At 46.2% G+C, this 144179-nt stretch overlaps 4 protein-coding genes across 5 annotated transcripts in view; 3 read left to right on the top strand and 1 right to left on the bottom strand.

Annotated features, from left to right (window-relative positions):
• Window positions 1-2414, top strand: part of LYSMD3 (LysM domain containing 3) — an 8479-nt gene extending 6065 nt beyond the window's left edge. For both annotated transcript variants that reach the window (XM_083151801.1, XM_083151802.1), the window contains exon 3: window positions 1732-2414. In XM_083151801.1, coding sequence (XP_083007927.1) covers window positions 1732-2235 — 504 coding nt within the window. In that variant the 3' untranslated portion in view covers window positions 2236-2414. The remainder of the gene's footprint in view (window positions 1-1731) is intronic.
• A 14239-nt stretch (window positions 2415-16653) lies between these two features.
• Window positions 16654-44092, bottom strand: POLR3G (RNA polymerase III subunit G). Its single transcript, XM_083158449.1, has 8 exons — window positions 43922-44092; window positions 40297-40415; window positions 32982-33111; window positions 25479-25547; window positions 23800-23850; window positions 21475-21530; window positions 20824-20955; window positions 16654-16941 (listed from the first exon to the last, which is right to left on the bottom strand). Exons 2-8 carry the CDS (start codon window positions 40411-40413, stop codon window positions 16858-16860), a joined length of 639 nt encoding a protein of 212 aa, XP_083014575.1. The 5' UTR covers window positions 40414-40415; window positions 43922-44092; the 3' UTR covers window positions 16654-16857.
• Window positions 44093-54330: 10238 nt separating this feature from the next.
• On the top strand, window positions 54331-84797 carry MBLAC2 (metallo-beta-lactamase domain containing 2). The gene is made up of 2 exons (XM_083151804.1): window positions 54331-54903; window positions 84319-84797. The coding sequence occupies exons 1-2, from the start codon at window positions 54453-54455 to the stop codon at window positions 84702-84704; spliced, it is 837 nt and encodes a 278-aa protein (XP_083007930.1). The 5' UTR covers window positions 54331-54452; the 3' UTR covers window positions 84705-84797.
• A 22915-nt stretch (window positions 84798-107712) lies between these two features.
• Window positions 107713-124149, top strand: CETN3 (centrin 3). Its single transcript, XM_083151806.1, has 5 exons — window positions 107713-107968; window positions 110892-111027; window positions 113808-113922; window positions 121009-121200; window positions 123747-124149. The coding sequence occupies exons 1-5, from the start codon at window positions 107949-107951 to the stop codon at window positions 123788-123790; spliced, it is 507 nt and encodes a 168-aa protein (XP_083007932.1). The 5' UTR covers window positions 107713-107948; the 3' UTR covers window positions 123791-124149.
• The last annotated feature ends 20030 nt before the right edge of the window (window positions 124150-144179 follow it).

Genomic DNA, 144179 nt, shown 5'->3' on the forward strand with positions numbered 1-144179 from the left:
AACACATCACATGCGTTTTGTACTAGATGTGATGCGATCTAGTACAAAAAGAACATTGCAGCGTGTATGGGTTGCTTTAGAATAGCAGTAATAACTGATATTGCACTTAAGAGTATTTCTGTTTTTAATTTATTTGCGCATAAGCCATACTTATTTATTAACAGTTTTTTTTACACAGAATATTTAAACATTTACATCAGTCCCTGCCCCAGTGGAGCTTATATACAAACGCTGCACAGTTAGGGCCATGGTGGGAATCAAACCCATGACCTCAGTGCTGGGAAGCAGTAATGCTAATCACTACACTATCTGTACTTGCCATGAGGGACTAGTGTTCCCGCTAGGCTGTTTTAGCGGGGCGCTGCGCCCTGCCCGATTTCTAAAGGGCAAAATGCGCTCTGCCCCTCCAGCAGCGCCCCGCTAAAAGAGCCTGCTGCCTGACTAATGTTGTGCCCGGGGAAGCTCCAGGCACCGCAATCTCGGCAGCGCTAGGCTTCCCCGGCAGCTCACGGACTTCGGCGGGGCCAGGTCCACCCCCTTGTACGACGGAGGAAGCCCGGGCACGCCCGCTTTGGTGACGCGGCGGCCCGGGCACGCCTCCTTTGATGATGCGGCGGCCCGGGCACGCCTCCTTTGACGCGGCGGCCCGGGCACGCCTCCTATGATGACGTCGGCGGCCCGGTATGCCCCCATCGCATACAGCGACGCCCTGCCCCCAAAAATTCCTAGGGGGAACACTAAGGGACAACATGCTCTGTTCCTGGACTTCCCTGGTAACAGGTGGTGGCAATCATACAGTAGAGGGAAGTCCAGGAACAGAGCATTTTCTCCCTCATGGAGAGTGTCAGATAGGCAAGTATGGCATAAGCACTGATAATCAGCCGGTCTTGAAATGCTGCAGTTTAGTAAATACACACCTCTATGCCAATTTACTTTGCAGCATCTCACTTGGTGCATCAATAGACCATTACGACTTGCTGCTGCCCAATGTTAGGCACCCATTCTGCGCCAGAAAATAAATGTGTAAGCCTTTGTGTTTGTAACCATCTCTGTGACCCTTCCATAATCCATTCACATCACGCAAATAACCTGGGTCGAACAGGTCACTGTGTGGTGTGAAAGAGCCTTTTGAAAAATCCCGGACCCAGCGATCCAACCCGGGATAAAAGAAGGGTTAATGCCAGGTTGGACACGGGTTCCTGTGCAGTGTGAACAGGTAACCCGGATCAAGCGACCCAGGTCCCATTCACACTATAGGTAGGAGGCAGTGTCAGCTCCAAGCACTGCCTCCTCTTGCCCCGGCCCCAATGATGCCCTGCCCCCTGATGGCACCAGTGACCCAGCCTATTGCCAGGTTGCTGTGGGGGGCTTCACCTTGCAAATGCCAGGTCGTTCCTGGGGCAGACCCGGGTTGAAATCCTGGGTGCGACCCGACATTTGCGATGTGAAAGGGATATTAGTAACCCACCTCCCAGTCACTGCACAATACCTTTCTATTACATCACCTTTCCAGTATAGGTAAACTGAACATCTGTACTTTCCGGCATGCACCACTATAATTCTGGAACCCTTCTCTAGAGTGCTTTAACAGTGCTGGGTGCAGAAACTACCATACCAGTGATACCAGCATGTAATAATGTAACAACAGATTGTCGCTTAATACTATCCTACAATTGTTCACATATATTATCATATAACACTTATTCTGTTTTATGAATTGTATTCCTACAGGTAGCAGACCTCAAGAGAGTCAATAACCTTATTAATGAACTGGACTTTTTTGCATTGCGGTCAATCAAAATACCAGTGAAGAGGTTCAGTTTATTGACCGAGTCGCATTTCTCCCCAAAGAGGAAGACTTCTAGGACGGTGCCTAAACAGCCTTCAGGAGAAATCCAAGAAAATAGCCTGGCTCTAGATAAATTATCCTCCGAGACAGTCAACAGTTTCTTACAAGAAGTAGACCGAGACATTGAGCAGATAGCAAGGTCTACGGACATGAAAAAAGAAAATCTACATGAAGTGGTCTCCGCCTTAAGTCAAGAACTCCAATTCGAATCTGACCACAAACCGTCCAGGCAAAAAAATCCTTATCATGGAGCGGACTGGGGTTTGGGCTGGTGGACAGCCGTTGTGATAATGATTGTTGTTGGAATCATCACACCAGTGTTTTATTTTCTTTACTATGAGGTTCTAAACAAGGAACCACCTTCAAATTCCTCACATTTACCATAGCTGGATATTTGTAAACAAAATGTTACAATTCATAAAGATAAAGGCAAAAATCTTCCTATGGAGACAGAACCTTCATGGCTACACATATAAGAAGACGACGCAGCAGCAGAAAATGCCTTCTGATGGAGGAATTCTTTTTGGCGGATGCTGTTTATGTATTACAATGCAATTATGCCTTCTGCGTGGATGATTTTATTTTTGGTGCCTTTCTATTTGCCCCTAGTACGAGGGATACAAAATATCTATTTGAGTTTATATTATTACAATGCTAGAATTCAGGAACTGATCTGTGATAATAAGCAAAATAATATGTGCGATACAACCACTGTCTGACCATGCCGAGCAGTGTGCCTTTTTTTTTTATTTTTCAATTGGATGTGTCAAAACAATTTCACGAGAATGCACTGATTTGATATTTGACACTTTGAGGCGTATTCAATGTGTTGCAGCTATTTATGATGGGGGAAATAACAGCGGCGGCTCCCTATTCAATGCTGTCTTTAGCGACAGTATTGAAGCGGGATCACGGCAGTACTTTAGAAGCTGTCGGGCCCGTTCTGCCGATAATAGCCATGGATTGTCATGATCCCGGGCCGCAGATCATCAGCCCACGGCCGTTTTCGCGGCCACTCCACCTTTGCACTGATCGGCAGGCAGGACCTTAAATCCTGCCTGTCGATCAGCTGTTAGGCTGACCACAAATGGGCCAGGATCACTGCTGTCGGCAGGGATTGACAGCCGTGATCCTAGATAGAATACCCCCTTTATATCTCTGCAACTGTGTCTGAATCAGTGCAGTCGCGTTAAGCGTTTTTGTCATATCACGTTGCGATTAAGATGCATTTTCAAGTTAAAGACTGTTGCGGAAGCAGAGTCACATGGCTTGCCGAGAATGGAAGTAGGGTGTAACTGTAGAGATAGTGTCAGAAGACACGTATGGTCCATGCGTAAATGGGCCGTGTTCACCATTGGGGTCTGTGATCCTTTTGTACAGAATACAGATCCTTCCAATGTAAGTTCAATGGGAAGACAAAATTAATAAAATAGCTACCAAGGGCGGCTTGGTAACATTTTGACCCGTGTGCTGGGGAGGAATATACAGGTAGAAGCTTCCAGATGTGTATCCACACGTCATGTACCGAGAGATGCTTGGGGTGAGTGAGCCAGCGGCTCTGCTAACATTGGGGTTTTTTTGGGGGCCAAAAACGTATCTTATTAACTTTGTTGACTAATGCTGTGTACACACATGGAACAATTTGACATTCAATTTGACTATGTAGTCAAAATCAAATTGGGATTGTATATACATTGTATGGAGATAGAACATGTTTTTAAGCTTTCTATCCTGATTTGATGCCAATGCACGCTCCCATTCAACTGAGATGGAAAAGCCAAATAGACAGATCAGCAATGACGATATAGTGGAAATCTGGGCCCTTATTCAGATCTGATCGCATTACAAATTTGTTCTCAAAATGGGCAAAACCATGTGCACTGCAGGTGGGGCAGATGTAACAGGTGGAGAGAGAATTAAATTTGGGTGGGGTGTGTTTAGACTGAAATCAAAATTGCAGTGTAAATATAATGGAGCCAGTAATTACCCTGCACAGAAACAAAATAACTCTCTCTATACATGTTACGGTACTTATTTAGTTTCACGGCGGCAGCATGGCCGTTCGCTACTTCCGGGTCTGTGTCCCCTTGCGGGGCTCGCGGCACTCGCCCATGCTGCAGGCTCAGTGGCTCGCCACACTATTTAAGATCAACTCCATGCCAACGTGGATAGTGGGGGTATGAACTCTCCACGTTGGCATGGACTTTCCTTTAGAAAGTGTGGCGGGCGCTACCCGGAAGTAGCGGGCGGCCATGCTGCCCCCCGTGAAACTAAACAAGTACCCATGTTACATCTGCCCCACCTGCAGTGCACATGGTTTTGCCCATTTTGAGAACAAATTTTGTACTGCTATCAGATCTGAATAAGGGCCCTAATGCAGATAGTATGAATTGTATGTAAATTGTACAGAGTTAGCAAAGATTGCATAGCAATCGAATCTTAAGTCAAATAGCAAGGGAATCTCACTGTGTACACACCGTAAGACTTGCGAGCAGACTCTGCTGAATAAAATTATATTCGGCATGCCTAGAATTTGTGTGCATACAAAAACCTAGGAAAACACTGTAGCAAAGCATTTCATATGAATGTAGAGCTACAGTTACACACAGAATATTTGCATGCCACATATCATTTTAATCAGTAGAATATAGGCAAGCTGCATATCATTTTATTCAACAGGGGTAGGGTAAAAATGCCACCACCTGTGGAGATTCGGAATCCCAACTCCTGTGATTTCTTACCCAACCCATAGGCAGGGCCTGTGCTCTAATTACATTTGTGGCTCAGTATTTAGTGTTTCTGTGTTTTCTGCTCTCTCAAGGCTTCAGAGATTGAAATGAATCCACTTACAAGATTCAGTTTTTCATCTTTACAAAAACCATGCTGCATTGGAAAGGGGGGGGGGGGGGGGGGTGCAAAAGTAAAATGTGTGGACAGCTGTGTTTTAGGGGTTTGTCCTAAACTCAATTACAGTTTTAAAATAAAGCTTCTCAGTATTTCTATGTGCAAAGGCAGGCAGTATGCCTGGTGTCCAGAAAGAAAATTGCAGGCCATAAATCACTACATGGTTTGTGCAGGTTGCAGGATGTGCTCCTATATATGAGGCCCTCAGTGTTTTGTAGCTAATCCCAATGCAGAATCTGAATGGGCCTAATTCAGACTTGTACATTAACCAACCAACAAGTCCAATGGTGGGACACTGCTTGTGCAGAACGGGTCAATCATCCTCGCACGCAGTGTTCCCTTATCCCCAGTCTGATGGGTAGGGAAGGGGCGGTCAGAGTACACTCTACAATACAAAGTGTGTTGCCATTGTTTTGTAGGAGTGGCGGAGGTCAGTGTCTGCATCTGGCGGTTTAATGACCTCGGCTGTGGACTGGAGATGGCCATACTGAGTAACCTGAAGTCTACTCAGAAGACCAATGGTAATGAGTGGTTCGATGTTGTGTCTTGAGATGCACCATATAAGCTGTACAGTATTACGCATTTGCTTCCTTGTGGCCTAGGCAATATCATTGAACTGTGATCAGGCACTTTTTGTTACCTGCATTACAGCAGAAACATTGCTGTATCCTGTAAGTTACTAAACCAGGCATGTCCAAGCTGTGCCCTCCAGTTATTGTGAAACTACACATCCCAGCATGCCTTGCCATAGTTTTAGCATTCCCTAACAGTAAAGCTGTGGCAAGGCATGATGGGACCTGTTGTTTCACAACAGCTGGAGGGCCATAGTTTGGCAGGTTGCAGTTGGAATCCCGGCACTTTGTCCCTCTATGGTTGTCCACGACACCCATAGAGGGAGAATAAATTAGTGTACTGAGCGTAGCGAGGCACCGGGCCCACTGCATGGCGAGCGCAGCGAGCCCGCAAGGGGGGGGGGGGATCCACGTCTCTCCCTTGTCGGGATTTTGTACCAATCCCAGTTTGGCAAACGCCTTTTACTAGACTGTTAAAGCAGAGACCTAGGTGTAATGCATGTTTTTTACAAAATAGCACCAAATGAGTTCAACAGTGAGGTTCCCATATCAGGGATTGCAGCCTCTGGGTATTGGTGGGAAAATGACTGTTGCTGAAAGACTATACTGTGAGTTGCAGAGGTTCCATTAATGGGATCCCGTAGCTGCAGTAGTTGGGAAAGGGGCTTTTTAAGAAAATACATAGCAAAACCATTTTACAGTACATGGAGCTGTGAATTCAATTTGAGAAACTTGTTATTTATTCTAATACTTTGAAAGAAGCCTCCACTCTTACTCAAGTTATATTCCTAAAAGAAAACCATTTTATACAGTATATTACACAAGCAGGGAAGCCAGAGCTACAAAAGTTTACAAGTATTGTAAAATGTCTGAGGCAGCCTTTTCATTTCCCAATAAAAAAGAAATGTTATGCAACATCTAAATGTTTTATGATTTATTTAAAATTGTTAAATATGTCAATCTGCTACAATATGATCTGTAAATACACCAAATATTTATAACCTCCACACATTGTAATGCCATGTGCCAATACTAAGATGGTATCCTATTACCTGTGGTAAATTACCAGTTGTCCCCTTGACAAGAATACAAATTGGTGATCTGATTTATATTCTCTTGCTTTTATGTAGGGAGTGCTATCACTCACATCATAGGCATTGGGCAACTCTAAAATATTTGAGTTTTCTGTCAAAATACTGGACAAATGGAATTATAACCCCCCCCCCCCCCACCCCACCCCCTTTCAGCTCAAAGCCACCCAGTGTGTATGGCATCATCACCGGGAAAGCCGTTCATCTGCTGGTAATACCAGCAGATGAGCAGCTTTTAGGACGGCTTTGCATAGCGCTGCACTATGCAATGCCGTCCTCTCCCCACTGATGGCGCCGGGCAGTGTGTATGCACAGAGCAGCTTTCCCCCCAGCGATGATAGCGATCATTGCTGTCTATACATGCTGGGCATAGTCGCCCAGTGTGTATGGATTTTTAAAGAAGAAAGAAAGTTTAGTCTTCCTTCAAGACAATTCTCTTCCCTGCAGCACAGAGTCAGAGAAAGTGATTTGAAAAGTGTATTTGCTGGCGAAAGTTAAAAAAAATAATTGGAATGTTTATATATTTTCTTATTACCTTTTCTTAATGTTTACAGTTGTGGTCTATGTTCCCTTTAAAAAAAAAAAAGGTTGCGAGTAGTATCACAAAGATCATCTGCAATGTATAGCACTCCGACTGTCCATCTGCCCACAGCACCTGCAGCAATAGTGTATACAGAACAAAATACTTTATTTGGTCAAACCTTGCCAGAAAGAAATATGTGCTAATGTACAATCAGCTGTAATAATGACAGAAATCAATACATTCTTTGTTTCTAACTTCCTGGCACAGAATAAAGACCCTTATCAGAATGTAATTTAATCTTATAAACTATGGTACAAAATGTACTAAGCTGTGTCTTATTGGCCAAATATATATGCAAATTGACAATTATCGGAAGTTTTCAGGATCTGTTGTATAATCGGCTAATGTGTCAGTCTAGCACAGGGGCAGTAAGAGCCGGATTGAAGTCTCATTCCCCTCCCAGTGCTCCTGACTACCAGTTACATATTCTCCTACCCCCCCTCCCCCCATTGCCATAAGTCCATGACCTCAAAAGCATGTGACCTTACCTCCCAACTGCAACATCCCCAGACAGGTAGGGGCGGGGGAGAGAGGGGGGGGGGGGGGGGGGGGGTTGGAGGAATAGATCAGAGATGGGAGCCAGGGGAAAGATTAGAGTTGAAAGCGAGGGATACTGGAGAACGGCAAGACCATGAGCATGGTCACAGATCAGGCAAGATTGATGGTGGAGGGAAGACATCAGAGAGTAGAAGATAGAGGGGGTAGAAATGGGTATGACAGATTGGGGGATGGTAGGGTATAAGGAAGGGGCGGGTTAGAGGAACATAGATAAAAACTGACTGGTAAAAAAAAAAAAACTTATTTGCTGCAGTATGGCGGCTGACAACTCATGGGAAGTGTCAATATAATGTAGACTAGCTTTTACTGGGGGTTTCATAATATTTCTAAAAATATTAGGGATTGGCACTTAAGAACCTCTAGTGCCAGGTAACTAGCGAATATTGGGCCTAATTCAGACTGAATTGCAAAGAACATTTATCTCTTATTAGGCAAAACTAAGTTGCACTGCAGGTAATGTAACGTGCAGAGAGAGTTAAGGTGGCCAAACACCAGAAAGACATTGCACCCAATCATACAATCTCAATGGATTGTGTGCACACAATCATGCAATGCCGGCCATGGGGGATTGGAGGATTGGTCCTCTGCTGCACGTCAGATCAGTTGGGATTGGGAGCAGATTGTATGTGTTTTTAAGCACATGTAATCTGTCATTAGATGGCTCATACAACCAGAATCGTGACACTCCCTCAAGAGAGAGGTGCCGCTTCCGAATGCCCCGCGGCAGTAAAGATGCTGGGAGCCGCAGAAGATTCCAAGCAGCAGATGGGCGGGCGGCTGAAAAGATCGGTGGATGTCGTTTTGCACAATTCCGTCACTATTCTGAAAACAGTTTTCAGAGGATTGCTTCATTAGGGCTATTTAATAATGGCATAACACAGCAGATGTGAGCAGATTGGTAGTTGTGGCAACCTTTAAATTAAAAAATAAAAGAATGAATTTTTGGTACTCGTATACTTTTCATCCTAGGAGGCCAGCCCCCTATTTAAATGAAGCTTCAATCATACAATCATGCAGCAGGTGGATTGTATGACATTGTGAGTACATTGTGCGTCCAAAAACCACCAAGGACTGCTGGGGAGTTGAAGCGAAATTGGTCACAATCAGGAGACCGGTCTTTCTGATGTATGGACACCTTTAGATTTGGGTGAGGTGTGTTCAAACTGAAATATAACTTGCAGTGTAAAAATAAAGCAGCCAGTATTTATTCTGCACTGAAACAAAATAACTCACCCAAATCTAATGGTGTGTAAAAACACACACAGGCCTACTTTTGATTCTGATAGCGAATTCAGGATCAAAAAGCAATTAGGTGTGGCAAAACAGTGCAATTTGCACAAACTTGCTATCGATTTTGACTATATAGTCAAAATCGATAGCCCAAATCACATCGTATGTGCACACCCATATGCAAAACTGGGAGGTTGTCCGGGGGTGCACTGGTCCACCCATTTAACCAAAATAGATTTATTTTTTTTACATTGCACTGTATGCAAATGCCCGCTTCCCGCTCGTCCACCAGTAGCACAGAGCAGCTGACAGCGAGTAGTCGACCAGAGGGGGAGGAGGGGCCTTGCTCTCCTCTCCTAACTGCTCCAACCTCACTTCCAGCTATTGCCACACTTGAAAACCCTGCTGCCCGGGCCTGTACAGGTGGATTGGCAAAGTTAGGAAGTGCTGGAGGACCCACTGAGAGCAGCTTTGCTATTTTTTTTTCTCACCGGCTACAGTTATTTATTTTATTATTATTTTATTTTTTACAAGTCGGTTCACACCTGGATTTTATACCCAGCTCCAGCCCGGCTGCGACCTGACTTGTGAATCATTTTGAACTAGAGTCCTCACCTGGCATAATGCCAAGTGTGTGACGTCACCAGAGGCAGGTCCTGAGTCGGTGCTGGGAAATAAGAGCAAAAAAACCCCAGGATATTTAAGTTATATCGCTTTCAGGCTTCAAATGCAGGGTCGCACCGGAACTTTGAAACGGTTCAGTCCCGATGTGACTCTGCATGTGCAGTCTGGTTAGTTGTAACCGGTAACCCCTTTCACTTTGCACCAATGACCGGGTTTCTGCAGGAGATTCCTTAATAACCGCAATCTCCCCCTCTCCCTGATTAGTCTAGAAATCTCCCTCATTTCACCTAGCCCAATTATGTAGCGGTTACATTTTTTGGGAAAAAAAGGAACGAGAGATAGATACATTGAATCATCAGCACCATTTCCCAGCATTAGTGATAAAACAAAATGATCCCACAATGAAGGCTACATGCATCTCTTGTGGCTATTTATATGGAACAATCCCAGACACGTATCAGTGACTTTTTATTTTTGCAAGTACCTGTATAGTAACTCTTACTATCTGCTTTGGGGCTCATCTACATTTGTACAGAAGTCATTTTAAAAGATTCCTCTCAGATGTAGTAGTACACACCCATGCTTCTAGGTGCCAAGTTCACAATCTCTTCATATATGGAACTAGACACGCCCTTTGGGTGGAGCATGACACGCCCCCTCAATGGGGCACTGAGTAAAATTCAACTACTAACTATAATTTCCCTGAAACTAGTTTTCAAATGTAGGCAAGTATTTATTATTATTATTTATTAACAGTTTCATACATAGCGCAGCATATTCCGTTGCGCTTTATGGGCAATAACGAGGCTGCCCGCAGACATGAACAGACGCGCACCAGAACCATCACGGCTTGTCTTGCTCTATGGCAGGGGTGGCCAACCGGTCAGAGGTAAAGAGCCGAAAAATATCGTCGGTCAAGCCAAAAAGGGGCGTGATCGGGGAGTGGTCAGGGGCGTGGTCATATGACACAAGGGGAGTGGCCACATGACAAAACTTTATGCCCCCAGTGCCAGATATGCCCCCCACAGTGCCAAACATCATATGCCCCCCACAGTGCCAAACATCATATGCCCCCCACAGTGCCAAACATCATATGCCCCCACAGTGCCAAACATCATATGCCCCCACAGTTAGGAAGCTGGGCCCTCCAGCACAGGTGTTGCCCACAGTGCAACACCTATGCTGGAGGGCCCAGCTTCCTAACTAAAGGGCCCACCTAGAGGGCCAGGAGGGCCCAACAAACAAATGAGCCACGGGCCAAGAGGGCCCGACTAATGCGCCCACAGGCCGGAAGGGCCTGAATGTGCCCACGGGCCTAGTGCCCAACACCCGGTGGTCTAGGGTGGATGGGGGGTAGGAGGCCAAAGGCCCCTACCTGGTGTTGGGAGAGGCCGCTGCGGGGAGCTTCGTCAGCTCTTTTGCTTCCCACATTGATAATTTTATTGATAAATCTATTAAGCTACATACAATACAGCTTTCATAGAAATTCTTTTAATAAAATAAAAGTATTGTACAGGATACCGTTCTGAATATTTATTTTTTCAGCCAGCGCTGGTACATTCCTTTTTTATCTTTTGCTTCCCACCCCCGCTGGCCTCTCCGGGAGCCATCTTCTTTCAGAAGGCGCCGGAGATCTTCTGTCAAGATCCCGGCGTCTTCTGGCCTCTTCAGCGGCGCGGAAACTCCTCTCCCCGCCGCCGTCTTCTGCGCCGTCCTCCGGCGGCTTCTCGCATCTTCAGGAGCGCTCCGCCGGCGTGGAGACGACTTTTCGCCCTCCCGCTGGCGTCTGATGTCAGACGCCGGGGGCGGGGCGGAAACGGCGCGGCGAGCGCTGATTGGCTCGCCGCGGCCGTTTCCTATTGGCCGCCGAGCCGGCGGTTTGAATTGGCAGCCGAATTGGCGCCAAATTCAAAACCCTGCTTCGCCGATGGGACGGGAGCCGCACATTACAGCGTGGCGAGCCGCGGGTTGGCCACCGCTGCTCTATGGTAACACAGACTGCACAGAATATGCGCCCCATAGCACACCTGAATTTTTGCTATTAACTAAACAGCCGCTTCCTGTCAATCACTCTGCAATTAAATTCTCTTTGCAGATGGGGCAAATGTAGCACGTATAGAGAGAGTTAGATTTGTGTGAGTTATTTTGTTTCTGTGCAGGGTAAATACTGGCTGCAAGATTTTTACACTGCAATTTAGATTTCAGTTTCAACACACCCCACCCAAATTTAACTCTGTCTGCACATGTTACATCTGCCCCACCTGCAGCGCACATGGTTTTGTCCATTTTGAGAACAAATTTGTACTGCGATCAGATCTGAATAAGGGCCACAATCCCTCCCTTGTGAAATCATCATCCATAGCATACAACTCTGAATCAGGCCCACAGGCAGTGGCCTTTTCCTGGGCGCTGACTACAGTGCCCCTCATATGAACAGGAGCAGAGGGCTGTCCTGCAATTAGAAAGAACTGAAGGGAGAAACGTTGGTAGTCATTTAAATGGGTTCTCTATCTCGGCCCATATCTGATAGATGTGGAGTGAGATCCTCAGGCCTTTACAAGTCATATAAGGCTAGGTTTATGGTCCTGTGTGTCTTAAAATCTCATTGCTAGTGAAAATAGCAATGTGTGAGCATCTCAAGTCTAAAGCTTAGGTATTGACGTCAGCGTCAGTATGTAATGTAGATGTTTTTTCTGTACAATTGTGCCACCAAGTGGAAATTTATTTTATTGCAGTTCAGAAAACTGGGTAAGTAAAACAAGACATTTTTTCCTCAGCACACTGAGCAATGCTAGTAACCAATCTAGAACACTACATGATAATAGAATTCAGAGATATTGGTTACATATACCTGCGCAGGTGTATGCTATGCCCCCAAGCTGCGTCAAGGCTTCTCTGTATATTGGGGGTCCCTAGCGCTATATCTAGGTGCAGGGTGCGGCACCCCAAAAAACCATCATAAGCTGGGAAGCCCAGTGCGGCATGCCAGTGATATACTAAGTGTTAATAATTAGTGATAGGAAGCCGAAGCTATATAAAAAGAGAGAGATAAATGAATGTAATTAAAATTAGGATAGAGATAGTGTTAGTGAGGGAAAAGTGTTAATAGAATGTAAGTGCATGCCGCACTAAAGACACCCAGCCCATCCAGTCCAGGAGCACCGCACCCCACACCACCGTACCCTAAATTGGGTCTACGATTAACCAGCAAGGAGCCACATGATAATGGCTCCTTACTTGATATATCCAAACTAAGAGCTACCTACCTTGGAGCAACCCCAGACTACTCCATGTGGCATATCAGGACCCACATCTCCTCCTAATATGGGCTCCCTTCTGCCTCTAACAACATACATACAGATAGTGGTAGATGCTCAATTAGTTCAGTAGCATTTCCCAGGTGCATGAGGGAGGGGTTAATTACTGGGTAAGTAAAACAAGACATTTTTTCCTCAGCACACTGAGCAATGCTAGTAACCAATCTAGAACACTACATGATAATAGAATTCAGAGATATTGGTTACATATACCTGCGCAGGTGTATGCTATGCCCCCAAGCCGCGTCAAGGCTTCTCTGTATATTGGGGGTCCCTAGCGCTATATCTAGGTGCAGGGTGCGGCACCCCAAAAAACCATCATAAGCTGGGAAGCCCAGTGCGGCATGCCAGTGATATACTAAGTGTTAATAATTAGTGATAGGAAGCCGAAGCTATATAAAAAGAGAGAGATAAATGAATGTAATTAAAATTAGGATAGAGATAGTGTTAGTGAGGGAAAAGTGTTAATAGAATGTAAGTGCATGCCGCACTAAAGACACCCAGCCCATCCAGTCCAGGAGCACCGCACCCCACACCACCGTACCCTAAATTGGGTCTACGATTAACCAGCAAGGAGCCACATGATAATGGCTCCTTACTTGATATATCCAAACTAAGAGCTACCTACCTTGGAGCAACCCCAGACTACTCCATGTGGCATATCAGGACCCACATCTCCTCCTAATATGGGCTCCCTTCTGCCTCTAACAACATACATACAGATAGTGGTAGATGCTCAATTAGTTCAGTAGCATTTCCCAGGTGCATGAGGGAGGGGTTAATTACTGGGTAAGTAAAACAAGACATTTTTTCCTCAGCACACTGAGCAATGCTAGTAACCAATCTAGAACACTACATGATAATAGAATTCAGAGATATTGGTTACATATACCTGCGCAGGTGTATGCTATGCCCCCAAGCCGCGTCAAGGCTTCTCTGTATATTGGGGGTCCCTAGCGCTATATCTAGGTGCAGGGTGCGGCACCCCAAAAAACCATCATAAGCTGGGAAGCCCAGTGCGGCATGCCAGTGATATACTAAGTGTTAATAATTAGTGATAGGAAGCCGAAGCTATATAAAAAGAGAGAGATAAATGAATGTAATTAAAATTAGGATAGAGATAGTGTTAGTGAGGGAAAAGTGTTAATAGAATGTAAGTGCATGCCGCACTAAAGACACCCAGCCCATCCAGTCCAGGAGCACCGCACCCCACACCACCGTACCCTAAATTGGGTCTACGATTAACCAGCAAGGAGCCACATGATAATGGCTCCTTACTTGATATATCCAAACTAAGAGCTACCTACCTTGGAGCAACCCCAGACTACTCCATGTGGCATATCAGGACCCACATCTCCTCCTAATATGGGCTCCCTTCTGCCTCTAACAACATACATACAGATAGTGGTAGATGCTCAATTAGTTCAGTAGCATTTCCCAGGTGCATGAGGGAGGGGTTAATTACTGGGTAAGTAAAACAAGACATTTTTTCCTCAGCACACTGAGCAATGCTAGTAACCAATCTAGAACACTACATGATAATAGAATTCAGAGATATTGGTTACATATACCTGCGCAGGTGTATGCTATGCCCCCAAGCCGCGTCAAGGCTTCTCTGTATATTGGGGGTCCCTAGCGCTATATCTAGGTGCAGGGTGCGGCACCCCAAAAAACCATCATAAGCTGGGAAGCCCAGTGCGGCATGCCAGTGATATACTAAGTGTTAATAATTAGTGATAGGAAGCGAAGCTTCCTATCACTAATTATTAACACTTAGTATATCACTGGCATGCCGCACTGGGCTTCCCAGCTTATGATGGTTTTTTGGGGTGCCGCACCCTGCACCTAGATATAGCGCTAGGGACCCCCAATATACAGAGAAGCCTTGACGCGGCTTGGGGGCATAGCATACACCTGCGCAGGTATATGTAACCAATATCTCTGAATTCTATTATCATGTAGTGTTCTAGATTGGTTACTAGCATTGCTCAGTGTGCTGAGGAAAAAATGTCTTGTTTTACTTACCCAGTAATTAACCCCTCCCTCATGCACCTGGGAAATGCTACTGAACTAATTGAGCATCTACCACTATCTGTATGTGAGTTCAGAAAAACTGCAGTAACCATAATCTCTATTGTTCTGTAAAGTCCTGTCATATAATAACTATGCTATGATGTGAATTGTCATGCTCCCACGCATTAAATAATAAACATTTCTTATGTATTGTTACATGGTTCAGATGTTGCCTCAGTCAGCATCCTTGCAGAATGACATTATAAAACATTAATAGCATAATAGGCAATGATTATGTAATGATGTTGTTCGTCCTGTAAGTGTCTGTATTCTTGTGCATCGGACACAGGAGCCAACACAGGATTTTTAAAGAGGGGTTTTCAAATGCTTGCTTTAGTGTGGCCGGCTATAGCAAGCATACACAACCAATCAGCTCCTAACAGACTGTGTTTGAAAAATGTCAGACAGGAGCTGATTGGTTGGTTTTTTATCACTCTCCATTTTATCACTTTTGAAGCTTAGTGTATCTGGCCCTAAGTGAGAAGAGAACACGATCAAACCTGACATGGACCAGAGTGGAAATTGGGCATTGTAGGGACCTCAGGAAGATGATAGCAGCACAGGAGGAGTCTTATAGGCATGAGTGAGGTGTTGATCCGAGGTGAGATGCAAGACAGAGGTACTGTACTGTAGATGTGAATACTGTATAAAGGAGTGGTGTTTAGGGGAGTTATTTGCATTGAATAAGGGTGGACATGGAGAGTCGGTGCAGTGTAGTAAGGCAGGTAGGTATGTAGTATCCAGTGTAGACCCCGTTACTCAAGATGGTTCAAAATAGGTTACGGTGTGGCTCTAGGTGGAGGGACACAATTGGGACAGTGACACCAGGGCAGTAAATGTGAAAACTCAGGGAGTCGTGGATGTGTTGATGGTGAGGGAGATTTATTGGGGGAAAATAGATATTTTTGCTTTGGATATGTTCATATGTACAGTATGTACTGCTGAGACATAGAGAAAAGAAAGAGAAGAAAATGGGGCAAGGAACAGTGGGGACTCCAACAGAGAATTGGGAAAGCTGTCATCCACTCTGCGATCATTGATCGCAATGTTAACGCAGAAAGTGACAATCATACTCTTGGCTATATCCTCCCAGAAACACTGGCCTGATCCTACCCCCTCCGGGCTCAGGCTTGCTGGAGGGGCCTTGCAGGGGCCCTGGTCCAACCCCTCCCTTCCCCCTCCATCCCTCCCAGGTAGCAACAGCAGCACACACTTCTACAGCATGTGCTGTGCTGATAGCAGGCTCAGCATGAGGCTTTCACTGACTGAATGTGAGCTTATGCTGAGCCTACTGTCAGCACAGCACATGCTGTAGGTGTGTGCTGCTGCTGCTACTGAGTTTAGAGTATTTAGAATTTTCTTTCACCCTCCTCTAATCATTTTGGGGGGGAGGGGTTGGCCTAAGTGCCACACCTCCCACACCCCAAAATTTTACCAGGGCCCGGCCTTCCTCTCGGCTGCCCTGATGCACAGTGTACACTCAGCTTATTCTACATATATCAGTGGCTCACCAAAGCAATATGTAAAAGAAAATGTAAAATAAATATGTTCCCCATAAGTTTTTGTGCTGAGCAACCCCCTCCTTTCCAGATGTTGGCACCCTGGAGCTGCTTAATTTATAGACTGACTGGTTTGCAGGGAATAAACCTCAAGGTTTGATAAAGTTGTTCCTCAGTTATACAGCTTCGATTGTCTGTAACTATTCAGTTTTTCATCACTGTCTCCTATTGTAAAGCACAATGAAATATGCTGCGCTATATAAGAACCTGTTAATAATAAGAGTGTATATCTGCAATCTCAATCGCGAAACAGTAGAAAACAGACAAATAAGGAAACAAGACCTTTGTGGTAATTCATTTATTGTCTTGAGCTACAGTAAGTACAATACATACCCTCAAATGAAAGATAGGCCTGCATCTTGTGCTCCAAAGATGTAGCCGTTATTTATCCTTTACATACAAGTTTTACATTGACACAAATCATAGTTTGAAAATAAATAACAGATATACAATTCCAGCACCATACATCTTGTTCTAGATCATAATGTAATAGCTGCCTAGTAGGTGGCTTCATCCATATTGTCATCACTGTTGCCAAAATCATCTCCATCTTCAAAATAAGAAGCAATGTAATCGTTTTCCTGCAAGGTATACAGTATGTTGCTTTAGTAATCGGTAAATGCCAGAGGAGATTATGTACTATGACCCATCAGGCAATCCCCTGCATCCTCTAGTTATGGCCCTGCCTGCAGTCTTTTATATATTTTGCCTTTTTTGTTTTCATTTAGGCAGTGTGCCGTGCGGTGCTGCGCTAGGGGCCTGGCACATAGTTCTGCCTGGTATTGTAGGAGCTGGGAGGCGGGGTAGGGTCAGCTCAGCTGTGTGGAGACTAGTGGGTGCTGCAGCTGTCCGACTCCTCTTCTTTTGCCGGGCACTCGCTGAGTTGTTACAAGCGGGTGCCCGACGGCTCCTTCGTAAGAGGAGTGGTCTCATGTATGGTTATGCTGCGCTGGGATGTCAGACGGACAGCGGCAGTACCCAGCACAGCAGGGAGTCGGATGGCTGCTGGCCCTGCGGTCAGTCACCCGTGCATGGATCCGGGTCGCTGCAGATATCACAGGATGCCACACGCATTCAGGAACAGGTAACTGGGTAGGGTGGAGAGGTGGTCAACCTGGTATCTGGAGGTGCTGACCTACAGTAGTTCTTGTTCAGCCCCCTCACCCCCCTGCATTCTCCTGCATGACATTTTCTCTCACGTTGCACCCCTCCCCCTCTCTCTTTCTCCTTCCACTCTCGATCTGACACCCTCTGTCTCCTTGATTTCTTCTCTCTCTCTTCCCCCCTTCTCACCCCTTTCTACCCGACACCCTGTCTCTCTCTCTCATTTACTCTTTTTCCAGGAAACACTCTTTCCCTCTGACCCCTCTGTTTCCTCTCCCCGACACCCTCTATCCTGTCCCCTAATTGTAGTGACTGACAACTGCATGGGGGGGGGGCCCTAATCAAGAGTTTGCTATGGGGCCCACATAGCTGTAGTTACGCCCCTGCCAGGACCACATGGGCCTATAGCTGAGAAGGTTACTGGACCTATACTGAGAAGGGGAGGAGCTCTGATATGTTCTGTGTGAGTATAGTCAGATCCACATGGGTGTGCACAAACTCTACATGGCCCCACCATTTCAGGATAATGTGGAAGGTTGAAGCAATACCCCTTTCACACCAAAATCCTTGGGCTCACCGGGGAATTAGACCACTGTTCCAATGCAGGTCAAACTCCTTTTAGACCATGGCTCTGACTGGGGTTATTCCCGAGATATTCCTGTGTTGGTGCATGAGTGCAGATATTGGCCCTTATTCAGATCTGTTCGCAGTACAAATTTGTTCTCAAAATGGGCAAAACCATGTGCACTGCAGGTGGGGCAGATGTAACATGTATAAAGAGAGTTAGATTTGTGTGAGTTATTTTGTTTCTGTGCAGGGTAAATACTGGCTGCATAATTTTTACACTGCAATCTAGATTTCAGTTTCAATACACCCCACCCAAATTTAACGGAATGCAGTGTAAATCCCGGCGGTCGGGATCCCGGCGTTCAGAATCCCGATCGCCGACATCCCGACACTTTCTCCCTCTGGGGGTGTCCACGACACCCCCGGAGGGAGAATAAATTAGTGTGCCGAGCGTAGCGAGGCACCGGCCCCGCTGCGTGGCGAGCGCAGCGAGCCCGCAAGGGGGGGGCGATCCACGTCCCCCCCTTGTCGGGATTTCGGCGATCGGGATTCCAGCGTCGGGATTCTGAACGCCGGGATCCCGACCGCCGGGATTTAATACTGAATCCAATTTAACTCGCTCTGCACAGGTAACATCTGCCCCACATGCAGTGCACATGGTTTTGCCCATTTTGAGAACAACTTTGTACTGTGATCAGATGTGAACGGAACCAGAGTCAGATCATTGACATTCTTTACATTCGTTGTTCCCAAGGCCAACCCAAGTTGGATTCTCAGATCACTCATCCCAGGTTTTTGTGGGGACCCTTTCACACCGAGCCATGACCAGGGTTACCCTGGGGTGAAGCAGTAATGTGAAAGTGGTATAAGAGTTAATTTCCAGAATTATTCTAGGAGATCTATTATAGAGAACGCTTGGGACCTTTAAATTCTCAATACATTGGCCAGAATTACCATCCTAATAAACAGATTTGATATACTTTGCTTTTATTTTCTGGCTTTCTGGCCAAGAATAGCTGAATTCTGAATGAGAAACAAATTCCATAACTTATTTTTCAATATTACTAGACAATGTACTTTTTTCTATTTTTTTTTATTGAGCGTTATTATTTCAGGATTAGAGCAATACTATACTTGCAGATGGATCTAAAGTTGTTACATATATACACGGTACAATTTTTCAATCAATCTCATTCATTTTGGCCCTTCTAAACGATATTGGTCAAAATATTGTGCAGTGTGTATGCTACTGTGCAAACAACAATGCACGGTCCTGCTGTCTCATTAATCAAGGTTGGTCATCGGCGGTGTTGACAGCTCAATTTGGCTAGCTTTAAAAAAAACGTATAGACTGTAGCTAGATCGTTTGTCATTCGTCAAATCGTTCATATGCACCACATCTTTCATCCAGGATACTGGTGAAGTTCAAAGGAAATTGGTCACCAATGTCTTTCAGTGCATACATCGTCCAGTATAGGCCCTTATACATGGGGCGATTTTCAGCTGAAAGCAGCTCAGTGTTGTCTTTTGAGCTGCTTATAGTTCAAAAGCCGCCCAGTGTGTACAGCAGGTATGGGGAACCTTTGGCCACCCAGCTGTTGTTGAACTACACATCTCAGAATTCATTGCTACAGTTTTAGCATAGCCAAATTGCAAAGCTGTAGCAGTGCATGCTGGGATGTGTAGTTCAGCAACAGCTGGAGGGCCAAAGGTTCCCCATCACTTGTGTACAGGCATTGATGATCATCGCTGGAAGACGCCGCTCATCTGCTGGTAATACCAGCAGATGAGCGATGGGATGGATGACTTTCCATAGCAGCCTGCTATAGAATGTTGTCCACCCCTGGGAAAATTGCTCGGAAGGGCAAAATCCGCTCAGTGGGCAGTATTCAATGTGAAATTTCGCCGTGTGCAGCGAATCCTGTTTAGGATTCGCTGCACACTCGCTGTGTTCCGGAGGGCTGGCTGCCACTTGCTCTCTCCATATTCAATGTCGGAGGGGTGAGTTGCCCCTCGCGGCGAATCTTAACCCCTGCAGCGGACGAGTGTCCGCGGCAGGGAGCCGTGGGACGGTGGCAGGCAGGGAGATTGAAGTCTCCCTGCCTGCCCCAGAACGTATGTGGGGGGGAGGTGGGCTCCCCGGGACCCAGGCAGCACAAGCTGCCCCCCCCCCAGAGCCAGCAGGGGACCGGGTATATACACTGCTAACGATCATGCATATGTAATGATCGGGTGCAGTGAATATATGAATATCTAATGAGCGGCTCCGCTTCCGGCCCCCTGCTTGCTGCTCTGTGTAAAAAGAAAATATATATATATATATATATATATATGTGTTGGATAACTGGCACTCAGGTGAGGATGGGTCTTCAAATTGCCTTGGTGCACTGGACACCTGGTCACCCAGGTAATGTAGAGGATAGAAGGGAGCAGGCACTCGTCGGACTTAACCACAGCAGAAAAAACTCCGTTTTTTCTGCTGTGGTTAAGTCCGATGAGTGCCTGCTCCCTTCTAATATATATATATATATATATATATATATTCGCCATAAAACACTGCAAATTTTTCTCATTGAATACTACCCAGTGTGTTTGTACTGAACGATTTTCAGCCCAGCGATTTTCCCCATCATCGTTGTCCATACATGCTGGGCAAATTCGCCCAGTGTGTATGGACCTTTTTCATAAAGAGAAAGTACAGTACTTCGTAGTTTGTGCTAAACTGGATGAACCAGTAGTAAATACAGAAATGTCTGACCGTAAAGCTTGATATGTTTAAAAAATATAATTACTTCCTCTTGTTCTTCTTCATCTTCTGGTTCTAACTCAACCTCCTCCTCATCATCTTCCCCCTCCTTCTTCTTTTTTTCTGGATTTTCATTTTCTTCATCAGATTTTTCATCGTCACCTTTTTTTTCCAGTTCCTTTAAACAGTATAAGAAAATTCTCTAAACACTGATAGGGCAGGTTCTTATATTGGTTAAGATAAGGTTATAGAGACAGTAATCCTCTTTTTACCACCTGCTTAGAATACAAGCCTAAAAACGGGTGCCGGACAGGGTCCTGTCAGTCGGGATCCTGACTGTCAAAACACGACAGCCGGGTTCCCGACGGCCACCTGCTATTTTCCCTCGTGGGGGTCTACGACCCCCATAGAAGGAGAATAGAATAGCATAGCGAGCCACCGTGCCTGCAAGGGGCTTAGTTGCGCCCACCATGCTGTCTGGGTCCGGCCAGTCGGGATCCCGACTGTCGGACCCCTGTACCACACCCCCTAAAAAAGGGGCACTCTAAAAAGCACTAACATTTTTAATTAATGGGATTTCATGGCATTTATATGTGATATACTTATATATCTAATATCAAATACTAGTCACTGTATTTTATCCAGTCATCTCGGCTTTGCTTCGGTCATGAAGACAAATATTGTACATGTAACCTACCTCAATTTTCTTTAGGACATCTACGTTGCTGCTTGGTTTAACTGCTTTTTTCACACCTGCAGTAGTAAAATTGGTAAAAGCGTAAAGTCTGTCAAAGTTCATACTGAGGGGCAGATGTATGACAGAGTGATAACAGAGGAGAAGTGATAAAGTGCCTGGCACTTTATCACCGGATAATCAGCTCCTAACTGTCCCTTTTTAAACCCAGCCTGCAACCAGGGCCGCCGACAGGGGGGTGCCATGGGTACAACTGTCCCGGGCCCCGGCCTCTGGATGGGCCCGGGCAGCTGCCCACAGTGGCACGGCACCACCCACCCGCAACAGACAATACATCCCCCCCTGGCCAGGCACGCACAATACACAGTGCAGCCTAGGATACAGAGGGGCTCGGCGCCCTGCAGGCTGCACTTTGCAGTGAGTGCTTAGAGTCCCGACTGGTGGAGGAGGGAGAAGATGCCGCAGCACCATCGCTGCTGGAGGGAGATGTTGGTAAGTAATACTAATTGGGGGGCGTAGGTGGGGTGCCGGCGGTGGGGGTGCCGGCACACGCGGGGGGGGGGCGGGGGGGAGGTGTGCTGAAGGTCAGTCCCAGGCCCCAACCTTACTAGTGGCGGCCCTGCCTGCAACTTAACAGTCAATGCCACCACGGAAAAAAGTCCCAAAAAATGTACTAGTCTTACAGCTGCTGCTATGCCAGCTATGTCTTACCTATTTGGTGCCTTACAGGATCCTTCCACGTGTGAATTTTACCATATTCCCTACCGTAGATGTATCTGACAATCACAAAAAAGTAGAACCTCAGGTAATCACCTTTGGAACCACTTGGGTCTTTCTTGCAAGAGTCTGACAAAGTAACTCTAAAAGGTGGTACTGATGGTGTAATGATAGCATTACTGCCTCACAGCGCTGAGGTCATGGGTTCGTTTCCCACCATGAATCTAACTGTGCGGAGTTTATGGTACTTATGTAATATCTGGGCTCCCGTTTTTCTTATGACACCGCGTACCCGCTTCGGGCGCGGTGGCTCGCTGCGCTCGCCACACTATATAAAATCAACTCCATGCGTAGTTGGATAGTGGGGGTATGAAAAAATGGGGTGCATTTAACATGGGAGCCCAGATAATACATAAGTACCGAGTTTATATATTCTCCCCGTACTTGTGTGGATTTCCTCAGAGTACTCCGGTTTCCTCCCACAATCCAAAAATATACTGGTAGGTCAATTGGCTCCCAACAAAATTAACCCTAGAATGTCTGTGTGCGTGTACATGTGGTAGGGAATATAGATTGTAAACTCCACTGGGGCAGGGACTGATGTGAATGTTCAAATATTCTCCGTAAAGCGCTGCGGAATATGTATGCGCTATATAAGAAACTGTTAATAAATAAATAAATATACGGTACAATTATTGAACTAGATTGCATCGCATGCAAATTGCATGCAATGTGTTCTAGTTAAAAAAGTATGTGCAGCATATACTTTTCGAGCTGTGCGATGGGATGTGCGCGGGAGTTTGCATCTCATGGCACCAGGCAATTGTACGGTGTATGGACACCTTTAGGCTTTCAATCGGAGAAGCTACATAGCTTTGATATGAAAGCCGAGTTGAGCTGAAGATAATCCATCCAGTAGAATACAGCACCTAGCCGGGGGTGGAGGGGGGTCATAATTCAGGGTCCACCACCCAAAAACACAAATTCTACAGGGATGAGATTCATTTAGTCGCGGAAATAAACTGCAGGGAAATTGTCAGAGCCATAACAGACCAAAAATCCTCTCTGTACTGGCTCTGCCCCCTAAGTGTCCAACATCATGGTGCCACGAGCATGACATCATTACATTGCACAGATAGTGCTGTCTGATGACCAGGACATCCTAAAGATGCATTGATTGGCTGTATAGATCGCTAGGTTGGCCACTCACAGCACCCACATTACACCCTTTGGAGCTGCAGCAGTAATCATGGCTGCACGGTGCCATTCCAAGTGCAAAGGCTATGGGGCAGAGACAGTGCCAGGCTGAGGAAGGCTTGAACAGAAATTTCGCAAGTGCCCTTATTGCAGGTGCCAAAAAAAAAGAATGATCACATAGCTCTGGGTACTTTTCCTGGTTTACGTATTAGCAAAATATTTACCAGGCAAGCAAAAAGGCTGTATTTTAATAGAATTAGGTGTAAAAGCCCAAGGCTACCAACCCTTTCCCTGCGTGATCAATGGTACGGCTAATTGAATCTGGCTCACAAAGTGAAAAAAAAAAAAAGGTCTTAAAAATGCAGAATTTGTGTAGGAGAATAATTCAGAAGATTAAGTACTTGATGTTATTACGTTTCTTTGTATTCTTGGCAGCTTTCATCTCCCTTGGAAGCATTCGCCAATCTGTCATAGGAAATAAATATTGATGTGAAGAGAGAAGTGATTAATAAAATCCTAAAATACAAATAAGTTAACTGTGTCTTTCCTGTTGCTGAGGAACTACATGTTTCAGCAGGCATTTGCATTGACTAATTCTCCGACAACTGGAGCTACAGGCTGGGGCGGATTTAGGTTAAGGGAGCCCCTAGGCACAACAGTAACGGCCGCCACTCCCCTTGCCTATTATTATTATTTTCATTGATTAGTTAAACACCCTATGTACTGTATACATATTTACTAAATCGGACAGCTTACAGGGGCAGGGTGTCCATTTGCACTCCATTCAAGATAGCATATGCTAGAGTATAGTAGAAATATTTTGCAGTTACTGGTACACATAGGTGCCGATTTATGTTTTTACTGGTGGCTGCTCAAGCCAAAAATATAGAGGGGTGGCTTCATGGGGAAGGGGTGTGGCCACAAAATAATACCAATTTATAATATGGAGCACAGTTGTCTCCAATATTAAAATTACGGCAACAGAGTTCCACATACATAAATGCCCCCACAGTGCAGGTACTCCACGGACAGAATACACTCTTCCCATCATACTGTTTCCCAGGTGGCGGGTCCCACGATGTGGGTGCTGCAGCCACAAATTAGCAAGTTAATATGGCGGCCCAGCAGCGGGACTCGGGCCCGTGGGTGCTCATCAATTTCCGTGGGTGCTCGGCCCCTGAGCACCCACAGAATTGGCACCTATGCTGGTACATTTCAGACTGACTGAACCAATACAAGCTTTCAAGTGCCGCTCCCCAACAAGTGCCGCTCCCCTACACGTGCTGCCCATAGGCATGTGTCTTACTTGCCTAATGGGAAATTCACTTCTGGCTAGAGGATGCCCACTTCTACTTTGCTAGGCCTACCTGTTGACAGGCGCACAGCTTCTATTCACAGACAGAAAAACAGGGGGCGTGGCCAGCAGCTCTCTGACCATGCCCCCATTATGATGTCAGCAGGAGATGTGGCTCGCGTGAATGTCATCCCTGTGAAGCTGCTCCCCCATTTGGCTAGGCCACGTCCCCTTACTGGGAACATGCCACTTTACTGTGGGCAGGAACCAGTTAGCCATTTAATGTAAATCATGCCCTGATTTGCCCTGATTGGTAGTGCAGAAGTGCAGATGCCTGCAGCTATTATTTAGAATTTATTTTGGGACCTCAGCAGGCATACAAAACAAAATCCCAGATAAATGCCTGTTTTTGCGAATCTGGCAACAACAACAACACCACCACAGAGGTCTTTTAACTTTTCAATTATTATATGTTTTTTTGCCCTAAAATCTAATTTAAAAGATTGCAAAATTCACCCTGTTTTCACGCAAAAAAAACAATATCATGGCGAATTGAATTCCCCTTACTATTCTGTTATTGTTTTGTTCACAATTGTACGTCACAATGGAGTATGCTGGCACTACATACTGTAAGTAAGTCTATAATGCAGAACAATAGGTGCTCTGTGTCCATATTGTTCAATTCGGAAGAGCAGGTAGAGGTAAATGCTTTATAAAGTATTTCCCTACCGGTCTTTACACTTGCAAATAGTACTATTACTTGTAGAATAACAATATAAATGGGTCACTGGGATAATACCTGGTGTCCACTCTTCTTGGAGTTTTTTTTGTGCTTCAGTCTCATACTTCGTAATATACCGTTCAACACCTGAAAATATTCAAAATAATGAGACAAGCATAACACATTGGCCCAAACATAATAGCATGCGATTCGCAGGTTTTGCCCCATAGCAGCAATAATTTAAAATGGAAAAACAACCTTTACATCTGTGAGATAGATGCTGAAAACCACACAAGTAACTGCATTTTGCAGGCTATTACCTTTGGGCCATCGTGTTTTCAGCTTCCCCCTTGTTACTTTGGACTGTGCTAGAGGGGGGTATTTATCAGAGCATGGAGAGAGATAAAGCGCCAACCAATCAGCTCTTAACTATCATATTTCAAGCACAATTGAAAGTTGGCAATTACAAACGGATTGTGTAATAGTAGAGATGTGCACCGGACACTTTTCGTGCTTTGGTTTTGGATCTGGATCTCCCTTCATTTTTTAGATCTGAACACCTCACAATGAGCCTTATTCTGGTTCACTCTTAGAGGCAAATTCCTTCTCAAATGGACAAAACCATGTGCACTGCAGGTCAGGCAGATGTAACACGTGCAGAGAGAATTAGATTTGGGTGGGGTTTTACTTCAAAGTAAGATCTATATTGCAGTGTAGAAATAAAGCAGTCAGTATTTACCCTGCACAGAAACAAAATAACTCACCCAAATCTAATTCTCTATGCACAAGTTACATCTGCCCCCCTGCAGTGCACATGGTTTTGTCCATCTAAGGAGGATTTTGTCAGAAAGAGTGAACCAGAATAAGGCCCAATATGAGGTGCAAGATGGATTTGTCCTTGGGCCCTCCCAAACACCCTTAGGTTATAGTAACAGAACATGCACAGTTTAACAGACCAATCATTTCAGTGACAGGGTCTGCTAGAACTGTGGCTGAAATGATTGGTTCATTTGGGCCCCCACAACTAAAAAAAAGGGGTGCTCTGTCGGCTGTATCAGTCCTGGGATACCCTGTTTGCCGGATTAGTCCAGGGGTGCTGCAAAGTCTGCTGTGTCAGTCTATGGGTGTTTTGTAAATACAAGTAATATGCACTCAGCTCAATCAGCACTGTGTGGGTCTGGAGTTCTCTTGATATTTTCAGTAAAGGCTCATCCAAGTCAGCAGTGGCGTAGCTACAGGGGTCGCAGCGGTCGCACCTGCGACCGGGCCCCTGAGCCAGGGGGCCCAACCCCCGCCACTGTCCGGCCGTCCTGGATGAGCAGTGGCGGGCTGGACCGGGGGGCGCATAATCATTTAGCACTGCGGGCCGTCTGGTGCTCCAGTGTGTATTATCCTCCTCCTGATGACAGCAGCGCCGGGCGCGGCTTTAGGAACATGGACGCTGGCCTCCTGCACTGAAGACATATCTAGTACAGGAGGCCGCTACAGGGGGCGGGGCTGTGCGTGGATTGTAGGAGCGGGGACGGAACTACTGTGACCCGCTGCCGCCGGCCTGAGCCCCAGCGGGTGGAAGAGGTGAGAAGACCAGCGTTGCTATGCCTGAGCACTGAGCAGGGAGCTGGAGGAAGAAGCCAACGCCGCTCTGCCCTGGCGGGTGGGGAGAAGATCGCTCTGCTATGCCTCAGCAGGGAGCTGGAGGAAGAAGCCAGCGCCGCTCTGCCCTGGCTGGTGGGGAGAAGATCGCGCTGCTATGCCTCAGCAGGGAGCTGTATGAAGAAGCCGGCGTCGCTCTGCCCCGGCTGGTGGGAGAGGGGAGAAGACGCCAGTTCCACTATCCCCCGGAAGTTAGATTGTGTATTCCACTGATTCAGTGGAGGACGGAGGACTGCAGAGGATATGGCCACTGGCCAGAAGAATTGGGGAAGGGCTTATCTGTAAGTGCAAAGCTGCAGAAAGTATGCAGGTCAGTGCGTTCATTAAAGTGGATGCTTTTAAAGCTCCGTGAGCCCAATGCTAGTGACCCCCATCCATGTGTCTCATGCTACCAGCCAAGTGTCCCCTCCTCACACCCTTATCTCACTCCATTCTTCCCATTGGGCCTGCCTGGTGCCAACCATTCAAAAAGTGTCTCCCACCATCTCACTGATTCATCACCAGCCCACTGCCCCATCTAATTGCTTCTCAGCAAGAATTCCCTCCAGCCAGTCCAATCACAGTGCCCCCATTTAGCCCAGTGTACCCCCTCTCCAGCCTACTAGTGTTTCCTCCTCTCCCACCATCTCACTGCTCCCTTCCCATCCATTGTTGTATGTAGGGGGACCCCAAGCTGACCTTTCGCACCAGGGCCCATGAACCCTTAGCTACGCCCCTGCAAGTAAGACATAAAATAAGTGAATAAATGACATAGGGTGGGATGCTCTAACATCCGCGCCCCCTTACCGCCACACATAACCGTCTACCTCTAACATAATTATCGCATATGCTCTAACATATGCGATAATTATGACAAAAGACAGCTTGTGTTAAGAGCGGTCTTTTTCGGTGAGCCGCCGTTGCGTGGCGGGTTCCGGCGGCTCCCCCCTCCCTCTCCCTTACCTGGCAATTTTTTTTGCTGCTGCAGGGGGGGGGGGGGGGGGGAGAATCTCCTCCTCCCTGCACCCGGAATATGATTTTCGGAATATGACGACACAGGTGATTGGGGGGGCGCGAGTCAGCAGTGGTCAGTGCAGGGTGGCGTGGGTCACGTTAAGAAGCCCATAGGCTTCTATGGGGTATTGCCAGCTTTTGTTGGCGATACCCCCCGCAGCGAAAACCCGCCGTGCGGGTTTTGCTGCATATCAAAATTTGTGTTTTAAAACATTTCTGTGGGAAGGTATTCCTGAGTGACATGTATGCTATATTTACACACTGCAATACAAGTAGGCAGCATACATGTACGGCTCTTGTCCTGTTCCAAAATATGGGGACAAAAGGATTAGGGTCCCCCGTTTTTTTCAAAAGTGGGGGAAACTTATTATATATAAGGTCTCAGCCCAGGCCAGGACCCTGGGGGAGTGGCGACTCCTTCCAATAAAGGGGTCCCCCCTCCAGGGTATCACCAGCCTAGGCTGAAGCTCGAGGCTGTCCCTGGCGCCCCTGGGCGGTGGGTGCCAGGCTGATTGTAAATAGTATATACATTTGTGGCCAGTGCACTTATAATAAAACATTGGTAGCTAGTGCTTTTTATAAAAACATAAACATTGAAGGGCAGTGCCCTATGGTGGCCCTTTAAAAAAACATTGGTGGAAAGTGCTCTATGGTAGATAGTGCCCTTTATAAAAAAAATTGGTGGCCAGTGCCCTTAAGCCCTTCAGTGGTGGGGTTTTATTTTGGGAGCGCTCCCCACTGGGTGAGTTTTTTATGGGGAGCACTGCCTTAAAAAAAAACCCCACCACTGCCTCCCTGGGTCTGGGCAGCCCCGCTGAACTGTCAATCAGCGGCTGCCCGGACCTGCGCACCCGCACCCTGTCCCTGGCAGCCGGCTTGGGTACTTGTGTATTTTGGCGGCGCCCCCGATGTCCGTCGTACGACAAACAGATCGCATGCCATGCACCCGATGGCATACGATGCGATGCGATTTTGACCCCCTATACAATCAAAAATCGTATAAGCACCCTAAAGGGTGCTTTTGAGCACCCAAATGGGTGCTTACAATGTTAAATGCACCCCCACGCCACCCCCCCACTATAAACGTGAACCCGAAGCGTGGCGAGCACAGCGAGCCCGCGAGGGGCGGCGGTACGCGTCCTACGACCTTTTCATACCCCCACTATCCACGTCGGCGTGGAGTTGAGAATAGAATAGTGTGGCGAGCGCAGCGAGCCACCAAGCCCGAAGCGTGGCGAGCCCCGCGGGGGCTGCGGATACCTTCACAGGTAAACGCGTCCCTTCGCGGGCTTCACAGGTATCCGCTGCGCTCGCCACGCTTCGGGCTCGGTGGCTCGCTGCGCTCGCCACACTATTCTATTCTCAACTCCACGCCGACGTGGATAGTGGGGGTATGAAAAGGTCGTAGGATGCGTACCGCCGCCCCTCGCGGGCTCGCTGCGCTCGCCACGCTTCGGGTTCACGTTTATAGTGGGGGGGGGGGGTGGCGTGGGGGTGCATTTAACATTGTAAGCACCCATTTGGGTGCTTAACATTGTATAAGCACCCATTAGGGTGCTTATACAATGTTTAATCGCATCGCATCGTATGGCATCGTATGCCATGTACAATGGCATACAATTTCAAAATTGTATGCCATCGTGCACTATCGTACATCATCGCGTCGCATCGCATACCATCGTATGCGTTATGGTATGCGATGCGCGCCGCCAAAAAACACAAGTACCCCGGCTTGTCATAAGCCGGCGCCGGGAACTTCAATAGAAAACCCGGAGAGGAGGGGGGAGGTGGAGGGGAGGGAGCTGGGCAGCACCGAAGCTGCCTGAGTTCAGTGATTAAACTCAGCAGCGCTGCCCGGCTCTAAGCAGTGGCAATCCCGAGAATTTTCGGGCTTGCCAAACTGGACAGTGAGGCACAGCCCGGAAAATTCTCGGGATTGCCACTGAAGGGGTTAAACAAAAATAAACATTGGTCGCCAGTGCCATATAGTGCAAGCATTGGTGATCAGTGGCTTTCTACATTATATACTTACAGACTGTAGCTTCTCCAAGTGAATGCGGTGCCGGCTCCAGCTAGTTCCACTTTCTGTTCGCGCCAGGCAACTCCGGAGGTGAGTAGCCAGTGTGGCTACAGGGGAAAATATCGTTCATGCTGTTTCTTCCACATACACACTGAGTGATGTGGAGAAACAGCATGATTGATACAGGGGGATTGAGCTGCATGTTCGGCCGACCTCAATATCATTAACAGTGTGCAAGGGGTGCATTGTTAACATTATTAGGCATACACACTTGAAGATATTCTCATCAATATCGTCCTGAATCCCCTTTCTGAACGATATTTGTGCCAATATACTCTAGTGTGTATGGGCCTTAATACATAGGATTTGGGTAGTACATCAATAGGTAGGTCACATAGACAATCATAAAAGAAAACCTTGAGAGTAAGCAAAATGCAGGATTGGTGCAGGCATTTTGAATAATAATTTCCACCAGTTGTGGACCCTCCCAGCCATTCCAGAAGGGTAGGCAACCCTGATCTAACGCTCCCTGCACATGTGACATCAGCCCCAGCTGCAGTGCACATGGTTTTGCCCATTTTGAGAACAACTTTGTCCTGCGATCAGGCCCATTATCTCTTGATTCACTTACCCCCTATCCAACCATTTATTCAGTGTCGATTCCTCTAAATCAGCCTGCCCTTTATGTCCACAATCTGTTGAGGTTCTACAAAGTGTCTTTGAAGGTTAACTTCTCTTATCAAGTCTCGCTTACAGGCATTTCTCCAGCTTCAACATATTACTAGCATACATCCTTCTTTTGTCAAAGATGCAACCAACCATATTCATTCTTGCATCAGTTCTTACCTCCTATGAAACTGAAAGCCTGTTTCTATATGACACTCAGACTTCTAACACCCCCTACATTATAACTAGAGGGTCCGGATCTTTGGGATCCGACAGATCCGAATATCGCGATCCGAGCCGGCTCGGGAGTTCCCGCCTAAATTCTGGACCAAAAACGAGGCAAAACGTCATCATCGCGCTGTCGGATTCTCGCGGGATCTGGATTCTATATAAGACGCACGCGCACCCCGCCATCTTTACTCCAGCATAGGAGAGGGAAGATGGTGGTTGTGCTCTGTGCCGTGTGCTGTGCTATAATAATAATATATTATTTTGCTGCTGCTCACTCGATTAGGGTCTGCAGGGGCTGCTGTACACAAGTCCATTGTACAGGGGCTGCAGTGGCCAGTGTACAAGGGGCTGTACAGGGGCTGTGTTCAGTGTGACAGGGCCTGTGTACAGTGTGACAGGGGCTGTGTCCAGTGACTGTGTCCAGTGTCCAGGGGCTGTGTCCAGTGTACAGTGTACAGGGGCGGGTGTACAGTGTACAGGGGCGGGTGTACAGTGTACAGGGGCGGGTGTACAGTGTACAGGGGCGGGTGTACAGTGTACAGGGGCGGGTGTACAGGGGTTGTGTCCAGTGTGACAGGGCCTGTGTCCAGTGTACAGGGGCTGTGTCCAGGGTAACGGGCTGTGTCCATTGTCCAGGGTCTGTGTCCAGGGTGACGTGCTGTGTCCAGTGTCCAGGGGCAGTTTCCAGTATGACGGCTGTGTCCAGGGGGGGGGGGGGGGGTGTCCAGAGGCTGTGTCCATTGTCCAGAGGCTGTGTCCAGGGTGACGGGCTGTGTCCATTGTCCAGGGGCTGTGTCCAGGGTGACGGGCTGTGTCCAGTGTCCAGTGTGACGGCTGTGTCCAGTGTACAGGAGATGTGTCCTGGGGCGGTGTCCAGAGGCTGTGTCCACTGTCCAGGGGCAAGGTCCAGGGGCAGTGTCCAGTATGACGGCTGTGTCCAGGGGGGTGTCCAGAGGCTGTGTCCATTGTCCAAAGGCTGTGTCCAGGGGCTGTGTCCAGGGTGAACGGCTGTGTCCATTGTCCAGGGGCTGTGTCCAGGGTGATGGGCTGTGTCCAGGGGCAGTGTCCAGGGTGATGGGCTGTGTCCAGTGTCCAGGGGCAGCGTCCAGGGGCGGTGTCCAGAGGCTGTGTCCAGTGTACAGGAGCTGTGTCCAGAGGCTGTGTCCATTGTCCAGGGGCTGTGTCCAGGGTAACGGGCTGTGTCCAGTGTCCAGGGGCAGTGTCCAAGGGGCTGTGTCCAGTGTGACAGGCTGTGTCCAGTGTAAAGTAAGAAAAATAAATAAAAGTAATAAATAAAATAAAAACACATTTTTGGAGGATGATGGAGGAGGAAATAGTGGGAGATCAGCAACCTGATAGAAGTGCTGAAGCTGCTACCACCAGTCATGACAAGGCTGATACCTCTTTGTATTTTTTGCTCTTTGGAGCATTTCTCTTTTTTTGGGATAGTTTATTAAACTGCCACCCTCTGCCCCTGCAGTGCCGCTCTGCTTCCAAGATGTGCCAGGTTGGAAGTGTAAGGTCCACATGTATGTGATGCCCACTGCTGTCGCTTAGCTTAGTCATCCAGCTACCTCGGTATAACCTTTTGGCCCAACTACAGTAAATGAAAACAATTTTGTAAGCTGTGAAGTGATCAAAATTGACTAGAAATTAATGGAAACTAATGTTATTGAGGTTAATAATACTTTAGGGGCAAAAACAGGCCCAAATTCTGTTATTTTAGCCATTTTTAGCATTTTTTCATAAAAATCCAGATCCAAAACCAAAATCAAAATTCACAAGGGTGGTTTTGCCAAAACCAATCCAGATCCAAAACACGAAGGGAGATCCAGATCCAAAACCCGAAAAAGTGGCCGCCGCACATCTCTAATTATAACATGCCATCGAGAAACAAAATCAGCCTCTCTGGTGGCAAGCTCCACTTTGAAATTCCCTATGCGGGCTACTTGTGAACCCAATTTAATTTCTAATGAATATAATCATACTCAGCATATAGGGAAATAAACATTTCATACTTTGCTTTTTAGCTTCTTTTCCTAGAAAATATGGCAGTCTTTTCATGGTGCCTCGCAGCTCTTGTTTTAACGCTCGCAGATAGTCCTGCGCTTCGCTTTCCGGTAGTGGAACAGGTTTGTGCTCTGTATGCTGTGAATAGAAGACAAGAACAAAGTAATCCTCTAACAACTGCAGTATAGCAAACTGAAACAAAAAACAACACAAAACAAAAAACCCTCACACTCCTGAAAGCGGTTTACAAACCTCTATATGTTAGTAAGGACATTTTAGCATAAGTGACCCTTAATAAAAACGCTGACCTGACCTATATTTATTTTTTTAACATTCATGGGCCTACTTCAGAGATGGACGCTATGTTTGTGCAGTTGAGCAATTATTGGTTACTGCACATGTGTGAAAACTCTGTAAATGCCACATGATGCCTGCCTTACCCTAAGTGTTTGCCCTAACCCTCTGTCGCAAACAGGACCACAACCAGGGGGGTGCTGCGGGCATAGCTGTCCCGGGCCCAGCCACTCTGACATAGTGGTAAGGGCTTAGGCAGCTTATTCATCTTACCAGTACAGTCCCCAGCAGAGGCAGAACTATGGGAGACAATGCTGCCCGCTGCCCACCAATCCATGTCTGAATAACTCTGTGCTCTGTTGCTACAGGTAAGACACTGGCAGCACTATGCTGAGTGTGTGGCACATGCGGGGGGGGTATCCCTAATAAATGTGGGTACCAGGGGGTGTCGTTAATGTTTGCAGTATAATGTTTTATGTGTTTTACAGGTTTCTCATTGTTTTTTTTGTTTTGTTTTTAGTGAACGATGTTTTTGTTTAATACAAATAAAGACCTCCCAACTGTCCCGCATTTTGCGGGAACGTCCCTTTTTTCACAGGTTCGGCAGTGTCCCGCGGTGGGGGAACAGTTGGGAGTCCCCCCGTCACCCATGAATAGACACTGTGCACATGCACACAGTGTCTATTCCTGCAGCCTAAGGGGCTGGGGACATAGCCAGCAGCTCACAGAGCCATTAGCCATGCCCCCACAGTGGCGAAAATGGCGGCGTTTATAGGTAATGTGGGGCACCAACATATATCAAGCCTCCGGGCATAGGGAGAGCAGTTCCGGCCCTGCCGAATGCTGTCCAGGCAGTCACCTGTTCATCAAATTCCAGAAGGCACCCACAGCTGCTGCTTTGTGTCACGTGATCGCTGGTCTGACCCGCATATATATCCTGGCAGCCTCAATGTGGTGGCATGCTTTATGGTTTCTTTTTTTTGGGGGGGGGGGGGGGGGGGGGGGAGGCAGGGGGCCCGGACAGCCAAAATAGACCCCCCCCCGTCTATTTTGGCTGTCCGGGCCCCACATTTTCTAGTGGCTGCCCTGGTTGCAAATGTAGATGCTTAGAATAAAGCTCGCAGCACACAGTCTCTGGGAGGATCCGGAATGTATCCGCGAATGTGACCGCATTCTCCAACTCCCATCCGAAGCTACAGAGGCCTTGTTTAAAGGGATTTGAAATGGAGCAACCCATACCCTGCGATGGTGCTGGTGTCACTATGGTACTTGGCACAGTGGGCCTTTCTGAACCACCATCACAGTTGCATTGTCCATGGTCACAAAAGTGTGCGTCTCAGCACTAGTGGGTCCAGTTATGCCCTGGTGCACAGGGAAAGGCTGAGATCAGAATTAGCATATTTTCACAGCCACTGCTGCACTAACGAATGCTTTATCGTCCGCCTCTGGGATCCACACACATTGACAACATTCTAGTTTTAAAAATGAATGCATCCATACCTGGGCTTAGTGTACAACATTCTTACAACACGTTAATAGAAATGTCAAAATATTCCTTATGTGTGTCAACATGAGCCGAAGATGCTCATTAATGTATCATTTTAATCATCATCAATACAGTAGAATACTTCTCCATGAATGCCACTCAACACCACAGGATACCTCTAGTGTCACCTGCATTAGGCAATGGTCCATTTTGTTCATCATTCTCTCAACGCAAGCCCTTTGCTTTGAACTGGGGACATCACAATCCTTACTCTGGTACAAGTTAGGCTGTGCCTATCTCTAGGCTGGTCATTTAACTTTATATAATTAGCCAGCTCCAAGTAGAACCAAGGATTAGGCCGGTTGCTGTTTCAAACCGCCCATTGCCAGCAGGGTGAGGTGTAAGGCTATCTCTGGCCTGGTAATAAGGCTTTTTTCTCTACTCCAAACAAGCATTAGGCATGGAAAGTATTCATTACAAAGAAGGGTCTTCGATTGCAACGGTAAAATATTACATAAGAGACTTATATAATCTCCTATATATTTGGCTACATCTGTCACTCAAAGTGGGTGTCTGTGTCTATAACGCTCTGTTCCTGGACTTTCCTCTTAATGTGTGATTGCCTTCATCTGTGCTGAACACCTTTCTGAGAAATTAACCTGTTTAAAACAGGTGATGGCAATCATACGGGGAAGTCTAGAAACAGAGCATTGTGTCCCTCCTGGAGAGGGTCATGTTGGGAGGTATGTGACAGAGAACCAGCCCAGTGAGCCCACAGACAGTGCCAGACACCCACTGCCTTCCCATGTTGCCCAGCACTGCTACTCCACAGCCACCAGGTGAGCGCCCCCCTCCCGCGATTTGCGGCAAAACCTCCCCCCCCGCACGCCCCCCCTCTCCCGCGATTCGCGGCAAAAACAACCGCGACCCCCCCTCCGCGATTCGCAGCAAAAACACCCCCGCGACCCCCCCTCCCGCGATTCGCTGCAAAAAGAACCCCCCCACGACCCCTCCCGCAATTCGCGGCATAACCACCACCCCGCGACCCCCCCTTCCCGCGAATTGCGGCAAACCCTCCCCCGTGACCCCCCCCCCCCCCGATTCGCGGAAAAAACACCCCCCCGCGACCTCCCTCCCGCGATTCGCTGCAAAAAGAACCCCCCCGCGACCCCCCCTTGCACGATTGGCGGCACCCCCCCTGCGACCCCCCTCCCGCGATTCGCGGCACCCCCCCCCGCAATTCGCAGCAGCCCCAGGATTAAATGGCACATGCAAAACACTGACATGGCTATGGTCGACAATGAAAAAGGTTGACATGAGTTTTTGAAGATTTATTTTAAATTTTTTTAATTTTTTCATATTCATTGTCATGTGTCGACATGGACACCAATGAAGTGGCACACTTATGTCAACATTTACATGTGTTGACCTTTCTGTGTTGATTTTTTCTTGTGGCGATTCGCGTCACACCCCCCGCAACCCCCCCTCCGGCGATTCGCGGCACCCCGGCACCCCCCTGCGACCCCCCCCCCTCCCGCAACTCGCGGCAACCCCCCACCGGAACCCTCATGAACCCTGCTCTCCCGCGATTCGCGGCACCCACCCCCCGCAACCCCCCCCCCTCCCGCAAATCGCGGCACCCCCCGCGATTCGCGGCAGCCCCAGGATTAAATGGCACATGCAAAACACTGGCACGGCTATGATCGACAATAAAAAAGGTTGACATGAGTTTTTGAAGATTTATTTCATTTTTTGAATGTTTTCATATTCATTGTCATGTGTCAACATGGACACCAATGAAGTGGCACACTTATGTCAACATTTACATGTGTTGACCTTTCTGTGTTGATTTTTTCTTGTGGCGATTCGCGTCACACCCCCCCGCAACCCCCCCCCCGCGATTCGCGGCACCCCCCGTGACCCCCCACCTCCCGCAATTCGCGGCAACCCCCCACCGGAACCCCTGTGAACCCCGCCCTCCCGCGATTCGCGGCACCCAACCCCGCGACCCCCCCCTCGAAATTCGCGGCACCCCCCGTGATTCGCGGCAGCTCCAGAATTAAATTGCACATGGAAAACATTGACATGGCTATGGTCGACAATGAAAAAGGTTGACATGAGTTTTTGAAGTTTTTTTTTCATTTTTTGAATATTTTCATATTCATTCTCATGTGTCGACATGGACACCAATGAAGTGCCACACTTATGTCAACATTAACATGTGTTGACCTTTCTGTGTTGATTTTTTCTTGTGGCGATTTGCGTCACACCCCCCCCCCCCACAACCCCCACTCCCGCGATTCACGGCACACACACACACCTCCCCGCGATTCTCGGCACCCCACCCCGTGACCCCCCCCTCCCGTGATTCACGGCACACCCCCGCGACCCCCCCTCCCATGATTCGCCGCAACCCCCGCCCCGTAACCCCCCCTCCCGCGATTCGCGGCACCCACGCGACCCCCCCTCCCGCGATTCGCGGCACCCCCCCCCGCGGCTCCAGAATTAAATTGCACATGGAAAACACTGACATGGCTATGGTCGACAATGAAAAAGGTTGACATGAGTTTTTGAAGTTTTTTTTTTCATTTTTTGAATGTTTTCATATTCATTCTCATGTGTCGACATGGACACCAATGAAGTGCCACACTTATGTCAACATTTACATGTGTTGACCTTTCTGTGTTGATTTTTTCTTGTGGCGATTCGCGTCACACTCCCCCCCACCCCCCCCGCAACCCCCACTCCCGCGATTCACGGCACACACACACACCCCCGCGATTCTCGGCACCCCACCCCGTGACCCCCCCTCCCGTGATTCACGGCACACCCCCCGCGACCCCCCCTACCATGATTCGCCGCAACCCCCGCCCCCGTAACCCCCCTCCCGCGATTTGCGGCAACCCACCCCGCGACCCCCCTCCCGCGATTCGCAGCATCCACCCCCCCACAACCCCCCCTCCTGTAATTCGCGGCACCCCCCGCGACCCCCCCTCCTGCAATTCGCGGCACCCTCCGCGACCCCCCCTCCCGCGATTCGCGGACACCTAAGTTGCAATACAGGGCATCTTTCATACAATTCTAACCATATTTCTCATATACAAACGTTCACAAATTAAGGGGGCGCAGCCCCTTACGACGGTGTGAAGAGCGCCCATAGGGCGCGATGAATCACCTAGTATTATAATATCCATTTACTGTACACTCTGACTTTTTAACACATATAGGTCCTTATTCTGATTGAGTCGGACGGCTCCATGTTTGTTCGGACGGCCGATGTTTGGTATTTGCCCATGTGCAGAGGCGTATCTGCGCATGTGCGAACGCGTTGCACATCCGAGCACGGAGTGAGTTCCGTGCAGAAAATAATCGGTCAGAACCGTCCGAGCAGGGGGTGGAGAGGGGCGTGAAGGGCAGTTTGGGCTCATTACCATAGGCGTACACCCCGCATTTCATGGGCGTTCCCATGAAAACGCTGGGCGTACATATGGTAATGCGGCCATGATGCACGTGTGGGGGGGCGGACAGCTGACATAGGAGGTTATTCTGATCGGAGCGGCCAAACGTGCGTACGTTCGCAATTAACGTACGCTAGCCGTACGCGGCCGTTGGGGTTAAGTCCACCCACAACTCTGCCGCATACGTACGGGCATAAACAACGTAGAAGGGGAGTGGCGTACTAATGAGCGTACGCCAACGTACACGGACGGGCCAGCCCTTACACTCCGACAACTGGCGTACAACTGAGCGTACGCCGCCGTTTACGGACGTCTCTCGTCCGTCTTCCCACCGCCTTCTTGCGGAGATCTGATCGTACGCCAGCTTGCACGGACGGGTCCCTATTGTTTTCAATAGAAAAGTCAGCTTATGTCACCGCTCGTGAGAGTGAGCGTACGTCCGTGTACGCTGACATACCCTTCATATATATGGACCTGCAAATGTTGCCTTTCAACTATAATTATGTAAATTAATTAATTGATTGAATTAATTAATGTGCAAAATAGTGGCCATGGGATTAAAACATTGCTGAAACATCCTTTGTAGGTGTTAGATGTGGTTTATGTTATTGTATCATAAATACAAAACCTATGTTTGTATTAGAGTGAACACGTCAACACATGTCGACTTGTGTCGATTGAGTGTGCTACTGTGTAAAGTCTATGAAAGCACGTAGTGAATGTGTATAACTGTTTAACAAATACCTACCTTAGCATATATAAGCAGGTCTTACAAAGATTCTTACCTCAATTTAAACAAACCTTTAAATGTGGAGAAGTATAGAAAGATAAGCTTCCAATGTGTTAGAGTGATGTGTGTGGCTTGCAGGTAGTGAAATCATGGTTTGGACTTAATAGACTGCAGCATTGCTTATTACATTCAGGTGTATGTGTTTGGTAGTAATCCGCGTAAATTAGCTAACCCAGGCGCACGCTGGCATGCGGTATCTGTAGGGGTGGTTTGAGATGGCGGTTGGCGGCCGCCTGTTTTGTGTCCGAAATGAACGGTGCTTTAGTCGATCGTGCGGTAGTAGCACCGCTCATTTTTGGTGCACACCCCCGTGTACGCCCATATTTACGCCCATTTTCCCTCATTATTTCGGCCGCACCCCTCATCACGCCCCTATGCCGCCCCCAATGCCCGTACACTCGCGTACAGGTTTTTTCGCACGTAGAGACCCATCCGTAAGCGTTGTGGAGTTAGCGAATGTACGCATGCGCAGATCATTAAAAACCCCGGGACGTGCGCGTACGGCCCGGCCGCTCCAACCAGAATAAGGCCCATAGTCGGATGTCAGCTGCCTGCCCATATCCCTGCTTTCATACGGAAACATGTCCGAGTGGTCTGGAGCACTCAGGGCTGCCTGACTGCTCGGTCCATCATTCGCTGGTCGGTGACCAACGGAGGATGGGGGAGGTTCCCACAGATGGAGGAGGTGTTCACATGAAACATCCACTCGCTGTTCGTTCGCTCGGAGTCTTATCGCGTTCAGACGGTGTGAGCGATCCGTACGGTTGGCGGGGCTAAGAACACTCGGTTCCTGTCCGAAATACGCATCCATCTGAGTCAACTAGAATAAGGGCCATAGTGAACACCTAAGATAAGCATGTATACAAATGTTACTGCTTGTCCCCTTTTTTAGTAGGTACTAACTAGGCCTAGATGTATATATAAAAGACTAGCTACTCCTCGCTTCTAATAGGTGAAGTACCTCCAGTGAACACTAGACAAACCAACTTAATCCGTCGCAATTTTTGCAGGGACACTGATCTGTTTCAAACTTGCTGGATATGTAGAGAGGGAGCTGTGAAGACAGGGATTGGAGGTCGGGGTGGAAAGTTTGTGGCCTAAAAACTATCACAGCTCAAAGTGAAAGTACATTGCAGAAGCCGTCATTTTGACAGGCTTTTAACTAGTCTCTTACAAAAAGCAGAAGTGAGATAAAATACATACAGTAGATAAAAATCACACATGACCAATGTTAAGAAACTGAACTTCTTTAGTGTGAAAGTAAATAAATAGCTGACAAAAACCACTGTACTTACTGGGAATATGGGCAAGGGCTGCAATGCAGTTTCTGGAAGAGCTTCACCTCTTGAAAAGCCAATGGCTTGAAGATCAAATGTGAAAGATGCCCCTCTACCTCTTGCTTTGCCAGCCATACCTAAACAACAAATGTGTTATTATTAAAATGACGCAGAGTAGTGGTTATTCTGCAATCCCCCTGGAACCCTGAATATCTCTTACATACTTGTCATCTGTTATTTGTCTGTTTGTCGGTATTCATTAAGACACCGTTAGACTGATTTGGACAAAACCAATGCAAGGTGGGTTGATTGGGTCCAGATCAGGCTCACGGCCACTAAGAGCCCCAATTCCGACCCTGTGGTGGACCACTACACAAAGTGGGTTAGGGAGGCAAGATTTAGCAGGGTGTGGTACAGGGATCTTGACTGGCCGGACCCAGACAGCATGGTGAGCGCAACTAAGCCCCTTGAGATGTATGCTGGGCACTCATGCAGGGATGCTATTACCCGCTCAGCAGAGGATGCAGTGCAGAGAGGTTTCCCTGCTTTCCCTGCTCTGCATCCTCTGCGGCTGCGGGATAAAAATTAGATAAAAATACCACTATGTTGTGTCTTAATTTACTTAGGATGGAGGCTTACCAGATTGTGGAGATAAAAACGCCTGTAGAAAGATCTCATAAGGTAACGCTGGTTTTCCGGATCAACCAGGCCTTCAGGTGTCTCCAAAGTCCGCAATGCTGGATTCCTCACTCCTAAAGTTCCAGTTTTCTGCAACGCGTATCGGAACTTCCTTGTTCTTTCCTCAAGCAGTATACCTTCCTTCAAGGTTCCAGCTTGTGCACATGGAAATGACTATCGGCGCATCAGCATTCTGACATCTGAGGTGTCAATGGTGGAAGTACAAGATACACCGGCTTCCCTGGTAACTATTGCGGCAGGGTACAGCAACCCTGCCGACAGGGTTAGGGGTTCGGTAGCGCGTGCGTCTCCTGCACAAAGAGGGGGTGCGGACGCAAGTGCGTCTCAAGCACAATAAAGGTGGCAGTGCTTCAATGTTACATACTGGCATATGCCTCCATTTGAAACCCACACTATCCACGCCAGCCATAGAGTGGCGAGTGCAGCGAGCCCTGCGAGGGGACGTGTTACTCGTCCTCCCGACTTTTTCATACCCCTACTATCAACGTCAGCGTGGAGTTGATTTTATAAAGTGTGGCGAGTGCAGCGAGCCACCGAGCCCCGCAAGGGGACACGGAATACATGTAAAGTAATCCGCGTCCGCTCGCCACACTTTATAAAATCAATTAGTGTCATGTGACACTAGCCGCCTGTCCCGCGCAGAGGAACGCACAGCATTTTTATGGGGATGCCCATAAAACACTTGGCATTCCCCCTGCCCGCCCCCTTCCCTCCCCTCACAGTGCAAACGTCTTGGCGAGTCTGATACATGCGCAGACCCTCACCATCGAATTCGGACTTGAACTAAAGGGTCTGCATTGGCCCCTCAGTGTGAACCACCTCCCCAAACCCCATGGCTCCTCACAAAACAGGTCAACACTGAAATGGTCAACATGAGTCTGGTGTCAGTGTGCACATCTTAGCACATTGACCCCCAATGAGTGTACCGCGTTCACCCACCATGCTTTGGGCCAGGACCACTTTACTGTTTTTTTCAGTTGTAGTCCATGTGGCTGGTAAAGTAAGACAAAGTTTCAAATATTGTGAAAAACTCATGCTGATCTTTTTGTGTGACAAGCATTACCATGTCGACACAAAACATGTCGACCCACAGTCCAGAGCCCGTCGGAGTGAGTTGGGACAGACATCATGATGCCTCTCACTAGAATTGCTGCAGCTGGAGAGGCGGAGCATGTGGGTCGGCAGCTGCAACGCGGATTGGCTAGCTATAGTAATGGTGCAAGAAGGTACCAGGCACACCCCACCACAGGCAGTGCTGCAGCTAGCGGTGGTGGGGCTGCTGGGCTAAGGACAATGATGTATCCCTGCAGTACTGCCAACCGGTTCTCCACCCTAGGTGTGGCCCAAGCATTTTGGATATTGGAGACTCCTGTAGATCATACATTGAAGATAAACAGTATGTGAAAAAAGAACACACCAAAGGATATGGTCCAACAATGTTCTTAGGATGATAATAAACTCATGTTTCAGTCTTTCCTGCTCACATTGCGATAGATCTGCAAAAACTAGGAATAGAGACATCCATGGGGCAGTTCTGATCCCTTTGAAGTGAGATTCTAGCTTAAATGCCGCTGCATAAATAATTGTATTATTATTATTTCTATGTGCAGTATATGTATATATGTATGTATGCATGCATGTCTTAATGGGATACGGTCATTGGGTCTACAGCAAGTTGGTCGACAGTCATTAGGTAGACACCGTTAGGTCAACATGGGTCAAGGTCGACAGTGTCACCATGGAGGTTTTCACTGTTTTTTTAGCTGACAGGCGGTATTTCATGCCCTACCATCTACTTGGGAGTGGTGGGAGAATAAAATAGTGTGCCCGAAGCATTGCGAGCGAAGCCGACCTAGACACTGTCAACCTAATGCTTGTGTCGACCTATTGACCGGTCGACCTAAACCCATGTCGACCTAGAACCATGTCGACAATCTTGCTGTAGACTAAACAATCCCAACCCGTCTTAAAGTGGTCCTGGAGATGTGTTAGAACTCATTTCCCTCTGCTACCTAATTGCCCCCATTAGGCAGAACCAGAGCCAGTGGTAGGGTTTTTGGCACTCCTGTGCAAACCATGATTACCTACCTGACGCTCTGTTCCTGGACATGTATGATTGCCATCACGTGTGGGGAGCTAGATAAAGCTGTGTACACATGGGGGCGATAGGGGCGGAAATCGCTGGAAATATGGTCGCTGGCGACCATATTGCCACTGATTGGGAGTGTGCCCCGGCGATAAATCACCGGGTGCGCGCTCCCATTTTCAGCCCCATTCTAATCGCTGCTCGCAGGAGCTTGCTCCTACGACCAGCTAATTACCTCTGCGGCACCGTCAGCAGAGGTTCCTTTTCATCAGCGACCATCTCTGGTCGCTGATGCAAAGGAGACACTGGGCAATATATTGCTGAGCAATATATCTCCCCCCCATGTGTACGGGGCTATAGTGATAAGAAAGGTATTTTCACCACAGGTGATGGCAATCATACATTACCAGGGAAGTCCAGGAACAGAGCATATTCTCCCTCATGGAGAGGGTCAGGTAGGCAGGTATGGTGCTTTTTGTTAGAATGACCGTATAGGGCCAAGGTGGAAGTTAAACTAGTTCCACCTCATCAATAGAGGTGGCGTAACTGAGTTCACCGATTTAACCCCTGTATGTAATGACCTTTATCCTTAACTATATTTTCAGTATATAGACTGCTGAAATCCATCCCCTTCCAGTGGAATAGGTTGCACCAAGCAGTAGCAGATAACAAAAGTTGCAAATGATTGTAAAACAGAATTTCAAATAACCTAGAACGTTAGTTTAGTACTGTTCCCACACTATGCTACAGAACGCACAGTATTGTACCAAAATGTCAGCAACATTGGATGAGGTTCCATGCCATAATGTCCATATTTAAAATAGCCAGTTAAAAATATACTGCATGCATAAGGTTTACCAGCAGGCTGATGGGGCTCTCCGTGGAAACACACAGGCAAATCTACATTAGAGACACCTGTGCATGTGGCTACTGACTAGAATAATGAAACCATCCGCACAAAGCAGGGGAGGCAAAAAAGGGTGTGTTTGTTTTGTCTGCAATTTTCTGCTACTGGATAGAAAGATGACATGACACATAGAGCATTATGAATGAAAAGTGACATAAAAAGTGCAGACAATTGTAGACCATATTGGAGTGTTTGTATAAAGTAGCCTTTTTCCCAGTATCGCTTGCCTTACTCTCTAGTTTAAATGCTCTGTTCCTGGACTTCCCTGGTAACACCTGTGGTGAAACACCTTTCTCATCAATTACCTAGCTCCCCACAGGTGATGGCAATCCTACATTACCAGGGAAGTCCAGGAACAGAGCATTTTCTCCTTAAACTAGAGGTCCCAATGCTTAAGATAAAATCGCTGGCGCCGTGCTGGGAAACAAGTACCTAAATTATATATAGCAGCCTAGTATGTAGTTGTACTAGGTAGGTACACTTAGGCAGTAACACTGCCAGTGGCAACAGTGGACTGAGTAAATAATACTGGCAACCTCTATTCACAGTATTCAGAGCAGACAGCACCAGTGGACTATATATAATTCAATTAATTAAGTATTAATAATATAGCAGCCTAGTAGGTAGAGAAAATAAACTACTAGGTAGGTAGGCAGTAGCACTGCCAGTGGTCAACACAAAAGGTAGTTACACATCACCAGTAGCTTTATGCAGTGCACCAGCAGAATTTATAATAATATAATTAATTGTATTATTAGGTACTGCTTGGCAGTGGCACTCAGTGGCACACATCAGTGCACCAGCAGCATGGAATTATTTTTTACAGTCCCACGCAGCACAAGTATTATTTTTTTTATTAAATTATATATAGCAGCCTAGTATGTACTAGGTAGGTACATTTAGGCAGTATTTATTAGGCAGTGAGCCCCAGACCACACAGGTACGCCAGTATTAGGCAGTGAGCCCCAGACCAGACGGTAGATATGGCAGTACTAGCCACCATACAGGTAGATAAGACAGTACTACTAGGCACAAGACAGGTAGATACATCAGCAATACTACTATTGTGCACCAGCAGAATTTATTATAATTCATTATTAGGTACTGCTTGGCAGTGGCACACGTCAGTGCACCAGCAGCATGTAATTATTTTTTACAGTCCCACACAGCACAAGTATTATTTTTGAATTAAATTAGATATACCTGTAGCAGCCTAGTATGTACTAGGTAGGTACACTAGGTAGGCAGTAGCACTGATAGTGGCAACAGTGGACTGAGTAACTAAATAATACAGGCAGATTCAGTGCAGGCAGCACCAGTGGACTATATATATATAAATAAATAATGAATTATTAATATAATATTACAGCACAGCACCAAAGGTAGGCCCTAGCACAGAGGATACAGTAGTAATACAGGTACACAGTTAGACTGTCCTCCTTGCTAGGGAGAGCCCACCCTAAGCAGAGAGGAGAACAGAGTACACAGCAGCACTGAGGGAGACAGCCCCAGCGAATAAAATAATTACAGCACAGCACACCAGAGGTAGACCGCACAGAGGAGACCGTAGTACTACAAGTACACAGTTAGACTACACAGCAGCACTGAGAGACAGCCCCAGCGAATAAAAAATATTGCGCTCAAGTTTAAGCTAAAGCAGCAGCACCAACACACCCTCTCCCAATCCACTACTAGACTGGAGTGAAGATGGCAGGCACAGCAGCCGCTTTCAAATCCTCGCGAAATCCGGCGCAAGGAGATGACGTTCTGACCACACGGACGGACCCGAGTCAGGCGGGAATCTCCAAGCGCTGCTTGGAACCGGTCTCGGAATGATGACATTCGTGGGGGCTCGGATCTCTAGAATCCAAGTCTGCACATCTCCAGCTGTAATATCCCTTTAATCTGGTAATTGTATGATTCACACATGTTTTATAGCTGATTAAAGCCAGGTGGAAAATGCAGGGCGAATTAAGCCAGCCACAGAACATGTATATCATACAGGTCCTGTATGTAAGGGCTATTATGGCAAGCTTACATTTAACTCCTACTTGACTACTCCACACCTCCCAACATGACCCTCTCCAGGAGGGACACAATGCTCTGCTCCTGGGATTTCTTCTTAATGCATGATTACCTTCATCTGTGTTAAACATGTAAATTACTAATAAAGGTGCTTCAACACAGGTGATGGCAATCATACATTAAGAGGGAAGTGCAGGAGCAGAGCAATGTGTCCCTCCTGTAGAGGGTCATGTTGGGAGGTATGCAACATGACCCCATACCTCCCAAAGTGACCCTCTCCAGAAGGGACTCAATGCTCTGTTTCTGGACTCCCCTCTTCATTTATGATTACCATCACCTGTGTTGAAACACCTTTCTCAGTGGCGGAACTATAATTTAAGCACCCCCCCCCCTGCTGATAATAAAGCAGCCCCAGGGCCGTTTCTAGAGGCGGACAAGCCGTGCAGCAGCCCGGGGCGCCGCACGGCTTGTCCGCCTCTGTTTAGCAGCCAGGGCGCCCGCCAGCTTCCCCCACGCCGCTGTCCCCCCCGCACGCCCCGTACGCCGCACCAAAAAGATGATCTTGGAGGGGAGAGAGGAGCGCATAAGTCTCTCCTTCCCCTCGCTGTGTCACTGGGCTGTTAGCCAATCAGCTCGCGGGCCGGCAGCCAATAAGGAGCCAGCCCGCGAGATATGATTGTCTCCTGTCAGCCCAGTCACAGTGAACTTAGGAGAGATGCGGTATGCGCTCCCCTCTCCTCCCTTGGGAAACAGAAGCAGCGGCGGCAACGGGACTCGGAGTCGGAGACCCGGACTCTGCTCTCCCCAGCAGCAGCAGCAACGGTGAGTTGTGCTGCTGCTGGGATATTATCCTCTGTCACTGTGGGGGCATATAGGTCTGGCACTGAGGGGGGCAGATGTGTGGCACTATGGGGGCATATTTTCCACTGTGGGGGCATATATGTGGCACTGTGGGGGCATATATGTGGCATTGTGGGGGCATATGTGTGGCACTGTGGGCGCATATGTGTGGCACTGTGGAGCATATTTGGCACTGTGGGGGCATATATGTGGCACCGTGGGGGCATATATGTGGCACCGTGGGGGCATATTTGGCACTGTAGGGGCATACGTGTGGCACTGTGGGGGCATATCTGGCACTGTGGGGGCATATCTGTGGCACTGTGGGGGCAAAGCTGTCACTGTGGGGGCATATATGGGTGGCACTGTGGGGGCATAGCTATCACTGTGGGGGCATATATGTGTGGCACTGTGGGGGCATAGCTGTCACTGTGGGGGCATATATGTGTGGCACTGTGGGGGCATAGCTGGGACTGTGGGGCATATATGTGTGGCACTGTGGGGGCATATTAGTAAACGGCATCAGTTGTGCGGCAGCGGAGCGTTGGGCATAATGTGTAATAGGCATTACGTTGTGGGGAGTATTGTGTGCTTGCCATCATGGTGTGTGGCGTAATATGTAATGTGTAATTGGCATCACGGATAAAAAAGTGTATGATTTAAGTAGCCTGTCATTGTTTGGCCTTGATCTGTGAGGCGTACTAGGTAACTGTGTGGGGCTTTATATTTTTATGTCACCGTGTGGGCTTCAGCCCGCCAACTTAAGTGCGGGAGGACAATGACAATTCCTGCGGTAACCAATGTCTGGACATGCAGGTTGCAAAAGTGAGATGTAAGGTAATTGTTTTGCTGCTAGACCACGCCCTTATTTTAAGCCACACCCCCTTTTAAAATAAACCACGCCCCCTATTTCGGCGCGCGCGCCTTTGGCGCGCGCAATTTCTTGTATTTCATGTTATGTATTTGGGGGGGGGGGGGCGCATTTTTATTTATTTGCCCTGGGAGCTAAATTGTCTAGAAACGGCCCTGAGCAGCCCCCCCCCCCCCCCCCTGCAGATTTACCTGTGGTCTCGGCTCCGCTCCTGGCTTCATTCTGATGCTATGAAAAATGGACCATCACGAAATGTCCGTCCCCATACAGCAGACAGTTTCAGAGAACACTCTGCTATATAGGGGCAGATATTTTATGAAGGTCCGTCTCCATAGCATCAGAATGAAGCCAGGAGGGGAACGGGACCACCGCAGCGAATACAGGTAAATTTGCGGGTCTGTGGCGAATGCGGCATTACAATAGCCCTGCAGCCCCCCGGCGCCCGCACTTACACAGCGCCTCCCCACTACCACGGGGGCTGCGGGCTATTGTTAACCCACTGACCTTTCTTATTATCCTGTTCAAAACAGGGGATAGCAATCATACATTAAGAGGGAAGTCCAGAAACAGAGCTTTGGGTCCCTCCTGGAATGGGTTATGTTGGGAGGTAAGCTACTCTCCCAGAATGTCCAGGAGACCCCTGAATGCTCGCCCATACTCTGGGAAGAGCAGGTAAGTCTCGCAGAATTTGTTGCTGCTGCTACCCACTGACTGCCAACTTAATGATTGACGTGGTTGATCTAGGCGGCTTCAAAAAGTGATTTGCACTTGGGGGGTTCAGTGCCAGAAATTGTGAAAGGTGAAATGTTTACCATAGGAACAGCCATCTCGAATGCCATCAAAATGAAAACTGACATCAGTAGTGGAAGCCATTTTGTCACAGGCTCCAGGGACCCTAGGTTTAGACCCCACAACTTACCAGACCAGGTGCTCTGTGGTGCGCGGAGGTTCCTGAGGCAGACGTTCTTTGCTGCTGCAGCGGCTGTGACTGATTTCTGCCTCCTGTTGACTCTGGTGTCTCTCCTTCAGTGTCAGAGCACTGTTGCTGGGGAACGTGTATGTCTATTCCTCTGGATGTCTCGCAACATAATCTAGGCACTGTCTGAATGCAACAACATAACAAATCTAGTGCCCTCACTGAGTCATGGCTTGCCTAAATTGGTTAGCAATGGTCTTTGCCTATAAAAATTTTAATTTTACAAATTCATCTATGGATGGCCTGTTTTGGTTAAAACATAAGGTTTAATTAACAGGTTTAATTAACACTTGATCGCACAGAGACCAATTATCAAGAGCCTGTAGTATGGATACGCGAGGCCATGATGCGATGAAATCCTGTTCGTTTTTTTCTTCTTCCTTTTTCCGCATTCACAAGATGATTGACAGGAAGTACGCATCTGCGGATGGTAACCGGCCATTTAAGAGATATGCCACGCATGCCATAAAAGCACTGGGAGTGTTTAGGGGAGGTGTGTGATGTCCGCTCCAGCCGCGATATGCCTGTATTCCTGTATTAATCGCAGCCATCGATCAAGGGCTAAGCGGCGCCTGTGATGAGTGGTGGAAACATCATTCGATGCTGGCGCTGGAGATTCAGTGACGGCTGTCTTCTGAGCTCTGTGATTGGGCAGCCTGCGCTGGGAGCTGCCTGTCACAGGCGGGAGCAGTGCCGCGTATTGGACACAACAAAGTGCCGAACCGTCACTCGTCGCCCTGCCGCATAACATCGCATTAGCCCACAGTGAACACCCGGTAAAGCTGCCGAAGTGCTGCCCCTAGGCATAGGCTGCTGCCCTAGGCAATTGCAGGTGCGACCGCTGTGACCCCTGTAGCTACGCCACTGCCTGCAGGGGCTAACGAGCTAGGGTGTCAGAATTTTTGGAGTTGCAGAGCCTTGCGCTGATTCCTGGACTCCTGCGGTGCTGCTAAGTATCTTAAACTTCTTGTTTCAACCTATACCTTTTATTTCCTTGGTTTCTTTTATCTCTACCTCCTATTGAGCCAGATGCACTAAGCTTCCAAAGTGTTAAAACAGAGAGTGATAAACAGACAGCCAATCAGCTCCTACCTGCCATGTCATAGACTGTGTCTGAAAAATGTCAGGCAGAAACTGATTGGCTGGCTGTTTATCACTTTCCATTTTATCACTTTTGAAGCTTACTGCATCTGGCCCTGTGTCTGTATACCTCCCTTCACCCTACCATTGTCTTTTGTTTGTGATCTGCTTTCCCCATCACCATTTCCCGTCCCTGCCGTACTTCTTCCTTGCCCTCGTCTAGTCGATTGATGGCTGCCGTTGCAGTCAGCTTGGTGGTGTCCCGCTTAGTCCTTCACCTTGCCTCCCTGCTACCGCGGCTCTTGAGCTCCCTGTTTGGCCTCAGCAACACCACAGTTTGTCCTACCCCTTTTCACACACACACTCTCACCACCCTTTCACACATACACACACTCTCACCACCCCTTTGCGCACACACACACTCTCACTCACCACCTCTTCGGAGTAGACCACGTCCTCTCCTGTCCATGTAGGCATCCACAGGATAAAAAAAAAAAAAAAACGAAAACCAAGTGGACGCCTTTAAGTGTGTTTACGCTTGCGGCTTCTCCCCGAAAATGAGGGGAATCCCAATAATGATGATAGTCACTGGGACTCACCTCAGCCTATCAAGAGTGGGCTCGTAGGGAGCTCCCAACCTGATTGGCTGTGTGCAGCCCCATTGACGCACATGTTATGAATTTTACATGGGCGCGTATTGTATGGGCGGTTCCCACCATTGAAGCTTATGTTATAGTTTTAACATAGTCGTCGATAGTGGGAACTGGAAATTCAGGCTAACCGCAAAGTCAATTGGGGTCAAGTTTGTTTTTTGGCCTTCCCATCATCATGATTGTTGTGTAGTTATATCATAAAGAAATAAAATACAATGCATGACAGCCCCAAAGTTTTTTTCAACAGAAACATAAAGCACTTTCTTAAACAGAGAACTGCCCAATTTTGTTTATAGATGAAAAGTGAAACCTGATCACAAAGAAAGCCTTAAATTCTGAAACCCATTTGCAGTTCTTGGTATTGTCTGCTAGGAAATGGTATGAGCTGGTCAGGTAATAACTCCTGGGGCTTTATTATCAATAATAAAACAGATGCTGCTGTAACCCAAGCCTTCCACTCATTCTTGTCCATCCTGAACTGTGGAGATAAAAAAAAATACTTTACACACACTTGTGCTGCAGCTGGAGTCGGTACACATTAACCCCTTCCCGACGGGGCCTTTTTTGTTAACTTTTTTTTTTTTCCTCCTCGCGTTTAAATAAGCGTAACTTTTTTAATTTTCCGGCTATATAGACACATGAGGGCTTTTTTTTGCGGGACAAGTTGTACTTTTTAATGGTACCATTTACTATACCGTATAATATTCTGGGGAATCAGGAAATAATTCAATGTGGGGTAAAAAGGAAAAAAAACGCAATTCCACAATTTTGCGCTGGTTACGGTTTTTTTGGAGTTCATAGTTCGTTTAAAATGATGGGTTATCTTTATTCTATGGGTCGTTACGATTCCGGTGATACCAAACTTATATAGTTTTCGTTACGTTTTACCACTAAAAAAAAAAATAGAAAATTTTACGGTTTTTCTAATTTGCGTCGCGTCGCCATGTTCTGCGGCTTATAACTTTTTTATTTTTCCACCTACAGGCCTGGGTGAGGGCTCATTTTTTGCGGGCTGAAGTGTACTTTTTAATTAATACCATTATGGGATATGGGCGACTTTCTGATCTCTTTTAGTTATTTTTTTTTGGGTAGGCGATGCGACCAAAAAACGTAGTTTTGGCGTTGGGAATTTTTTTCCGTTTACGCCTTTAACCGTGCGGGATAACTAATGTTATATTTTAATAGATCGGACTTTTAGGAACGCGGCGATACCAAATATGTTTATTTTTTTTATTTATTTTTATTTGTGAAATGGGGATGATTTGAACTTTTAATATTTTTTTATTTTTTTTTTATTTTTATTTTTAAACTTATTTTTTTTTACTTTTACTACAAGGCCCCCTAGTGTACTTGACCACTAGGGGGCGCGATCGCCTGTACTAGGTTCAGCCATAGAGCTCTATGGCTGAACATAGTGATTTTCAGCACTTCCTATTACATCCTGCCTCAGGCAGGATGTAATAGGAATGCTGACACGGCCAGCACAGGGGTCTACATTAGACCCCTGGCTGCCATGGCAACCGATCGGCACCCTCCGATCTCGCCGCGGGGGGCCCCGATCGGCGCCGGAGGGGGGCGCCCCCCCTCCGATCAGCTATTTAAGCACTGCGGGCGCTTTGCCCGCGGTGCTTAAAGGGTTAAACGGCCACGATCGGCGAACTCGCCGCTCGTGGCCGTGAGAGCAGGTACCTGGCTGTAATATACAGCCATTACCTGCTCTCTTTCAAGCCAGCTCACTCCGTGAGCTGGCTTGATTCCCCCGCAACCGACACATGACGTACATGTACGTCATATGTCGGGAAGGGGTTAATACACTTTCAAAGTTCTTGCTCACATTATGGACTGGTGCAGTTAGGAATAAGCATTAACAGGAGCAATATTTTTCTGAAATGATACACATTGTATTAGAAGACAAAGGGTGCAGATCATACTTGCCTGCTCTATTGGAAGTTGCAGGAGACTACCGATTTCTCTGGTAGTCCTCTGCACACCTGGAAGAATATGCAGAACTCCTGCATTCAATATACTTCCTAATGATTTGGGTAGGATCGGAAGATAATACCTTGTTCTGGCCTGATGCGGTCTGCTGGGATGGTGGGTAACTGGGCCATAGTCATTTTTTCGGGGTGGTTTCATATCCAGATTGGCACCGTGCCCCCACTAGCCTGATTTCTGTTTGTCTGAACCAACATGGCTCAATTAGGACCTCCACCTCTTCCAGCCATTGCTCTTGACCATACTGGCAAGTCCAGGGTCACCTCCTGCTGAGCGTGGATCCCTTAACTTCGGCTTGTGGGTTCTGTTTTTGAGGACATGTTGTATTGGCTTCTGTACCTTCAAGTGTTTCCAGTATTGGAGGCCTTTCTCTTGGAGCAGGGCCTGGTCTAGGCAATGCAAGATATTCATACAGAGGATGACAGGCCTGTGCATGAATTGCTCCCCTGCAATCACCAGGACACGCTTCTTCCCCAGGGGCTGGTCATACAGTTCCACCTCAAAATATACCACCCCCACAATGGGGATGGGGGATTGTTGGCAGTCTTCACCAGTTCCCAGCACTGGTCTTCGTCAGGTCGGTGTAGTGTTCCATGCAACACTTTTAGGACATGGTCAATATCTCTGACCCCATATCCGAGGCATAGCTGGATTTTTCCAACTGGTTGGGCTATTATGGTAGGGCACTCTACAATTAGATCCGAGGAGTGGTTGATGTTCACGTGCTCAGCCCCTTTCCTTGAGATTTATCCTGAAAATACGAGGGAGATTAAGGTCTCCTGTGGCGGTCCCTGGCACACCTTGCATTGGTGCATTCCCGGGCGAAGTGCCCTTGCTGGTCACACTTCCAACACCTGGGCCCTTGGTTTTTGGGTGATCTCCAAATCTAATGGTGCTGTGGTGAGAGGGGCTCTGATCTTCTGTCCGTTTAGGAGGTCTTGGTTCTGGTGTTGGCTCCCCGGGCATCTATTTGCTCCACCTGCAGTGTTAGCTGGAACAGCTGGTCTTGTATCCGCAGAAGCACATTGGTTAATTTGTTCCTTCCGATGTCCTGCGGGTTGGCTACTGGGACGATTGGGGCAGCCAGTAGTGCCTGCTGCAAGGCCAAGGTGCACATGCCGCCACTGAGTTCCTGGTCCTTGGCCAGGATCAACACTTCATGTAACGTCAGGCCCCGGACTCGGCGCATCACCCCCCCTCCTGGACTCGGCGGCGGCCACTTCAAGCTCCCCCCCACCTCCACGCTCGGTGTCGATGGCCACTTTACCTCCCCTGCCGCATCACTCCCCCCCCCCCCCCTCCCCCCCCAGCTGCCCTGGATGTCCAGCAGGGAGCTGCAGTGTCATGTTCGCTGCTGAGCGCCACTCTACCTGAAGGAGTAAAATATCCATGTGCCTGCACTATCACGCTTGTATTGCGGGGTCTGCCTCAGTGGTTAGCTGGAGTGGAATTCTTAGTAGAAATGTCCCTGAAAAGCAGGAGGCTTAATTCTCTGATGTTTCTTTTTATTTATTTTTTTCTCTCTCAAGGTGCAGGACACAGCACCCCAACACACCCAGAAGCCTCGCCCCGACATTCTCATTGTCCCCAAGGCCATTCAGTCAAGTATAAAGGATAACCATTGATAATTTAAACTAACGATGCCTACCCATCACATAGTTTATGACTATCGATGGCTGGTATGACTATCGATCGATGGCGACTGCACCAATGGCCTACCCTAGATGGAGGGGGTCGCCCGTGACTTTCCACATGTGCATGAATAGTACAAGTCTCACAGCAGCCACAACACTCGTGTTCCCACTCTAATAAATAAGGAAGAGGCATCTGATTGGCCATGAGTAAGCAGGTCTTCCTGGTAGTTACTCCTCATTGGCTGTCTGGCCTGTGACGTCCTTCGTCTTCCTCTCCTATTGGCGAAGACGCGGTGTGGGGCTGCGCTGAGTTGACGGGTGTGTGGGCGCTGCCCGAGGTGCTGATGAGTAGTAGTAGTGACGGAGCCGCGGCAACAGGCGCCGTGGCCGGGCAGCGGTCCCGCCGCCATGGCAGCGCTGGAGTGGTACGCACACAAGGCTCTGGGGGACGGCGTCTTCTGGATACAGGAGCGCTTCTACGAGTCGGGGAACAGAGCAAACATCTGGCTGGTGCGTGGTTCCCACCAGGACCTGGTTATAGACACGGGGCTGGGGCTGCGTAGCCTGCCGGACTACCTCCACTCCTCCGGGCTGATACCGGACGGCAAAGACGGGGGATCCGAGCGCCGGCCGCTCATGGCTGTGGCCACACACGTACACTTTGACCATGCCGGGGGCCTGCACCAGTTCCAGCAGGTGGCGGTGCACCGGGAGGAGGCGGAGGCGCTGCTCCGAGGGGACAACTTCGAGACGGTGACCTGGCTGTCTGACAGCGAAGTGGTAAAGACGCCGAGCCCGGGCTGGAGCGCCAGTCAGTTCAAGGTGCAGGCGGTTCAGCCCACACACGTCCTGGATGACGGTAATACCCTCTGTATATATACATGCACTAGCTATATACAGGCCAGATTTTATTTTTATATATATGTATGTATGTGTGTAGAAAGGTAAATTGAGCATTAATAAAACAACAATAAATAGTCCAGCATACCACCTTGCAGCCAGGGCTTCCAAGAGAAACCCTGGGCCCCTGTATAACAACTTCCTGGGGCCCCCACGGATGGAGCTCCCTGCGGCGCACACTCTGTTGACCCTTGTTACGCCACTGCGTCCAAGGTGGATACAGGGACAAAAATGTACACCTTAATGCCTATTACACATGTCACAGGTGTTACATGCTTTGCCAGGGGTAACATGCTCTGCCAGGGGTTAGCATACTCTTTGCCATGGAATTAACCTGCTCTGCCATGGGTTACATGCTCTGCCAGGGATAACCTGCTCTGCCATTGGATTAACCTGCTCTTTGCCATGGGTTAACATGCTCTTTGCCATGGGTTAACATGCTCTTTGCCATGTGATTAACCTGCTCTGCCAGGGGTTACATGCTCTGCATGGGGTTAACATGCTCAGCCAGGAGTAAACTCCCGAATCAGGTGGCGGGCTCTCAACAGGCCCTGGAGTCGGAGAGTGGAAGGACCTCTGTGATGCTGCTGGCCCACATCCGCACTCTCAATGCCTCTGTTGAAAAGTTGACTACGGCACACTCAGACCCAGCGCACTCGTCACCAAATAAAAAAAAAACTGTGTGAACTGTACCTGCCCCCCCCCCCCCCCCCCCCTCTCGGCACCCTTGCTTGTAGCGCACAATCGGCATTAAAAATTACCAAAGTCCAATATGATGACCGCAGCACCGTTCTAAAACCAGAAATCCTCCAGGGTACAAGAAGGCAGAAATCTTGACAATTCAAAATGGGAAGGCGTGCTTCCTGGTGCATTAAAAGAGTAATTTATTTATACAAAGAAACCAATCCAAGATACTGCATGTGAGTGCTCGTATTGAGGAGGTTATTCAGGTTAATTTGCTTGGATGCAAATTCGCATCCTTGCAAGTGAACCAGATCCTTCCTTGTGATTGGTGGTACGCTGGCCCACCATTTGCAAGGCGTGTACGTTCACAATGGGTGTGAATGGATGTTTGGTACTTGTTTCCTATCTGGGCGCCCACGATCAAAATCGCGGTCATCGGGGGTAAAAATCGCGGTGATCGCGGTCATCGCGGGCATCGCGGGTAAAATTGGTTGGTCGCGATGCCCGCGATGACCGCGATCACCGCGATTTTCCCATAGGGAACAATGTTAAAAAGGCTGATTGACCGCGATTTCACTGTTAAATGGCTCAATTGACCCGATTTCGCCATATTAACCCTGAATTAGGCCCAATTAACCCTTAAATGTCCCCAACAATTTTTAACGCCACCCCACGATCCACGCCAACCCGAAGCGTGGCGAGCGCAGCGAGCCCGCGAGGGGCGGCGGTACGCGTCCTCCGACCTTTTCATGCCCTACTATCCACGTCGGCGTGGTGTGGGAATATAATAGTGTGGCGAGCGCAGCGAGCCACCGAGCCCGAAGCGTGGCGAGCGCAGCGAGCCCCGCGAGGGGACGCGGATACCTTCACAGGTAGACGCGTCCCCTCGCGGGCTTCACAGGTGTCCGGGTCGCCACGGACACCTGTGAAGCCCGCGAGGGGACGCGCATAACTGTGAAGGTATCCGCGTCCCCTCGCGGGGCTCGCTGCGCTCGCCACGCTTCGGGCTCGGTGGCTCGCTGCGCTCGCCACACTATTATATTCTCACACCACGCCGACGTGGATAGTAGGGCATGAAAAGGTCGGAGGACGCGTACCGCCGCCCCTCGCGGGCTCGCTGCGCTCGCCACGCTTCGGGTTGGCGTTGATCGTGGGGTGGCGTCAAAAATTGGGGTGGACATTTAAGGGTTAATGGGCTCTGTGGCCCATTTAACATTGATTCCTATGGCAAAATTTGGGTTTGATTGAGCCATTTAACACTAAAATCGGGTCCATCGCGACTTTTAACATTGTTCCCTATGGGAAATCGTGAGCATCGCGTCGCGGGCATCGCGGGTACGTTTATGGCCGGCCGCGACGCGACCGACGCGATTTTTCAGGTTTAACATGGTTTTCAATGGGAAAATCGCGGGCATCGCGTCGGTCGCGTCGCGGGCAGGCATAAATGTACCCGCGATGCCCGCGACGGGCGCCCAGATAGGAAACAAGTACCGGATGTTTTACATAAATATCCATTCGCCTGCCACTGGGACCCTCTCACATCGAAAGATGTGGAAGGTGCACACATATGTTAGGTTGCTCTGAGCAACCACACCGAAGTGTGTATGCTCAAGGGGAAGTGGGCGGGTAGCTGCCTGTCCCCCCAGATGTCCGTCAGCGTCATTAGCATGAGAACACCCAGCGTTCTCGCATATGGGAATGCTGGGCATTCCCATATGCTAATGGGCCTCCGCACGCCCAGCATTCCCAAGGTTGGGTGCATGCACCCGGCGAACATTCTGTTCACCGTGGCCGCACGCATACAGCGCAACCACAAAACATCGGTCGTGTGCGAACAGACCTGAATATTGTCCTGAAGGAGTGAAACATATCACCAAAGCAAGCTGCTTACACAATGCCAGTCAGTCCGTCCATAGCTCTCCCGATACTGGATATGTCTGTATCTGGTGAGCCGCCAGGTAAGACAAGTGAGATGAGCGTCCTCTGACAAAGTCTTTTTGACGAAACTCGCCAGGGTGTGGCCTGTGATGCTCTCCTTATCTTTCCTGGCGGCTCTCCCTATACTGGCATCTCCAGATGCCGCGGTGCAACCCTGCGTGTTGATGTCTTGGGGACCCATGGATGGACTGACCGGCATGGTGTAAGCAGCTTGCCTTGGTGATATGTTTCACTCTTTGTGGTAGCCATCCCATAGTGCTTTTAACTCCGTACGAGCACTTACATGCAGTATCTTGGATTGTTCTTTGTATAAATATAAATGACTCTTTTAATACACCGGTAAGCACCCCTTTCCGTTTTGTTTTGTGTTTGTATATGTATAATCTCTGTCTATGTGCAGGCAATTTCTAGTCACTACTAGTCAACAAATACTGGTCGCCAGGTCGCCACAGCGACCAGAATTTTTGCAGGGAGGAAGGAAGCAGAATCTGGTCGTCGGCAGCCCGACCACCTGTCTCCTCCTCCTGTCAGGACAGACAGCACGGTCCCCGGACCCCCCACAGCGATGGCAGAAGTTGAAAACATTTTTAAAATAGACCGAGTCCTGCAGCAGCCAATAGAAATCCCCAGCACCACCGCCGCCCCAACCAATCACTGCAGGCAGCGACTTTTTAATTAATTTGCTGCCTGAGAGTGAGACCTCTGACCTTCCTTCCCTGCGTCATCCTAACAGACGCCGGACACCGAGTCCCCTCAGAGCCACTGTTCCTCCTGACTCTCCGGCTACATGGATCAGCGAGGGAGACAGTGACTACTACCTACTTCTCAGACAGGGGTCTTTCCCCAGGCTCGCAGCCGCACCTCCACTCTACGGGGCACCGTTCGCTGAACCCCCACCGTTTCTTGCTGCTGGACAAGCCCGGCTTCCAGCATGCAACTCCTGACAAAGGGCATGTTGACCCTTGGCACAGGGCATTTTGAGTCCTGGCATCAAGCATCCAACCCGTAGCAATGAGCATGTAGGTAAGCGGCTGTCACAACATTCAAGTATTGTTTGGTTCTTACCTGTTTTGTGACTTCTCCTGTCAGTTCTGCTCTGCTCCATTCTGCAGGGAAGTTCTGTGGGTACTTGCTTCCTAGCACGGCGCCCGCGATTTTCATTGTATTGATCGGGTCGGAAAAATCACGTCGATCGCATCGCATGCCAACCAAATCACATGCGATGCGATCGACCCGATTTTTACATTGGAATCAATGTAAAATGGTCCCTGAGACCCGATTTTACAATGCTTTCAATGTAAAAAGCCCCAAAACCCCCCATTTTAATAGCAAACCCCCCCTCATGTTTGAAATGCCCCCCCCCCCCATTAGTAACGCCACCCCACTATTGATGTCAAGCTGAAGCGTGGCGAGCGCTGCGAGCCCCCAATGGGCGGCGGTACGCGTCCTCCAACCTTTTCATACCCCCACTATCCACGTCGGCGTGGAGTTTATTTTATATAGTGTGGCGAGCGCAGCGAGGTAGAACCCCCCCGACACGGTTAGACTTACAGCATTACAGGGTGTGGTATTATATGTAATGGGCATTACAGTGCGGTATAATGCGTAATGGGCATGCCGGTGTTTGGTAGAATGTGTAATGGGCATTATGGTGTGTGGCATAACTGATCTGAATCTATACACAAAAACTATCTATATCTAAATATGCGTGTGCATTTATATGCATTACTTAAGGCTATTGCCCATATACAGATTTATGTACTGTAGCCCTTATTCTGGTTCACTCGCAAAGGCAAATTCCTTCTCAAATGGAGAAAACCATGTACAGAGAATTAGATTTGGGTGAATTATTTTGTTTCTGTGCAGGGAAAATACAGATTTTTTTTTTTTTAACACTTCAATATAGATCTCACTTTAAGGTAGAATCCCACCCAAATCTAATTCTCTCTGCACATGTAACATCTGCCCCCCCCCCCCGCAGTGCACATGGTTTTGTCCATTTGAGAAGGAATTTGCCTTTGCGATTGAATCAGAATAAGGGCCTATATATACCGAACACCAGCATACAATATACAATAATTATACTGTATCTATACAGACAATGGCCCAGATTCTCTAAGCTTCAAAAGTGATAAAATGGAGAGTGATAGCCAGCCAATCAGCTCCTGCCTGACATTTTTCAAACAGTCTGTGACATGGCAGGTAGGAGCTGATTGGCTGGCGGTTTATCACTCTCCATTTTATCACTTTTGAAGCTTAGAGAATCTGGCCCAATGGGTGAAATTTAATAGGATGAGAGATTCAGAAAGTGAGAGATTTGGTAAGAAGTCTCCAGTTTGTTTGTTTTTTAAAGTGCCAATTGTCATATGCTCCCATAAGCTGCCCATACACTAGCCGATTTTGGTCCGATTTCGGGCAGATCAGTCGGATCTGGCCGAAATCGGACCAAAATCGGCTAGTTTTGATGCCCCCTCAGATCCGATGCGCGGTCCCGTGCGCATTGGATCTGCGTCGGGTGGTCGGACCTGCTGCACGTCCGATCACCCGACTTGGGACCTAGTCTGTAGTGGTAGTGGGGCGGCGGGGTGGGCGGCAAGTGCAGGGTCCGGGGCGGCTCTGCAGAAACACTGCGCTGGTCAGCGGTGGCAGTGTTTTGAAAACAATTCAAACGATAGGCCTGCCGCTGATTGGCTGAGGGATAGAGCGATCCCAGCCAATCATCAACGAGGTCGCTGATTGGTTGAGAGCGCATCCTCTCTCAGCGGCCAGCCTATAGTTGAATTGTTTTCAAAACACTGCCGCCGCTGACCGTACGGTCTCCGCAGTGACCATCCAGCCGGACACTGTGGAGACTCCTGCCCGCCCTGGACCCCATACAGCTCGGACTCCAGACCCCCTGCAGCTCCCCGGGAATTTACATGGGATAAATCGCATGCAATTTATCCCATGTGAAAAATTGCACATCAAGTGCCAAATCGTACTGAGCTCTCCCGGGGAGCTGCCGGAAGAGCTCAGAGGACATTAGGTCCGACTTGTCTTTCAGACAAGTCGGCCTAATGTATGGGGGCCTATACATTTCCAGATTTTTGTTCCCACCAGATAGATCAGACAGAAAAATCTGTACGTGTGTACAAACCTTTTTAGATGGACAAAACCATGTGTACTACAGGTGGGGTAGATGTTACTTGTGCAAGGTGAGCTAGATTTGGATGGGGTTTTACTTCAAAGTGAGATCTATATTGCAGTGTAAAAATAAAGCAGTCAGTATTTACCCTGCACAGAAACAAAATAGCTTACCCAACTCTAATTCTCTCTGCAGTGCACATGGTTTTGTCCATCTAAGAAGGAATTTGTCAGATGGAGTAAACCAGAATAACCATCTTAGTGTGGAAGAAAACACTTTGCAATGTTCTGAGAGATTGAAGCGGACTGCCTTATCTTCCCCAGGGTGTCAGAACAACCTTGTTCACTTAGAACACCATTCAGATACTGTTCATTTAATGCTGACATAGGTATTATTTATGAATCTACGATAATGGCAATATATTATGTCAGTAGCGCACGCAGGGGGGGTTTCTGAGTACCCAGAAACCCCCCTATGAGTCTAAGGGCCCTAGGCTGAAAGCTGAGGGTCCCCTCTTTCCAGGGGTACAAGAATTTTAAAAATCTTCCCTTGGGAACCGGAGATATCTGACTTCAAAGCAGTGGCCCCTATCCTAGACTGTTAATTGCTCTTCCCAGTCAGATATTTCAGGTTCTGTCTGACTTAGAGTTTTTCTGAGAGTATTTTCCAAAACATGAGACTCTCCCCCTTTGATAGATACTAGTAGCTTGTCTCTACTCTACCCAGAACCAGAGATATCAGCCTTCCAGCAGCTGGTTACTGCTCCAGCTCCACACACCCTGTATGTAGTTTTATGTGCTTGTTGGCAGATTGCTCTGCCTCCTGAACTCTGATCCCCTAGTCCCCAGTATCATTTGGTAGGTGAGATTCTCTAGTTTTTAATTTCATTAAAATCTAAGAAATATATTTATGGAAACTGGAGATATCAGCAATCAAGCAAGTGTCCCCCACCAGAAAATTATGAATAATAAGCCCACTCCACTATACACCCCTCCTCTGCATATTAAACATCCTCTTCCACCCTGGAAGTTATGTATCAGGGCCCCTTCATTCAGCCCAATGCCCCCTTCTCCCACCCCATCTCCCACCATCTGTGCAGTAAAGGGGTAATTAGTGGAAATTACTGATCCAGGCCCTACATGCTGAGCGGTTGATATAATACCCCCTACCACCCGCGGGACATCAAAGCTTCCCCCACCCCTACTGCTGGAGTATCGGTAGGGGCCCCAATACATTGCTATGCCCAGGGGTCTACACTGATGTTAATGCCCCTGTATGTATATATATATATATATATATATACAGTATATGTATGTATATGTGTATGTATATATATATATATATTTTATTATTATTATTTATATACATTTGGTCTATCTATAATACTTTAACTGACCCGGCATATACTGGGTCACCTAAGTGTCCATCTCCGTGCTTTGCTCCGCCCCTCTGGAAACCCCCTTCTGAAAATCCTGCGTTTGCCACTGTATGTAGCACACTTTACAGAGATGTCTGTCCTATATTATAAACTGTTTGCACGGCGTCAGTTATGACTAAATGATTCACAGCAATCTATGTACCTCATAATGGTGCGCACAGGGGGTGCCAGGGGTGCACAGGCACCTCCTAATGGACGGCAGCCTGTCAGATGCGCAAGGATCCAGACACACATTATTTTTATCTGGGCAGCGGTCAGCTGTATATACGTGGGAGTGTGGGCGGCCGGGCGCCGGCTCACTGAATGACAAAGTAGATCAGTATGTGTCTGAATTACAATACATACATTTGCGGCTGCTGGCGTGCCGCCTGCCGCTCCCGCACGGGCGCCGCCATGACAGTCTCACTGTCACACTGCCCTTACTTGATGGGCAGGTGGGCTGTCGTATGGGAGGGCTGAAGGGAGGGAGGGCGGGGGCGCGGCCTGGGACGGAGTGTCAGGGGGAAGCAGGTTACTGTCTCTGCTTCTCCTATGCGTGTGACGTCACCACGTCACACGCTGGAGTCTGGAGAGGCCAGAGACTGAGGAGATGAGCCGGGAACTGAAGCTGAGCAGGGAGGGTCTCTCTCCCAGTCTTCACACACCTGACAGTGACTTGTAAGGAACGAAGGTGCGTTTTTATCAGCACCTATATAAAGAAATATATTTAAAATAAGTATATATGTATATACTGAATATGTGTGTGTATATATATATATATATATATATATATATATATATATATACATACATCTCACAGTCTATTTGTATATGTGTGTGTATACATATATATATATATATGTATGTATGTATATATATATGTATGTATGTATGTATGTATGTATGTATGTATGTATGTGTTTGTCGGGTTGATCCTATTAACCCCAAAGGCTGCGGATGATTTGCAGAGTGCGAATCATCACGACACCGGGCGCACTTTAGGCAGGCTGAATTCGCTGAAAAATACTCGCACCTCCTTAGGGGTGTGAGTAAATTTCAGTAAATTCGGCATTGCGAAGGGTGCGAGTTAGGGTGAATTTGGGTGCTGTTTTCAGTGTGAAAACGGCAAATGAACGGCAACTCGCACCCTTCGGGGTTAATAGGATCGACCCATATTATTACAAAAAATAATCTTGTATTTGTGAAACCAACATTTCGGGGTTCATCTTGAAAAAGGGGTTTATGAACCCCGAAACGGATACTTGCAGGGGGGCCTTGGATTAGTGGTCTAGAGGCAAACTGATGTGCCGGCACTCACGCTCCTATGTTCCGTGGTGGGGTGCCTTGTCAGAAAAAAGTTTCATAGGTACACAGGATATGACCGGCACTCCCCGGGTCCTTCTCCTGTAATCTTAGTAATGACAACGCATACCACTCAATTTCATGCAACGTTTCATGCACTGTCCCTATTTCTGCTGTGTTTGTGTGTGTGTGTGTTTGTGTGTGTGTGTGTGTGTGTGTGTGTGTGTGGGGGGGGGGAATTATTCATTCTGAAGTGCATATACATAAAAAAGTCACCTTCTGTTTAGTTTGCATTGATGTCCAATAGGCTTTGATGGACACGCCCAGTAGGCGGTGATGGACACACCCTCCAATGGTGCACCCCCTAAGAAAATGGGCTGCGCATGCCTATGATGGTGCATATTCTGTACTCAGCAATGGTCCATAAACACTAGGTGATTTTGAGCTCAAAGTAGCTCACTTTTCCCATTCTGAGCTACTTTGAGCTCAAAATCTCCAAGGGTGTGTGGGTGGGCGATGATCTCTGATGCCTGATTTCGCATCATCGCAGGCCTCGCATCCATCGCTACTGTTTAACAGGACGAGTGAACCACTTACTACAATCTACTACTGTGGAAAGCGGTTTACCTACTGTGAAATTTTCTGGACCGGGTGAAAATTGATTTATCGGATAGCGATTTTCACATCAGCGTACCTGGGCAAAAACACCCAGTGTATAACTACCTTTAGAAATGATAATAAAGAATAATAAATATTATACAGTTTAGCCTAGTGCAGTGGTTCCCAAACTGTGTGCCTAGGCTCCCTGGGGTGCCTCAGAGCACTTGCAGGGGTGCCTCGGTTTGGTGGTCCAGAATTGATTCAAATTATTTATGGTCAATGTAATTGGCAAAATCAGTGCTTGTGGCTTCCAGTTTTCAAATATGTGGATAAACAGAAGTGAATCCTGTGCCTCACCACATAACTGGACCTAAAGATGAAATATAAGCACAACTTATTTAATTTAATATTGTTTTCTGAAATTCTCGGTAGCAAACTTTGCACCTAGGGGTGCCATGACAAATATTCTGATAATCTGGGGTGCCATGATGCAAAAAAGTTTGGGAACCACTGGCCTAGTGTATATTTGTCAATGTGCGGATATAAGGGCTGGAGAGGTGAGGACTTGTTTTATCAATTGTCCAGTCTTCAGCAGCCCAGGTACTGATGTTCTGAGTAGCTTTCCAGATGTAGTTACATGTAACAAAGGGGTAGAACGTGCCGCTATAACAGTTCCTGCTTCGCCTCATTAGCAAGGCGGAGCAGGAGGGGCCTCGGCAAGATGTATCAACATCTTGCTGGCCGAAGCGGGGGAGCGCTAACTCCCCACTCCAGAGATGTCCCTCCTGGAGACAGCGCATCAGTTAATATTGATGCGCCGTCTCCTTTTCCCCCTCCGGCCGGCTGACTGTGCATGCGTGGTATCTCGCTACTCTTGCCAGATCCCCAGCGCAGCTCAGAGCCAGCAGCAAGGACAGCGCTGTCATGGATATGCTGGAAAACTGACAAACTGTCACTCCTCCATAACCATGTTTTTTTTCCAACCAGCCAGATCTGAAGATAAATCTTACTAGTATATGTGCACCTTTTACACATGCGACTACACGGAGGAAAAAATCATTCAATGGTCACTCACCATCTAATTATTATTTTTTTCTCCCTTCATGGATAGAAGTAAGTCTGTACTTACTTTTTCCTGGATGGAGATGACTGAAATGGGTGCGGGCACTGACATCATGCGACTTCAGCCACCCCATCCTCCCCCAAGCAGGCATGGACATGGGTGCACCCATAAAATGCTGGGCGGTCCGCTGCGTTCGCTCCCTGTCCATCCATCCTGGAGCGAATGCCGAGACGAGTGTGGAACTCACCGAAATTCCCAAAATTTTGCATTTAAAAAAAATGATGCTTCATATCCTGAGGATACATTGCAGAATCTGTACAAAAGGCTATATTCAATAGAACCACCTCCCCCTCCCATCCCCTGTATGTTGACCTTTTGACTGTGAACCCCATGTTGACCTAATGACCCTGTCGACCTAGATTCATGTCGACCTATACTCATGTCGACCTAATGGTGTCAACCTAATGACTGTCGACCAAAATGCTGGTGACCCAATGACCGTATCCTCCAATTACAACCAATTTAAACAGGGAACTAAAAAGTTCTGCAACTCAGGTGGAAACCAGTGAATCCTAACACAAAGGCTATATTGACCATTGTCCGAGTATTCGTTATTGTAGGAATAAATGGCTGCATACGGAGCATAGAGATCTCTCACATATCCCATATCTTGATGCTGTATCTCCGCTGCAATGTACCCAAGATGAACAGACGTTAATCGCTGTTTCTCAACGCATTCGGGATTGTTTTAGCTGTGTATGGTATCTGTATTCTAAATGCGCTGATGATGCCAAAGGACCTATAGGGGGTTATTCTGGTTGATTTGCTCAAATGCAAATTTGCATCTTTGTGAGTCAACCAGATCCCGCCTTGCGAATGGTGGTACTCCGGCCCACCATTCGCAGGGCACCTAAGTTCGTACAGCCTGCGAATGGATGTTTCACATAAACATCCATTCACATGTCAGTGGGAACCTCCCACATCTTTTGATAGTCGCCGACCATCAAAAGATGTGGAAGGTGCACGCATAAGTAAGGTTGCTCTGTGGAACCTTACATAGGCGTGTAAGTTTAGGAGGAATTGGTGATGTCAGCTGCACGCCTGCCACATGTCCGTCATGTCCTCATTAGTATGAGAACAGCGTTCTCATGGCAACTAATTTGTGGGGTAAAGGTTGCGCTTGATGTGTGACAATGTGAACACAGTGTAACAATAAAATATATAGAATTAAAAAACGGTGTGCATTTATTTGTATAAACAAAATTAAAAACAAAAGATATATATTATCATATTAAAAGCTGCTCTGAACTAAGCATGTGCAGGTTTTTAAGAAAACACAGAGACTGTATCCAGTTAAGAGTATGTTAATTATATCATCTCAGTTTGTGTTGAGTCCCTCTTTTTGGGCCAAAAAAGCAATTTATCCCAGTGGTGTGGTGGCATCTCTTGAGATGCTTCCTCCAATTGAATAATGGGGGTGGCGTTCCTCCAGAATATTGGAAGATCTGAAGCAATAGGAGTCCACTTGTTCCCAGAATAGGCTTGTTAGAGAGGTGGCATTTCTCCACAATGTTATCAAATGCCCGGTGGGAGTATTGTAGACTTAATCACACCTGGAATCGCCTTAGGGATATTGGGTTATGCTCCAGTGGAAAAGAGGATGAGGTGATGGGTATGCAGTGTTAAAGGGTAATGCTTCTACCGACGTGTTTTGCTGCTTTTTACCCTTTAAAAAAGCTGCTGCAAGCAGCGAAACGCGTCAGAGGCATTACCCTTTAACACCGCATACGTGACCCTGTGAACAGTTTGTTCGCCGTGGGCGCACGCACCCAGCACATGCACAGAAATGCGCAGTCAAAAAACATCGCCCCTGTAAAAACGCATAAGCCCTGCCCTTGCAAATGGACCTGAATAATGTCCATAGTTTGTTACAGCTTAGTTTATTGTGAGCCTACAGATGACATTGAAATTGTTACTTGTTAGTTGTGTTTAACTCAAGTACTATGTAATGAAAATGGAACTGTGCTATTTACAGTTGCAGCCATGTAAGAATTTGCTAGCACCATCTGTTTTACATGCGTCAAAAATAACAAATTAAAACTATATATAGTATATAAAGTTCAACATGACAGGCCTGCATATGGGGACACCGCTTATTAGAGAGTCCCTTACTTTTGCAATTGCTATGCAGTTATGTATGTCCTCATAAAAATTGTTGCAGATCTGCATAACAATAAATGTATGTTTATTCATAAGCCCCAGGGAGTGTTATAGTGGAGTTTAGAGAAACTTGCAGTGAAGTTATGTAAAGGAGGAGTTTAGAGGTTCTATTTGGGTTTATACCCCTTTTACGCCACCGCAAAAACCCGGGTCATCGGCGTGTCAGACCTGGGTCAGCGGTGGTGTAAATGGCTCACGCCATGTCCCTTTACACGGGACTTACAACATGGATTGGACCTGCGTAGAGGGTGGTGTAAACAGGTATGCCGTGTCATCCGACCCGGCTCCTGTTTACATCAATGGGGGACGTATAACCTACGGACCGCAGCGTCCGCAGGTTGGACGGGGCGGGGGGCACACACAGCCTCTGCTGCTGTCTGCTATACTCTGCATACAGCAGCGGAGGAGGTAAATGGATGCCTGTGTAAGGCATCCATTCACCTCCCGGACTAGGGCTGGGGGCAGCCCAGCAGATTACCTTAGTGCTGAGCTTTCCCCCAGCACATCGGTCCGGGTCCCGGCAGTGGCGATCGGCGCTTGGAGGTGATGTCATCTCCAAGCAGCGGCTTGGAAACCACCTGCGCCGGGTGGGGGGAGTGCTGGTGTAAAAGGGACCAAACGCTGGGTTGCACCCTGCTTGAAGCTGGATCCAAAAAGCCAGGTGTGACCCGGCGTTTTGGTATAAAAGGGGTATAACTCTGGTCTACTGTTACCTAGGCAAGGGAGTAATGCTAAATTGTGTGTTATTGTTCTTCCCTGCATTATATAAACTTACACCTGGTGAGATTTAAGTCATAATTATTTAGTCAGACAGCAGTTCTTGACCAAATACGTTGGTTACTATGGCCCTTGTCCTCATCCATGATGGAAATCTGTTTGGATAGTGTAGGAAGCACTTACAGCTGCTTTAGGTACACACTATACTATTTTTTGGCAGATATTGGGTTGTGGGCCCAATAATTATTTAATATGTATGTATGTTGCACCAAATCCCAATGCTTGGCCCAGATCGTGCAAGATTTGGTTCCCGACATAATCATCTGCTGCATACACTGTGATATTCCCGTTTTGAGATAGTTCAGGCAATGTTTAGTGTATGGAGATACTGTTGGTGAGACAATCTGGAATCAATCTGGGATCATTTAGAACTAAACAATTATTGGTTAGTGTGTCTGCTGTACAGTGGAATCATTTTGGCCAGTGTATATCGGCCTATGTTGTGCAAAACCTTTAACGTACCCCTATCTTGAGAATTAAAAAATAATTGTGTTTTCTTCTTCGGGGTTCCTGGGTCCCACAGGGATTACATCGGGTTGTAGGCGGATCCAGAGGACCGGGCACCAACTTCTCCAAAGCTTTCAGAGCTTCCCATCATGCCTGGCTCCTCTCCCCTATAATCCCACCTCCATGCTGGGCTAGTCAGTTTTTTGTTGGTGCCTGCAGGAAGCAGGTGCACCAGTGGTTTTCTCCTGGGATTGCTTCACCTCCATGCTAGGCTAGTCAGTTTTTTGTTGGTGCCTGCAGGAAGCAGGTGCACCAGTGGTTTTCTCCTGGGATTGCTTCATAGCAATCCCAAGCTTTTTATATTTACTTTTTCTTATTTTTACACTGAGTGGGCAGCACTGCTGACATTGCGCCACAGCGCTGCCGCTCCAACATCCCCCTGGGGTCCTTTAACTCCTATCACCCCCAGGGTGTACACAGGAGAGTGTGCAAAAGACAGGGAGCCGGACAGCACAACGGGCACTGCATCTCTTCCTGGACAGCAGCGACGGACCACGGGAGGGTAAGAGCTCTCAGAGAGAGCAAAAATCGCTGTTCTGTCTGTGAGCCTGTGGGGAGCAGGTCAGAGCGCTGGCGTGGACATTGCCTCCCATAGCAGGGATTCCACTAGACCACCAGGGAATGGGAGTGCAGGCTGGAGACAGTATCCAGAGAGGAAAACTGTCCTCCATTTTACATTAGTTACATGTTACCGGTGGGTGAAGTCCAGCACAGGAGGAGGTGGCGCCGGCCTGCGGCCCCTCCCCCCCAGCTTTGGGCACCTATTTGCTGGAGATTTGTGCTTCCTAACACAGCTCCCTGCCAGCTCTTGGGGGCTCTCCCTGTGTCCCCGACAGCCCTCCTTCACCTCCACAGTGTCTGGTGCAGGCAGGGAGGCTTCCATCTCCCTGCCTGCAGCAGTCCTCCGGCTCCCTGCGGCATTGGCCGGGGGGGGTTAAAATTCGCCGCCAGGGGCAGCAAGCCCCTGAGGTGTTGAATAGGGGGTGAGGGAGGGATGGCAGCGAATGCTGCAGCCCTCCGGAACCCGGCGATTGTGCAGCGAATCCAAAACAGGATTCGCTGCACAAGGAGAATTAAAGTATTGAATACCTGCCTTAATGGGAATCAGAACGGGAATATGGAAAACCCCAGGAAAGAAATTCCCAATTCCTAAAAGGGTGACTAGTAGATACCCCCAGCTGGTGGAAGACTGTAAGTTGTGAGAAAATCCACCCCCAGTGGACTCCCACGTAACCGGTTGGTTACACCGAGTCCAAAAAGGCCTTGGAGGTTTTACCCTTTGCAGGGGAGGTGCTTTTTGGAGAAGAGCTAAACAAAATTGTGGCCTCTCTAGTAGCAGCCAAAACAGCTTGCCTCCCATTGGCCTAAGGTCAGTTCCTTTCATCCCTTTCGCCCCACAGGGAAAGTAAGGGACAGGTGTTTACCAGACAGACTGGACAGTTCAAGTCTACAAAACCCAAGCAGAGACAGCCCTGGGCAACCAGACAGGCTACTCTCAAAACTGATAAGGGATCCCAGGGTGGGGGGCCGTCTTCTGTTCTGTTCTTCTCAGAGGAATGGCTCAAGATGTCATCGGACGCTTGAGTGAGCGAAGTGGTGATCCATGGCTAAGCCGTGGTGTTCAAATGGAGCCCCCAAGGAAATTCTTGCCCACAACTCTACCCAGAGACCCACGGAAGAGGTCCTGTCTACATCCGGTAGTAGAGTCCTTACTACAGTCCAGAGTAGTAGTGCCTGTGCCTCAGCGAGGCCAGGGGTATTATTCCACCCTGTTTTGGTCCCAAAGCCAAACGGGACATTCAGAACCATTCTGAATTTAAAATCACTGAACAGATCAGTGAAGGTGTCCAAGTTCTGTATGGAAACTCTCAGGTCCATTGTGCTGGCAATGGAACCAGGGGACTATATGGTGTCTCTGGACATACAGGATGTGTACTTGCATGTCCCCATTGCACTATCCCACCAGCAGTTCCTGCGGTTTGCAAAAATGTCAAACCATTACCAATTTGCGGCCCTCCCGTTTGGGTTGGCCACGGCCCCCAGAGTCTTCACCAAAATAATGGCGGTGATTATGGCATTTCTGAGACACCAGGGGGTCAGAGTACTTCTGTACCTGAATGATCTACTGTAGAGACTGATCCTGGCCAGATGGGACGGCTGCCCCGAATCTATACTCTCTCGAATGATGAGCTTAACCCAAGAAGAACTGGCATCTCTTCAGTGGTGGCTGTCTGACTCCCATCTGAGGATGGGAAGGCCCTTTTGGATCTCACAATGGGTGCTACTTACTATGGACGCAAGCCTGCATGGCTGGGTAGCCGTAGTTGAATCCTGATCCTTCCAAGGAAGATGGTCCCGTGAGGAAGCCAGGTTGTCCATAAACCTGTTGGAGCTGTGGGCAGTGTTCAATGCCCTCCAGTTGTCCCAGGATCTGTTGCAAGGCCGACCTGTGCAAATAAGGTCCAACAATGTGACCACGGTGGCTTATATAAACCACCAAGGAGGCACAAAAAGCATAAAAGCAGTGAGGGAGGTATTCGGAATCCTCCAGTGGTCCGAAAGTCACGTGCCGGCCACATCAGCAGTATTCTTGCCAGGAGTTCTGAACTGGGAGGCAGACTTCCTGAGTTGCCAGGACATTCACGCGGGAGAATGGTCCCTGCACCCGAGGTATTTTGTCAAATGGCTTCTCGGTACAGCATTCACGGTTTATCTGCCATACCTTTATCCACCAGTGAATTTCCTGAGAACTTCCTCGAGTTCTCAGGAAATTCAAGCAGGAGGGAGGAGTTCTCATCTTAGTGGCTCCAGCGTTGCCCAGATGACACTGGTTCTCAGATCTAGTACGTCTGTCAGCTGCTCCTCCTTTTCAATTGCCTCTGAGGATGGACCTAATAGGTTAGGGACCATGTCTACATCCGGATCTGAAGAGGCTACATTTGGCGACGTGGCTCTTGAGACTGCCATCCTGAGAGAAAAAAGTTTCTCTTCAAAAGTGGCTAGGACTATACTCCAGGCCAGAAAGCTTAGTGTAGGGCAAGGTCACTCGACACCAAACAGTTTAAGGTGGCTAGATTGTTGTCCTTTCTTCAGAGTGGTCTGGATAAAGGTCTGCGCCTGGCTTCTTTCGAGTCCAGGTGTCCGCCTTATCGGTGTGTTTTCAATGGCAGTTGGCTACACTTCCTGATGTTCAAACTTTTTTCAGTGGGTGCTGAGGATTCAGCCCCCGTACACTCCTCCGGTTGCTCCGTGGGATTTAATCGTGGTTCTTTCTGCTCTCTCAGAACCACTTTTCCAACCTTTGGACTCAGCTGAGTTGAAATAGCTTACAGTCGTTGTCTTCAAAAGAGAGATCTTTAAGATGTGGTGCGGGCTCTTCAGACATATGTTCAAAGAACTGAATCCATTAGGCATTCAGACATCTTGTTTGTTCTCTATGGGTTCCATAAAAGAGGGTGGCCTGCTCACAAGCAGTCCTTAGCGCGCTGGATCAGAAGGGCAATCCAACAGGTTTATGAGAAGGCTAATCTCCCAATACCTTCCTCTATCTCTGCACAATCCACTAAATCGGTTGGTCCGTCGTGAGCTGAGCAGCTGTGCAAGGCAGCTACGTGGTCCTCGGTCCACACATTTCTGAAGTTCTATGCCTTTGATACATTTGCTTCCCAAGATGCTGCGTTTGGGCGACAAGTTCTACTGGCCCCTCAGGCGTCTACCTACCCTTAGAATACTGCTTTGGGACATCGCCGATGTAATCCCTGTAGGACCCAGGAACTCCGAAGAAGAAAAGAGGAGTTATGGTAAAACCTACCTTCGGTTAACTCCCTTTCTTCGAGGTTCTGAATCTAGTTGTTATGAGCGACACAGACCATCAGTCTTGGATTTCAAGGCATCCGTTTTAGAACCTAATCAGTTAATCTTGGCTTTAAATTCCGAAACTGCTTTGGTATGTTCTTGATTAAAGGCAGATTGCACTCCTTCCAGTGAGCTAGTCATAAATGCCCGATTCAGAAGAATGAGGCGAAGAGGGTGACTCCTGAATGACCCCTGATTTTGCAAGCTTTTAGTTTGCAGATGCTGTTTTTTTTTTTTCTTTTTCTTTTGTGATATAGAGGAAATATAAAGAGAGAATACAGCACAGAATATTAATTGCACTGTATGGGTATGGTTTGGGAGACCCACTAGGTAACACTATTATAAGTATGAGTGAATCCGGATGGACAGGTAATAGTTAAAGATGCATTATGCTGCACATCACTGCCAGTAGATGTTGGTAAACTGCATTAAAATATGGATATAGAATGGGAAATATGAGAGAGACCCCAGTATACAGAGCCGAATTTCCCGTGAGGCACGTGCCCAGGGGCGGCACTTGGATGCCTGTGATGGTACTGTCAGCCCAAAGTGTACCAATAACTGCAAAATATCCACTGTACTGTACCGTATTCCATCTTAAATAGAGTGTAAATGATAGGACATGCAGATACTGTCCTACTTAGTAATATGTATACATAATAAAAGAACGTCACAGTTAGTGGCTTTTTTTTTAATAAATCCATTATATTGGCTATTATCAAATGAGGGCTTATAAGTAACCAATAAAAATAATATAATTAGACAGGGGGTAGCATTATTGTTGTGCCTAGGGGCGCCATCATCCCTAAATCCGCCCCTGGACGCAAGGTGTGTGTACGGTGTGAAGAGAGCAGAAGAGGAATAAGTATGGGGAGGTGGGAGAATGGGAAAGAGGAACAATGAGTTATGAGGCTGTTGTTGGAAATGGTTGAATAAGGATGTATAGATATGATAGATGGGGCACAGGGAGAAAAGGAGGGGGACAGATACTCGGCAGAGAAAGGACAGCCAGATCTAGGCAGATAAATTGGAAAGCAACCAAATTCTGGGTAGAGAGGGGGTGGCAGCAAGATCCTGGCCAATGAAGAGAGAAGAGGACTGATGCTGGGCAGAGAGAGGGAAAGGACAGATGCTGGACAGGGAGAGGGAGGAAATATCCTGGGCAGAGACAATGGGCAGATGTTGGGCAGGGAGAGGGAGGGCAGATGCTGGGCAGGGAGGGGGGGGGGGGCAGATGCTGGGCAGAGAGAGGGGGAGGGGCAGATGCTGGGCAGGGAGAGGGGGAGGGGCAGATGCTGTTCAGAGAGAGGGAGGGAGGACAGATGGCCCTAATCTTTGCACAACTTTTGGTATACTTTATATAGAATAATTTATGTTTTGCAAATGAAGCTGAAAGTTGCCAGTACAGTCACACAGTAAGTCTGACAGCACATTTACACAGTTCTAACTTAATAACAACAAAATGAATATTGCGTTGGTCCATGGTGGATGTGCCACTACCAATTCTTAAAGAACTGGTAACCCCATCGCCAAGGGGCCACGCCCGATAGCCATGCAATAACAGCCAGGGGTGGGGGGGGGGGGGGGATAGGGGGAGTGGGAGTGGGATGGGTTTCTTTTGTCTCAGGTTCCCAAGCCTGTATGTGGGTCTCTTTGTCTTCGGTTCCCAAGCCTGTATGTGGGTCTCTTTGTCTTCGGTTCCCAAGCCTGTATGTGGGTCTCTTTGTCTCAGGTTCCCAAGCCTGTATGTGGGTCTCTTTGTCTTCGGTTCCCAAGCCTGTATGTGGGTCTCTTTGTCTTCGGTTCCCAAGCCTGTATGTGGGTCTCTTTGTCTTCGGTTCCCAAGCCTGTATGTGGGTCTCTTTGTCTTCGGTTCCCAAGCCTGTATGTGGGTCTCTTTGTCTTCGGTTCCCAAGCCTGTATGTGGGTTTCTTTGTCTCAGGTTCCTAAGCCTGTATGTGGGTCTCTTTGTCTTCGGTTCCCAAGCCTGTATGTGGGTCTCTTTGTCTCAGGTTCCCAAGCCTGTATGTGGGTCTCTTTGACTCAGGTTCCCAAGCCTGTATGTGGGTCTCTTTGTCTCAGGTTCCCAAGCCTGTATGTGGGTCTCTTTGTCTTTGGTTCCCAAGCCAGTATGTGGGTCTCTTTGTCTCAGGTTCCCAAGCCTGTATGTGGGTCTCTTTGTCTTCGGTTCCCAAGCCTGTATGTGGGTCTCTTTGTCTTTGGTTCCCAAGCCAGTATGTGGGTCTCTTTGTCTTTGGTTCCCAAGCCAGTATGTGGGTCTCTTTGTCTTTGGTTCCCAAGCCAGTATGTGGGTCTCTTTGTCTCAGGTTCCTAAGCCTTTTTGTGGGTCTCTTTGTCTCAGGTTCCTAAGCCTGTATTTGGGTCTCTTTTTGGTTCCCAAGCCGGAGCTATTGCTTTAATTCAGACGATGATCCAGTGCCAAGAAAAGGTCAGAGCATTCCTGTGACTGGCACATCTCTCTTGCCAGGTTAATTACTGTATCTGCAAGTTCAAGTTCTTCAGGGAGTCCAGCTTCACTATCAAGGTCCTGTGAAGATTCATCAGCAGCAGTCTTAAGACGATATTGTCTGTAACAAATGATGCCCAGTGCTATTGCAGTGAACACTAGACTGAAAATGGCCACTGTTGATAAGGTTATCCAATAATTGGTGTTCTCCATATTCAGGGTTTTTTTCAGCTCATCGCTCAGGTCACTTTCTTCTGCTGCTTCTTCTGTAGGAGTTTCTTCTTTATAGCCTGAAGTTGGTTTATTCTCCTCATTATAGATGTTAGTTCCATCATCTCGGGCCAAGCGATCTTCAGCTGCCCGAATTGGAGCTCCATTGCCCCCAGTAATCACTAATATTAGCAAAACGAATATCTGTATACACAGCATCTTCAATACAGGTCTTATTCCATGGACAACTTCCTTTCAAATGGTTCCTGATGCAGCTGATGACATCACAATCAGCCACAGCCTCATGATGAAATGTTCTGTGATGTCATAATGGAAACCAGGGAAGTGGCTGGGACCTTATTAGGAGGCAATTTGTATTATACAAAAGAAGAACTAGGTTTTGTCATCCATAGTGCACAAACTATTAAAGTTAAGTCAGTGAAATATTCAAATAAAGAAAAAAGTGTAAATGATAAAAGTTTAATTATGATTTATATATATATATATATATATATATATATATATATATATATATATATATTAGTTATTTTTACAAATGTATGTAAAAGCAAAAAAATAATCTCTTAAGTACAAGACCAGGCTGTACCTACAATATAGGTGTTTTGTCAGTCACCCAAATGATGTAGAAGTAGAAAAAAATTGTTATCGTTAAACACACAGCGTACATTTTATAACCACCGACTTGCTTTCCATTGTTCATTAAGTATAATTTGATTGGGTGCTATGGGTGACATCCAGTGACGGTTTTTACCTATGGGCTGCAGGACTTCAACCCCGCCCCCTGCCCAGGTAAATTCCACCACTGTGCTCTGTCTAAGTGAAGTCAGATACAACCTGTGACATTACTCTGGCTTCACTGCAGCCCATATTATCTGCATACCCTCCAACATCTGAAGAGCAGAAACCGGTACAAATCCGTAAAGGGGGCGTGGTCTTGGGTAAAGGGGGCGTGGTCATGCTCCCTTCCTACCCTTACAATGTACAGTTGCAGACCCAAAAAAGATACAGGCCATAAAAAATGGTGCTGTACCTGACAAAGTACAGTGGTGGGTATGTATCAGAGGTATGCGCATGTGCAGTTCAGATGCCGTTACTGCACATTCACCGTTCCCAGTGCCTGTCATTTGCAGTGTACAGGCGCCGGGACAGTAATTTAGCATCTGTGGGCTGCTGACCAAACATGGCCGATTCAGTATACCATAACCACTGTCTCAATTACAGCGGTCACGCTGAATTGCACAGTCCCGATGTCGCAGTGTCAAGGAGGGGAACACGAGTTTTGCCCAGCTGTTCGGGGAGCGCTATGCATGCCCCCAAAATGTTGACCAATCAAGCATTAGTAATCAAGCATTAGCCTGATTATTAATCAGGCATTATACACAAAAAATACTCAGCAGGAGGCCCTAAATGTTTATTAAGGTAGGACAATTATTATCCTAAAAGAATAAAATAGGATTCCATAGAGTGGTGAGTCAGAGGACCATCCAGTGCTTATAGTAGTAATAATTCTAATTTCACTCTCTGGGCCTTATTGTTATTACAGTTTTACGGCCCCCACGGACCACCTTGGCTGCCGTCTGTAGGAGCTATGAAGCTGGGTTAGCTGTGCCTCCTGGATGAGATTAGCTCTTAGATACATATCAGTTGTCTGAAGCAACTATTGTGGAAGCAGCCTCTATACTTGCAGTGAGATTGAGGTCAATGCCTCGGAGCGGATTCAGTCAGGATTCTGTTAGGCTCTCTCCTTGCCCATGATCCTGCCATCCATCCACTGACCTTCTGTTATACAGCACATATGGAAGCAATGTCAGATACTGTATGTTTCTGAAGCACAGATTTATGCTATAGCACAGTATAGAACTTGTAAGTAGTATTGAATATATTATACAAGATGACCTTTGTTTTAGGCTTAGTGACTCGAATACTTACATTTATTACAGTACGTAGGGCCTTATTCTAGTTCACTCTTTCTGATAAAATCCTTCTTAGATGGACAAAACCATGGCCCTTATTCTGGTTGGTGCGGTAATATCCGCGTGCGTTCGTGCCGCCCATGTTTTGTGTCTGCGCATGTGCAGAGGCGTCTCTGCGCATGTGCGAGCGGGGCATACGGCCAAATCCTGCATGAAATGTGAACACTCCGAACAGGGGGTGGAGAGGGGCGTGAAGGGCTATTTGGGCTCATTACCATATGCATACGCCCCGCGTTTCATGGGCGTTCCCATGCAAACGCTGGGCGTACGTATGGTAATGCGGTCGTGACGCACGTGTAGGGGGTGGACATATGACATCGCCGGATGTCAGCTGCCCGCCCAGATCCCTGCTTTTGCACGGAAAAATGTCCGTGTGGTCTGAGGTTGCGGGAGCTGGTGGACCACTCGGTCCTGCGACCATCGAATGATGGGGGAGGTTCCCTGAGATGGAGGAGGCGTATTCCGTGAAAAATACACGTGCGGTCCGTTCGGCCAGCTTCTTACCGCGTACGGACGGAGTTGGCGATCCCTATGGAAGGCGGGGTTTCGCACGCACGGTCCTGGCCGCATATTCGGATCCGGACGCACCGATCAGAATAAGGGCCCATGTGCACTGTAGGTGGGGCAGATGTAACATGTGCAGATTTGGGTGGGATTTACTTCAAAATGTGATCTATATTGAAGTGTAAAAATAAAGCAGTCAGTATTTACCCTGCATAGAAACAAAATAAAGCACCCAAATCGAATTATCTCTGCACATTTTACATCTGCCCCCCTGCAGTGCTCATGGTTTTGTCCATGATCTTAAGAAGGACTTTGTCAGAAAGAGTGAAGTTTTATCGTTTGCATTGATTCTTAAATATGTCTTTACGGGTATGGAATGTATGGTCGACCTAAAGATGGTCAACGGTCATTAGATCGACACCACTAGGTCGACATACTGGAAGTTCGACATCGGTCTAGGTCGACATGGCACAAGATCAACAGGTCATTAGGTCGACATGGTCTAGGTTGACAGTCAAAAGGTTGACATGGGGTTTTTCACTGTTTTTTTACCCGTATGTCGACATAGAAACAGTTTTAAGTGAAGTGCGTCCCCTCGCATGGCTTTCTGCGCTCATAAAAATGGAAAAAACCCATGCCGACCTTTTGAATGTCGACCTAGACCATGTCGACATAATGCTTTTGTCGACCTTGTGCCATGTCGACCTAGTGTAGACCCCTGTCGACCTTCCAGTATGTTGACCTAATGACTTGACTATTTTTAGGTCAACCAACTGACCGTATCCATCTTTACAATATACAGTAACTGAATGAATGACATTCCTATTCAATGTAGGGTCTGTTCTTCCAACTGGCAGAATATATTCTGACAGTCATAGGGCTATTTCACATGCTCCGGCTCCTGCCGGGTGGCATAAATCCGCACGGCCAAAAGCTGTGCAGCACACAGTAGTTAATAATGGACATGATTCTGTCCATTCACACGGGATGGCCACGGCCCGGCCAACCGGTTGCAGACGGATCCCACCACTGGAAGGGACGGCTGCCAGGCTGCCATTGAAAACTTCGACCTGCGGGGCTTTGCCGCCCGGCAGGAGCCAGAGCTTGTGTAATAGCCCTTAAAGTCCCGGCATCGGCAAAAATGGACACTGATAGTCTGAAACGGCAATCCAGGCTCTGTTTCCGACAATACAGATCCGCCTCCGTGGTGAGGCAAACCTGTTGCAAGCGAGTCCTGGCCGGGATTGAATACTGCCAGCTGCTATTTCCAACTGGTGGAAATAGCGACTGGGATTTCATACTTCCATTAATGGTTAATGATGCCTTTCATCTGTTTTACACGCTATACTGTATGGTATATAGTGAACGATGGAGTCATTGGTGAAAACTTGCAGTGACCTCTTTTGGTCACAAATTCAATTATATCGTAGCTGAGCAATTATCGGCAGACTGTGTATGTCAGGCGTGTCCAAACTGTGGCCCACCAGCTGTTGTGAAACTACACATCCCAGCATGCCTTGCCATAGTTGTAGCATTCCCAAATAGCAAACCTGTGGCAAGGCATGATGGGACTTGTGGTTTCACAACAGCCATAGTTTGGACAGACCTGGTGTATGTGATAATAGATGGAGTTAATCACTGCGCTGTGTTTGAAAAAGCTGCTCAATAGTTAATAATACAATAAAATATTATCTAATGGTCTATAGTGACAAAGTTGACACTAAGAATGGTCGACATTGACAGAAGGTTGACCAATCTTTAGGGCAACATGAGTAAGGTCGACATGAGTTTTTGGTGTCTATGTCGACATGCAGGGCCGGATTTGTGCCTAGGCCCGTGAGGCATCGGCCTCAGGGCGGCACCATTTAAGGGCGGCAGGCAGGCTGACATTCTGTTAAATAGCAGCATGGCACAGCGGGTGGGCAGCGGCGAGTGATGAGCGTCGCCACAGACATGAATTATCATATGTTGGCGGCAGCGCCGCTCGTCACCCGCCACTGCCCACCCACTCTGCCATGCACATTACATCACCGCTTAGTGGCTGGGTCCGACAGTCCCCCTGTGTATCCGGAAATGGCTCAGGCTCACTGCTGCCGGCGCCCGCCCATTGGCTACTCTACACACACACACACACACAGTCTATTGGCTGCGTATCCAGCAGCTGAGCGGCGCGCAGATCCTCCCTGTACTCAGTCAGTCGCAGTGTGAGAGAGACTGACGGAGACACTGCTAATCACTGTACTAATAAGTGCCTCCCTCCAGGTCATCTGTACAGTGAGCAGCCCAGAGTGCTTAAAAAAAATATTAAATATATAAATAACAATGTATATACATATATGATTACATTAAAATAGGGGGGGGACACAAAAATGTTGTGCCTAGGGGTGTCCTGACCCCTAAATTCACCCCTGCCAGTATATATAGCTGTCCAGATCTTAGGCTATTTAGGCAACCCAGAATTAGGCTGCAGTCACTCGTCAGCCGCTGATAATCTCCAGCCAACGTACATTAGTAGCGCCGAGATCGAGCTCCCCAGTTCGTATCGGTGTGCTAGCCCGCATCTGCTGACCAGTCACTTTTTGATGCCGAGTAGAGTAGGTTTGGGGAACCTGCAAGTAGTGCTGCAAGCTACAGATGTAGCTGTGCTCAGCATTGCCAGATCGCTAGTGAATTAGATGCATGCACATGGCAATGGGATTGTACCTATCTCCATGGGCGTCACATGTGGCAGTTAGTGCCGAAACAATGAGCGTTGCTACCTCCTCTATGTGGACACTGAGGGGGAAATATACTAAGATGTGTATATTCCTTCACATGTGATGTTGCTATGGGCAACCAATTAGAATCTACTTCTTATTTATTTAGCACCCTCTAGAAGATAGTAGACAGGATCTGATTGGTTACCCATTGCAACATCACATGTGAAGTAGAATTCACATGTGAAGTAGAATTCACATCTTAGTAAATTTCCCCCTGAGACGGGTCAATGTGGCCATCCACTATGGTTGCCAAGCCATGCCCCCAAGTAATTATAATTTTGATGCTGGAGAAAACATTTAAATATGACCAATAATATTAGTTGGCCCGTGCGTAAATTTTGCATGCGCATAAAACACGATTCATTTTATAGCGAGGTTGGTGGTTTGTAGCAGGATGAAAGAAGAACTGGTTCATTTGTAGGCACATTTGCGACACTTTCTCCCTCTATGGGTGTCCAAAATAAAAAAAAAGAAATCTGCATAATAATCGAAAAATGCCCTTTACACATTATGCCACACACTGTAATGCCCCAGACACACTATGCCACACACTGCAATGCCCAATATGCCACACACATACATCCCAACACTGGAGGCAGAGGAAAAGGGACAACTAGGGGGCATGACCTACTATCGTGGTACTCCTTCGAGGCCACATCCCCCATTTTTTTCGCTATGGTGGCATGGCCAACGCTCAGCTGCTGGCCATGCCCCTAGCCTCTCTAAATAGACGCTGTGCCATATATACACACCAGCAGTGTGTGGTGTCATTCTAAATAAATTTCGACAGCATTGAAGGCAGATTCCGACAAAACAGATCCGACTTAAGGAGAAATCGGTTCTGTTTTGTGGGAAATGGCTGCAGATTGTCGACTTCGTGACCGTCTTTCAACCATCTGCGACCATTTTCGGCAATCTGCCCAGTTTCTGACACTCGACAGCTTGAGCATTGAATTCCAGCTGCTGAGTTACAGTTGAATTGAGTGAAAATGGCCTGGAATTCAAACTGATGGGACGTGTTCCGACAGTCAGAAAACGGGATGGAATACCCCCTCCAGCATCCCAGCGATGTCTCGGGGCTTTAAACCCCTAAAGCTGATGCTTAGTAAATTCATCCACTGACATTCTAATGCTTTAATAATCTGTACAGAATCAGTGAAAGCAATTTATAAAGTTTTCACCAAGAGAACATAATGGAAACATAGACTTTCATGAATCGATTCAACATAATACAATGTGAGGTGATCATCCTTTTAGCAGCATGGTCAGAAAGTCGCCTTATAATTGCTAGGAGAAACATACTGCTAATGTGTTATGTGGTCTTGCCACTATGGGAGAGCCAGTTTATTTTCCACATAATAGTTTGTCAGTGTCTGTTCACACTGAGATAATCATGCTAGATGTGAGCATGCATTATGTATGTGTGTTGTTCTGAGCATGGTTTTGTACACTACATTGTGAGCCATAATTGTTTGTATCCATTATGATGATCTCAGGGTTTCCTGGAAGTTGGAGTAATAAGTGTTTTGTTGCCATTTCACCAGAGACCTCTTAGCATTCATTACACAATGCAGTATGGATTGCTGCAGTTGCTTCAGGTCCTTCTCAACATTTCATGAATCATCTACATTTATCCAGTTTCTGCCATTTCACCAGAATAATAGGTTTAGAATATAGGTTTTCTTGCTACAATTGTCTTCATTGGTACTAGAATTTGTTTTATCAAAGCAATAACTTCAATCAATATATATATATATATATATAGAGGGGGAATGGGGCTTTGCAAGGTCTCCCTGTAGTCCTATGGAGCCTCATAGTACGTGGCAGCAATCCTGATTTTCATTCAATTATATGGATTTTCTGCTTTAGAAAGAAGTGAGAGTAATACATTTTAACACGGGCAAAGTCCACAAAATGTTGGTACTGTGGCCAAAAGAGGAGAGGACCCGTGTGCAGCCTCCGCTGCGGGCCCCCTCCTCTCTGATGGTGAGTAGACTCTGGCATTATGCCAGAGTCTGCTGCCCATGTGCAGGTCTTTGAGAACATGGCGTTCCCGGGGGCATATCCAGTGCGCATGCGCAAATCACAGTGGGACTCCATAGGGGTAAGTGTAATATATGGTTGGGGTGTGGGCCCCCTGGACCCAGGGGCCCATGTTTACCATGCACGCTGCACCCATTTATGAAACGCCTATGACTGTAGCTAAATGTATTATTTTCATAACGACATAAACCTGAATGGCCATTACTGAGTGGCGACAGGGCAGTCCCATACATGTGATGTGATATGGTCATTAGGTAGACCCTATTAAGGTCAACACCTGAAATAGGTTGACAGGGTCGACACAAGCATTAGGTCAACAATGGGAAGAATTACACTTAAAAAGTCAACATGAGTTTTTCACAGTTTCTGTTAGCGGACATGTGCCGACATGGGGTATTTCCTGCCCTACCATCCACTACAGCGTGGTGGGGAATAAAATAGTGTGCCGAGCGCAGCGAAGCACTGTGCTGGAAGCATGGCGAGTGCAGCGATACGCTTAGACGGTGTCCATGTTGACATTCAGGAAATAAAAACCTGAAAAACTCATGTTGACCTATTGCTTGTATTGGCCTTCTGACCCTGTCGAACTTACCCATGTCTATTTATTTCAGGTGTTGTCCTTTAGTGGTTGACATAAATTGGGTCGACCCAATGACCCATACCCTATACATCTCATTTCAGTTGGATCCCCTGCAGCAAGAATGGGGCGACCGGCGTAGAAGCTACGTCAGCTTCTATCTATGGGATTCTGCAAATGCTGCTACAAAGTGCTTCCCTGGTGGACACCCATGCATCTGAATGTGTATCGCCTGAGATACCCACCTGCCGTGTCCATACATGCTGTAATACCGATTTGTGCATCTTAATCAATTGAAGCTTGCATCAGTCCTATGCTGTGGCAGCTCCGGAGGAGGGGCTTCAGCACAGTCCTAAATCAGATAGGGGAGCAGCATCACCTGCCAGTGAGTCAGTTTGGAATGGCCGTTGGTACGGCTCACTTACTTGATTTTGAACTGTGCTGCAGACCATCCTCTGGAGCCGCCACTGGTCCTATGGTAAATGCAGTTTCTCTATCCGTGTATGGTCTCTTATATGGGTGGTTGAGCATTGATGTACACAGTCACTGTCACTGACATGGCCAGCTTTATAAGACAGACCTTCTCCGTGCATACGTTAAATGCCTCCCTCTCACCACTCAGGATTGGCCACTACATTTTGATACAATTCTCCCTGCATGTGTCTGGAATCTGTATGGAAACAATAGATGCCTCACAATCAGACACAATAGCTCAGAGACTAGTTTACCATAATAAAGCAAAAGGTGGCGGGTACATGGATTACCATCATAGTAACCCTGTATATTCGTAACAAATCTACCAGCAGCAAATACAGGGAAGACCACGTACAGTATTGTATGTGTTTTAAAGGAGAGCAAATTATTGAAAATAAATTTTTCTCTTAAAAGCAGTGATTTACTGTACAGCATGCAGTGCTTCCTCCAGGGCAGACATGCCTTGCCATAGTTTTAGCATTCCCTAATAGGAAACCTGTGGCAAGGCATGATGGGACTTGTAGTTTCACAACAGCTGGAGGACCATTGTTTGGCCACACCTACACAAGGGTGATCGGCAGGCAGGGAGGTGGCAGGGGGAAATTGAGCCCTTCTGTGTACATGCTGGCCCGGGAGGGGGCGAGGCACCATCTTTGTCTTTGTAAGTGGTGTACCAAGCAGTTCTGGAGACACTGGGCTGGCCCCATTCCTTCCACTGTGAATAAATGCGGTGTTCATGCCCACCGAACCTACTCACTAGCTGTGATCAAGAACCGCAACTTTTCCACCTGTGGGACACTGTGGCCCAAGAGCATTGATGGCAGAGGCATTTCAACAAGGCTTGTTTTATATTTTGCAGGTGACATCATTAGCCTCGGTGACAGACAGCTGACAGTGATGCATATGCCAGGACACTCCAGAGGAAGTATCTGTTTACATGACCGGGATCGCAAGTTGCTCTTTAGTGGTGATGTCGCTTACGATGGATCGATGATCGACTGGCTTCCTTACAGCAATATCCCTGACTATGTTAGATCCTGCGAACGTCTCAAGGGATTGGTGGCCAGGGGTCTGGTGGAGAAAGTGCTACCTGGGCATTTCAACACTTTTGGGTCAGAAAGACTTCATCGATTGGCCTCTAACTACATAATGAATGCAGGAGTTTGTCACAAGGTGTCCACCTACGTAACACGATCGTTTGCAGGATTAGCACTTCGTGTGTCCAATTCCAGGCGAACAACCTAGACATAATGAGGACCGTCAGGAACTAAAACAAAGTATGCAAACATTCTGAAACCAAACAAAATCTAAGTAAAAACACCATTAATACCTCCCATATGAGCTAGTAGTAATATTATTTAAATGGCAAGTCAATATTTTATTGGAAAATTTAATTGTAGAATTAATTTATTGGTGACAACTTTCTCTGTGTGAAATGTGAGCAAATATCCATTCATAATAATAATAATAATGCATTCTGTAATAATTCATTAGGATGAGTCATTTTCTATGTGATAAATAGCTTGCGCTCATATGACCTGCAGAATATTTATACTGACATGAAGTTTAGTAAATTGCTGTAAATAAGGTTGTTCTCCCTTTTAAGTCCTGGATGCACAAACTGTAGTTGCAGACACAAAACTACAGCAGATTTCAGAACCCGTGCGAAGCCCAATCTGTGGGATGGTGATACAGTCCCCGGCTCCAGCTGATCTAGTTCATGACCAAGAAAACATGGAATGTAACTGACCACATCTAGAAAACGCAGATTCATGTTAAATGTTATGTAGAAACTGTTATATAGAACCTTAAATCTTAAATGATCATTAGAGAGGATCATGGTTGATGCCAAAAATACCCTTTAATTGCCGTGATTCAAAGTTGGATCAGCAATGACTAGAATAGTTTCAAGCCTGTCATTGGGACTCCCCAATAGCGCATGTATGGATATACTTATATGCGCATAGACACAGTAATTCTAGATGTGTTCTGATACATCTAGCCTCAGTACCCCATGCAGCCCGAGATGCCAGGGCCTGTGCTACTCTGCTAACATCTGGCATCTTGTTTACTGAAAATGCATCTTCGTCGCACAGAAACAGTAACCAATCAGACATTTGGTTCCAGTGTCTAATTTTCAATTGGCAGATGAATACTGATTTCTGATTGGTTATAAAGACTTTATAGCAGTGAAATCCTGCTACAAAGGCCAATAAATCTGCATTCAAAGACACTGACCATGGCCTTTGCTCACCCACAATACAGGGCTTATACGCCCACGTTTTGACCATTCCCATTGCCTCCCTCAAACAGCCTCAGCCTGATTGACAGGTCACTGCAAGTGATGTTGTGGATCGAGATGCAATGCGACATCTGCACATGCGCAAATCTAAAACCATTTAAGTGTGCGTAAACTTTGAGATACTGTACATCTCTAAATCCTCTCTGAATACTTTCTGAATCCGTCACACAGTTAAACCTAATCATTAACGAAACCTGCAGTGCAGCATGGTTTTACCCAGCTTTACTTTTTGCTTTGCTCCCAACTCAAAAAATACAATTCTGCATGGGATTAATGATAACTATATCAGTATGTTCTGCTATAGTGTATATAGTAAACTTTGTTCACCACATTTCAGTGGTGTACAATCGGTATCCAGTTGATAGGACAACACCATATGTCCTACAGTTACAAAAGGTCAACAGATGACAGATGAAAGGTCAAAACAAAAAGGTCAAAACAAAAATGTCTGACCATTTTATTTAATTCCAAATTTACACTCTGCTTTATTTACTATCCATCTGAGCATGTATTGGAAATAGTGTCCTGTGGAGAGCATTATGAGCCACCATACCCATAGCATGGTGAACAAAGACAGCCCAGGATGGTATAACTTTCTACTGATGGCGGTCAGATAACAGGAAAGATACTACATTGGGGACAAAATAACAATGACCTTTCCTTTTGCCTATATGGTGTTGACTTAAAAACAGTTTACCTAGACCAGGCATGTCCAAACTCTGGCCCTCCAGCTGTTGTGAAACTACAAGTCCCATCATGCCTTGCCACATTTGCTATTAGGGAATGTTAAAACTATGGCAAGGCATGCTGGGATGTGTAGTTTCACAACAACTGGAGGTCCACCGTTTGGACATGCCTGACCTAGGGGTGTATTCAATGCTGCAGCGAGCGGCCGGCGAGGGGGTGAAACAGCGAGGATAGCAGAAAACCAGCGATCCTCGCTGTTTAACCCCCGTACCGGCCGCTTGCACTATTCAACGTTCTGGGGAAATCCTCGCCATCACAGGTCGGCGAGAATTCCCCAAAACAGCGAGACCCGCGGCTACTGCAGAAAACTCCCAGTCTTTAGCCGCGAGTCTCGCTCAAAAAACGGAGCGAGGGGGAATTGGCGTATGCGGAGGGTGTGTTGAATGCTGTCGGGGTGAGTGGTGACAGCGAGCAGGAAGCTCTGCTCGCTGTCACCACTCGCAAACAGCATTGAATACCTGCCCTAGACTTTGTCAATCTATTAATCCATAATGCTAGAGAACAGTGCAAGCATGATTTTTAATGTCTGGTATTTTAGAGAACACTCCTGGTGTAGAGACCAACAATCCCTGATTTACAGTATGTAGCAGTCTTCTAGCGCCTAGTTCTATAGTTACAAAATATTTTGAAAGTATTTGATATTGCTATAAAACCTCTATTCTGCTGATGTCATTACTCGCCACATCTATTTAAAAAAGCACTATTTCAATATACAAATTTAATATAGAAATGCACAATAGAGAACTAAAGCCCCAGATTAAATAAAATGTCAATATTTAGTTTCTAACAAATACATAGGAAGTTTAATATTAAAAATAAATAATATATTTGAAAACGTCATACAGTATGCTTTTTATTACTATCTACCAAATCTTACTTCCCTATGATACAGTGCTGCTGCATAGATACAAAGCTAATCTATAAGTGTAAAAACATCGAAATATTTTTTTTTAAAGGTACTTATGTAGTATCTGGGCTGCCGATTTTTTGATTGTATGCCTTAAGTTAAGGCATACAATCAGATGCGATGCGATGCGGCATCGCATCGCATCCGATATCGGATGCGATATCAGATGCGATGACCCGATTTTTCCATAGGAATCAATGTTAAAATGATTCCTATGGAAAAATGGGTCCTTTTCATACCCCTACTATCCAAGTGGGCATGGAGTTGGATATAAACCTGTGGCGAGCGTAGCGAGCCACCGAGCCCGAAGCGTGGCGAGCGAAGCGAGCCCCGCGAGGGGACGGTATTCGTCCCCTCGCGGGGCTCGCTTCGCTCGCCACGCTTCGGGCTCGGTGGCTCGCTACGCTCGCCACAGGTTTATATCCAACTCCATGCCCACTTGGATAGTAGGGGTATGAAAAGGACCCATTTTCCCATTGAATTCCATGTTAAAATGGACTCAGTCCATTTTAACATTGATTCCTATGGAAAAATCGGGTCATCGCATCGCATCGCATCGAATCGCATGGTCGCATGCGATGCGATGCGATCTCCCGATCCGACCCGATTTAGAAATCGGCAGCCCAGATACTACATAAGTACCTTTTTAAATGTTTTATATTCATGAAATTAATATCAATTATTTATATGACAAGTGTGAAACTTGACAAGTGTTAAATATATTTTGGAGGTAATAATATGAAATGCTAGGCATATGCTTTATAAAAGTTATACTATGTTTACTATCATGAGCTGAAGCTATGTTGTAAGAATGTATTTTATACTGATGCAGATAGCAACGTTGCATAATTGTGTGATGTGCTTTAATTTTTTTAAGTAACTTTGTAGCACATTTGTGTTATGCTAAAATATATAGAAATATATGCAAATTATATTAAATACTGTATCTCAGGTCTTGTCGCATTTTCTTTGTTTTTATACCTACATACTGTCCAAGGACATACAATCATCCAAGTTAGTGAAAATAACCATGCATTCGATAACCATAAAAATCTGTAGTGTAGTATGGAATAAATTCGCATGACCGACTTTTGAGGTGTTGGTGGACAGAAGACCATCACTGGCAACCCAATGCAGAGGATCTGAACAGGTGCCCATAAGTACATTAAACTTATCCACATTGTAAATGTGGATGGACCTTGACGGACAGAAAGCTGGCGTTTAGTCGGGTGGTAATCTGCCATTTTCCCAGGTGCGTCAGAAAAAAAAAAAAAAAACGTGTACCCAGGCATTTTTGAGGAGGGTCAGTGATGTCAGTGTCTGCCTGCTTCTGTCACACCTGCTCTGGTCCAGACAGCATATTTTGTATAGCCAGTTTAAGTCGTAGATTAGTGGAAGACTCAGACCTACTCCAGGGTTGCCGACCCTCCCGGAATTTCCGGGAGTCTCCCGAAAATCGGGTCCTCCTCCCGGCCCCCCGGAAGGGTGCGCAACCCTCCCGGATTAAAATGCCGCAATCCGCGGGTCTCAGAGGAGGGGGCGGAGCTAAAATGACACAATTGCATCATTTTAGCCCCGCCCCCTTCACGGAGATCCCTGAATTTGCTGGTTTACCAGCATGGGGGCGGGGCTTAGTGATGTCACGCTGCCCCCTCAGACCATAAAAGTCATACAGTAAATAACACATATTGCTTGGATGGCTACAGTGTGTTGTGTTAATTACAGCATGATGCCCCTTTCCCACTGCAGCTAAAAAACATTTTAAGGCTGCAGTGGGAAAGTGCCAGAGTTGAAATACCGTTTAAAGTTAAATGGGATTTCAACCCGTTTTTAAAGCAGAGTCCTACACGTTAAAATAACGTTTAAGAGGCAGTGGGAATGCCTCTTAAACGTTATTTATCCTCCAGGTAGTCCCAGTGCCTGATGAGAACTAGTAGTTCTCACTTTGTGCATGTGTAATGAGTGCACGTGCATAATAATGAGCCGCTCATTACATATGCGCATATGTAATGAGCGGCTCATTATTATGCACGTGCACTCATTACATATGTGCAAAGTGAGAACTACTAGTTCTCATCTGGGACTGCCTGGACCCTGCATCCCCGTAAGTAAGGTAAGTACAAGGGGAGGGCACAGGGCGGGGGGGGGTTAGGCACTCTTTACACTTGGGGGTGGGGGGGGAGGGATTAGGCACTCTTTACACTGGGGGGGGGGGGTTAGGCACTCTACATTTTACACGGTTCACTGCAATGGGAATGGTACTTAAATGGTATTTAAAACGGTAATCTGCTGCAGTGGGAATGCTAATACCATTTTAAATACCATTTAAGATTACCAGTACTTTAAACTGGTCTGCAGTGGGAAAGCAGCATGATTCTATAGCCTATACACAGTATGAAAAACAATCATGGACCATTTTGGGAATCCCGGGAATTGGGATTGAGAATTCACAATCCCGATATTGCTGGGATTGAACTGTAATTACACTAGCACATAATTTTACCATATTTACCAGAATCAAGAGACCACACCATTTTATACTCTTTAATAGGTAAAGTTCATGTTGATTTATAGTGTATATTTCATAGGTCAACAGCAACTATTAGATAAGATGGGAGGGGATGAGAAGGTAGAAATTAGCTGTAGGTGTGAGAGTTAGGTAAGGTAGATTAGTGAAGAGGAGACAAAATAACCATGCATATAATGTTTGTAGTCTGCTTTGACCAAGTGGGTAGCTGCTAACTCGTGTTGCGGTTCCCCAAATGATTGCTTGCTGATGGGAACTGCGTTTCCTAGTGCCATAGTATCTCTATGGGAGCCTAACCAACTATCCTAAAATTGTTCTATCTTACCGATGGCTGTCAGGGTGGGGGCAATACTGAAGCCTACATCCAAATGCAGGGAATCCTAGCCCCCCCCCCCCCCCCCCTACAACCGAACCCTCCCCAGAGACACTGCTTAACGCTTACCTTCCCCAGAGACACTGCCTAACCCTTACCTTCCTACACCTCAGCCTAAACCTAACCCTCCTTCCGCAAAGCCTAACCTGAAACCCCATTCTAAGTGCCAAGCCATCTCTCCATGGAGCTTTAACCTATCCCCCCATGCAGCCTATCACTAAATTCCACGCTAGTGACTAATGGCTGGAGATGTCACAGTACATCAGCTGCCTGCCCAGTTCTCGGGCCCGGATGCTGCAAGTCTAAGTCAGCCCACACTGATTTGTGAGCAGGGTTCAAATTATTTGATGGTCGGTGACCATTGAATGATTTCGGCCCCACATGCTACCCTGCAAATGGGTGTTTATAGACCACATCCATTCGCAAAGTGGCGGGGATCTTTGCACAGTGGTGGGGGGCGGGCGTTCGCCAAGCGCCCAGTGCTAGAAGGGTCGCTAAGCAGAAAGTTAGTACTGCCTAGTGAGACACCAGGATCACCCCCGTAATTGGGATGCTGGTGTTGCCGATTCTGTTACTAGTCTTCTGGCCACAAGTCGGGATACTGGCATCGGTATTCTGACTGCCAACTGCCTGTCCGCTGGGATCTTCACTGCATCCCATGTAGGGTGGCCAATCCCGGGATCGGGATCCCGGGATTTGGCCCCCAAAACGCTGTGATTTCAATCCTGGGATTGGAGTTTCGGGATTAGACTGCGCATGCGCAGTCTAATGCCGGGCAGCGGCTGAGCACTCGCTCAGCCGCTGCCCGGATACTCCCATACCCGGTAGAGCAACCCTGCACAGCGTGACCTCTCCGTGACGAGAGGTCACGCTGCGCAGGCAGGCAGGGAAGAAGCCGCCCGTCCACCTAGCCAGCCCACCCAGCAAGCAAGCAACTCCGCATTATGAAGTCGCCCGCCCGCCCACCTAGCCAGCCAGCTGACCCAGCAACCCGGCTCCCGAAGTAGGAAGCTGCCCACCCAGTATCCCGGCTCCCACCCTGCCGCCAGCCGGATGAAGCTGCCCACCCCATCAACCCGGCCGCCCCTGCAAATGTAAGTAAATGCGGGGCGGCCAGGGCGTTTTTTTATTAGGAAAGCCAATCCCGGGAATCCCGGGATTGAGCATTTTTCAATCCCGAATCCCGGGATTGAAAAAATGCCCCGGGATTGGCTTCCCTAATCCCATGGAAATATCTGGGGTCCTAAAAACCAAACCATAATGAAAATCAGTCATAATTTTATAACTGACTCAATGTTTTATAATGTAAAAGTTACACTAATAAATGGAGCTGGTAAACCATGTGATTTTTATGTCTAGGAACACACCCAGGGCCTTATTCTCAGTTGGGAGCAGAGCAAATAACAGCAAGTGACTGGGCAGCTGGACAAACTATGTTGCATTACAAGGGTGCAATTATATTTACTGTTTGTGCACGCTTATCAAAATAATTTTATTGGTACTACCTCATCTTTGCAGCCACTGCTTACGCTACGGAACTTATGTAGGAATCTTTGAGCACCACCACCCTGGGTCCACGCCACCATCAATTACCTTCAGTAAAGTTGTTGTGAGCGGAGCGAGCCACTGAGCCCGCAGCGTGGCGAGCGGCCGATGAAAGCCTATTCTGAAAGTGGTTAACATAACTGGCGTAACGGTAGGGATGACCATCGATGATTCGAATACTTTTGGCATCGATGGGGGAGAACCAGATGGTTTCCCTCCATCGATGGAATAGCAAAACGATGTTTTGCTGGGGTTTTTTTTTTCAAGCATAGCTCCATCCCTGACAACCGTAAAGCCCCACCCCCTGTGTTTTGATTGGCCCTCAGGCCAATCAATCAAATACAATGGATGACCATCGATATGTCAAAATATCGATGGTCATCCATTGAATAGTTAAGCACTATCGATGGCCAGTTGCAGAACCATCGATGACAACGGCAACAATGGCCATCCCTATGTAACGGTGGCCGCAAAGATGAGAAAGTACTGTTTTATTTTTACAAAAAAAAATATACAAAAAATATGTGCGTGTTTAGACATGGACCTCATGCAGTTACTTGCAATTGTTTGCTTAACTCAGCACTGAGGTCATGGGTTCAACTCTCACCGTGGCTCCACTATGTGGAGTTTGCATATTCTCCCTAAACTGGTGTTGGTTTACTCCAGTTTCCTCCCACATCTCAAAAATATACTGGAGGTTAATTGGCTCCATGTGGTAGGGAATATAGATTTTAAGCTCCACTGGGGCAGGGACTGATGTAAATGCTCAAATATTCTCTGTAAAGTGCTGCGTAATATGTGTGCGCTATATAAATAATTGATAAAAAAATAAATAATACTCCCATGGCAGAATCAGGGATCTCATTTGTCAGACACAGCGAAGAAGTCTGGACAGCTGCATGCATGTTGCGGTACTTGTTTCCTAGAACGGCGCCCATCGCATTGCATACCATAAGGCATACGATAGTATGCGATGCGTTGTTACGCGATGGCAGCCGATGTTATACAATTTTAAATTGTATACCATCGCATTGTATGCCATTGTATGCTATATACAATGGTATACGATTTAAAATTGTATAAGCACCCTTATGGGTGTTTTCAATGTTAAATGTGCCCCCTATAAGATAATTAATTGTATAAGCACCGTAATGGGTGCTTACAATGTTAAAAGCACTCCCACACCACCCCCACTATCAACGCCAACCCGAATCGTGGCAAGCACAGCGGTACGCGTCCTCCGACCTTTTCATACCCCCACTATCCACGTCGGCATGGAGTTGATTTTAGATAGTGTGGCGAGCGTAGCGAGGCGAGCGGACGCGGAATACATGTAAAGTATGCGCTCGCCACACTATAGAAAATCAACTCCACGCTGACGTGGATAGTGGGGGTATGAAAAGGTCGGAGGACGAGTACTGACGCCTACCGCCGTCCCTCGCGGGCTCGCTGCGCTCGCCACGCTTCGGGTTGCCGTTGATATTGAGGGTGGCGTGGGGGTGCATTTAACATTGTAAGCACCTATTAGGGTGCTTATACAATTAAAAATCGTATAGGGGCTTATACAATTTAAAATTGCATCGCATCGCATGCAGGCATATGGCATGCGATGCGATGCCATACAACTTAATATCGTGGGCTAGGAAACAAGTACCCATGTTGCACCTTGTAATACTATTTGGAAAGCGTGATAACTGTATAGTGCAGTAATAACTTGTGATTAAGGCCCCCGTCCAATCCAGTTAGGTATTGCATGCGTTACCTCACCAACTCACAGGGTGGCTCCCAGGTGGCTGATTCGTATACAATACATTGTATGCACCCTTTAGCATAATATGTATTGTATGCAATCCCATCCGGACTGATCATAGACTGACTCATGATAGACAGTCATATGGTCCACCACTAATGGTAGACAGTCACAAGGTTGACAGGGTTTATAGGTCGACATGGAAAAGGTAGACATGCATTTTTTTTTCTAAATTTTCAGCCGACATGTGCCGACAGGCGGCATTTCATGCCCTACCATCCACTAGGGCATGGAGGGAGAATAAAATAGTATGCCGAGTGCAGGGAGGCACCGAGTCAACATAGACACCCTAAAAACATTAAGAAAGCATGTAACACTTTTTCCATGTCGACCTTTTACCTCTCGACCCTGTCGACCTTGTGACTGTCGACCATTAGTGGTCGACCATGAGTCAGTCTATGCTTTATACGGGATGGGGTCATTTGGTCTACAGCATGATGGTAGACATGGGTCTAGGTCGACATGGTTCTAGGTCGCCAGGTCATTAGTTCGACAGTGTCTAGGTCAATGGGGTTTTTCACTGTTTTTTGAGCCAACATGTGCCGACAGGCGGTATTTCATGCCCTACCATCCACTAGGGCAGTGGTCAGGGAACTCGGTCCTCATTACCGCACACAGTACATGTTTTGCTGGTAACCCAGCAGTTGCACATGTGTACTAATTACTCACAGACACATTTTATAAGGTCCGCAGGTGGAGTTAATTATTTCACTTGTGATTCTGTGAGGAGACCTGCAAAACATGCACTGCAAGGGGTAATGAGGACCGAGTTCCCTGACCACTGCACTAGGGTGTGGTGGGAGAATAAAATAGTGTGCCTAGCGTGGCACCGTGCCCGAAGCATTGCGAGCGATGCGAGGGGATGCGGTGCACTTTAAACTGTGTCCATGTCGACTGTGTTGACATTCAGGTAAAAAAAAAACTGTCCCCCATGTCCACCTTTTCACTGTCAACCAGACATGCTCGAACTAAGGACCTGTCAAACTATCGACCTGTCGAAGTAATGACCTTTCGACCTAGAACCATGTCGACCATTTCCCATGTCGACCTAATGGACGCTCCTCGCATCACACTCACAAGAAAAGCTCCTGCGTTACCTCACCAACTCACAGGGTGGCTCCCAGGTGGCTGATTCGTATACAATACATTGTATGCACCCTTTAGCATAATATGTATTGTATGCAATCCCATCCGGACTGATCATAGACTGACTCATGATAGACAGTCATATGGTCCACCACTAATGGTAGACAGTCACAAGGTTGACAGGGTTTATAGGTCGACATGGAAAAGGTAGACATGCATTTTTTTTTTCTAAATTTTCAGCTGACATGTGCCGACAGGCGGCATTTCATGCCCTACCATCCACTAGGGCATGGAGGGAGAATAAAATAGTATGCCGAGTGCAGGGAGGCACCGAGTCAACATAGACACCCTAAAAACATTAAGAAAGCATGTAACACTTTTTCCATGTCGACCTTTTACCTCTCGACCCTGTCGACCTTGTGACTGTCGACCATTAGTGGTCGACCATGAGTCAGTCTATGCTTTATACGGGATGGGGTCATTTGGTCTACAGCATGATGGTAGACATGGGTCTAGGTCGACATGGTTCTAGGTCGCCAGGTCATTAGTTCGACAGTGTCTAGGTCAATGGGGTTTTTCACTGTTTTTTGAGCCAACATGTGCCGACAGGCGGTATTTCATGCCCTACCATCCACTAGGGCAGTGGTCAGGGAACTCGGTCCTCATTACCGCACACAGTACATGTTTTGCTGGTAACCCAGCAGTTGCACATGTGTACTAATTACTCACAGACACATTTTATAAGGTCCGCAGGTGGAGTTAATTATTTCACTTGTGATTCTGTGAGGAGACCTGCAAAACATGCACTGCAAGGGGTAATGAGGACCGAGTTCCCTGACCACTGCACTAGGGTGTGGTGGGAGAATAAAATAGTGTGCCTAGCGTGGCACCGTGCCCGAAGCATTGCGAGCGATGCGGTGCACTTTAAACTGTGTCCATGTCGACTGTGTTGACATTCAGGTAAAAAAAAAACTGTCCCCCATGTCCACCTTTTCACTGTCAACCAGACATGCTCGAACTAAGGACCTGTCAAACTATCGACCTGTCGAAGTAATGACCTTTCGACCTAGAACCATGTCGACCATTTCCCATGTCGACCTAATGGACGCTCCTCGCATCACACTCACAAGAAAAGCTCCTGCGACACTTTTCATGCAATCCGTAGGAATCACATAAAAATGTACCATATCGCACTAGTTGATGGTGGCCTTTAGATTGAATAGTTATTTATATTCCACAGCGCTTTACAGAGAATATACATATTCCGCAACACTTTAGAGACTATTTGAACATTCACATCAGTACCTGCCCCAGTGGAGCTTACAATCTATATTCCCAATGTACACGCACACACATTCATTCTCTGGTTCATTTTTTTGTTGGGAGCCATTTAACCTACCAGTATATTTTTGGATTGTGGTAGGAAACCGGAGTACGAGGAGGAAACCCACGCAAGTACGGGGAGAATTGACAAACTCCACACAGTTAGAGCCATGGTGGGAATCGAACCCATGACCTCAGTGCTGTGAGGCAGTAATTCTAACCATTGCACTGTCCGTGCTGCCCCGATATTTGTGCTTCAATACATACTGTAAGTGCTTCTAGAGTACTTCCTTGTAAATTCCAATTAAATAGCAACATCCAGCTGTATTATTACAGCCTTTAAATGCTTCTTATCTTTATTATTGTTACCATTACAGCTCATAACTGCATTAATAGGAGACCATATTGCTGCAGGCAGGGGTGGATCCAGGATAAAATGACAGGGGGGGGGGGGGGGGGGGGCACCATGATAAAAGAGGGTTTAGGTGGGGGAGGGCCAGTGTTAGTGGTGCCAGTGTACATGCTAAGAGAGCGGCAGAGAGAGGGTGGGAATGGGATTAAAAATAGGCTCTGGCATTTAAAGTACGCAGGCCCACCATGGCAACAAAAGTGAAGGATGTAGTTGTGCGCGCGCCGAAGGCGTGCTCTGGAAAAGGGGGTGTGGCCACTCAACAGGGGGCATGTCCTTGAGTGTAGTGTACAACATCATATACAACTTCTACACATGCAACAAAATACTAGACCCCATTATACTTGCCCCTTACACATGATGCCAAATGGAATGACCCACAATTCACATATTGCCACACGGATTGTATCAAAATTCACATAATGCCACACGGATTGAGCCAAAATTTACATAATAACACACGGATTGAGCCAAAATTCACATAATGCCAAATGGATTGAGCCAAAATTCACATAATGCCACATGGATTGTGTCAAAATTCACATAATGCCACATGGATTGTGTCAAAATTCACATAATGCCACACGGATTGAGCCAAAATTCACATAATGCCAAATGGATTGAGCCAAAATTCACATAATGCCACATGGATTGTGTCAAAATTCACATAATGCCACATGGATTGTGTCAAAATTCACATAATGCCACACGGATTGAGCCAAAATTCACATAATGCCAAACGGATTGAGCCAAAATTCACATAATGCCAAATGGATTGAGCCAAAATTCACATAATGCCAAATGGATTGTGTCAAAATTCACATAATGCCACATGGATTGTGTCAAAATTCACATAATGCCAAATGGATTGAGCCAAAATTCACATAATGCCTCAAGGATTGAGCCAAATTCATAAGATGCCATATGGATTGAGCCAAAATTCACATAATGCCACACGGATTGAGCCAAATTCATAAAATGACATATGGATTGAGCCAAAATTCACATAATGCCACACGGATTGAGCCAAATTCTTAAGATGCCATATGGATTGAGCCAAAATTCACATAATGCCACATGGATTGAGCCAAAATTCACATAATGCCACACAGATTGAGCCAAAATTCACATAATGCCACACGGATTGAGACATAATTCACATAATGCCACAGGGATTGAGCCAGAATTCATATAATGCCACACAGATTAAGACAAAATTCACAATACGCTTCATAAACAGGGACATTGTCCACCAAAGGCGCGCATTAAACATTTGCACCATAATGTCCATTGCACGTTAAGTTACACGGCATGATGTCCATTATGTATTATGCCAAACACCATAATGCCTATTAAAAATTATGCTACATACAGTAAGTGCTACTTATCTACATGCTCATTGCCAAGGGTTCCATGCTCATTGCCAGAGGTTCCATGCTCGTTGCCATGTGGGATTACATGCTCATTACCAACGGGGAATACATGCTCGTGGTAAATGGGGGACAGCCGCCGCCAGGCAGAAGTGATAGCCACTGACAGTGGCAGAGCCTGGCTGTATTCCGAGCACTGCAGGTCCCAGCTATTTGAAATAATACCCATTTCACACCAGAAAATGCATTCCCAGGTTGTCCCCTTTTACACCAGCCTAGTCCCTGCATTTTCTGGTGTGAGGGGGAGAGAAAACCACCCCTCCCCCCCCTCTTTAACCAGTTATCTCATTTAACCGGCTATATCTTCGGAACTAACTGACCCATTTACATGAGACAAGTATCATATTGAACTTTTGAGTGGGCTTTGAATGATTTTGGTCCAGTAAAACTGGAACGTTTGGTTCCAGAGTAATCTGCCCTCAAAGAACATGAACAGTCATGAAATTACATTTCAAAAATAAAAACATCGATTTACACGCTATATCTCTGGAGCCGATTGACCGATATGGACCATCCTGGTATCATATTGAAGGCCCAGCGATTTGGAATTGAATAACATCAATCACAAGCTCCTGTGATGCCAGGGGGGGAACTGGCAGCTGTCGGAACCGGGTGGGGGTCGGAATTGACGGGTCCCATATTATCCTATGGGGAAAAAATGTTACAGCTTTGCCAGGCGATATCTCCGGGGGGGGGGGGGGGCTAGAGACATGGGGCTGGGCTCGTTGGAAAGCTCTGGTCCTCATCTACAAAATGAATGACAGGGGGGCACGTGCCCGGGTGCCCCCCCCTGAATCCGCCACTGGCTGCAGGCTAACGATTACATAAAGCTGTTTGTATTTGTTCATTTATCAGGACATCTCCTTCCCATACAGTGCAGAGGCTTTTATGTTATATAAGAGAACAGATCAGGGATCAGAGCTAGCTTCCATACTTGAGCTCAGAGCTGGCCTTATCCAATTTGATGCCCTAGGCAAGATTTTTGTTGATGCCCCCTAGCAGATGGAAACGGCAAGTGCAGCCATTAAAACGACAGGGGCTCGCTGCTATATGAAATAGGCTTGCTGCATTTTCGGCAAGTCTCGCTGTTCTGGGGAATCCTCGCTACACCTCTGACTGCAAGGATTCTTCTTCTGTAAGATTAGGGCGAGCGTCCGGCGAGGGGGTAGGATGGCGAGGATGGCTTTTCCTTGGAAAAAAAATCCTCGCCATCCAAACCCCCCTCGTCAGCCACGCGCCAGGACATTGAATACCACCCAATGTGGGATAAATCTATATTAAAAGCAATAATATAATAATATAATAGACGAAATGTGCCTCTATCACTCTCACTTGCTGTCTCTGATAGTCTTGCTGTGTTCTGTGTGTGTGGGGGCCGGTCGAGGCGACGATGGCCTGGTCTGGCTAGGCCTGCTGGTGCTCGGGCCTGTCCTGTCAATGTCTGTGCTGCAGCTTGCACCCCCCTTTTCAATTTTCACTGGCTGCTGCAGACTGCAGTGTCATGCTAGAAAAAAAGAAATGGACAGACACCTGAGTGTCTGTGAGGGGCGCCTGTATGGGCGGTTAGGCCTGCAGCAATCAAATAAAGGGATTGTCAGTCCCTACAAATGACACAAAAACAAGGGGGGAAGATTGCGCAGAATTGATGACAGAGCAAAAAATTGGTCAAAAAGTAACAATACTAGTTTAATAAAACATACATTTAAGTATATAGTGCAATTGCATGGGGAAGGGGTTAAAAATGTAAAAATTGGGATAATGAAAAAGCTGCGTCCAGTTGTGGAATATATCACCTTATTCTCTGGCAAGTGAAGAGGGAGATTGTGGACATTTGATAAGTCCTCCTTGACACTGGGACATGAAATCCTTTGTACAGAGTGTCCTCCAAATGGGAACTATGATGGTAAAGTCCTCTTAATGGATTCTCTGTATAGTGAGGTTCTGCTTTGAACCAAGAATGAGTACCTTAGAAAGGTGGCGTCCCTTCAGACGTGGGTACTCCAAAGTAGAAGTGGGTGGATAAGTGTCCCGGTCTTGTTCTCCTCTGAAGAAGAAAGGTGCAATTTTTCTTTTTTCTTGCTTTTGCCAAGGTGGTGACGCCGGCTAGGACAAGTAGAAAGGAATCTGAGAAGAATGGGAAGAATAGTTTTTCCCATTCTTCTCAGATTCCTTTCTACTTGTCCTAGCCGGCGTCACCACCTTGGCAAAAGCAAGAAAAAAGAAAAATTGCACCTTTCTTCTTCAGAGGAGAACAAGACCGGGACACTTATCCACCCACTTCTACTTTGGAGTACCCACGTCTGAAGGGACGCCACCTTTCTAAGGTACTCATTCTTGGTTCAAAGCAGAACCTCACTATACAGAGAATCCATTAAGAGGACTTTACCATCATAGTTCCCATTTGGAGGACACTCTGTACAAAGGATTTCATGTCCCAGTGTCAAGGAGGACTTATCAAATGTCCACAATCTCCCTCTTCACTTGCCAGAGAATAAGGTGATACAGGTACACCACCGATTTTCCGGCATCATCGGTTCCAGTGCCGTTCCGGATTATCGATTTTTTCGGATTATCGAAGGTTTCATGGATGACTAGTTTTTTAGTGATTTAACACCTTCATCACATTTCTAAAGCAATAATTAGTAAAGTATATGCAACAGCATAATATTAATGAATGAATAAACACAGTAGAGTATGCAAAACTGTTTATTACAGTGTAGTACGTGCTGTACAACCAAATCAGGTATCAGGTACATTTTGAACAAACACAGTAAGGGCCTTATTCAAGTTCACTCTTTCTGACAAAATGCTTCTTAGATGGACAGAACCATGTGCACTGCAGGTGGGGCAGATGTAACATGTGCATAGAGAATTATGTTTGGGTGAGGTTTTACTTCAATATGAGATCTATATTGTATTGTAAAAATAAAGCAGTCAGTATCTTCCCTGCACAGAAACAAAATAACTCACATAATTCTCTATGCACATGTTACATCTGCCCCACCTGCAGTGCACATGGTTCTGTCCATCTAAGAAGGATTTTGTCAGAAAGAGTGAACTTGAATAAGGCCCAAAGTGCAGTATGAATTAAAGTCACTACAGGTACAGTACCTGTACTCTAAACCTCCTACAGCATAACAGTAACTGTAACCCCCCTGCAGCCAAACATCCACTACGCCATATGAACGTACCTCCACAGCTGAACTCTAAACCTTCCACAGCCCACCTCTAAACCTTCCACAGCCCACCTCTTATCACTTACTGCAAACCTTCCACACTTTCTGTAAACCTTCCACAGCCCACCTCTAAACCTTCCACAGCCCACCTCTTATCACTTACTGCAAACCTTCCACACTTTCTGTAAACCTTCCCCACAGCCCACCTCTAAACCTTCCACAGCCCACCTCTTATCACTTACTGCAAACCTTCCACACTTTCTGTAAACCTTCCCCACAGCCCACCTCTAAACCTTCCACAGCCCACCTCTTATCACTTACTGCAAACCTTCCACACTTTCTGTAAACCTTCCCCACAGCCCACCTCTAAACATTCCACAGCCCACCTCTTATTACTTACTGCAAACCTTCCACACTTTCTGTAAACCTTCCCCACAGCCCACCTCTAAACCTTCCACAGCCCACCTCTTATCACTTACTGCAAACCTTCCACACTTTCTGTAAACCTTCCCCACAGCCCACCTCTAAACCTTCCACAGCCCACCTCTTATCACTTACTGCAAACCTTCCACACTTTCTGTAAACCTTCCCCACAGCCCACCTCTAAACCTTCCACAGCCCACCTCTTATCACTTACTGCAAACCTTCCACACTTTCTGTAAACCTTCCCCACAGCCCACCTCTAAACCTTCCACAGCCCACCTCTTATCACTTACTGCAAACCTTCCACACTTTCTGTAAACCTTCCCCACAGCCCACCTCTAAACCTTCCACAGCCCACCTCTTATCACTTACTGCAAACCTTCCACACTTTCTGTAAACCTTCCCCACAGCCCACCTCTTATCACTTACTGCAAACCTTCCACACTTTCTGTAAACCTTCCCCACAGCCCACCTCTAAACCTTCCACAGCCCACCTCTTATCACTTACTGCAAACCTTCCACACTTTCTGTAAACCTTCCACAGCTCACCTCTAAACCTTCCACAGCCCACCTCTAAACCTTCCACAGCCCAACTCTAAATCTTCCACAGCCCAACTCGTATAACTAACTGAAAACCTCCCACAGTCCAAATCCCCCTCCAACCTATTCATCATCTTGGACTTGAAGTATTTCAGGTGGGACAGTCGCATCTGGGATGCCTGGGGAACAGGGACCTGTTGTAGAAGTTGAAGGAATCGGAGATGCTACAGTACTGGTTCTGCTCAGAGGCACATTCTTACATAGCTTCTTAAACACAACATCAAGTTGAGGTTGTTTCATAAGTTTTGACCTTTCCCTGTACAGTTTTTCTTTCATCAATTGAAAATGCATTAGTTCTTGTGCTGTCACAAAGTTACGTTGTTCTAGTCCTTTGATTAGCTCACTTGTCATCTCAATCAGTTTGTCAATACTAGTGGGGATTTCAATTACATCCTCTTCACTCCCACCATCATCACTTTCAATGATTTTTTCAGGATTCAAAACCATATCTATTATTTCAGAGTCAGTACAGTGACGTACAACAGGTATTTCAACGTCAACCTCCATCCACTCTGCTAGGTTTTCTTCGTTCAGCCTACTTGATAGATCGTTGCCAGCAGTTCCAGTACCTGTACATCTTTTTGCATATTCAAGTAAATCAAGAACACATTCTTTATCATGTGCTCCACGAAATCCCGTGAAGGCAATACTTTGATCTTCATCAGGTGCATTTTCAAACACCATGGCAGGCCACAACTTATGCCATCCATTCTTTAGTGTTAATGAATTTACATTCTCCCAAGCACTAGCAACAAACCAAAGAACATCTTTCATGTTAAAGTCTTTGATAAATGACTGAATAGGCTTTCCTGAATTCACCACATCTAGCATGTGTTTCATGAAAAGTGTGCGATACTTGGCCTTCATAGAGCGCAATATTCCTTGATCTTGTGGTTGGATAAGCGATGTACAGTTTGGTGGTAAGTATGCTGTAAAAACATTATTTTTGCGCAGCAGATCAGCACTAGGGTGAGCTGAACAGTTGTCCAGGAGAAGAAGAATTTTGCAGTCCTCTGCTAGGCCTACAGATGTGCAGTGTGCTCTGGCTTCTGCCACAAAATACTTTGTAAACCACTCTAGCATTAACTCAGTAGTAATCCATCCATTTTTATTTGCGCGATAAATTACAGGATACACTTTAACACCTTTTAAAGCCCTAGGGCATTTACTTTTTCCGATCACTAGTGGCTTACATCGGTGAGTTCCAGCAGCATTGGAGCAGCCTAAGACAGTAACTCTGTCCTTAGATTGTTTAAACCCTGTGGGGGCTTCTTCATCCTCCATTGATAAGGTTTTCCTAGGAGTGCATCTCCAATAAAGTGCAGTTTCATCCGCATTATAAACTTGCTGGGGGGTGAGGTTTTTGTCAGACACAAGCTTTGCAAACTCAACCACATACTCTTCAGCTGCTTCATGGTCTGCAGACCGTTTTTCTCCACACACTTTACGCATCGAAATTCCGTGACGTGTCTTAAACCTATGCAGCCATCCTTCACTGTAATCACACTCATAGTCAAGGTTTAGTGCTTTATGGAACAACTTAGCTTGTTCCTGTACCATGATGCCCGACAAGTCTACACCATCACTCCGACGTTGTCGAAACCATTCCAGCAACACTCGATCATGCTCAGTGCTTTTACCAGTTTTCATAGTTTTGCGAATGCTCATTTGCTTCTTCGATTCACTTTCTGCAAAGAACTGCAATATTTTCTACCTTTGCTTTTTGATGTCATACACTGTTGAGGAACCAAGACTGTATGTATCACACAGCTTCTTCACTGACACACCACGGTCAAGTTTTTGTAATATCTCAACTTTTGCCTGCACCGATATAGACTTGTGTTTACGCTTTATACCTGTACCACGACTGTTCTTGGAAGGCCTAGCAGCATTACTGTCACTTGAACTGTCTGGGGATGCCATAACAGCCCCACTGCTGCCTGCTGTGTCACCTGCAGTGTGCTTGGAAGCTGTACCCAGTGGCACTTGCTCATGCTGTGTGTTCCGCCCATGTGCGGTACTTGCTGGGACATTGGCCGCAATATGACCCCCACTGCTGCCCGCTGTGTCACCTGCAGTGTGCTTGGAAGCTGTACCCAGTGGCACTTGAACATGCTTTCTCTTCTGCCCATGTGCGGTACTTGCCGGGACCTTGGCCGCCATATGACCCCCACTGCTGCCTGCTGTGTCACCTGCAGTGTGCTTGGAAGCTGTACCCAGTGGCACTTGAACATACTTTCTCTTCTGCCCATGTGCGGTACTTGCTGGGACCTTGGCCGCCATATGACCCCCACTGCTGCCTGCTGTGTCACCTGCAGTGTGCTTGGAAGCTGTACCCAGTGGCACTTGAACATGCTTTCTCTTCCGCCCATGTGCGGTACTTGCCTGGGCCTTGGCCGCCATATGACCCCCACTGCTGCCTGCTGTGTCACCTACAGTGTGCTTGGAAGCTGTAACCAGTGGCACTTGAACATGCTTTCTCTTCCGCCCATGTGCGGTACTTGCCTGGGCCTTGGACGACATATCACCCCCACTGCTGCCTGCTGTGTCACCTGCAGTGTGCTTGGAAGCTGTAACCAGTGACACTTGAACATGCTTTCTCTTCCGCCCATGTGCGGTACTTGCCGGGACCTTGGACGACATATCGCCCCCACTGCTGCCCGCTGTGTCACCTGCAGAGTTATTGGAAGCTGTATCCAGTGGAACTTGAACATGCTTTCTCTTCCGCCCATGTGCGGTACTTGCCGGGACCTTGGACGACATATCGCCCCCACTGCTGCCCGCTGTGTCACCTGCAGAGTTATTGGAAGCTGTATCCAGTGGAACTTGCTCATGATGTGTGTTCCGCCAATGTGCGGTACTTGCCAGGACCTTGGGCGACATATCACCCCCACTGCTGCACGCTGTGTCACTTGATTTCACCTCAGACGCCATGATGCTTTCTGTGTCACCTGCAGTGTCCGCAGAAGCTAACTTGCGCCTATTGCGTGTTACGCCCATGCGCAGAAAGTGTTCCGGATTAAAAGAGTTTAATGGACCTCTTTTAATCCGGACAAAGCAAACTTGTCCGGATTAAAAGAGGTCAGTTAAACTCTTTTAATCCGGACAGAGCAAACTTGTCCGGATTAAAAGAGGTCAGTTAAACTCTTTTAATCCGGACAGAGCAAAATTGTCCGGATTAAAAGAGGTTCCGGATCAACGGTTGCCGGAAAATCGGTGGTGTACCTGTATATTCCACAACTGGACGCAGCTTTTTCATTATCCCAATTTTTACATTTTTAACCCCTTCCCCATGCAATTGCACTATATACTTAAATGTATGTTTTATTAAACTAGTATTGTTACTTTTTTACCAATTTTTTGCTCTGTCATCAATTCTGCGCAATCTTCCCCCCTTGTTTTTGCAGTGTCATGCTGCCTGCCTGGAGCTCTGAGTAGAAACTGCACCACCTGTGATGATGGCACCCGTGCCGCTGGAGCAGGAGGGGCCGGATAATGACACACTGACTGCTGTCTCTCCTCCTCCCAGCACCAGGGCGGTGGGGGAGCGAAGTTTAGTTGTGACCAGAGCTGCCTGTGAGTTAGGATGCCAGTAAAGCTGCCGCCCTAGGCAATTGCATAGAATGCCAATGCCTAGGGCCGGCTCTGTCTGAGCTTATAAACTATTTTGCCCTGGGACCCCATCAGACAATAAAAATAATGACAGGACCCCAGCAAGTTACTGCAGAAGGTCATCACATCACATGTGTAGTCAGCAGACAGCACATACATGGCAGCACTGCGGAGACAGAAAATGATGGGAGGAGTCTAAATAACAGACCCCTCAACAGATTTATCAGACTCCTTGAATCACTGACTGAGATTAGAAAAGTCATCAGCCTGATGGTCAGCAACATGGAGTCGCGACCCCATGCTGAGAAGGTCGGGACCCACTTTGGGGTCAGGACCCAGTTTGAGAACCACTGCAATAGGGCAAAGTATACTTGTGTGCTTATAAACAGAGGACAAGTGCCATAAAGATACAGAGTACGGAAAAAACAAAAAAAGTGAAAACGTGTGCCAACCCTTTGACTGTCGACCATTCCATAGTCGACCTAAAGCTTGTGTTGACCTTTATACCCTGTTGACCATTCAGAGGTGTTGACATACTCACTGTCGACCTAAAGAATGTCGACCTAGCATACCATAACCATGGAGTATATTATCTCCACTTCTATAAACCTGCAGTTTAGTAAATATACCCCCAGGTGCTTTATGTGGTTACAGCATAGATGATAGATAAGGTCTAGGCTGACCACTAAATGGTCGACAGTGACTAGGTCGACACCTAAGAATGGTTGACATGGACAGAAGGTCGATGCAAGCTTTAGGTAGACATGGTCGACATGTGGTTTTCACGGTTTTGGTGTCTATGTTGACATAGACACCGTATAAGTGTGCCGTGTCCCCTCCAGGGAGGTGCAGTCAGGGAGGCAGTGCTTCCCCTGTAATTTTGTTTAAAAATACGGTACAAAGAATTCTGTCATATTCTGTCATAAGTGTTTTCTTTATATTATTTTAGGAATTTGTAATATTTAAAAGTTTGTGACGCTCAGGCGTCCGTCAATGGGAGTTGGGTGTCAGCGGCAGCCAAGCTGGGGATGGGGGTGCGGTGGTGACTGTGACAGTGCCTCTCTGTTCACAGCCATCATCGCATGTCACTGGTCCCCTCGCATGGCTCGCCATTAGTCGGGCACTATTATATTCTCACTCTATGCCCACTTGGATAGTAAAGAATAGAAAAACATGAAATGACCTAATCACTGTTGACCATTAGTGGTCGACATAGTGACTGTCGAACTAGACATTGTTGACCCACTGACCCAGGGACCATATACCCTTAATTTACCACTAGGGTTGGCCATCATCGATGATTCAAAAATCAATTCAAAAAGTTTATGACTGATGTAGTGCGTATGCTTTGCCATCGATAGAGGGAAACTATCTGGTTCTCCCCCATCGATGGCAAAGCATACGCAAATTGTTTTTATCTCTTACCCAAGGGGCCGGGACACGTAAGGCCCCACCCCCAGGTTGAGTAAAAGAAAAGGGATGGTCATCGATAGTTGACCGATGCTCATTTGCACTATCGCCATCGATGGCAATAGCGTCGATGCACATCCCTATTTACCTGACTGCTAAGACCTTTTTCGTATGGGAGCTAATTCAGAATGGATCGCACAGCAGACAGGCAAAACTTTTCTATCATTACGGAATGCAGATCTCATTTATTTAATAGAGTTTCCCTGAAACGATATCACATGAATCATCGTTTTTTTTTTTTTGCAAGGTGCACGGAGCGGTTGCTGACCATCGATGGCCAATGGCAACTTTAACATCGATGGTTCATCCCTACGTCGAAGACAGTCCGTTATTTCCCGCTTCCCAGCGGCGGGAGATGCTACATAACGTGCCAAGCCTAAGAAGGAAGGAGTCAGGGACTCAGGGTGGGGTTATGCCAGGGAGGCGGCGTGGAGACTACGGCCGGGCTGACAGAATGTGACGCTCCGCCCTTTGCCGCTCTTATTAGTATTTACTCAGCATGTAATTTATAACTGCTACGTTATGCGCTAGCCGGTCATCCAGCCAATCACAGTGCGAAAGGTAGACTGACAGCCAATCACAATACAGCGTTGCTCCCAAGCCGTACTGGTTGCTAAGGGGAAGTGACGAGCTCTCCGCCAATCACTTACTTACCTAGTGCCCGTGTAGTGTCCGGGCACACTAGGCCTGTGTGTGATCGATGTGATTCGGGGAGTCTCCGTTCTAACACCGGGTAGAGCCGGCGCAACATGAATCTGCCTGCTGTGAGGTGAGGCTGTCTGTACATACGGGACAGTGAGGATGAGCACGTGGGGCAGTGAGGGTCAGCGGGATTTATACATGAGGCAGTGACCAAGCTGTGTGCACAGGACTGTGCCAGCGGTAGGGCTGTGTACATGGGCAGTGTGAGCCTATCACACCCATAGCTGTCACCCCAAGGTCTGTGAAATTCTCCCTAGTAATGCTGATACAGTACTTGGATACGTCCCTATTTCCCCATTATTAGGCCCATGTATACCATATGCCATTGCAGTCACATAGGACGCCATACTTGGACGGAGAAACTGCACTTTCCATAGGGCTAGTGCAAGATTGAATCATGTATGTATGCATCAGTCAGTATTTCTGCATCTACAGATGGTAACAGTGGGCATCTCAGTCTTTTCACATTCCGACGCACTAATCTACACCAGGGAAGGCTTTGTAGTGGCATTAGCTTAAAGTTGCAGTTGTCTGGAGTCTGTAGAGTGTAATGCTGAAACTTTTTGGAACTAACATCACTGGCAATAGTAGTGATTGCACCAATTTGATGTGCTGCTGTCAGCGAGGACGATGCTGTGCAGGAATGGGCTGCTGTCAGTGAGGCAAGAATTGGCTGCAGTCAGTGAGACAGGGATACTTTGCGAGGCACACTGGAGTGTGTCTGGCGTCGCAATCGCACATAAGGCCCCTGCAATGTGCCAGTTTTCGTGCATTCCATTGCAGCAAAGCATTGCGATCGCATGAAAACAGGCCATATCGCACTAGTGGATGGGGACCTTTAGCCCAGTGGCATAACTACAATTGGGGTTCCCCCCGCCACTGAAATGTGTGCGCCCACGCCTCCTACTCCCCTTCCCCCCCACTCACCCGCACTTACCCCCTAACCGCTGCATCTTCTGCCGCGACGATCCGTCCCGGGCCCGCTTCCCAGACCTGCTGCTATCTTCAGTCCCGGTGCTCCTGCTCCTCTCTCAGAATGTCACATCCAAAATGGCCGCCACCTTACAGCAGACCATTATTTAGCATGCAAGAGGAGGTCGCTGCCTCCTCTAGCATCCTTAATAACTGTCTGCTGTGAAGGGGGCGGACATTTTACATAGGACAGGAGGAGGAGGAGCACAGGCACTGCGGGCATCAGAGATTTGGCGGTGGCAATAGGTTCCCCAGACCCCGCGGCGCCCAAACTTCCCTAGCGCCTCCAAGCGACCGCGGGGGCTGCAGAGCTATTGCTACGCCACTGCTTTAGCCTACAATCTGCCTGGCAAAATTACCTACACATACATACAATGGTGAAAAAATTCATCACAATCGGTTCAGTGATTTCAGAGTTTATTACAAGCAGACTCTCATGTACAAGATATATATTGCAGCCGGTACATTCTACTGATGCTAAATCGGAACGATATCTGGGGAATTGTGAGGCCATATTACCACCATCTTTATCATGTTCCTCAAACCAGTCCTGAAAATTTCCAGTGTGACTGGGTGTATTATCCAGCTGAAAGAGGCCGCTGCCATCTGGAAATACTGTTGCCATGGTGTGTATTTGGTCTGCAGCAATGTTTCAGTAGGTGGCACAGTACATGTCAAAGTAACATCCAAATTAAGATCAGGACCCAAGGTTTCCTAGCAGAGAATTGCCCAGACAATCACACTACCTCTGCTGAATTGTCTTCTTAGGATATTTTTTTATTTTCTCACTAATTTTGGGGACTCCAGCTCCCATTCTCATGGTAGAATTGGTTCCCCCAGTCTGTACAGAACATGTAGTGCTGTTAAGGACAGCAAGTTCTTCCTCCCAATCCATAATTCTTGAGATTTCCTGCATTATAGCCAGGCTCCTTGTGCCACTCCACCTATTCAGATAGGCTAATACCCCTACGTTGTCTTTGATGTTCTCTTTTTATAATTTTCTGAAAACGATTATTTCTCTTTTGAGTACAGTTCTTCTTCTTCTGGACCCCCACAAGGAAGAATAGCCCCTGTCAGTCCGGATCCCCCCCAATTCTGATGTCTTCATACTAACTTTCGGGATCTTGATTGTTGGGCAGTCATCCGGCACCCGCTAAAGTCAGAGAAATCCCCTTAGTACATACAGGGATTTTCTCTGTCCTCCATATATTTTGCCCCCTTATCGTCCTTTAGTGCAGGGGTGGGGAACCTCAGGCCCGGGGGCCGTATGCGGCCCCCCGTAGCCGGTCTGGTTGGCCCGCCCACCCGCCGGCGGCTTTCCCGGGAGTCAAGTACAGGGGAATTCTCAAGAGAGGTCGGTAGTTCTCGCTAGATTCCTCTTAATCAACAGAAGCCGGAGACTGTCAGTCCTATTCAGCGGCAGCCTCCGGAGCGTGGGACAGCTGCAGCAGGACAGTTTGTAAGATGCATTTTTACATATGGCCCTCGAGGGATTTTTTCCCCATACAAACAGCCCATGGCACACAAAAGGTTCCCCACCCCTGCTTTAGTACATGGACACTAAGCTTTTTGCCTTTTTTTTTTTTTTTCTTCTTTTTTTTTATTAATTCATGTTATTGGGGTAGATGAGTGATGTTTTTTTAAAACATTGGAGCCTCCATTACTAACAGATTTTAATGGTGACGTACAGTTACCCTATATAACAGGGCCCCCTCTTTATAATGCCAGCTTAAAACCTAGCCCAAAAGTCATGTTCTTACCAAAGTAACTATAAATATTGCAAACATCATGGAATTTCTGTTCAGGTAGTATACAATACATGCTTGTAAGCGAAGGATGGCATTTTCAATTTATTAACTATTCAATGACCAATCGCTATATTATTTATTCTGTATTCCAGTGAGTTGTGATTCTCTCCCCATTTCAAATCCGCATGTTCCACTTGTGTCATAGTAGTAGTTGAGCCTGTGCACTTGGCTCACCATTCTCTACTCTATGTTTGCCCACATTTCTTGTAGACCAGATTTAGCAATTGACAAAACCAAAAAGAAGAGGAGAAGAGAGTTGACCGAGGAACAGAAGCAAGAAATTAAAGATGCATTTGATCTGTTTGATACAGACAAAGACAAATCCATAGATTACCATGAGCTAAAGGTAAGTTGCTCTCTTGAGTTCATCATTAACCTAAATGACTAATTTGTCACAACAGCAAGAACCTGCTAACATCTATGTACAGCTGCAGAAAAGATTATGAATGCTGATTGCTGAGATTCAGCAAATACTGTACACAGGGCCGTTTCTAGACAATTTCGCTCCCAGGGCGAAGAAATAAAAATGCGCCCCCCAATACATAATGTGATGGGGAAGAAGGTGCGTGTGCTGAAAAGGGTGTGTGGCTTAATTAAAGGGGTGTGGCTTAATATAAGGGGCATGGTCTAGCAGGAAAACAATTACCTTACACCTCACTTTTGCAACCTGCATGACCAAACATTGCTTACGACAGGAATGGTCATTGTCCTCCCACGCTTAAATCCTGCTCCCCCCCCCCCCCCCCCCCACACACACACACACACTACTCTTAAACACAGCACACACCCCACACTGATATTACACCCCTCACTACTCTCTCACATACAGCAGATCTCCCCACACACACAGCTCTCACATACAGGCCCCCCAAACACACACACTGCTCTCTGATACAGAACCTCTCCCTCGGTTGCTCTCTTACGTTCAGCGCAACCCCTGCCCCATCCCTCCCTTCTTACACACAGCCCCCCACCCCTGCTTCTTTTACACACTGTGACATAATGTGCCCCCTACCCACACACAGCGTCTCAGAGGCGGCGGGGTCTTCCATCCACAAGGCACAGTGGCAGCAGTTTCCGTGCAGCAGTTTCCGTGCAGCAGCAGCCACCCTGCCGGGTCTTTACCATAGGGGCACGGCCTGTCAGTGGCAGCAGCTGCCGGGTCTTCCATCTCAGTGGTGGCGGACTGCAGCGTATGATTGCTGAGGACACGCCTATCACTGTCCTCTCACGTGGCGGCTCCTGCTGCACCAGTCTAGCAGTGGACCAATCTGGGCTACGCTGTGCGAGTCCATAGGTCAAGCTCTGTCCCTGTTCTTACTGACAGCCGGAAGGCAGGGAGAGATCCTTTTGGCTGTTAGGTGTTCCTGAAGCAGTGCTCCCCCGTGCTGACTCGGCGCTCCAGCAAAGTAATACGGCGGGTCTTGGGGAGCTGGCGCGGCGCCCCGGTGGCTAGCAGTGGTGGACAAGACATGCAGTCACGTGGTGGCAGATGCGGCTGCACGGCCCTGACTGTACATTTTATAGACTAAGCCAATATGAGCAGCAGCTTCTTTATTGTCAACTGCCAGCATGATCCTGGTCACCGGTGTGCTGCGGTGCATCCTTGATCCCCCGACGGATCACTGGTCATTGCTGCCTCTTGATCAGTGTGTTGGCGGGTTGTTGATCATTGAATGCCGATTTATGTTTTTTTTTCAGGTATCCTGTTGTCCCGAAAAAGCTGGCACAGGTTGTTGCTTTGGTACTTGTGTATTATCACGGCTCCCGGCTAAGCTACATTGTCAGTGTAGCCCAATGGCTACCTAGCGTAGTCAGCGTAGTGACTCCACGGCAGCCCTGCGTAGTGTCTCCGTCAGCCAGCTAGTCACCGTACTGTCCCCGGGAGCTGCAGCTCTGTCTCCGGTGTCCCTGGCAAGCCTAGCGCCCACATGATCCCCTCTCCGCTGGTGGACACCGGCGGAAAGGGGATCATGTGGGCGTCGGCAGAGAGGCGCTCCATCTGTCTGAGAGTCACACGCTTGAGTGTCTCAGTAAGTATTACGGCAGGGTGCTTCTCTTGCACAATAAAGGAGGCATTTGTCAGTGCTCCATTTTACATACTGGCAAATGCCTCTATTTGAAACCCCCTAAATCAACACCAGCCCGAAGCGTGGCTAGAGCAGTGAGCCCCACGAGTGGACGCGTTACCCCGACCTTTTCACACCCCCACTCTCCACGTCGGCAGGCCCGAAGCATGGCGAGCCACACTTTATAAAATCAACTCCACGCTGACGTTGATAGTGGGGGTATGAAAAGGTCAGGAGGACGGGTAACGCGTCGGACTGGCGTGGAAAGTGGGGGTGTTTCAGGAACACATTCACACCTATCATGTCAGGCAGGTTAAAATGGTCAATGGTTCCCACACAATATAATAAGTGCAGACTGACTAACTATGTAAGCTCCGGCTGGCCGCGAACGGGTGGGAACACAATGCTGATACTAACAGGGATGCCTGACTGACTACGCTAACTACGTAAGCTCTGGCTAGCCACGAACAGGTGGGAACACTACACTACGCTGCCTACGCTGGCCGTGGGAACACTACCCCTATTCTGACATGGACGCTACGCTAACTACGTAACTGGTTCCGTGATAATACACAAGTACCTCTGCTTTTGTGGATTTTGTTCCAGCTGCCTCAGGCAGCTGGAACAAAATCCAGTAGAAGCGCCGGCTTTTCCGGGACAAATGTAGTTTTCACCGTACCTGTGCACTTTTAGGAGAGACTGTATTTTTTGGGGGGAGACCAAATCAAATTCCTTGCAAAAAATATATACATATGCGTGAAACATTTCAAAACTTTTAAAAAATAATATTTTTTCGTTCCTACTTGGATAACCCCCTTTTACAGAATGATCGTGGCTTGTGCCAGAGATGGAACGACTTGTATGCATTACAGTCTATTATATTTTGTGCTTTATTTCCTGTGCCTATTTATTGTATTCTTGCTCAAAAGTAATTAAAAATCCAGTTAAACTTAAGTAACTGCCTTGACATAAAGCAAAAATAAGCTTAAATATATGGAAATTCAAATTATATTTTGACCTTTTTACCTGTGTATATGTTGGCTTTTTCTTTTTGCAGGTGGCTATGAGAGCTTTGGGCTTTGATGTAAAGAAAGCAGATGTTCTAAAGATCCTAAAAAATTATGACGGTGAAGCAACAGGAAAAATTAGCTTTGATCATTTTAACGAAGTTGGTAAGTGCTCTGATCTTAAGGTGCCCACACACTAGAAAGATCTGTGATCAAAAGATGTGCTCATAAATAAGCCTTCAAAACTTTAGTCCGTCCTGGACAAAAGATTTCAGGCAAGCGCACATCTTTACCAAAGATTTTTCTTAAGATCCCGTGTGCGTTCCTATGGATCTTTTGTTAAATCTTCTGATCTTTCATGCAGCATGTAAGATCAGAAGATTTACCAAAAGATTCACGGGAGCGCGCATTGGACTGATATTGGCCGATTATCGTTAAAACATCGGATGATGTATCGTCAGATTTATCGAAAATCGGTCAAAAAATCGTTCTAGTGTGTGGGCACCTTTACTCGATATACAATGCGGGGGCCATAAAATAGAAGAGGCATGTATATGCAGGTGCTGTAGCAGTCATATTCTCCCCATCACTACATTGGGGTGGTCATTGGTTCTGTCATATATAAAACAAAAGAATAGACAGCCCTAGAAAAAGGTACATTTCTATTTATTAGCCTTCATTTACTTATTTAAAGACTAATGACTGGCAGGCATTACTATGAATAATGATAAAAATAGATATATCAGCATTTTCTCGTGAGCCCACTATGTTAAAAAAAAAAAAAAAATCTCTTGAAATATATTTGTGTCTTGCAGGCATGCTTTCCCCACTTGGGAATACTATTTATTTATTAACAGTTTATTATATAGCCAGAGACGAATTTCCCATTAGGCACGTGCCTAGGGACGGCACATGCTTGGGGGCGGCACTTGGATGCCTGTGATGGTACTGTCAGCCCAAAGTGTACCAATAACTGCAAAATATCCACTGTACTGTACCGTATTCCATCTTTAATAGAGTGTAAATGATAGGACATGCAGATACTGCCCCTGTAAACTGTCCTACTTAGTAATATGTATACATAATAAAAGAACGTCACAGTTAGTGGCTTTTTTTAATAAATCCATTATATTGGCTATTATCAAATGAGGGCTTATAAGTAATCAATAAAAATAATATAATTAGACAGGGGGTAGCATTATTATTGTGCCTAGGGGCGCCGTCATCCCTAAATCCGCACCTGGACGCAAGGTGTGTGTACGGTGTGAAGAGAGCAGAAGAGGAATAAGTATGGGGAGGTGGGAGAATGGGAAAGAGGAACAATGAGTTAGGAGGCTGTTGTTGGAAATGGTTGAATAAGGATGTATAGATATGATAGATGGGGCACAGGGAGAAAAGGAGGGGGACAGATACTCGGCAGAGAAAGGCGGGACAGCCAGATCTAGGCAGATAAATTGGAAAGCAACCAAATTCTGGGTAGAGAGGGGGTGGCAGCAAGATGCTGGCCAGTGAAGAGAGAAGAGGACTGATGTTGGGCAGAGAGAGGGAGCGGACAGATGCTGGACAGGGAGAGGGAGGAAATATCCTGGTCAGAGACAATGGGCAGATGGAGGGCAGATGCTGGGAGAGGGAGGGCAGATGCTGGGCAGGGAGAGGGAGGGCAGATGCTGGGCAGGGAGAGGGAGGGCAGATGCTGGGCAGGGAGAGAGAGGGCAGATGCTGGGCAGGGAGAGGGAGGGCAGATGCTGGGCAGGGAGAGGGAGGGCAGATGCTGGGCAGGGAGGGGGGGGGCAGATGCTGGGCAGGGAGAGGGGGAGGGGCAGATGCTGGGCAGAGAGAGGGAGGACAGATGCTGGGCAGAGAGAGAGGGAGGACAGATGGCCCTAATCTTTGCACAACTTTTGGTATACTTTATATAGAATAATTTATGTTTTGCAAATGAAGCTGAAAGTTGTCAGTACAGTCACACAGTAAGTCTGACAGCACATTTACACAGTTCTAACTTAATAACAACAAAATGAATATTGCGTTGGTCCATGGTGGCTGTGCCACTACCAATTCTTAAAGAACTGGTAACCCCATCGCCAAGGGGCCACGCCCGATAGCCATGCAATAACAGCCACGGGTGGGGTGGGGGGGGGGGGGGATAGGGGGAGTGGGAGTGGGATGGGTTTCTTTTGTCTCAGGTTCCCAAGCCTGTATGTGGGTCTCTTTGTCTTCGGTTCCCAAGCCTGTATGTGGGTCTCTTTGTCTTCGGTTCCCAAGCCTGTATGTGGGTCTCTTTGTCTTCGGTTCCCAAGCCTGTATGTGGGTCTCTTTGTCTTCGGTTACCAAGCCTGTATGTGGGTCTCTTTGTCTTCGGTTCCCAAGCCTGTATGTGGGTCTCTTTGTCTTCGGTTCCCAAGCCTGTATGTGGGTCTCTTTGTCTTCGGTTCCCAAGCCTGTATGTGGGTTTCTTTGTCTCAGGTTCCTAAGCCTGTATGTGGGTCTCTTTGTCTTCGGTTCCCAAGCCTGTATGTGGGTCTCTTTGTCTCAGGTTCCCAAGCCTGTATGTGGGTCTCTTTGACTCAGGTTCCCAAGCCTGTATGTGGGTCTCTTTGTCTCAGGTTCCCAAGCCTGTATGTGGGTCTCTTTGTCTCAGGTTCCCAAGCCTGTATGTGGGTCTCTTTGTCTCAGGTTCCCAAGCCTGTATGTGGGTCTCTTTGGTTCCCAAGCCAGTATGTGGGTCTCTTTGTCTCAGGTTCCCAAGCCTGTATGTGGGTCTCTTTGTCTTCGGGTCCCAAGCCTGTATGTGGGTCTCTTTGTCTTTGGTTCCCAAGCCAGTATGTGGGTCTCTTTGTCTTTGGTTCCTAAGCCTGTATGTGGGTCTCTTTGTCTCAGGTTCCTAAGCCTGTTTGTGGGTCTCTTTGTCTCAGGTTCCTAAGCCTGTATTTGGGTCTCTTTTTGGTTCCCAAGCCGGAGCTGTTGCTTTAATTCAGATAAAGGTCACACATCTCTCTTGCCAGGTTAATTACTGTATCTGCAGGTTCAAGTTCTTCAGGGAGTCCAGCTTCACTATCAAGGTCCTGTGAAGATTCATCAGCAGCAGTCATGAGACGATATTGTTTGTAACAAATGATGCCCAGTGCTATTGCAGTGAACACTAGACTGAAAATGGCCACTGTTGATAAGGTTATCCAATAATTGGTGTTCTCCATATTCAGGGTTTTTTTCAGCTCATCGCTCAGGTCACTTTCTTCTGCTGCTTCTTCTGTAGGAGTTTCTTCTTTATAGCCTGAAGTTGGTTTATTCTCCTCATTATAGATGTTAGTTCCATCATCTCGGGCCAAGCGATCTTCAGCTGCCCGAATTGGAGCTCCATTGCCCCCAGTAATCACTAATATTAGCAAAACGAATATCTGTATACACAGCATCTTCAATACAGGTCTTATTCCATGGACAACTTCCTTTCAAATGGTTCCTGATGCAGCTGATGACATCACAATCAGCCACAGCCTCATGATGAAATGTTCTGTGATGTCATAATGGAAACCAGGGAAGTGGCTGGGACCTTATTAGGAGGCAATTTGTATTATACAAAAGAAGAACTAGGTTTTGTCATCCATAGTGCACAAACTATTAAAGTTAAGTCAGTGAAATATTAAAATAAAGAAAAAAGTGTAAATGATAAAAGTTAATTATGTTTTATTTATATATATATATATATATATATATATATATATATATATATATATATATATATATATATATATATATATATATATATATATATATATATATGTTATTTTTACAAATGTATGTAAAAGCAAAAAAATAATCTCTTAAATACAAGTACAAGACCAGGCTGTACAGCTCTGGTCCCAACAATATAGGTGTTTTGTCAGTCACCCAAATGATGTAGAAGTAGAAAAAGATTGTTATCGTTAAACACACAGCGTACATTTTATAACCACCGACTTGCTTTCCATTGTCCATTAAGTATAATTTGATTGGGTGCTATGGGTAACATCCAGTGACGGTTTTTACCTATGGGCTGCAGTACTGCAACCCCGCCCCCTGCCCAGGTAAATTCCTCCACTGTGCTCTGTCTAAGTGAAGCCAGATACAACCTGTGACATTACTCTGGCTTCACTACAGCCCATATTATCTGCATACCCTCCAACATCTGAAGAGCAGAAACCGGTACAAATCCGTAAAGGGGCGTCGTCTTGGGTAAAGGGGGCGTGGTCATGCTCCCTTCCTACCCTTACAATGTACAGTTGCAGACCCAAAAAAGATACAGGCCATAAAAAATGGTGCTGTACCTGACAAAGTACAGTGGTGGGTATGTATCAGAGGTATGCGCATGTGCAGTTCAGATGCCGTTACTGCACATTCACCGTTCCCAGTGCCTGTCATTTGCAGTGTACAGGCGCCGGGACAGTAATTTAGCATCTGTGGGCTGCTGACCAAACATGGCCGATTCAGTATACCATAACCACTGTCTCAATTACAGCGGTCACGCTGAATTGCCCAGTCCCGATGTCGCAGTGTCAAGGAGGGGAACACGAGTTTTGCCCAGCTGTTCAGGGAGCGCTATGCATGCCCCCAAAATGTTGACCAATCAAAGGCCTTATACACAAAAAATACTCAGCAGGAGGCCCTAAATGTGTATTAAGGTAGGACAATTATTATCCGCGGATTCAGTCAGGATTCTGTTAGGCTCTCTCCTTGCCCATGATCCTGCCATCCATCCACTGACCTTCTGTTATACAGCACATATGGAAGCAATGTCAGATACTGTATGTTTCTGAAGCACAGATTTATGCTATAGCACAGTATAGAACTTGTAAGTAGTATTGGATATATTATACAAGATGACCTTTGTTTTAGGCTTAGTGACTCAAATACTTACATGTATTACAGTACGTAGGGCCTTATTCTAGTTCACTCTTTCTGATAAAATCCTTCTTAGATGGACAAAACCATGTGCACTGCAGGTGGGGCAGATGTGCAGATTTGGGTGGGATTTACTTCAAAATGTGATCTATATTGAAGTGTAAAAATAAAGCAGTCAGTATTTACCCTGCATAGAAACAAAATAAAGCACCCAAATCGAATTATCTCTGCACATTTTACATCTACCCCCCTGCAGTGCTCATGGTTTTGTCCATCTTAAGAAGGACTTTGTCAGAAATCGTTTGCATTGATTCTTAAATATGTCTTTACGGGTATGGAATGTATGGTCGACCTAAAGATGGTCAACAGTCATTAGATCGACACCACTAGGTCGACATACTGGAAGTTCGACATCGGTCTAGGTCGACATGGCACAAGATCAACAGGTCATTAGGTCGACACAAGCATTAGGTCGACATGGTCTAGGTTGACAGTCAAAAGGTTGACATGGGGTTTTTCACTGTTTTTTTTTACCCGAATGTCGACATAGAAACAGTTTTAAGTGCAGTGCGTCCCCTCTCATGGCTTTCTGAGCTCATAAAAACAGGGAAAAACCCCATGTCGACCTTTTGAATGTCGACCTAGACCATGTCGACATAATGCTTGTGTCGACATTGTGCCATGTCGACCTAGTGTAGACCCCTGTCGACCTTCCAGTATGTCGACCTAATGACTGTTGACTATTGTACCACCACTGGAAGGGACGGCTGCCAGGCTGCCATTGAAAACTTCGACGTGCGGGGCTTTGCCGCCCGGCAGGAGCCGGAGCTTGTGTAATAGCCCTTAAAGTCCCGGCATCGGCAATCCAGGCTCTGTTTCCGACAATACAGATCCGCCTCCGTGGTGAGGCAAACCTGTTGCAAGCGAGTCCTGGCCGGGATTGAATACTGCCAGCTGCTATTTCCAACTGGTGGAAATAGCGACTGGGATTTCATACTTCCATTAATGGTTAATGATGCCTTTCATCTGTTTTACACGCTATACTGTATGGTATATAGTGAACGATGGAGTCATTGGTGAAAACTTGCAGTGACCTCTTTTGGTCACAAATTCAATGATAGCGTAGCTGAGCGATTATCGGCAGACTGTGTATGTCAGGCGTGTCCAAACTGTGGCCCTCCAGCTGTTGTGAAACTACACATCCCAGCATGCCTTGCCATAGTTGTAGCATTCCCAAATAGCAAACCTGTGGCAAGGCATGATGGGACTTGTGGTTTCACAACAGCCATAGTTTGGACAGACCTGGTGTATGTGATAATAGATGGAGTTAATCACTGCGCTGTGTTTGAAAAAGCTGCTCAATAGTTAATAATACAATAAAATATTATCTAATGGTTGATAGTGATAAAGTTGACCCTAAGAATGGTCGACATTGACAGAAGGTTGACCAATCTTTAGGGCAACATGAGTAATGTCGACATGAGTTTTTGGTGTCTATGTCGACATGCAGGGCCGGATTTGTGCCTAGGCCCGTGAGACATCGGCCTCAGGGCGGCACCATTTAAGGGCGGCAGGCAGGCTGACATTCTGTTAAATAGCAGCATGGCACAGCGGGTGGGCAGCGGCGAGTGACGAGCGCCGCCACAGACATGAATTATCATATGTTGGCTGCAGCGCCGCTCGTCACCCGCCACTGCCCACCCACTCTGTCATGCACATTACATCACCGCTTAGTGGCTGGGTCCGACAGTCCCCCTGTGTATCTGGAAATGGTGGATAAAAGTCAACCTTGTCCAAGCCGACACCTGAGCATGTGCGACCCCTAATTAGTGCACTGCCTCTTCTCGCTTGCCATGCTTTCTGCCAGATTATATCATGTAAAGCATTTGCAGTGTCTAGTAGATAAACAATAGTCTACATGCACACGGTTGACCTATACAAATAAAAAGGTCGTTGTGAGTTTTTTTCATTTTTTGGGGGGGGGAGGGGGGGTTTGGTGTCCATTTTTTTTTTTTTTTTTAGATTTCCTCTTATGGACCCCAAATTAGCGTACTTCTTCCCCTTGTATGGCTTGCTTCAATCGTTATGCTTCGCATAAGGTTCCCTCTCAATTTGCTGTTCCCAATCGGAGTCCACGTGGATGGTGAAGTTTTAAAAAACTCCCAAACAGCTCATGTGGACCTTGAGCTTGTGTCATCCCTTTGACCATGTGGACACTATAGTGTTGACCTAGACATTGTCAGCTATCCGGACACCATGATAATAATAGGCATAAATATAACAACTATACTATATGTTAACATCTTTTATTGCATACGTGACAAGCCCAAACCTGTAAGTTATAATAGACAATGCATTTTAATATTCATTTAGTGACAGATTTGATATTGGACCGTGATCCCCAAGAAGAGATGCTCAAAGCCTTTAAACTGTTCGATGATGATGATTCGGGCAAAATAAGCTTGAGGAATCTCCGTCGAGTCGCTCGAGAACTTGGTGAAAACATGACCGATGAAGAACTGCGAGCTATGATTGAGGAGTTTGACAAAGACGGGGATGGAGAGAGTAAGTTCATCTGGGGTCTACACCACAGACTTTATAAAGGGAATATACATTTTTCAATGTTGTTCACATAAGTAGTCGGTCAAATAATTATCCTGCCTATTATATAAAGTTCATTATTTTAAGGAAGAATTTTGGGTAAATGCAGCGGAGGTTCCTTTCATTGGTTACCTAGTTTTCAAATAAACTTTTAGCTTTTTGAACAAAGCAGGGATATCCCGTATTTCACCTGTACACATAAGTGATAGCCGTTTCATGGACTGGACTGATGCAGTAGATGACTTCACTTCGAATTGAATCTTAAGGGTAAATTTATTAAAGGTTAGTTTTGGAAGATTTGGTGCTTTTTATTTTGTGATATTCTGTTAATTTAGAAAAACGGAGTTTAAATAAAATCAAAATTGATGGTAAAATGCTTGTCAAACGTGACTGGTGGCATTATGTGTAATAGGCACTACTAGGGGGCATTGTGTAAGGGGATTTACTGAGGGCATTATTTGCAATAGGCACTACTGGGGGCATTATGTGTATGCGTAGTACTGGAGGCATTACCTGTAGAATAATGTATAATGAGAATTACAGTGTGTGGCATGTTGTGTAATGGGCATTTCGGTGGATGGCATGTTGTGTAATTGGCATTCCTATAATGAGGATTTTTTTTTTTTTTATTTAAGGAGCATGAATCAGGATTTTTGTTATCATGTGGTGACCAATGTTTGGACGTGCAGGTTGCAGAACTGGGGTATAATGTATTTTCCTGCTATACGACACCCATTGCAGCGAGGCCACACACCTCTTTTTTAGGACACACGGTTACGGCGTACACACATTCTTTGTTTTAAAATGTCTAAGGGGGGTGAGGGCATTTTTTTTTAAATGTTCACACTGGGAGCCAAATTGCCTAGAAACGTCCCTGTTCGTTATAACAAAATACCATATGAGGTGGGACAGCTCCAGAAACTTTTTTTGGTCAGTTGGAAGCTAAATTTATAGTTGCGTCACTGGTTGGTGTGTCTGCGGCACCTTGCTGCTGGCCGTGGGACTGACACGCATAGCATTGTTGCTGCTATTTCATGTGTGTGTCTGGCAACTTTATCCTTGCAGCAGTGCAGCTGTAGCTACTGTGTTAGTGATCTGAGGAGCCTGTGGGATGTGGGGGTGGGCAGAAGGCAGAAAAGTTTCAAAAGAGCAATGTACATCATGCCTTCGTAAAGGTGTACACTGGCAGGACTATGGAGCCACTAAGACAGCTAGAACTTCTATTACTTGTTATTGCTTCTCTTTAGGACTCTATCTGGTGCATTATGTCTGAGAGGCGCTAACTGGCACAAAGGGGCCAATTCAGACCTGATAGCAGGGCAGCAAGGTTTTGGAGTGCCACCCATAAACGCCGGCCGGCTATTAATCAGCCAGTGTACGTCCTGTGATCATAGCATATGGCCTGCACTGAGGGCATGTGCTCTGCGGACCGTGCAAATGTGCAGTCCTACGATAATTGGCATAGCTGAATTGGTCCTAGTTTCTAACGGGCTCTACCTGGCACATGTGTGCAAGTGCCACAACTGTGTGGTGTAATGTGAATGGATGCTATTATGTGGCAACGCCCCCCCCCCCCCCTTTCCTCATAAAGCCATGCACCTGAATTTCCTATCTTGCACAGGGCACCAAAATGTCTAGTTACAGCACTGCGCATGCTATACATACATCATAATCAAATCCCAGATTGTTATTATAAATTGACTAAAATGGTATTGGAATAAAAGAATGACATGGACCTACCTGTAAGCAGCAGGTTTTGACGAAGAACTGCAAAAAAAAGTCTAAAACAATTCTTTACAGTTGAACTACAAGTCCCTTGTAAAAAAAGGGGGGCTATATATATATGGGATGTGGTCGAATCCCGGCGGTAAAAATCCCGACCGCCGAAATCCCGAAACATTCTCTCTCCGTGTCCACGACACCCATACAGGGAGAATAAATTAGCGTATCGAGGCACCGGGCCCGCTCCACGTCCCCCCCCCTTGTCGGGATTTTGACCGCCGGGATTCCATACCGAATCCATGTATATAACAGCCGTATTTCCTAAACTCTTCCTCCAATTTGGATGTGCGTACCCTCAAATTCTAGCTTGAAATATTTGTTTTGGTTGGAGGGGGGGGGGGGGGGGGGCGGCAAATGGCTAAAATAACAAAAATATGTGGACCTAACTGTATATGTTTTATTTATATGGTGTGTTTTCAGATATTATTTTTTTATTGTATTTTGTGCAACATAGTTTCTAGTAAATTTATTTTGGTACATGCCTATATGAAGTTAGCATCTTCATAGACGTATGAAACATGTCTTCGTGACCCATGTAAATGGCAGGTAAATGGTCATCAAACGCATGCTTATAGCTGTGCGAGATGAGGGGCCTATACAGGTGCTTCTACGCCCCTTCAACGGAACATGTACTCTTCACCCCAGTTGAATTCACACTTCAAGTGTTGTTGAAATGATGTCCTTTAATAATGTTTATTTATATATTCTTTTTTCCCCCCTCAATGCAGTAAATCAAGAAGAATTTATTTCCATAATGACTGAGGACATCTAACTAAGAATGACACCTGTTTCTGCATGAGAAATGTGCCCACAGCAGGGATCCTCTGTACCATTGCCCACAGCAGGGGGTCCTCTGTACCATTGCCCACAGCAGGAGTCTTCTGTACTATTGACCACAGCAGGAATCTTCTGTACCATTACCCACACCAGTAGCAATACGATATTCCGCTGTACAATATTCAGTAAGGACCAACCTTCAAAAGTTCAAAGTCAGTGTTTTGTAGCATATTATGTTACATAACTATTATCCCAATTTTGAGTATCATTTTATTTGTATAAAAGTGTGTTTTTTTTTGTTGTTTGTTTTTTATGCAGCTGTGTAATTAAATCTTAAAGTGCTTTGTAAAATTGCATTGTTGTTGTCTGATTTGTAATTTGAGCTAGAGATTTCGCAATTAAATTTGATGTACAATATCTTCATTGAGAATATATAGGTTGGCAAACTTGAATACAGGAATGTCAACAACCTTCTAGAAAAGGATTATAAATTAGGCTGCAACATGTCACGCAAAATCTGCTTTCTCCACCCTCATCTGGACTTCTTCCTTCACAACTGCCTCAATATCACTATGCAGTTTGTCTGAGGGGAGAAGTCGCATCTGATACCTCTTGAACTGCCCGGGAGCTTCCAGGGTTGCAGGATTACATACAATATATTACGTACGGTCCTTTTGCAATGAAAATAAAGTATTCAATCCCATTCTCAGGTGCCAGGAGGCTGTCCGAGTTGGAGGTCTGATGTGCAGAAGATCTAATCTCTGCCTCCGATGCACACGGGACCGTGCATTGGATTGGATGTCAAACATAAGTGATTTGGCCACTTTTCACATGATTTCTCATCCTGATCTGTCAGAATTGGGTGAAAAGTGTCCAAATCGCACTAGTGTATGGCCAGCTTTACTGTACAATCACAAGTTAAGTAATCACTTACTGTACACACAGAAATTCCCAGTAGGCTATCTAGATAAGTAGTGTATTTAATGGCCAAGATTCTCTGGAATACAAACACAACCACAATGTTCAAAGCATGAATACAATCTTTTGCAAAGCAATTCATAAAATAAGAAATGTAGACAGCACAGAAAATGATATTTCTCATACAACACTATCTGAGGAAATAGGGAAAAACTAGCAGAGCAAAGGAGCACATCTACCCCCTTCTTACCTCTAATGCAGGCATGTCCAAACTGTGGCCCCCCAGCTGTTGTGAAACTACACATCCCAGCATGCCTTGCTGTAGTTCTCTAATAGAAAAACTGTGGCAAGGCATGATGGGACTTGAAGTTTCACAGCTGGAGGGCCTGCTCTAAGGTCATTAAACAAACTGGAGCTAAATAATTTAATACTACATTTATAACCCTGTGTTTCTGTATGATTCTATTTTGGAGCAATTCATATAATATGACCTTCTTAAAACCGGTCACTTATTATTTTTTTACATGTATAACCAGGTGCATTATTTGGGCCAATTTTTGTATAGTTTCTTTATGAACCTGCCATTAGAACATGACATCATTTATGAGACTAGGATTATGTCTTATTACTACCTTTGACACCATGCAGCAGCAATTGTTATAGGAGCATGTATCAGAGTGTCCTCTCAATACCGGGAGCCGCTGCCCTCCTCTTTTTCCTTCCCCAGTACCAAGATACCATGAGTCTCTGCCCTCCTCTCCTGGTCTGCCCACTCACCTGGATGAGCGGTCTTGCTGCAGTGCGCTATATCTGGTACAGCACTGTAGACTTATCAGTGTGGACTGTGGGTCTCTCCTGTTACCTGCGCTGGCTACAGGCTCCCCATGCTCACCAGAGGAGGGGGGATTGAGCACACGGTTCTGCTGATGAGAGCGGTCAAAGCTAAGCGGCACATCTAATGGCTTATCACTGAGTGATACCTGTCATATGCCTTCCTGCATGTGTGTTTTTTTTATTCTGTAAGAACCCAAATATTTATTCAATACAAGCAGAAGTACTTGCGACCTGTCCAGCTACTTCTGTGACATCCTAGTTGGAGAGAAGTTAGATGGCCTGATAAATAACTTGGGGGTACATGTATTATAGCGGCGCTTAGCGCGCTGCTATAATACTTCCTGCTTCGCCTCATTAACCAGGCGAAGCAGGAAGGGACACTGACAAGATGTATTAACATCTTGTAAGCCAAAGTGGGGGAACGCAAACTCCCCCCTCCCGCGATGTTCCCCTGATGCACGGTCTCTGCCTGTCCAGCCAGCTCACTGGGCATGTGCGAGATCTTGCTAGTATCGCAAGATCTGAAGCACAGCCCGGAGCCAGCAGCAGGGTTAGCATTGTCCCTGCAGTGGGGATAGGACAACACTCGGCCTGAGCTGACGAAGCGACCGGGGCGGATTAACGCCTAGAAGGCTGTTAATGCATCGCCCCGGCCGCTAATTGCCAGGGGGGGATTGCAGGTGACAGCCCCGCAGAGCGTTACTCAGCAGGCTGTCCCTAGCGCATGTTAGGTTAGTTTTTAATAAGTAATCCCCCCAGTTAACCAGCATTAATACATCTGTCCCTTGGTTAGGTGTGTGGGGCAGACAACGGTTGGTCAGTTGGTTGGAGTAAAGTTGGGCTGGTGTATGGCCCACATTAGGATCACTATATGACAAATGAATGGTTTGCTTACAGACTGCATCATTTATTTATGAACATCAGCTATAGCTTGATGTGGTTGTGATATAAACATATCAAAATTAACATTATCCCTTAAAACTACAATATCATATGCACAGCCTCCCGCAGCCTAAACAGCATGCATTATTTGATGTTTTACCTATGTTACGCATTATGCAACAAACCACATTATGCCACAAATGGTAATACCCCTTAAACAATATGCCAAACAACGTAATGGCCCTTATACATTATGCCACACATTGTAATGCCCCTAACACATTATGCCACACATTGTAATGCCCCTTAAACATTATGCCACACACCGTAATGCCCATTCCACATTATGCCATACACAATAATGTCCATCTCCTATATATTTGGCTACATCTGTCACTCAAAGTGGGTGTCTGTGTCTATAACGCTCTGTTCCTGGACTTTCCTCTTAATGTGTGATTGCCTTCATCTGTGCTGAACACCTTTCTGAGAAATTAACCTGTTTAAAACAGGTGATGGCAATCATACATTAAGGGGAAGTCTAGAAACAGAGCATTGTGTCCCTCCTGGAGAGGGTCATGTTGGGAGGTATGTGACAGAGAACCAGCCCAGTGAGCCCACAGACAGTGCCAGACACCCACTGCCTTCCCATGTTGCCCAGCACTGCTACTCCACAGCCACCAGGTGAGCGCCCCCCTCCCGCGATTTGCGGCAAAACCTCAAAACACTGACATGGCTATGGTCGACAATGAAAAAGGTTGACATGAGTTTTTGAAGATTTATTTTTAATTTTTTTAATTTTTTCATATTCATTGTCATGTGTCGACATGGACACCAATGAAGTGGCACACTTATGTCAACATTTACATGTGTTGACCTTTCTGTGTTGATTTTTTCTTGTGGCGATTCGCGTCACACTCCCCCGCAAACCCCCCTCCCGCGATTCGCGGCACCCCCCGTGACCCCCCACCTCCCGCAATTCACAGCAACCCCCCACCGGAACCCCTGTGAACCCCGCCCTCCCGCGATTTGCGGCACCCACCCCCGCGACCCCCCCTCCCGCAATTCACGGCACCCCCCCGTGATTCGCGGCAGCTCCAGAATTAAATTGCACATGGAAAACACTGACATGGCTATGGTCGACAATGAAAAAGGTTGACATGAGTTTTTGAAGTTTTTTTGTCATTTTTTGAATATTTTCATATTCATTCTCATGTGTCGACATGGACACCAATGAAGTGCCACACTTATGTCAACATTTACATGTGTTGACCTTTCTGTGTTGATTTTTTTCTTGTGGCGATTTGCGTCACACCCCCCGCAACCCCCCCTCCGGCGATTCGCGGCACCCCCCTGCGACCCCCCCCCCCCCTCCCGCAATTCGCGGCAACCCCCCACCGGAACCCCCATGAACCCCGCTCTCCCGGGATTCGCGGCACCCACCCCCCGCAACCCCCTCCCCTCCCGCAAATCGCGGCACCCCCCGCGATTCGCGGCAGCCCCAGGATTAAATGGCACATGCAAAACACTGGCACGGCTATGGTCGACAATGAAAAAGGTTGACATGAGTTTTTGAAGATTTATTTCATTTTTTGAATGTTTTCATATTCATTGTCATGTGTCAACATGGACACCAATGAAGTGGCACACTTATGTCAACATTTACATGTGTTGACCTTTCTGTGTTGATTTTTTCTTGTGGCGATTTGCGGCACAACCCCCCCCCCCCCCACAACCCCCACTCCCGCGATTCACGGCACACACACAAACACCTCCCCCGCGATTCTCGGCACCCCACCCCGTGACCCCCCCTCCCGTGATTCACGGCACACCCCCGCGACCCCCCCTCCCATGATTCGCCGCAACCCCCGCCCCGTAACCCCCCCTCCCGCGATTCGCGGCACCCACGCGACCCCCCCTCCCGCAATTCGCGGCAGCTCCAGAATTAAATTGCACATGGAAAATACTGACATGGCTATGGTCGACAATGAAAAAGGTTGACATGAGTTTTTGAAGTTTTTTTTTTCATTTTTTGAATGTTTTCATATTCATTCTCATGTGTCGACATGGACACCAATGAAGTGCCACACTTATGTCAACATTTACATGTGTTGACCTTTCTGTGTTGATTTTTTCTTGTGGCGATTCGCGTCACACCCCTCCCACCCCCCCGCAACCCCCACTCCCGCGATTCACGGCACACACACACCCCCCCGCGATTCTCGGCACCCCACCCCGTGACCCCCCCTCCCGTGATTCACGGCACACCCCCCACGACCCCCCCTACCATGATTCGCCGCAACCCCCGCCCCCGTAACCCCCCTCCCGCGATTTGCGGCAACCCACCCCGCGACCCCCCTCCCGCGATTCTCTGCAATCCCTCCCCTCCCGCGATTCGCAGCATCCACCCCCCCACAACCCCCCCTCCTGTAATTCGCGGCACCCCCGCGACCCCCCCTCCTGCAATTCGCGGCACCCTCCGCGCCCCACCCCCCGCGATTCGCGGACACCTAAGTTGCAATACAGGGCATCTTTCATACAATTCTAACCTTATTTCTCATATACAAACGTTCACAAATTAAGGGGGCGCAGCCCCTTACGACGGTGTGAAGAGCGCCCGTAGGGCGCGATGAATCACCTAGTTACACATTATTCGGCATACTGTAACGCCCCTTACACATTATGGGCCTTATTCTAGTTCACTCTTTCTGACAAAATCCTTCTTAGATGGACAAAACCATGTGCACTGCAGGGGGGCAGATGTAAAATGTGCAGAAAGAATTAGATTTGTATGAGTTATTTTGTTTCTCTGCAGGGTAAATAATGGATGCTTTATTTTTACACTGCAATATAGATCTCAATTTGAAGTAAAACCCCACCCAAATCTAATTCTCTCTGCACAAGTAACATCTGCCCCACCTGCAGTGCACATGGTTTTGTCCATCTAAGAAGGATTTTGTCAGAATGAACTAGAATAAGGCCCTATGTCACACACCATAATGCCCATTGCAAATGATGCCACACACCATAATGCTTATTTCATTTTATGCTACACAACGTAATGCCTATTACATATTATGCCACGCACCGTAATGTCTTTTACATATTATGCCACACAGTTATGCTGCTGACACCTTTTTATGTCCCACAAACACTATAGCAGCACTATAGGGGGCTTTATATGTATAAGTGGCACTACAGGAGGCTTTATATGTGTAAGCGGCACCACAGGAGGCAATATGCATATAAGATGTACCACAAGGGTCAATATAGATATAAGTGGCAGCACAGGGGCTTTATTTGTAAAAGTGGTACCACAGGAAGCTTTATTTGTACAAGTGGTACCATAGGGGGCTTTATATGTATAAGTGGTACCACAGGGGGTATTATATGAGTAAGCGGCATCACAGGGGGTATTATATGTATAAGCTGCATCACAGGGGCAATATACATATAAGTGGCACCACAGGGGGCTTTATATGTATAAGTGGTACCACAGGGGGGCTTTATATGTATAAGCAGAGTATTATATGTATAAGCAGCACCACAGGGGGCATACATTGAAAGGGTCATTTTTGTTTGTTGGACATAAAATGGTGTCAACAGCATAACTGTGTGGCATAATATGTAAAAGACATTACAGTGTGTGGCATAATATTTAATAGGCATTATGTTGTGTAGCATAAAAGGAAATAAGCATTATGGTGTTTGGCATAATGTGCAATGGGCAGTATGGTGTGTGACATAATGTGTAAGGGGCGTTACAGTATGTGGAATAATGTGGAATGGACATTATTGTGTATGGTATAATGTGGAATGGGCATTACGGTGTGTGGCATAATGTGTAGGGGGCATTACATTGTGTGTGGCATAATGTATAAGGGGCATTACCATGTGTGGCATAATGTGGTTTGTTGCATAATGCGTAACATAGGTAAAACATCAAATAATGCACGCTGTTTAGGCTGCGGGAGGCTGTGCATATGATATTGTAGTTTTAAGGTATAATGTTAATTTTTATATGTTTATATCACTACTATTGTCATTACATTCAGTGATATACAGGAATTATAATTTACAAGGAAGACTAGTACAAAAACATTACTAAGGATTCTGTGTGATGTGATATGGGAGGAGGTACATGGAGGTGTGTGTGTGTGTATGTGTGTGGGGGGGTGACACCATGAGTTACTACACCGGGTGACACCAAACCTAGTGACGCCTCTGGTCTGGACAGTAGTTTGCAGCCATCCAATAAGCATTCAGATTTACTTTGTACAACTCCATATTTGATAGGTCTGTACTTAATTTTTCTTTGTTATGTATGTCTGTGCAACAAGCTTATGTCTAAGTATTTTATGCCCACGCAAAATGCATACCGCCACTTGTCTGTGTTCATTACAATAGTACTATCCATTTTTTTCTTAATGTTTTATGGAAAATAACTTTGAATGCTAAAACATAAAAAGAAATTCTGAATGCTTTTTTTTATTTGGAATTAACATCAGTCTATAATTAGTTTTAAGTTTAATGGAGCTTTAAAATAACAGGGATCATAATTAAAATTATATTCCTAAATAAATAAGTGCAATCATCTATTGCTGATGTACAATTCAGGAATAGGCCACAAGATGTCCTCGTTCCTGCATTAAAATAACACATTTGAAAATACTGTACAGTTAAGAACTGGTAAGAATATTCATGGGTTCTTCTTCTCCTTGTTTTTGCTTGCATATGTACAGTAGTTTACAGATATACATATTTATACTGTTTTATGTATCGATATTGGAAGCAATTAAGATGTAATACATTATAAAATAAATGTCTTTACCCATTGGAATCAAATTATTGTACATTCTTTTTTAAGAACAGTACTTGTGGTTTGGAAAAAAGAACACTTAATTAGCCTTTTGTTACCTCATTAATACATTGGGGTCAATGTAGCATTTTATGTTATAGGCCTTTAACATAATGCCAGTGATTAATCAGCCTTGAAGAGAGAGATACATTTTTTATGGAAATTAAACGTCACAGGTGATGTTAATATATAATGACTCCAGTTAAAGCAAGTAACTGTTACTTCCTGCAGTGCTAGGTGAAGGATTGTCAGGTAGCTCTGAGTCATAGCTTGATATAATTACTAACCCAAAACTATAGGAGCTGGTAAGACCTCTTAACTCAGTGGTTCTCAACCTTGGTCCTCATTTACCCCCAACAGTGCACGCTTTCCAGGTCACTCGGCAGGTGCACAGGTGCACTCATTATTCACTGACACATTTTAAAAGATCCACAGGTGGAAATCATTATTTCACTTGTGATTCTGTGTGGAGACCTGGAAAACGTGCACTGTTGGGGGTAATTGGGGACCGAGATTGAGAACCACTGTCTAAGAGCTCACAGCCCAGAGAAGCTGGGGTGATGTGGTGGTTACCAGAGAGCAAAATCTCCTGTTGCCCTCTTTAGTTGTGCCATGACAACTGTACCTCATCAACTGTAGAGATTTAGCGTTGCTGCTGCTCAGGTCTGTGTGACTTTATTAATAATTGGAATAGCAGCTGATGGCATCTGTGGTCCGAGTCTGGGGAGAGACACGGACATGAGTAAATGTAGATTTTCTAGATGGGTCAAGAAAACACTATTTAGATCAGGCATGTCCAGCGTTGGCCCTCCAGATGTTGTGAAGCTACGCATCCCAGCATGCTTTGCCACCGTTTTGCTATTAGAGAATGCTAAAACTATTGCAAAGCATGCTGGGATGTGTAGTTTCAAAACATCTGGAGGCCCAACGTTGGACATGCCTGATTTAGATACTAACATAACTTTGCATCCATTGGCATATCCCAAATCGGTGCACTTATCATTTCAATACCCACTTTTATGGAGGCCCCCATCAGCAGCTATCCCTCTCCACAAATTACCTGGAAAATGGCCACCATGCAATTCTTTTGCAGAGCTTTAGTGCTCAGACTTTAGTGTGCTGCACAGCTGCCAGCTACAGAGGAGGGGGTCTACAGTATATGGAGCACTGTGCCCACTGGCTTTATCCTCCATTAATATGCCCTGTACCATAACCTATGAAAACCAAACCATAAGCACATCACTTTAAGTATGGAATGTTCCCTGGTATGGAAGAAACCTTCTGTGACACTTTAAAAAATCTGTGGTTAAATGCAGAGAAAAATAATTTGCATCACTAAGAGATGTAGCATTTGGGAAAAGACCCACCTCAACATATTTTATGTAGTCTTTAGTAATAAATGTGGAACCCTTTTTTTTCTAGTGTATATTTGATCTAGATTATTGTCCACATCCGGGGGAAAGATCCTTGCCTCTCTGTTGGGGTGTGGAGACAGGGAGGAGCAAGTGTACTTCTGGAGTACAACCGCTGAGACAAGCGCGACTTCCTCATAACACACTGCAATCAAGCAACAACAGACCACTGATAATCCAACTCTATAATAAATCTACATTTGAGGGTACCACCGAGGTCATTTATTGATCTGTGCATTAATGGATATAAGTTGCAAAGCTAATCAATAGTGCTTAATTTTCATATAAAAGTGATTTTCCATGTAGATGGGCATTGCCTGGTTAGGTTTGAATGTGTGCTGTGGAGAGTGTCTGAACAATGGGAATTCCCCTAGGCATTGTATACGCTAGAGGAGGACCAATGGGGAGAACATGCAGGTCCCCGGAGACAGATATCTGTTTACTCCCCCTTCTCTGGGCCTGGTTTGACAACTACTATTGATGGAGCCCAGGAGAAAATTCTCATCTTGTTCCTCCCTGGAGATATGCTACTGTACCTGCAGTAGTGACTATCCCCCTATGAGTTGCATCTTTATTTAGGACATTAATCCAAATGTAAAAAACAACTGTGCATTAACTTCTTATATTACAGTGGCTTTTTTGTATTGTATTCCATTGACCATTGGGAGTAGGGGGATAAAGGTTTTCATTAACATCCATTTGCTATGCAACTAGAGAATATTAAGTTGACATTGAAATAGTTTAACAATAAATATGGATAAAATAAGAATGGATAAAACATGGCTTTGGAACTACACATGTCCGAGAGAAAGTTAATGTAGTTTCCTGAATACTGTAAATAGAATATCACGTCATCTGAGGATTTAATTCATTTCTCCTGAGCTCGTTCATGTTGAAGGAATTATATATTTTATGTGTTTTTCTAGGGTCTTGCTGCTGTGGTCATTATAATACACAGTCGTTTTTAATCCAGATATTGAGTTACCATGGCGGTTAGAGGCTTCGGAATTTTGCCGTGCTTGGCATGGCCATCAGTGCCAGTAGATGTGAATGTAACTGTATATCCGGACCTAACATTGAGAAATGCACAAACTGAAACTGTTATCAGTTACATGATGGAATTGACCCATTTAAATATCTCACAATGTTGTATTATTTATTAAGCATAACAACATACACTTTTTGTGCTACCTCTTTATACTTTAGGAAATTCATAAAAGGGTTATATCTAACTGAAGAGTTGAAAACTAATGTAGAATTCAAGAGCCGCACCCGGGGCCATAGAGAAGGGCAGAAATAACAGCAGCTACCTGACTCCAGGGAAGTCTTCCACTATTGGCTGGAGAGTCAGCTAAACCTAATTCTTATAGCTACAGTTATATCAAATATAATGTTTGGTTAGAATGGTCTCCATTGAGGTAGAGATTTGAGATATGAATTTCATTTTATTGGAAGTATTTTCCCTTTGAATAATGTATTCTAGAAAACCATAAGAGACGTCATTTTATCTTTGGGAAAGAAAAATAAATAAATACAGTTTTAACACAGACACACACACACCATACCGCACCCAACCACTGCACGTATGCAATATACAGAGGAATTCATTCATCCCTCAATGTCCCTTCCATGCTCCCCTCCTACTGCTTCTCTCATTTGTTTGCTATGCTGCCCCCTGACCACTGCTGGCCTTAGGCTCCAGATTGATCATAGAGTCTGAGACTGGGACAGAGAGGAGGTCAGCTCAGTAGAGTGTCATGAGCCTGCTGAGGTCAGAGGTCAGCAGGTGTCTCCATAAGGGCAGGGTGCATTTCAGCACTTTAAAATCAGACAGGGCACCCTACTAAAACAGCCTTGTAGGAATGCTACACATTTAATATAAGATACAAACTATTTCCCTAAGCAAACTATTTTTGTTATGCAGCCCAATGAGTGTTCCTACTTTATTATACTGTACAAAAGGCGTTATTGTGACCTGATCGCAGCTCTGCGATTTTGCAAGGCAGATGGATCTCGATCGATTGCACATGCTTATGTATCTTAGCGTACATGAGCAAGGACATTCTGTGAAAAAATCCAGCGTCTTTCTGATCACAAGCCATTTGCAAATTGATTGACAGGAAGCCGGTGTTTGGTGGTGGTAACTGTCCATTTTCTGGGAGTTTCAGGAGAATGCTGGTGTGCCCAGGCGTTTTGGGGGAGGGTCTGTGACATCAGCTCTGGCCTTGGTCAGCCTGTTTCTTCTATCGCGCTGGCCAAGTAGATTCTGGGTTACTCACAGACTTCACACAGTGGGAAAATTATTCTATGGTGAGTAAATTGCAAATGGATTTGCAGCTAGTTGCTGATTGGCGTGATTTTTGCAAGCCATTCGCAGCCTTACACTGGACGGTTTTCTATCTGGCGGGGTGGCGGATATCTAATCACAGGGCTCGCCCCGCTGTGATCAGGTCTGAATAACCCCCAATGTTGTTGTGTACTTTTATGCATTCAATTCCCACCATGGCTCCAACTGTGCGGAGTTTGTATATTCTCCCTGTGCTTGCGTGGGTTTCCTCCGGGTACTCCGGTTTCCTCCCACAATCCCAAAAATATACTGGTAGGCTAATTGGCTCCCAACAAATTAACCCTAGAATGTCTGTGTGTGCATGTACATGTGGTAGGGAATATAGATTGTAAGCTCCACTGGGGCAGGGACTGATGTGAATATTCAAATATTCTCTGTAAAGTGCTGCGGAATCTGTGTGCTCCATATAAATAACTGGTAATAATAATAATACATTTTACTGCCATTGAGCAAAAAACGCATACACAGTTCTTACTTGTAAATCCAAATGATAAATTACGAAACATTTAAAAATAATAAAGTGAAGTTATTCATATATTGTTGCATTGAGTACCTGAAGGGCCTTTATGTAATGTGAGCGGCAGATCTGATCTAGCACTTGTGACAACAGGCAGCAATTCTGTTATTAAAGCATCAAAAGTAAGTTCCGTGTGAAGCCAGCTGTTTGCATGCCCCACAGATAGGAAGTCTAGATCGTGGTTACGTTCTGTATTTCAGTAAAAAAAGATAAATTTATCTGTGCTAAACCAGGACCCTTTGTACATGTGAACATTTTTTTATGGATGTTGGAAGAATGTGTTAATATTTTAAAATAACTCTAACTTGATAGTTGGATGTACATAAAAAAGGCGATAAGACCATCTTCAGTTCAGTGTTATTATTTTCAATTGGCTTTTCTGTGAATAAAGCTCTCTTTCGACCAACTTATGTAGGTTTTGTAAAACATTTCTTTATCTGTGTTATATCGATAATTGAGAATTGCATATGGTAGCTTGTAAAAAAAAAAAAGTAACTGTGTATGGCTGGTATAGTGCTTCAAGCTTCATCACATTGCCTATAGCCTGTGACCATTTTTTTTTGCTGGTACAGGTCGAGTATCCCGTATCCGAATATCCGTTATCCGAATTATTCCGAAATACGGACATTCCAGAAAGTGAAAAATTTTTTTTTTTTTTGCTAAAAACTCACTGGGGACATATGTAACAGCATCACTGGGGACATGATATGTAACTGGCACTATATATGTGCAAGACAATGATTGCTTGGCATTCAAATTCAGTGCTGAGACAGTACACACATTTTGTTTCACGTTTTGAAACCTTGTTTTTTGAACAATTAAAATATGTTTGTGTGTATTTTATGTGGTAATAAAATATATTTGTGTGTATATTATGTGTTTATACAGCATAAATGCAAGATACTTCAAAATACATCATTGAAATATTAAAATATTCCGAAATACGGAATAATCCGTTATCCAAAATTCTCCTGGTCCCGAGCATTTTGGATACGGGATACTCAACCTGTATTAAATGATCTTGCAGTTGCCTTACAGATCTGCCTAGCAGCAAAGTAGGTTAAATGGCTCCCAATGAAAAAACCCTAGTGTGATTGTTTGTGCGTGTGCGTGTGTGTGTGTAGTAGGGGACATACAGTAGATTGTAAGCTCTACTGGGGCAGAGACTGATTTGAATGGATATATTCTTCCTGTATATCCACAGAATATGTGTGCGCTATATAAATAACTGATTATAATAATAATAATAATAATAATAATAGAGTCAGATTTAACAGTAGATAATACAAAAATATTGTCCTTCACTTTGTTAAACATGTATAGAATCCATTTGGGGGGGGGGGGACATAATCATAGTCAACATCAGAATATAGAATCTTTCATACATATAGATAGTGGAAGGTGCTCAATTAGTTTAGTAATACCATTCAGGAGCATGGAAAGGAGGGGTCATACTGAGTAAGTAACAATCCATGGTTTCCCCCAGCTCACTGAATGGTATTAGTAACCAGTCTAGAACACTACATGATAATAGAATTGAGAGATATTGGTTACATATATTGGCGCAAAGGCTTTTCTGTATATTGGGGGTCCCTAGCGCTATATCTAGGTGCAGGGTGCGGCACCCCAAGATGGAATCTTTCATGTAGGCTGTCAATCTATTTCCATACTAATCCATATTTGTTTTATAACTTGAGAAAGTTGAATAGAATCGCACAAAGGACTTTGCAGCATGCAAAACTTGGGTTTAAAGTATGTGCATTGATTCTTATACCCTGTTCAGACAGACCTGGCTTTTATACACAGTCACGCTAAAAGCATGTAAGCAGAGCTTATCACAAATATAAAAATTGTAATTGCAAGTGTTGGATAAGAATTATAAATCTTTACTGGTATACGCAATTAATACACATGAAACACACAACAATCAGAATTTAAAAAAATTATGTATAAGATAAGAAATTGGATAATTAAAAACCAAAAACAGTCTCTCAAGAATTAGTTGGGATAAATTCGATGATAACCCAGGTGGAAGATGAGTCACAAGGTAAGTGCACTTTACCGATTACATAGACCACCGTTCACTGGTGGACTCCAGCCCCCCAATTACTCGCTGTCCTCACTAGTTATACTGAGCTCCTGGCCGCCGCTGGAGGTGAACAAAGCAGATAGCCGCCAGTTGAACTTGCGTCCTCTCATGCTGGAAGCTAGATGTAATTGTACAGCTGGAGGAGTCCACACTGTGCGATACGCCAATTGGAATAAATGAAAGGGGTGAAACTGGAGTATAATTTCTGAACTATCCACAGGGTTAAAGATTCCCAAAGCAAGGTCCTGAGAGTGAGCTGCTTGCAACTAACGCGTTTCACTGCCAACTGCAGCTTTATCAAAGGTGTCCAGAATTGTTCCTAGTCTGGGTATAAATACCCTTCTTAATGAGGAAATAATTAACATGTGTGAAACTCCGACACTTGGGTATTTGTACAATATAATAAAACAAAACAAAAAGTAGAGAGACAGATGCACATAATTCTGTACAGGACCCATTCTGCGTGTGCTTAGGAACCGTTCTGTACATGCGCATTATGGGTCCTGCGATCACAGCGCAGAAAATCGAACACCTCTGCCTGCGAGCAGCTTATCATATGCAATCCAAGCTGAATCAGGCCCATAGGGGCAGATGTATTAAGCCTTAACAATAGATAAATACAAGGGTGATAAGGAGAGATAAACGTCCAGCCAATCAGCTCCTTACTGACTTTTTTCAAACACAGGCTGTACCGTGGCAGGTGATTGGCTGGACGTTTATCTCTCCTTATCACCCTTGTATTTATCTCTTGTTAAGGCTTAATACATCTGCCCCATTGTGTGGTATGTAAAATGTAATTTGTTGGTCCTTAGCAGCATTTGTGTTTTTTCATACCTATGCACATATGTCTGTTAGTATTGTTTATTAATTAATGAAGTAAATAAAGATACCTGAAAGGGATTCTGGACCTGATATATATACTGTAATGCTCTTTAAAAGATCAGAAGTAGTTACCAACGACCGGCGGGTGCACGCATCGGCAGTCGCATATTGTGTACACCCTGGGCGAGTTGAAAGATTTGTCATTGCAATTGTCAAACGTGTACACACCTTTAGTCTGAATTTTTACAAATTTATATTTATATTCTCAAAATGTATAAACCCATGTGTCGACATATATGGAATGCATAAAGGTTGTGGCATAGCGAATGGAAGTGGGAGTCTGCGTCATAAGACTAGGCAAAGCTGTAAAAAGTAGCGGGAAGCGGAACTCCCACTACCTGATCATAGAAGAGCTGACACAGAGTATTGAGCGGGGGCGTTAGCATTTCTAATATGGGAGACTTTTTTTTTAATTAAAATCAAAAGAATTCGGATATCTTTAAAGCACATACTAAATAAGATCTAGTACTGATATTATTGAGCTAAGTGACAGAAATAGCTGAACTCACAGTATTTTTTCTGCTAATGAAATATAATTAAAACACATGAGTGGAAATCTCATGTAAAAATATTTCTTGGTGTACGTGGCCGAGTTGTGTGTCACGCGGGAATTAAATGAGTGACAAGTGACATTTAATTCCTTCACCTAACTTGAACTTCGCACATTTGTCATCTCCCCATGAGCCAGCCAGATCTGAGCTGTCAATTAATAGCTAATGTGAGAGGACTTGGAAGGCATGTAATACTGTTATCCATCTGGAAATACATCAAATGTAAGTCCACTCACAGGGCTATCCTACCTAGTAAAAGTCACATCCCACGGGAAGTATAGACTTGACAAAAGCTTGAGGATTATCTATTGAACAGCTTTCTTAGGGATATAAAATGACAATCATTGCCTTCTCTTAAATCTCACTAAGAACTCTATTATGCAGCATTATCACATAAAAGAAGACTTTGTATCATTAAACACAGTCATCAGTGAACAGGCTCCGTTGATGGAGTAGGACAAAGTAATGTATAAGGCAGTGCAGGGATGAAAGGATAGCAAGATATACTGTAGCTGTTGGCTGAAAAGGCAGTGCAGGGATGCAGTGACAATACGGGGGATCTACCAGACAACTGATGCTGCCCATACACTTGTGCGATTGCATTCGATGCGATCTCGGGTTCGATTTCCCTTGAGGTTCAGCATTGGATAAATCGCATGGAAAAAGCTTTTTTGAGCCTTCGATTTTGGATTCGATCATGCGATTTATCGAATGCACCGTTCCATAAAAAAAGAGGAGGGGCCAGGAATTGACCAGAACTCTTCAAGAATCGTACGTCGCCGTTTTCGAAAAATCGCATGCGCACAAAACAGCATTTGACTGCACATACAATACAATAAATATTATGTGCAGATATTATGTTCGAGAAATATTAAGTTCATCCCGCTACATTGCCATATCAGAACATGGTTGCTGCTTCCAGGGAAGGTGAAGCCATGTCCTCTACACTCACATCTGAATTAGGTCCCTATTACCTTCCTCATTAACGTTACTACAGGAAGTGGTTATGGTGTGAGTGGTATGACTATCAGGAAGTAGAAATTTCCAATATGATGACATACTTCCCCTACAGATTCCACAGTCAGATTCCACTAAAATTTTAAGCAGCTTATGTACAGTTATGGCATACGGCATCGACCATGTGTAGGTCGAAAATACTATAATTGACCACTAGAGGTTGACGGCACCTAGTTAGGCACCTATACTTGGTCGTTGTCATTTAGATAGAAAGTGATGGGAGACCGACCGAAAGTAAGCATCGACAGGAACCTGGTCGACAGCAGCAAGGTCGACACAGGTTTTTCATCTTTTTTGGTGCTGAATGTCAGCGAGGTGCCATGGACACTGTGTTTGCTCTATAATTTACAGTTCGATTAAAAAAGAGGAGGGGCCAGGAAGTGCGCTCGCCATGCTTCAGACACGGTGCCTCACTACGTTCAGCACTCAGTTATATTCCTACTCTATATCCACTTGGAAACAATTAGGGCCAGATGTATTAAGCTTCAAAAAGTGATAAAATGGAGAGTGATAAACAACTAGCCAATCAGCTCCTACCTGTGATGTTACAGGCTAGGTTTGAATTATGACAGGTAGGAGCTGATTGGCTGTTTATCACTCTCCACTTTATCACTTTTTGAAGCTTGATACTGCTGGCTCTTAGGGCCTTTTTCTAGTTCACTCTTAGAGGCAAATTCGTTCTTAGCTGGACAAAACCATGTGCACTGCAGGGGGGCAGATGTAAAATGTGCAGAGAGAATTAGATTTGGGTGAGTTATTTTGTTTCTGTGCAGGGAAAATACTGACTGCTTTATTTTTACACTGCAATCTAGATCTCACTTTGAAGAAAAACCCCACCCAAATCTAATTCTCTCTGCACAAGTAACATCTGCCCCACCTGCAGTGCACCCTTATTTTTGTCCATCTAAGAAGGATTTTGTCAGAAAGAGTGAACTAGATTAAGGCCCTATGTCACACACCATAATGCCCATTACACATTATGCCACACACCATAATGCTTATTTCGTTTTATGCTACACAACATAATGCCTATTCCATATTATGCCACACACCGTAATGTCTCTGAACTAGAATAAGGCCCTTAGTGAGGTCATCCTTGTGCTACATTATTTTCAGTAAATTGTTTTGTTTTTCTGTGTCATTTTGTATTCTAATTATTTATTTACACTTTATACATAAATGAAACAAAATTTGCCCCCCACTTGAGTCATTGACAATATTGGCCCCTAGTGTAATGGTTTAAAAATGTCCAAGTACTTTCACTTCATTTTGGCCCTAAGCTATTTGAAGATATTTTGGCAGAAAATATTATAATTCATATTCTTTATTCAAATGAAAAGAAAAAATGTAAGAAGTAAAAAGGTCCATTTTATGTACATTGTTCCTGACCAGGGTTAAATACTTCACTTGTCTAATGCTTTCAAAGAAAAATGTTTGGAACTCCAAGCAGTGCAGCAATGGATGATGTATATTTAGAATTTATAGGACTTTGATATAGTGCCAAATAGAATGGTACTGTTTAAATTAAAGGGTGCTGGGCTTAGGGACACTATTTCTATGAAAAGAACCTGCTTTAATGATATGTTGCACAGTTGTGATTGGAACAATTTCCAACTGAACAAGTCTGATTTCCTTGCCAGTGATATACACTTAGGGCCTCATTTAGTCTTGGGAACAATTCCAGTTAAAGTATCCAAAGTTGTGATGGACAGCAAACAAAAATATACAATATTTTTGGCATAATCATTGGCACATGATCATCTTTCAATAAAATCATCTCTTTATTAAACACTTCCTGCAGAATCTACTGTACTAAGGTACCCTAAAATCTAACAGTATGTTCGATATTGTTACCCAAGAGCTTACATTTCATGCTATTCCTTACACCTACCCTATGAATGGTTATCTCTCCCTATTTCTCCAATCTTCCCCTATTCCTTTTACCAATATTCTTCCCATCTACTAATATTTCTCTCATCTACCCATATTCCTTTGTCCCATTTTATTACTGTATTGTTACTTAACTTTGCTCATTTTGTTGTTCTTTTCCCTCTCTTGTTCACTGCATTTCCTTTGCTGCCAGGGATAATACAACCAATGGGCTGTCTTCTGTAGGGTGTTTCTTGTGCACATCACCGCATGGGAGCAGGTCACCAGATATATGCATGATGAATTTGTGGTATAGTTCTCCCCTGGAAAGGATCTGAGGAAGGAGTGAGGTGGGTTGGCATGTTTAGATAGAATTACAGCAACAGCAGCTGTTGATGAGGAAGAAACAAGGTGGGGCAGGCATTGCTGGCTTGTGGGTGGGATGTTAGCAGGCGGATGTGGTTTGGAGGCAGGTGAGGTGGTGGGCTCTGTATGTGCCTAGCAGCAGTAAGATAAGGTCTTTGGGGGATAAGGTCTCCCCTCATATCTAGTGTGCAAGTGTTACAATTTAAGCTATCCTGTAAAATAAAAGGCTAACACTGCTCCTCACCTCTATGAAGGGAATTGAAGCATTATGCGCACTGGTGGCCATTAAAATGACAATAGAGCAACACTTAAGCAATTCAAGTGTTGCTCTATTGAGCGAGCACAGCAACTGCCATTACGGTTATGTTGCTCCTTCATTTTGGCAGGCTTGTAACTAGTCTATACTGTATATACAGTAATAGCTTGTATTGCATCCTGAACTATGTTAAAGAAAGCAATCTGAGGGTTTTCTTGTAAATCTAAGGGTTCGCTTTACCCTTTTTTTTCCCTTTAGAAATGTCATACTTGCATTATGTACAGGTACTGCATTAATATGACCCATAACATTATTCTTTTTAAATGGAACAAACAGGTTCAGAGTATAGATTAGATACTTTTTTAAAGCATGACAACAAAAGAGTGGTATATCTTCTTGAGTATTTGAAAGGAGTGGCCTATCTTTGAGTATTTGATCTTCAATACGTTGGTCGCGCTAAAAGGTCATTACATAAGATGCTTCAAGAGTACTTTAGAAACATTATGTCTGCTGGATGTTAGAGAATCAAACATCGCTGTATCTTCAGCTCTTTATCTTGTTTTGGAACCAGACACATGAAGGAACACTGGAGTGATGGCATCGCTTAAGAAAAACTAGCAAAGAAGGAAAGTGGATGTCATTAAAGATTGGACCCTTACACACAAAGGTTCTAAACATTGAGGGTGACATTCTATGGTTTGTGCTAAATGCGCATGTTTTATTAGCGCACCATATTGCCGCAAATCGCACTTTTTCAAATCGCATTTTTCAGCCAAAATGCGCATATTTAATGTGATGCGCATTGGAGGCTGAAAAGTGCGAAGAGGGGCGATTTGCAGCGAAGTGGTGCGCTGTATTTAGTCCTAAAAATGTGCGATTTTCAAGTCTGAAAATCGCACATTTGCAGGACAGCGCAAAGTTAAAAAAAAAAAAAAACGAGCGCGGGGTCCCCCGCCCGAGCATAACCAGCCCCGGGCTCTCTGAGCCGGTGCTGGTGACATAAAATCAGGGTCCCCGACAAATAGGGGTCCCCTTGATTTTATGAAACCAGCACCGGGCTCAAGGTCCGGCGCTGGTTCCCAAAATACCGGGGACAAAGTGACTAGGGGTCCCCCGTATTTTAAGAACCAGCACCGGACACAACCAGCCAGCAGGGTAATGCCACAGCCGGGGGGAGACTTTTTATACAAGTCCCCCCGGCCAAAGCATTAACCCCCTGGCTGGTCAGCATGGGCAGGGGTCCTGGGGAAGTGGGGACCCCCCCAATGAAGGGGTCCCCCCCCTCCAGGACTTACCAGCCCATGCTGATAGTCCGGGGCTGTCCCCGATGCCCCTGGGCGGTGGGCATCGGGCTGATGATTTGTGTAAAAAAAAGAATGAAAACTATTGTTTTACACTGGCGAACTATGAGTCCCAGCAAGCCTACCCCGCATGCTGGGACTTGGGGAACCACAAGTCCCAGCATGCGGGGCATTAAAGGGCCCGCTGGCACTTGTAGTTCTGCAGTGAAAAAAATAGTACACAAAATCACACTGACACCCTGTAAAATAAAACTTTAATACACACAAAACACACACACACACACTGAT

This window comes from Crinia signifera, chromosome 1 (assembly GCF_055691185.1).
Source record: "Crinia signifera chromosome 1, ASM5569118v1, whole genome shotgun sequence".
NCBI lineage: Eukaryota > Metazoa > Chordata > Amphibia > Anura > Myobatrachidae > Crinia > Crinia signifera.

Excerpts from the sequence above, each read along its gene's own strand:
- POLR3G (XM_083158449.1), bottom strand. The coding sequence starts at position 40,413 with ATGGCTGGCAAAGCAAGAGGTAGAGGGGCATCTTTCACATTTGATCTT. Across the intron at positions 33,112-40,296 it reads AGCCCTTGCCCATATTCCCA|CATACAGAGCACAAACCTGT; the intron begins GTAAGTACAGTG and ends TTCTATTCACAG. Across the intron at positions 25,548-32,981 it reads AAAAGAAGCTAAAAAGCAAA|GTGTTGAACGGTATATTACG; the intron begins GTATGAAATGTT and ends GAATATTTTCAG.
- MBLAC2 (XM_083151804.1), top strand. The coding sequence starts at position 54,453 with ATGGCAGCGCTGGAGTGGTACGCACACAAGGCTCTGGGGGACGGCGTC. Across the intron at positions 54,904-84,318 it reads CACACACGTCCTGGATGACG|GTGACATCATTAGCCTCGGT; the intron begins GTAATACCCTCT and ends TATATTTTGCAG.
- CETN3 (XM_083151806.1), top strand. The coding sequence starts at position 107,949 with ATGAATCTGCCTGCTGTGAG. Across the intron at positions 111,028-113,807 it reads TAGATTACCATGAGCTAAAG|GTGGCTATGAGAGCTTTGGG; the intron begins GTAAGTTGCTCT and ends TTCTTTTTGCAG. Across the intron at positions 113,923-121,008 it reads TGATCATTTTAACGAAGTTG|TGACAGATTTGATATTGGAC; the intron begins GTAAGTGCTCTG and ends ATATTCATTTAG.